Genomic DNA, 144,179 nt, shown 5'->3' with positions numbered 1-144,179 from the left:
AACTCCATTTTAATTCTAAACAATTGGGAAAATTAGTGTGAAATTAATTTTTTTTTTTTTTGAGATGGAGTCTCGCTCTGTCGCCCAGGCTGGAGTGCAGTGGCACAATCTCGGCTCACTGCAAGCTCCGTCTCCCGGGTTCACGCCATTCTCCTAACTCAGCCTCCCGAGTAGCTGGGACTACAGGTGCCCGCCACCATGCCCGGCTAATTTTTTTTGTATTTTAGTAGAGACGGGGTTTCACCGTGTTAGCCAGGATGGTCTTGATTTCCTGACCTCGTGATCCGCCCGTCTTGGCCTCCCAAAGTGCTGGGATTACAGGTGTAAGCCACTGCGCCCGTCCGAAATTAAAATTTTAAGATGGCTCTGGATATCCCCGCACCCTAGTTTACACGCCTTGCATATGACTATGATGAGATAGTCATTCCCAGGATTAGACTCTGTTCTAAGGTACAATTGACTTAAAGAACAGATTATTCTGAACGGACCTAACTTCATCAGCTGAATCCTTAAAAGGGACTGTGCTTTTCCTAGTGAAAGATATTAGAAACATGGGAGGGATTCAACACAAAAAGAGATTTTCTTGTTGCTTTTAAAGATGGAGGGAGCCATAGGGTAAAGGAAGCAGATGGGAAAGTTGCCCCTAGCTGCCAGCCAGCAAGAGAATGAAGATTTCAGTTCTACATCTGCAAGGAACTGAACCTTGCCACAGCCACAGGAACTTGAAAAAGGACACTGGGCTCCAGATGGGAAGGTAGCCTAGCCATCACCTTGATTTTAGCCTTGTGAAACCCTGAATAGAGAACCCAGTTATATCGTGCAAAGACTTCTGGCCAAGAGAACGGTGAGCATAAAAATTGGTGTTATAAGTCACAAAGTTTGTGGTCACATGTTACGCATTGAAAGAAAACCAATACAGTTGTGTTTTATAACTGATAGGATCTTTGGAAAAGAGTGACCATGTTCCTTGGAATTTGTAATTTGGAGATGAATATAACTGTATTTTTAACATTACTATAAAATGCTGAACTATCATCTAAGTTAGTTAAATCAGTTCGCATTTCCATCAGTAGTGTATGATAGTTCCTGTTACTCTACATCCTCTTCATGATTTGGTATTGTTAGACTTCTAAATTTTTTCCCATCTGCTAGTTACAAAGTGATAGCTGCTGTTTTAAATTACATTGTCTTGATTTCTAAGAAGATTAATAAATTTTTATATGTTTATTGACGATTCGAATTTCTCCCGTTTCAAAGTACCCATTCCAAATCTACTGCTCATTTGCTTATGGATATATGTCATATATTCTGGGCACGAGTGAGTCTTTTTTTAGTGTCTTATTTAGATGTAAAAATTCTATCTGCATTATAAATATTCTTCCCCACTCTGGCTTGTCTTTTCACTCTCCTTGTGGTATCTTCTGATAGACAGAAGTTCGTGGTTTAATGTAGCTTTATTTATCACATTTTTATTTATACACAATGCTTATTATCTTTGATTTATAAACTATTTATTTCTTCTGAGGTAATAAAGAGATTTTTCCTATATTAGCTCCTACAGTTTTATAGTTTTGCTATTTATGTTGAAGTCTTTTACTTGTTATGTGTAGGGTGTTAGGTAAGGGGTTCAGTTTTATTTTTCTTTTATTTGATTAGCCAATTGAACCCCCTCTTTAAAAAGCCTATATTATTTAAACTTTTTGTTATGAAAATTTTCAAGTATATATAAAAGTAGTCTTGTATATCTTTTCTTAGATATATTCTTAAGTGCATGATACTACAGTATTGTGAACGTTATCTTTCCTTTTTATTTAATTTTCTACTTAGTAGCTGGTATATAGCAACTAACTGCATTGATTTTTGAGTATTGATTTTTGTATCCAAGACATTTGCTAAACCCACTTTTTAAAGTTAATAATTCATCTATAATTCTTTTGGATTTTCAGTGCACATAATTATATCAGCTTTGGATAATGAAAGTTTTATTTCTTCATTATAATTACTTATTTTTCCAAAGTTATGTTACTAGCTAGGATTGCCAGTACATCATCTTAATCTCAATGGGAATACTTCCGACATTTTATCACTAAGTATAATATTTGTTGTAGACTTTTTGTAAATTCTTTTTATCAGATTAGGGGCGTTTCTATTTCTAGTTTGCTAAAAGAATGTTTTAAAAATGATGAATAGATGTTGAATTGTACTGAATTATAACTATTTCCTCCATCTATTGAGATAGTCATAATTTTTATTTTTTAATACATTATTTACTTTTTTAAAATTTTGAGATAGGGTCTCACTCTGTCACCTAGGCCAGAGAACAGTGGCATGATCATAACTCGCTGTAGCCTCTACCTCATGGTCTCAAGTTATTTTCTCACCTCAGCCTCTCTAGTAGTTGGGATTGTAGGCGCCTGTCATTATGCCCAACTAATTTTTAAAATTTTATTTTTATTTTATTTTATTTTTTGAGACGGAGTCTCGCTCTGTCGCCCAGGCTGGAGTGCATTGGCTGGATGTCAGCTCACTGCAAGCTCCGCCTCCCGGGTTTACGCCATTCTCCGGCCTCAGCCTCCCGAGTAGCTGGGACTACAGGCGCCCGCCGCCTCGCCTGGCTAGTTTTTTTGTGTTTTTTAGTAGAGACGGGGTTTCACTGTGTTCGCCAGGATGGTCTCGATCTCCTGACCTCGTGATCCGCCCATCTCGGCCTCCCAAAGTGCTGGGATTACAGGCTTGAGCCACCGCACCTGGCCCCTAAAATTTTATTTTTTATTTTTTACAGATATGAGGTCTTCCTATGTTTCCCAGGGTGGTCTCAGACTCCTAGACTCAAGCAGTTCTTTCACTTTGGGCTCCCAAATCTTTGGGACTATAGTCATGAGCTACCATGCCCGACCACAATATTTAATTTTATAATGTAAATGTAAGCCAATCTTACATTCCTTTCCTTTGTCATGGTCTCACTATGTTGCCCAGGCTGGTTTGGAATTCCTGGGCTCAAGTCGTCCTCCCACCTCAGCCTTCTAAATAGCTAGGACTCCAGGTGCCCACCACTGTGCCCAGCTATGACTTTAAACCACTTTCACTTCACTTACGCCTTTCTTTCTTGAGCTTATATGTTATTATTTTCATGTATTTTAATCCTACCCTTACAAACACCACAGGATATTATTTTATATACTCAATGTTCACTTATTTACCCACATAATTATCACTTTCTTTGTTCTTCACGTGGGATTGGTTTTTCCATCTAAAATCTATCTTGTAAAATTTCCTTTCGAATGAGTCTAATGGTGGTAAATAATTTTTTAGTAGACTGAAAATACCTTTTTCTCCACTCTTGCATAACATTTTCTCTGTTTATAGAAATCTAGAATATTCTAGATCCCTTTTCTGAGTCTGAATTTCACTGTGGCTGTTGAGAAGTCAAGGGTTAGTATGCCACATCTATAATGATAATCCAACTTTAAGGCCCTCTCTGACTTTGAGGTTTTGCATTTTCATAGAATGTGCCTGGGTGTGGATTTCTTAATTTTTTTTTTTTTTTTTTTTAAATTCAGAGACGGGGTCACCCAGTCTGGTGTGCAGTGGTGCAATCATGGCTAACTTCAGCCTCGACCTCCAGGTCTCAAGTGATCATCCTACCCCCTGACTTCAAGGGATCCTCCTGCTTCAGCTTCCCAAAGCGTTTGGTTTACTGACGTGAGCCATGGCGCCATACTCAGATTTTTTAAAATTTCGCTTGTTTGAGATTCATTGTAATTATTGAATAAGTAAATGAATATCTTTCATCAATTTTTGAAAAATTCTCACCCCTTATCACTACAAATGTTGCATCACCTCTATTTTTTCTTTCATTGTATTCTGTAACTAAGAGTGAAATTTGTTAGTCACTTCATTCTACATGTCTTTCAACATTTATTTCATGTTTTTCTTCTCTTTTATTTTTGTGCTCCATTCTGGATACTGTCATAGAGACCATCTTCTAATTCACAAATTCTTTTTACATATGTGTTAATTCTGTTGTGTGTGTGTGTTTGCTTTTTTACTTTTTTACTTTTTAATTTTTTTTTTAAGAGAAGGTCTCACTCTGTAACCCAGGCTGAAGTGCATTAGTGTGATCATGGTTTACTGTAACTTCAAACTCCTGGGCTTGAGTGATCCTCCCATTTATGCCTCCCGAGTAGCTAAGACTACAGGTGTGTACCACCTCACCTGGATAATTTTCAAATTTTTTGTAGAGATGGTGTCTTGTTTTGTTGCCTAGACTTGCGTTTTTAATCTCAATTATTTTAATTTTCATGTTAAGAAATACTATTTGATTTTTTAAATCTGCTATTTGCTTTTTAATAAATTCTTCCTCATAACTATATTCAAGCTTGTCTTTTATTTCTAAACATAATAAGCATGATTTCTTCATTGCCTGTGTTAATAATTTCATTATATTAGTCATTTTAGATGTTTATGCTGTTTGTGGTTTCAGCTAATTGTCATTTATAGTGATTTATTTCCATGTGTTCAGAGATATCTGTATCTGTGAACTGCCCATTTTTCTTAGAAAATTAACTGTGGATTCTCTGTGGCATAGACTAAAGGTGCCTTCCTCCAGAAATGATTGCTTTTATTTCTTCCGTGTGTCTAGGGGCATTAAGATTGGAGACCCACTTTAAGCTAATTGCCAGCTTGAATTTCATCAGTGATAACGTGTCGCATGTCTCCCCTCCTAGTTTGCCTTTTAACTTTCTTTACAGTGTTTTTAAAAATTGATCTAAAGTGCTTTTTTTTAATTTTAACATAGGCATTAGCATTTTCTTCATAGTTTGGTTCGTATGTCTTAAGACCTTCTTCTCTACTCCAAGTTATACATTCTTTATTGTCATCTAAAATATTATAAAGTTTTGATTTTTGCATTTGTAAAATATTTTTATTTACACTGTGAGATGGAAAATTTATTGATTTTTCCCTATAGATATCCATTAGTCCAAGCACCATTTACTAAATACTTAATCCTTTCCTCACTGAATTGAAATACTAAATTATCATGTATGTCTGAGTCTTTCTGGGTTTCTACTCTGTTCTACTGGTGCCTTTACCTCTATGCTGTCTGCAGGCCCTCTTCTTTTTCAAAATTATTTAACAATCAAAATTTAGGATCATCTTTTCAGTACCACATTAAAACAAGATTACAATGTTAATTGCAATTGAATTTATGTGATTTTATATAGAATTGGGACTATTTTACCATAATAATTTTTTTCTTTTTCTTTTTTTTTTTTTGGTGATGAGGTCTTGCCCTGTTGCTTAGGCTGGAGTGCAGTGGTGCAATCATACTTCACTTCAATCTCTAACTCTTGGGTTCAAATGATCCTCCTGCCTCAGACTCCCAAGTAGCTGGGACTACAGGCATGTGCCACCATGCCCAGCTATGTCCACATGTTTTTGAACATCTTTTGTTTCTCGTTACCTTACAGTTTTTGTGTTTGTGAATGATACCTTTTTTCTTTATACTTTCTTGTTGATTTCGCTGATGTAGCTGGTGTTTAGAAATATCACTAATTTTTGTATGTTGATCTTGTTGTATCTAGCAAGCTTAATGAACTCTTTTTAGGTCTATGACTTTATTAGGAGATTTGCTTGTCTTTTCTATCTTGGTGATCATATCATCATAGAGATAGTTTTGTCTTTTCCTTTGCAACATTTCTTCCCCAAATGGTGGTGAATACAGAAGATAATAGCAAGCAAACTTGCTTATTTATTCCCAATTTAGAAATGCTTCAGAAGTTTTCCCACTTAGTGTGATGTTTACAGAGGCTTCTGCGAGTTCTTTTTAAAAATCAGATTAAGGAAGTTTCCTTCTATTCTTCATTTTCAAGAAGTTACTATTTTTTAAAATCATGAGTGAATACAGACTTTTGTTAATGCACTTTAGGTCTCTGTAATTTTTTTAATGGATAGAATTTATTCCAGAAATTATTAACTCAATGTACTAAACAACATTAATAGGAAAAATCCTCAGTAAAAAAGTTTGATAATATTTAGCATTTATTTAGAACTAGGATTAGAAAGAAAATTTTTTAATGTTGAAAACTTTCCCTCTGATAGTGAGATGATACAAGGATGCCCACCATTTAGACTGCACTGTTCTGTAGTTATTATTGGTCCTGTAATATTGAGTTAAATTCATTTGTCTTTTCAAGAAGACCTCAAGTCATTTACACCCATAGTTTCAGTTTTATTTATTGCTTTTTTTTTTTTTTTTCTTGAGACTGAGTCTTGCTCTGTCGCCCAGGCTGGAGTGCAGTGGCGTGATCTCGGCTCACTGCAACCTCCATCTCCCAGGTTCAAGCAATTCTCCTGCCTCAGCTTCCAGAGTAGCTGGGATTACAGGCGCCCACTACCACGCCCGGCTAATTTTTGTGAACTTAGTAGGGACAGGGTTTCACCATGCCGGCCAGACTGGTCTTGAACTCTTCACCTCAGGTAATCCACCCACCTCGGCCTCCCAAAGTGCTGGGATTACAGGTGCGAGCCACCGCGCCCAGCTATTTACTGCTTTAATCTTCTGATTCACTATGATTTGCATCTTGAATTCTTTTTATACTTTCTCTATTTAATCTTATATGTTCATAGTAGAGGAGATTGCCTCAAATCAAAGCTTCTATAAGCTTTTAACTAAAAATCTGGCAGGCGTATCGTGTTGAATTAGGACCCAACCCCACAAAGATATATTCATGTTCTAACCTCTGGAAACTATGAATGTAATCTTATTTGAAAACGCATCTTTGCAGAAGTGATTCAGTTAAGAATCTCAAGATGAGATCATCCTATATTATCTGAGTGGGCTGTAAATGGACAGCAAGTGTGGACAACAAGTGTCCTCCCAAGAGACACACAAAGGCAGAACATATGGGCAGATGGAGGAGAAGGTCAAGTGAAGATGAAGACAGAGATTGGAATTATGTAGACACAAGCCAAGGAGCACTTTCCCCTAGAGGCTTCAGAGGGAGTGTGGCTCTACTGACAGCTTAATTTTGGACTTACTACTTCCAGAACTGTAAGAGAATTCATTTCTGTTATTTTAAGCCACTCAATTTGTGGTAATTTGTTGTGGCGGCCTTAGGAAAGCCTAGTGAAGTAGGCATTCCTTATTCTGATTATTGATTCTTTTTCTATTTTGTGTGTTGTAAACCTCTTCTACAGTCTCTCATCCTTTTACTTTGCATAGGGTGACTGTCATCTCTTTTCATACAGTAAGAGTCTCATTGCCTTCTAAAACATCTCATTTTATTTTTTCTGGAACGATTTGAATTATTTTTCTGAAATTAAGGTAAAGGAGGATGCATAGTGATCTCATGGAAGAGTATGTTTAGTTAGAAATACTTAAAGTAGAGAAGTTAACATTGTCTCCGCATAAACACAAATCAACTTCATATTTGACCTAACATTATTGACAGTATTAAATGAGGAAGGACTGAGCCTTCATGTGGAACACGAACAGAACATTTTTTTTATCCTAGCAGAATCAGGGAGGGAAAATAAGTCTGTAAGGATTATGGAAAGGTACCTGAAAATCTATACGATCAGGTAGTGCTCAGGTGAAAAATTCTGTATATGTTCCTCTGTGTGTGTGTGTGTGTGTGTGGGTGTGTGTGTGTGTTTGAAAGAGCCGTTTCATTTCTAGTATTTAAGATGTGGCTTTTCCTAACTCTTAGTATGATATATAACTTTGTATTTATGAATATTTTCCTTTATACCTTTTGCCTGTGAAATCTCAAATAACGTGACTCCACTGTTAATAGATAACTAGTAACTGAAAAATTAAGTGTATTATTGAATAAATAGAAAATCATTTTCAAGGTTTCTAGGACGGGTTTTAAATTGCCAGTACACTCTGAAGGCATGAATCTCTTCTGCCTGGGTCACCAGTCAAGGACCTGCACGTGCATTCACATCATTAAGTATTTTTCTCATTAACTAACAAGAATATTGATCTTTGGGTGAGGGCTTTGGCGAGGAGAAGCAGGAGTCTTGTAGCTTACTGTGTCATACAGTGGAGCTCTGAGATAGGTATTTTTCCCTTCAGTACTTCAGCTGTGACCTGAACTACTGGAGTTCAGCTTCAACATAATTGCAGCACAGCAAGGAGTCCCTTCTGGAAACCAGCTGCTTGATCAGGGATTCATTTATCAGGGGGATTATGACTCCAAACATTTTTCTAGACTGTTGTGGCCATTTAAAGGGGGAAAAAAAGAGGAGTCTGGGGAACTAATTAGGAAGGAGTGGCTCCCCTCAGAGTCTTGACCTTAACCCTACTGAGAAAGTATGGGATTTACTTTACCTAAGTAAGGAAAGAACATAAATAGTTGGCAAAAATGCTTTGTGGTATGACTTCCAGCAAGTAATGAATTGGCCTGATACAGAGAGAAACATACACACACACACACACAGATGTGCATGCATGTACGCACCTACAAGAAAAACAACAAATGCTTTAAAATTGAAATTAAATGTATCATTATGACACGTTATTATTTTGTATTTTCCTGGTTACAAGAAACATAGATTAATTTGTGATTAGCATATAAAGGATTTAATCTGTGATTAGCATATACAGGATATAACCTAAAAAACTTTTTTTTTCACATTTTGGTAGGTTATGGAATGTTAATACAATGAATTCAGGTGTCACTTTCTATTATTCTGCTTAGCACATTGTGTTTTGTTTATGTGCATTTTAATGTCTTTCATTAGTTCTAGAAAATCTTCAGTCTTTACCTTTCAGCATATTACCTCTTCCATATCCTTTCTCTCTTCTCTTTCTTCAACTCTAGTTGTATGTTACACCTCCCCATGTTGTTCTTCGTATTTTTCCATCTCTTTCCCATTTTTAAAAAATATCCTGATACATCTGTGGTACATTCTGGGTAATTTCATCATATTTATCTTCCAGTTACTGAGCTGTTTCAAATGTACTACTTAATCCAGTCACTAATATTTTAATTTCAGTGATTGTAATTTTCATTTCTAAAAGTTTCCTTTAAAAAAAACAACCAAGGTTTAATTTAAAAAAGTTTTGGTTTAGTGTTGAGAAGAATTTAGAGTTTGTATACAGTTTGCATAATTGCAAAAACTTCAGAAACTTAGCTTTTATTGACAGCATTGTGCTGTCCTCTCCCTTGCATTTCTTTAAAATACTAGTATTTTGATCTTCATAATACCCTTGTGAGGTGTTTATTCTTATTTCCATTTTATGAGTAACAAAACTGAGGCTAAGAAGCCTAGCCAAGGCATATAAGTTAGTAATAAATAGAGCTGAAATTAAATTCATGTTTTATTTCTCTCCTTATAGCCATATTTTTTCTTATTTAAGTATACATTGTTAAATAGTTGTTATGAATATACTATGGAGTAGTGGAGGGTCGAGTAATTAGGGAAAGATGTGCTAAATCCATTATAAGAAATTAAGCTTTCTTTTTGGAAAAAGCTAAGTAGGCTTAGTCCAGGATAACTCAAAATATTTCTTGAGTAAATGACAATGAAATTTCAAAGTAATTTCTTTTTCCTACTTATTTTGTTCATGTCTATGAATTTCCTCACTTCCTGCTTTATTTTTTCTATATTTGTATCCCTTCTTTTGGGGTCTTACATTCTGTAAAGTAATTCACAAATTGCAGTTTCTAATATTTTAAGATTTACTTCTTACTTTTGTTGGATCATTATAAAGATGAAGTTAGATAATGCATGTGTAAGTTCCTCATGAGGTGTCTGGTTCATAATGGGTACTCAAAAAAAAAAAAAAAAAGAGGAATTGAAAAATTCTTTTATTTGTAAAGGCAATATAAATACTAATCAAATAAAGTCATAATTCACCTTGGTATCCCTCACAGCATGTATCAATCAGGGTTCTCTAGAGAAACAGAACCACTGTGTGTGTGTGTGTGTGTGTGTGTGTGTGTGTGTGTTTGTGTGTGTGTGTATAGTGAGAGAGAGAGAAGAATTTTAAAGAATTGGTTCATAAGATTGTGGGTGCTGGCAAGTCTGAAATTTGCAGGGCAAGCCGCTGGCTGGAAATTCAGGCAGGATTTCTAGACTGTTGCAGTTTTAAGGTAGAATTCCTTCTTCTTCAGGAAACTTGTTTTTCAAAATTAACTATCACACAGCATGTAGTATTAATCTATGGCTTTGTGTGTACAGGGGCTATATCTAGTGTTTTTTATTGAATTCAGTTAAATTTCTTTAGGAAAATGATTCTCCTGTATCACATCAAACTTTATCCATATTTAGTCAGAACACTTACTCTTCCTCCCTTTACTCACGTCGCAAAAAAGATATTTGAAAAAATTAGCATCACAGGCTTAACTGGATAGGCTGCCATCACGAATGCTTTATAGACAAAATTCATTTGAATATTTATGCACTAATGTGCTTACTTAATATGAAAATGAGACACTTTAATAAAAGGTTCTAATATAGATTGTGTTATACTAAGCACTGTATATATATTGATAAGCTTTTTAATAATCCTATGAAGCACTATTACTACAATCTCTATTTTATAGGTGAGAAAACTGAAACTCACAAAATTTAGATTACTTGTCCAATGTCATAAACATGACTACAAATGGATATCAGATCTATTCAAATCTATGCTACTGCTAACCACCACACTTGAGCTTCTCTTCATGTTCTTACGATACTAATTTTAGTAATAATGACTAAAATACTGAGAAAGTTTTAAACACATTCTGAATCAAAACATTTGTATATCATAATACTGAGCTCCCCATCTATTTAAGGAGAAATTGAAACCTTTTGCATATGAGCCCTTCTATAATGGGGATTTCAGTATTAGAACTAAGTTTCTTAACTATGCATACAATTTATTTTTTTTCTGGAGTTTTTAAAAGTACGCTTTCTAAAATAATATTTTATGCAATATTAGTTATATTAGTTCTATATGATATTAGTAAATATTACTTGGAAAATGGGTTCTTTGGTCAAATAAGTTCAGGGAATTTCCAGAAATTTATTTGACTAGATAACCCTTTATCAAGTAATGTTGGGTTTTAAAAGGTCGACAGAGATTATTTATTGCAGTATTTCTCACAATATAGTCTGTTCAAGTGCATTGTCACCTTCCAAAAGTAAAGTAGCTATAGCTGTTTTCAAACTACTTAACAGCAATTCACTGGACTAATGTCCCAAAGAACTCACTTTTGGGAAATGCCCTCTCAAGATTAAGATAAAACTTAATAGCAGTATCTCCCTTGTCTGAATGTCTTAAACTTAAATTTTACAACGTAGATAAACTGCAAACCCAGATGACACAGCTAAGGACCATCATAGATAAAGCAGTTATGCAATGGAGGAGGGCTGTTTAAAAAAGGTTTCAGAAGAGATCAAAGTAAAGGATATTAGGAGTTAGAGAACATTTGCAGCGCTGCATCCCATGGACTCTGGAAATGCCATTTCCCTAGTATCACTGGAATCTTTATGCTGGCTTTTGATGGTGAGGGAAATTCACACCTTCAAAGCTCCCACAATCAAGCTTCCAATAATGGTTTGTGTTTGTACCACAACTCCTATTTTTCAGAACACTTCCACACATATTACCTTATCTAACCATGCCAGCCTTGCTGGTGAGTTGTGATAGGTCTGGTTTTCACAGCTGTAGAGGTGATTTGAGAACTCTTCTGCTCTACAGATTTTTGGTTTTGTCTGGAGCTATGCTTTAGGAATCAATGAAGCACATCCCCATGCAATGAGGCAGAACTGTGGACAGCTGGAAAACAGCAGCTCACAAACCAGTTTGGGGTTCTGTTACAAGCAAGAGTTATTTCTTTTCAAACAAAGGCTTTTAGATGATTATTAAACTAGCAGGTTTTGTATGTATTAGCAGAATATACTAATCACATGACAAAGTTCTCATCTGCCTACTGTGAAAAGGACTGTTGTTTATTATTCGTCTTTTGTTACTGTTGAACTATTTTTATCCTTTCTTTTCCATTTTAAAATCAAATTTATGTTCACTGTAACAAATTTCATACAATATCAAAATGTTTAAATGGAAAGGGATAGTTCTCTATAATCTTTCTACTAATAATAGCTATTCATAGCTTGGTTTGTATTATTCTAGATATTTTATAGGCATTTGCTATCAATTATATATGTATATATTTATAATTATATAAGCAAAACATACAGAAGATTGTACACATCAAGTTCATAGCCAAGTGAATTATAAGAAAGAACACACATCCATGTGACCACCATTCAAGTCAAGAAATAGAATATTATCAGTAATTCAAAAGTACTGGTACCTCACTCATAGGTAACCAGTACTTTACTTCTAATACCATTATATTTTTTTTTGTTTTTACCTTATGAAAACAGAATAACAGAAGATGTTCTCACTTGTGTCTGGCTTCTTTCACTTAACATTATATTGATGATTTTTTTTTCATATTGCAATATGTAGCAATTCATTCATTTTCATTGCTGTATAATATTCCACTGTGTGAATATACAACATCCCAATTGTTGATGGACACTTAGACTGGTTCCAGTTTTGGGGTATTATGCATAATACTGCCATGAACATTCTTGTACATACCTTTGGTTGCATTTTGTTTGGGTAGATACTAAGAAATCAAAGTGCCGAACTATAGGTTGTGTATATTCAGCTTTACTAGATGATGATGCCAAACAGGTTTACGAAGTGGTTACAGAAATATATACTCCTATCAGCAGTGCATAGAAAATTTAATGGTTTCACATCTTCTCCAATACTTGGCAATATCAGCCTTTGTAATTTAACCATTCTGGTGTATGTGTAGTGGTAACTTTTAATAGTTTGCATTTGCATTTAACTGATTACTAATGAAGTTAAGAACCTTTTCATGTTATTGGCCATTTCATGCAGTGCCTATTCAAGCTTCATGTCGAATATTCTATTGGATTATTTGTGTCAATTTCTTATGGCTGCAGGTAAATGTTCCAATTCCAGATACAAGCGTCTGAATTATATGTACTGAAAACATTTTCTTCTGTTCTGTGGTTTTCATTTTAATTTGCTTAAATGTATCTTTTGATAAGAAGAATTTTAAAATTTTAATGTAATTCATTTACTCAATGTCTCCTTTAAAGGTTGGTTTCTTCATTTCTTCTTTAAAAAATTTTCACCCACTGCAAGATCGCAAAAATATTTCCCTATGTAATCTTTTACAAAGTTTCTCACCTTCAGACTTAGCTTTATAAAATGGCCAGAACTGATTTTTTAATACGGTATAACGTACAATTCAAGATTCACTTTTGTTCTGAATGACTATCCAATTGGCTCAAGACAATTTATTGAAAAGAGGGCCCTTATGCTGGGTACGGTGGCTCACACCTATAATCCCAGCACTTTGGAAGGCTGAGGCAGATGGATCACGAGGTCAGGAGTTCGAGACCAGCCTGACCAATATGGTAAAACCCCGTCCCTACTAAAAATACAAAAATTAGCAGGGTGTGGTCGTGCGTGCCTGTAATCCTAGCTACTCGGGAGGCTGAGGCAGGACAATCACTTAAACCCGGGAGGTGGAGGCTGTGGTGAGCTGAGATCGTGCCAGTGCACCCTAGCCTGGATGACAGAGTAAGACTCCACCTCAAACAAACAAACAAACAAAAAACAAAAAAAAGAAAGAAAAGAGGGCCCTTTTTCATTGCTCTGAAATGCCAACTTTGTGATGAATCAAGAAAACAATACATCTCTTGGAACTCCAATTATACATTTTGACCATACTCCATATGTTTCTTATTGCATATTCTGTATTTTCTATTCCATTGTCTTTATGTCTTTTAGTCTGAATATTTTATTGACTTACTTCTACTTTATTATTTCTCTCTTTGGCTATGTGTAACTAGGCATAACATTTATTTATTGGGTTAATTTCAGTTATTATATTTGTATTGCTAATTTCCATTTTTTTTTATAATTTCAACTTCCCAGACCAAATTCTCAATCTTGTCATTTAATCCCATAAATATATTAGTGTTTAAAGTTCATGGTTTATATCTCCATTATTTGGATCCCTGTGCTGTACTTCTTTTATTCACAATTTCTTTTGATTTTCAGTCAGAAAGTCTTGTTCTTTAATGCAAAGTTTTTGATTGAGTGCCAGATATTAATTATGGAAAATTATAGAGATATTTTGATATTATCTTCTTCCAGAAAGAATACACTTTTACTTCTTGCATGTGATTCACTTAAGAAAACTAGCAACCCGAGATTATCTTAATGAAAAATTGAGATAACCAAAAATTTGGCTTCACTTCCTATGGAGACTGCCTATTTCTGGTTCACTCACTCTTTCTCCTAAAATGTAGCTTTTCAGGGTCCCAACCCAAAGAATGTGGGCTGGCTTACTAAGGCTCTTTCCTCCTTGACACAGCCTGAACTCCGATGTTTATCCCTTCTCCTCCCAGTTTTATGAGGCTGTTAAAAATGCTACTTCTCCTATGTCTCAATTCTATTTCCTGAATCAGCAGATACTATCTGGGGAGAGTTGCCCCTAAAGCTGGCTCCTGCTCTTTGGGCTTTATTCTTCACCTAAATCTTAGCCCCATAAATTCTCATGCCATAATTTGGTAACTCTTTGATAATTTCAAGCAGATTAAAAAATATTGTGCCTAGATTTTCTAGGTTTCCTCAGCAAGAAGACTGGCACAAATCCTGTCTTTGCTGGAAGTTTATATGATCCTAATAGTGCTTTTGGCCACATGAATATTTAAAATTTTACGTACACACATTATCAGTCTTTAATTCAGTGACTTGACCTCCATGCTATGCTTAGAGGAGTTATTTCCACTTCAGATTATAGAAATCTATGTACTTTTTTCCTAGTTTGCTATGACTTCATTTAAGAAATATGATTTAACTTCATGTGGAATTCATTTTGAAGAAATGAGAAAATACTGTTTTACATATTACCCCCATGTTTTCCCCACTGATTAGAAACATCACCTTTACTAACTGGTTAATTTCTTCATATATTGAGACGTTTCTAATCTTTTCTGTTGAAAAAAACCCATCTATCTATTTCAATGCCTACTCTACACAGTTTTAGTGGTAGTTTAATAATACTTTAAAAAATATCTGGAAGCTCTCATTTTTTTTTTCAATACTTGAAAACTTTGGGAAGCTTCACTTATTTTTCTTTTAGATATATAGCAAATAATTTAATAAAGTTATGAGTAAGTTACATGGCATAATAATATAATGAATACTTGGGAAATCACCATCTGCTATGGTTTGACTGTGCCCTCCAAAACTTCTTCAAACTTAATCCCTGAGGCAGTATTGAAAGGTGGGGCCTTTAAGAGGTGATTGGATCATGAAGGCTCTGCCTTCATAAATGGACTTATCCATTCATGGATTAATGTGTTAATGGATTAATGGGTTATCATGGGAGAGAACTGGTGGCTTTATAAGAAGAGGAACAGAGCCCTGACCTCACACATGAGCACACGGACACACGAACACACTCAGCACTTTCTCCATGTGATACTCTGTGCTTCAAGAAGGCTCTTATCAAATTCAGCCCTTTGACCTTGGACTTCCCAGCCTCCATAGCTGTAATAATTATTTTTTTTCTTTATATATTATCCAGTTTCAGGTATTCTGTTATGAGCAACAGAAAATGAACTAAGACAAAACACAACCTAAAAAAAAATTACAAACTGTATCTCTTTTTCTGTTTCTTTCTTCTTTTCCATCTTCTTTTACCTTCCTCTTTATGGACAGTTTTATTAGTCTTACATGTACATGTATAAATGTATATACATTTACTTTTGTGCTCTTGTTTTAGAGTTTGATAAATATGGTATCATACATTAGGTAGTCTTTTCCCCCCCCACTCAATATTGTATTTCTAAGATAAATCTCCATAGCTGGAGTTTATTCATTTTCCTCTGCTATATAGTATTTCCTTGTGTGAATATGCCAAAATCTACCCACTTTGTTGTTGAATGGCCTTTGGATTATTTCTTTAATGAAAATGAGCCTATGACAATTTTTGCACGTTTCGCCTGCTGCATTTTTACATGAGATTTCCAGGGTACATACCTAGGAGTGGAATTGCTGGGTCACCAGGCTAGCACATCTTTAACTTTACAAAGTTATGACAAATTGCTTTCTTTGTTTGTTTTTTTTGGGAGGAAGTCTTACTCTGTTGTCCAGGCTGGAGTGCAGTGGCACGATCTTGGCTCACTGCAACCTCTGCCTTCCAGGTTCAAGCAATTCTCCCACCTCAGGCTCTGGAGTAGCTGGGATTACAGGCACCCACCATCATGCTTGGCTAATTTTTTTGTATTTTTAGTAGAGATGGGGTTTCACCATGTTGGCCAGGCTGCTCTTGAACTCCTGACCTTGAGTGATCCACCCACCTCAGCCTCCCAAAGTGCTGGGATTACAGGCTTGAGCCATGAGCCACCAAGCCTGGCCCAAGACAAATTGTTTTCTAAAGCGGTTTTTCATGTATTCCTTTTTTTTTTTTTTTTTTTTTTGAGATAGTGTCTGGCTCTGGCGCCCAGGTTGGAGTGCAGTGGCATGATCTCGGCTCTCTTCAACCTCCACTTCCCGGGGTTCAAGTGATTCTCCTGCCTCAGCCTCCCCAGTAGCTGGGATTACAGGCATGCGCCACCATGGCCAGCTTATTTTTGCATTTTTATTAGAGACAGGGTTTGCCCATGTTGGCCAGACTGTTCTCGAACTCCTGACTTCAGGGTGATCCGCCCACCTCGGCCTCCCAAAGTGGTGGGATTACAGGTGTGAGCCACCATGCCCAGCTGGTTTCATGTATTCTCTACAAGGAATGTGTCAGAGTTCCCACTGATCCACATTCTCTGCAACAACTGGTATCATGCAGATTGTAAAGGTATGTACTGACTTATTGGTGGAGCTAGTATGCTCAAAACTAAAGTTTTTGTTTGTTTGTTGGTTTGCCAGCTTGCTTCCTTTTGGTTTCTGCTAAGGTTGGGTACATGAGGGAGTTTGGAAAGTAGGAGGAGGCATAAGGGACTTTCTTTTTTGTTTGTTTGGCATTCTTGTCAATGTAATTCCAAATATGGGATCTCACCTTAGCAGCAGCAGTTGGTTATAGCTGTGGTTTTCTAGTTTCCACCTTCCTTCTAACCTCATGAGTCAGCATCATTATCGTGCTCACTTGGAGGCATGAGAAGCAGCTGAGCAATATCCTCTCCTCAGAGGAGAGTTCCAGCTCCGTGTGAACCCTCCTCTGATGTTCTAAAGTATGGCCAGTAGCAGCCAATGAAACACCCTCCTCAGAATTCTGCGTCTTGCTCCTTGGGTCCTTCCTCTGTACTCCTGAAAAACAGCAGCAGTAAGGCAAAAGTCTGGGTCCTAACTCTCTAGTTTGTCTCTTTCAGCTTCGAAGTTACGATAACCCCTACCACTTTCTTTTGTTCCTTTAGTCTAAGAGGTAAGAGGTAGTAACTGCTTCCTGCAGTGACTTTGTGCTACCCCCCTGTATTTCCTTTTTTTTTTTTTTTGTACTTCAACACCATGTAACAAATTCCCCATATTAATTCTCTCTGTTAACATAACTTTATGTTTTTCATTTTTTTGACTGATATTGTGACTTCTTAGTTTTTGCCAATCTACAGGTATGAAATGGTATCTCATTAAACCCTTTTTGTGCTTTTCTGATTACATTAAGAAGGGTTGAATATTTTTGTATATGTTTTTTGACCATACGGTTTCTTCTTCTGTAAAATGTCTTTTCATTTTATTTGCTCATTTTTCTATTTTTTTTTTCTTACTTGTTTGTAGTTCTTTGGAGGTTCTGGATACCAATTGTTAATAAGTTTTATGTGTTGAATGTATTTCCTCCTAGTCTGTGGTTTATACTTTCACTTTATTGTATATTTTGATGAACAGTAGTTTTAAATTTTAATAAAATGTTCTTGATATTCTTTTGTGAAGAACTCTTTGTGTCTTCATTATGAAAGTCTTCTCCATCTAAGAAAAGAAAGGCAATCTTCTCATGGTATTTGAGATTTCTTTCACGTTTAGATTCTTATTCAGCTGGAATTTATTTTTTTGTGTGTATGATGAAATGTAGAGTTCCAATTTCATTTCTTTTCCTATGGGTTTCCAACTGTCACCCCTTTCCTCTTTGATACACTATTCGATACACTTTCTCATATAGAAAGTTTCATGTGTCTGGCAGCCTATTTCTTGGCTCTCCAATGTTATTGTGGTGAATTTGTTTATCTTTCCACCAATAATACACTATATCTTAATTATTATAATTTCATACAAAGTCTTGATATATGGTAAGGAAAGTTCTAGGAACTTCTTCTTCTAGAATATCTTGCCTGTCCTTGGATCTCTACCTTCCATATGTGCCATTTCAAATTCTATGAAAAATCTTATTAGAATTGCATTAACTTTGTAGATCATTTGGTAGAACTGATATATTTTATGGTTTTTCTATCCATGGATATGTCTCTCCATTTATCTAGTTTTTAATGTATTTTATTGTTTTGTAGTTTTTTCCCTCATAAAATACAATATTTGCTTTGAGATTAATTCCAGATATTGCACAATACTGTTGCAATTATAAATAGTTTTAAAAAAATAGTAATGACCCCTTCATTTCTTGCCCCTCCTCTCACTTCTCCTGGTTGTCATGTGTTTATTCTTACATATGAAGTTCAGCATCATTCTGTCAACCAAAAAAAAAAAAAAAGTCAGGAAGGTTTTGATAGAAAGTAGGTGCTCTCTCGCTATGTGTGTGTGTGTGTGTGTGTGTGTGTGTGTATAAATATATTTAGATGGAGTCTTGCTCTGTTGCCCAGGCTGGAGTGCAGTGGCGCAATTGGCTCACTGCAACCTTTGCCTCCCGGGTTCAAGTGATTCTCCTGCCTCAGCCTCCCAAGTAGCTGGAACTATAGGCATGCACCTCCACACCCAGCTAATTTTTGTATTTTTTGTAGAGATGGGGTTTCACCATGTTGGCCCCGATGGTCTCGAACTCCTCACCTCGTGATTCGCCCATCTCAGCCTCCCAAAGTGCTGGGATTACAGGCCTGAGCCACGGCACCTGGCCGGGCTTAATACATTTTTGTGCATGGAAGTCACATTTTTATAATGGTGACAAAAATATGTGAAAATTGAAGTTTGAAGTTTTGAGTAGAGACCATGATATAGTAGATGAGCTACTCCTAGATTAAATCATCAAATGCAGATGTCAAAACTCATATCCAAGAACCAGTTCCATGACTGTTGCATGCCTCACCCATCTCAAGAGTATAAAATGTAGATGGAGGATTTTTTTTTTTTTTTGAGAGGAGAGTGCTAATTGTGGACAGAGATTTCCTTTGGAAGAGTGGTAGGCTATACTGAGGAGCACTCATCATAGTATTCCCAAATTGGAAACAACCTATATGTCCATCAACAGGAGAGTGGATAAATCGTGATGGATTCATACAATGGAATAGTATGTGGCAATAGAAAATATACACTTCTGATGCACATAACAACATGGATGACTTTATAGAATACTATTGAGTGAAAATAGCTAGATGCCAAAGAGAACATACTACCTGTAATCTATTTGTATGAAGTTCACAAGCTGGTAAAACTAATTTACAGGGCTAGAGATCATAACAGTAATCTTTGAAGAGGTAATAACCAAGAGGTGGCATGAGGGAGTGTGCTGAGATTCTGAATTGTTCTATGTCTTGATTTAGATGGTGGTTACACATACAACATGCACATGTATATCTCTGTAGATGTGCATACAACCCATGGGAGAAGAGAATTTTAGGAAGAAAGCCTTATTTTTTAAAAATTTTGTCCACAAGGAGTTTAACAAACCAATTAATTCTAGGGATCAGTTCTATATTTTTCTTAGTTTTTCAGCAGGCGTATAGAAATACAGAAATACCAAGTGTACAACCTGGGAGCATGGCCACTATTTAGCCTTACTCAGACATTAGTCCTAGGATCTACATCTTCAAAATTGTGAAGTAGTGCAAAAAGATGAAGACAACTCATGGATGACACTGGATTTGTTAAGAAGATGTCAGAGACAGGTAGTTTCTGAAATTAGTTTCTTCCCTGATTCATTTACCATTTTCCCACCTTCATTAGTGATGAATAATAATGTTAAGATATTTTTACTCTATTTCATCTGTCACCTGTTTTACTCTCTTTTTAATGTACCAGAATCTGAAACTGTCTTGATGATTTACTAAATATCTGTGTCATCCTTATATTAGTTATCTATGGCTATTGTAAAAAATTACCATAAACTTGGTAACTTAAAACAACCTAAATTTATTCTCTCACAGATCTTAAGGCCGTAAGTCCAAATCAGTGTCACTGCACTGAAATAAAAGTGTCAGCAGGGCTGGGCTACCTCCAGAAGCTCGAGGATAATTTGTTTTTTTGCCTCCTCTAGCTACTAGTGGCTGCCAGCACTCCTTGGCTAGTGGCTGCATCATTCCAGTCTCTGTCTCTGTGGTTATATTGCCTTCTCCTTTTATGTCTGGGTCAAATCTTTCACTTCTCTCTTATAAGGATACCTGTGATTGCACTGAGGGCCCACCACATAACCCTGGATAATCTTCCCATCTCAAGATCCTTAACTTAATCACATCTGAAAGATGCTTTTCCAAATAAGGTTAACATTTACAGTTTCCAAGGATTAGGATCTGATATCTTTACGTGGCTATTATTCAGTCTACACATCCCTCTACCAGAATGTAAATTCCATGGGAACAGAGCCTTTGTATGTTTTTTTTTTTACTTCTGTGTCTTCAGTGTTTAGAGGAATTGTGAACAAGAATGCCTGGTACATAGTAGGCAGTCACTAAATATTTGTAAATTTAATTACTTTTTTTTTTGAGACAGGGTCTCATTGTGTCATCCATGCTGGAGTGTGGTGACACAATCACTGCTCACTGCAGCCTTGACCTTCCCTGCTCAAGTGATCTTCCTACCTCCGCCTCCGAGTAGCTGGGACCACAGGCACCCACCACTATGCCTGGCTGGGTAATTTTTGTTTTTTAAAGTTTTTTTTAGAGACAGGATCTTCCTATGTTGCCCAGGCAGGTAATGAACTCCTGGGCTCAAATAACCCTCCTGCCTCGGCCTCTCAAAGTGCTGGGATCACAGGTATGAGCCACCATGTCTAGCAGTCACTGAATATTAATGAATCACTTTGATCATCTTCCTGTGGAATGGGGAGTTTTTGTTTTATTGAGAAAGACATACCTATTACCATTAGCTGTAATTTATAGTGATAAGTTTTGGCTTATCATCAGAGATAATATTTTAATAACCAGGCCTATTCACCTACAGGCCAGGTTATTTCATAAAGGAAGAAACTCCTTGAATGTGGATGTATTCAAATAACATTTGAATAATTATCCGTTAGAGATGCTATAAAAGATATTTTATACAATGTCTAGAATTCTTATAAACCTTTTGTCTATTAGTTTTAAAAACATTGAAGACCATTCCTCTAATTTTTGACCCCGTTAAGAGCATTGTACATGACAATCCACAAAGATATATTCTTTTTGGTGGATCAGCTCTATTTTTCTTTAGTATGTCAGAGTATCATACTGGAAGCTCTCAATGCTAACATGGTCCTCCTCACATAGAAAGTTTTTTTTTCTTTTTCTTTACAGAAATGGCTCTAAGTCTTTAAATTATAACTTTTAACCCAGAAACTTTCCATATGTGTAAAATATGATCACTAAAATAATGCAACTTTGTTTTGTATAACATTATCCTATTGATGTACCCATATCCAAATGAATGTCTCTTAATCAAAGCAGTCATCTCAGAAATTGATGAGTGAAAAATGAGAAATTTTCTTCTAGACTTCCCTTCATATAAAATCACATATGAAAACTAGGCCTATGAGTTTAGCTAAATCTAGTTTTTGGCCAAAGTAGTTATGTCGGTTGGAATTTTTTTGTAAGTAACAAAATACACTACCAAGGTACCTTATTATTATTTTCCATAACAAGAAACCTAGAAGATAGGCTGAAAAAGTGTAGTAGTTCCAAAAATCCTGTTCTTACCCAATAATAACAGCAAAGGAAAGGAGGAGGAGGACTCTTCTGTATCTCTCCTTTTTTCTTTTCCTTTTTTTTTTTAAATAGTGGGGGGAGGGTTTTTTTTACAAATGTCTTCCAAAGGACACTGTCTTCTGTCTCATTAGTCAGGTGGATCACATAGCCATCTAAGGAAGACTGGAAAAGAAATTTTCTTGCATTTTAACTGCCCTTATGTACAAGAAGGGGTTAAGTCTGTCCCCAATGGAAGTAGATTCTTCACACTAACAAGTACATATCCTCTTTCTTCGAATTCTTATGAACAAATCTGGTGAATCGAAAATGGGTGGTGGCAATGGTGGTGGGGGACTGGGGAAAGAATTGGGTACTAATACTTAACTGGGTACCTATAATTGTGGGCTAGCCCTACCTGCAGATGAAGAGACTGAGGTTCTACATACAAAACTTGTATAAGGTAAATTGGGTAGAAAGTAGTGACGCTTCCAGCACGGGTCGTCATCTAATGATGATGGTGACGATGACGGTGATAATTACACTGGTTAATATTGAGCGCTTACTACACACCAGGCATTGTACTATCTACTTTATGCTGATTATTTCATTTAATTTTCAACCCTACAAAGGCAGTAGTCTGTTTTATAGATGAACAAACTGAGGCTCAACGACATGTATCTAGTAAACCTGTGATTAAACTCCAGTGTTGCCTCCAGGTCTGGGCATTTCTTTACACTGTTCTGCTTCCCTGTTCTAATGCCCATGTGGTCTCCAAGACTACTGCCTCTGGGCTAATCATTTTGTTAACTTAAGATACTTCATCTGCAAAATGGGGATAATTACACTTTATAATTCCTAAGAGTAGTAAAGGTAATAATAAATTTAAAGTGATTAACAATGAAACAAACATAGCAGGACAGCATTATTACCTTTGAATTTATCTCACTATATTATAATTTTCATTTATTGCCGTTTACCTACGCTCCTGGACTGAGATTATCCAGGGCAGCAGTTCTTAAATGTTTTGGACTCAGGGCCTCTCTATAATGTTAAAGAATTACTGTGACCTCCAAAGAGCTTATGTTTATGTGGGTTACACCTATGACTACTGCATTGAAATGAAAACTGAGAAATGTTTAAAAACAACAAACACAAGCTTCCTTAGCTGCCAGTGATGACGTCGTACACAAAGCATATCCTCCAGGAAACGGTATACTTGTCTGTATTATCATGAAAATTGTTCTGAGGTCATCGGGATTTCCTGGGGTCCCTAGACCATACTTTATGAGAACTGCTGCCTTAGGGTAAAGATGGGGTGCCCGGAGGTTGGCGCTCAGTAGCGTTTGATGAACGAACCATGGGAGCCTGGGGTTATTCAGATGAGGAAACCGAGAGTTAAAGGGGCCGAAATAAGCAGCGCCAGAGCTCCACTGTATTCACGGCCGCTACTGCGGCATCCCGGCAGCCTCGGCCCTTAGCAGATGTCCCCTCATCCGCCCCGAGGCACCCTCTTCCCTAGTCTGGTTTTTCAGGGGCCATCTCTGGCGCGCCCCGCCAGGCTGCCGGCCTCCCTGGTGCCCGGAGACAGGCCCCGCCCCGCCGCCGGTCCTCGAACTCCTGGCTGCCAGGCAACCCTGGCGCATAGCCCGGGCGTCACTGCTCCACCCCGTCAGGCTGAACCATTCCCTTCAGAGACTTTCTCAAGAGGGAAGGAGAAAAAGGAACTTGATGGAACGCCTGAAAGCTGTTCTGCTGCCGTTTTCTCTCCTTAATTTGAACGAACACTTCTTTTCTTCTTCTAGCCAACTACCTCCTGAAGGGCAACGCGGCAATTCGCCTCTCCCGCCAGCATGTCCCCCCCACCAGTCCAGGGCCGCGAGTGGTTCGGCTCGTCAGGGAGGCCGGCGGTCGGCGCGGGTTGGCTCTGAAGCGGGGGCGCGCGCCCGACGTGCGCGTAGGGGGCGGGGCCGCGCGCAGAGGGCGGGGAGGTGGGCAAGATGGCGCCTGCGGAGTGATTCTCCTCGGATCCCTCCTGCCGGCGCGGAGACACCGGGGCGGGGGTCCTGCAGCCGCTACCTCCCTTCCTCCTCTCCCCGCCCCCGGAGCCTTCCTCCTTCCCTTCCCCCCTCCACCTCGGGGGGCGGGCCTGGTTCCCGGGACACCATGTCGGACTCTGAGGAGGAGAGCCAGGACCGGCAACTGAAAATCGTCGTGCTGGGGGACGGCGCCTCCGGGAAGGTCAGTCCTCGAGCAGGCCCGCCGTCCCTGGCCTGCAGGAACCCCGGCGCTCCCCGGCCTCCTCCCCGCCGCCCGGCGTCGCCTAGTTACCCCGAGCTCTCGGGCTTCTAGGCCCGGGCCCGTCTGGTTGTGTGGCCTGAGGCCAGACACGAAATGGGCGCTTGGTGAAGGCCGACGCTGTCCAGCTCCCCCTTACAAAAAAGTCACTTCCTAACTCGCCGTCTGGATTGCGAACTCCTGCAAGACTCAGGCCAGCCTTTCAGCTTCCCGCCTCTCAGGACTGGCAGGGATTTGCCAAGGCATCTTAGCTCCTCTTACTTGTAGTCCAGGTCACACTTGCTCCTCCCCTCCCACCCCCTTTACCGTTTCTGATGCTTCCACTGCACCGTGAGCCCCCAGGAGCATGACTCTGGGATCAGTATTTCCCGGGTGAGAATAGGGGGCTCCGCCACTTAGTCGTCGAGTCATTGGAGGGCAAATTGCTAATCAGTTTGAGCTTTATCTGTAAGATGGGTATTGAAAAGGGCCGCCGCAAAGGGAGAAATGTGAAAATACATATTAAATGTGAAAACACACATAAAACCTTTAGAGCACAGTGTCCACTCTATACACGTTAGTTGCTGTTTTAATATCATACCTGTTCATCACCTCTGTTTCCAGCTCAGCACTCGGTACAAGCAGTCAGTCAACAAGTGTTTCTGGAGCTCCTGTTATGGGCAGGATGCTGAGGCTAGAGCTGCTTGCGTGACAGAAGGGATCCCTGGTCGAATGAATGAGAGTATCAGGCAGCATCAGTCTTATTATCTCCTAGGCAGCGGCTCCTACCCCAAGGTTGTGAAACTCTTGAAATGGACTGAAAACTGCCCGGTGCTTGCTCTGGGGAGACGGTCCATAAGATCTCAGAGAGGTCTATGATCCCTCCACCAACAAAGTGAAGAGCCTCTACCCGGATGCCTTCTTAGCCATGCTTCTGTCAAAGGCGCCAACACTTTCTGGGATTATTGCTAAAGTTTATCTCCCCTCTACTCCCCTCCCTTACCCCAACCATAGTCTAAAGAAACCCAGGCTCTGTTTCCTGTTTAAGGCTTCACATTTCCCTGTTGCTGGTCGCAGTGTGGACCCTGGTTTCTCTGGTGACGACTTCTCTTTGCATCCTCCCTGGCATAGCTGCTTCTGCCTTTGGTTCTGACATTTGAGTTTCGAGGTCCCCTGGGAAAGATGTAATATTTCATATGCAAAATTTGGAGTATTTTGTTGGTTTTTTTTCTTGTCTTCTTGGATCCTTTGTTACAGATTTTTAAAGCTGAGGAAAACAATATGCTATGATTACATTTAAACTTTGGGGGAAGAAAGGAACTTGGGGTAACTTTTCTTTATAAAGTATATTAATTTTTGTATACTCAGTAAACTTTTCGAATGAATGAATTGCTATAAATAAATCATCATTGTTTCTAACACCTTTATTCAATAAAAAGTTTGTTAGATTTTTATAGTTTCCTTATCATTTAGATTTTCTTTTGAAGGCCGTCTACAGTTTTGGCTCTTAAATTTTACTGTATTCAATTCATAACTGTTCTTATTTCCCTTTTAAAATGATAATGACAACGCATAACATAATACATTTGTAAAAAGACACAAAAATTGCTGGTTATCCTATATGCTATCATAATTCTTTAAACTTTTGTTCATTTTTCTAACAGTATTTATTGTACATATATTACTCAGTGAAATTTGTTCATAATTTTGGGTCTGAGTTTTTTATTTAACCTATCATACACGTTTTCCCTTTGTTGCTAATTTAGTGTGAATAATTACAGTATTTATTTCTGTTTAAAATTTTTTCTGGTATAGGACAGCATAATTTTTTTCACTTCCATGTTTTAGAGTTAGTATTATCATTCTGCTTCAAAGGATAACAGTAATATTTTTTATGGTGCTCTGACTTAATCTTCATCATCTTGCCTAAATAACTTATTTTAAAACTGTAACAGTTTTTTCTAATAGGAACTTCCGGACGCAGACATCTGACACCTAACCTTCTTTCATTATTCTTAAATCAAGAATTTTTTTCTCCATACCCTATTAAGTTCTCAAATACTTGGCAGCCACCAACATTCCCATTCTTTTTCCTTTATTGTTGTTTTCTTTGTGAACTCAGCCTCTCTTTCATTCTTATTTGTATCCTGATTTAACTCTTGGCTCTTTTTTCCTAGCATTTGTTTTTCCTGCTCAATCTAACTCTGAGCATTTTTCAACACACTGACAGATGCAGTAGAGCATTGAGATGATGACTTAACAGTTTCTCCAAGAGAAATTTAGCTCCTCCCTCCAGTATCACGTGTTTCTATTTCTTTCCTTTTCTGATTCATATTTTTTCTTTTATTACATAATCTCTTAAGAGCTTTTTGAGGCAAAATATTCATTTTTTCTGTCTTTCCAGTGTTTGTAAATGTAGTATGGTTAAAAAATGTTCGTAGAAATTTACCAAATCAAAAATGTTAGTAGAAATTTTCCAAATCAAAAAATATAAAGATTCAGATAAAAATATTTCTGATATGGAAGCTAGTTGTTCACTTAATACCTGTAATTAAGAAGGATATTTATAGAGTGACTTGAGAAATTATTGAATGTGTAAGATTGCATGCAGTCTATATAATTGAAGAGAAAGTGACCAACACTGGTTCAGTTGATTCTCTGTTCAATTTTTATCTCAAGATATTAGGAGATGATATAGTAAGAACTTGCTTTAATACTCTGTATGTTCCCAGTAACCTGTATTTTTGACAGTTTATACTCGATTCCAGTTGAAAATCCCAACTTTATATTTGCCTCAAAAGTGTGAAAGCAGGGCTTTCAAAATCTAGAAGTCACTTTTTCAGGAAAAGAAACTTCCTTAGAAGTTTTCTGAATACTCCTTAATATGAAAATATTGAACTCTGCGGTTCTTTAAAATGAAAAATTATCTCAAATGATATTATGTGGATGTTACACATGCCTTCCGTTTCTCTTTGACCTTTAACTATCAGTCTATTAAATATTTTGAATTACCTGTAATAATATAAGTAGTGATAGTTATTTTTTTCTAGAATTCTGAACCTCATCAAAGATGATTTTGTGGTGTAAGTTAGATAAGGTCAGTAGAATAATATAGTGTAAATGAGAAACAAAAGTCTGTAAAAAGATACCTATCTTTTCAATTCTGATCTCTCAGTTTTGATATTGTTACATGTGTCAAAAATACAACAACTGTGTTTGTTGCTAGATGTCTAGCAGAATATCCTTCACATGGTAGTGCTCAACAAATACTTGGCCAATTATCTTAGAAATTTATTACAAATGCTGGGTGTTTAAACACAAAAATATTTGGAATTACGGTGTTCAAATTGCCATTTGTGTGAAAAATATTGTTCTGTGTAAAAGGAAATTTAGATGAACTTGCTAAAAGGAATTGAAGTTTGGCCAAATTTTCTTTTGCACTGTTGTACTACTTATGTCATAATGAACTGTAATCAGCTGTCTTAGAAATTTTATCTTAGTTTTCATTATTTTAAGAGTTGACATGTAATTTTAACTTTTAAAATAGAAAACAGCTATTTTCTCTTAACATAGAGAGTCTGTCTTGAAGAGCATAAAAGCTAAGTGAAGTTGCCTTTCTCTTTTTTGGAGGAAGTTTATAAATAAAAATAGTGCATTTAAAATGTTTAAGAATTTGTTAAGTTATTGTTATTTATTTGTTACTAGAAAATTCTTCTTTTGCCTTGATAAGAAATGACACTTTAAAAAGAAAACTCCAGAGTTTTTGACTAAAACTTTGAGTTTCTATTTAAAAAAATGTATATCTGTTCTGGTTATAATAGCTTGTGACTTCTTGGCATTATGATTCTTGGATGGAAAATATTCATTTTGTCTGCTTTGTATTAATTTTCAAAATACCAACTTCCTTATTTAAAAGATACATATTGTCACAGTCATTCTTTAGGGTCATTTTCAATTAACATCTTTAAAAATAAAGAAAAATTACACATGATACTTTTCCTGTGGGGAAAAGAAAAATTCTGTAAGCAGGTTTCTCCCTCCTTAATTAATGCTTCTTATTATTAGCTGAGGGCTCAGCTACCCTTAGAATATTTAGCCTCAGAAACTGATCTAAGTTAGATAAGATCTTTAATTATGTTTTAAAATAATTCAGATCTTTATTATTATTATTATTATTTTTTTTTTCTGTTGATAACTCTCAAATTCTGATTTTCAGCAAGGAAAAGGATCTTGACAAGCAGGGGATTTAAAGAGATCTAACCCATTAGTTTATTGTCCCTACCGATAGCTGCTGGCAAATGAAATTTACCTGGTGGTGTTAAGTCTCTCCCGGCCTTGTAACTGATTAGAACTACTTAAAGTTGCTTGTTGGATTAATTGGAGTATACATGTTAAGATTGCTTAATAAGATTTAGTAGTGGTCTTACGATTACATTTCTTTAATGAATTAATTTTGACATTCTGTGCGTCAATTTTTTAGACCTCCTTAGCTACGTGTTTTGCTCAAGAAACTTTTGGGAAACGGTACAAACAAACTATAGGACTGGATTTCTTTTTGAGAAGGATAACATTGCCAGGTAAGAGACTAAAAAGTCTTAACGTAGAAGATTATAAAAAAATCTTACAATAAATGCCATAAGAAAGAAATGTGTAAAATTTTGGGGCTGCTTCTACATGAAGATGTATAGAATCAGTATATTTATCTTAGGGAGGTTAACTTTCATCACAATCTATCATGAAGGCATATTGTCCACGGGTGTGAGAAAAAGTTTATATACTCTCCCACTCCTTCCCTGTTTTTGGCTACTATACATTTTTTGAGGATAAACAATGGTTGCTTATAAAATTCTGAAAAGCTTTTAAAAAATTAAGTGCTATACATTTGTCAACAGATATTGTATTAACAAAATGTGAAAAGATTGGGAAGGATTATTTTTTAAAATATTATTTTGATTTGCCTCTACTTTAGTTTTTTTGTTTAAAGTTGGAACAGAAGTATAATGTAGCTATGGAACTTCTGTGCTCTAATATGTGAATGCTGTTTTATGCAAGGCAGCATGAAATTGCTGGCATTTAATAGACCACTAAAATTTAGGGTCCCTAGGCACTCATAAAAATACAGTTTGAGCATTCAAGATGTTTCACTTCACCATGCAAAGAAACTATTTAGATGCCAGTTGCAGCACATTTTGTGGGAAATACGGGGAAATAATAACAAAGAAAGAGTGGTTTATGTTTTAAGTTAGTTTCTGAACAATTGGGGCTTTAAAATGCTGTCCTTTCAATTTCAATGGTTAAATTATATGTTTAAAGTATTTTATTAAAAGCAGTTTATCTTGATTGACTTTATAAACCATCCGTCCCTCTCCTCTGTGAGGAAGCACATTTGGAGAAAACAGTTGCAAGTGTAATGTCAGATTCATGTACTGAAATGTGAGTGATATAGTGGGAAGGGGTTTAATACATTCCAATTATTATTGAAATATGTTAACCTCTCAGACACCCCATCTATCAGACAACTCCCCATGAAAGTTTTAGAGTAGCTAATGAAAACTCTTGGTAATGGAGGTATTCTTCTTATCTCCTTAGTAATATACTTTGTTATATTTTGTGATGGTTTGTATTTGGCTACCAGTGAAAAATAGATTAGGAGATATCCCATGAGAAAAAAAATAATTTCAATTTTTCCATTACTGGGTTATTGTTCAGCAAGAGGTTTAAGGAGAAACATATGCGTACTTTGTTTCATTTGTATTTTCTTTTAATGTATCCAAAACTGAAAACATCATTTTAATTTTATTATTCTTCGTCTTACCGATAATCTATGCTGCATTCAGAATTCTTAATAGCAGTCACTAGCCGAATACATACACAAATCACATAATAAAGAGGCTGGAAGCTTATTTTTGCAGCAGTTTTTTTCACAGATGCCAGTTGTACGCAGAGAGTCTCAATATAATATTTTGCTATTAGCTATTTTGTTTTGATGCTTAATTTGAAAAACCACCACACCAACTTTTTGTCTCATTACTTTTAATATTTCTCATTTTTTAGTTGAAAAGCTTAAATAAAGAAACAAGTACCTACTCAAATATTAAAAACAAAGACTGGTTTTTAGACGTTTCATACAGGCGATATATGTGATGATTTCTGACCTGTAGCACAGCACTACCAATTTAAAAATTTTGATTACTTTGTAAAAAATATTTGATATTCTTGAAATCTAGATTAATAGTATAATATTTTAGACTTACACAGTACTTAGGTTAAAAAATGAAATTAGGGCATGTATACTCTTAATGAATGTATATTTTAATTTTCCTAGTTAAGTTTTTATTTTGATGGTAAAGTTCCAGAAGAAAAGTTCTATTTTTTTTTAAGGCAGTTGGTTTTATGCTACTTAACAGACTCAAACTTATGGTAGAAATTTCAGTAAGAAAAAAATATTTTAATGTATTTTGTTTTTATATAATTAATAAGTATATTAAGAAATGAGGTGAATAAATTACAAGGTTTATAATTATTCTTTAAATACTTTAAATTCATTATAACTGTCAAATGTATGATCATTAATATATCATTAGCTGAATAAAACATTACAGGTAGCTTTATTGAATTTATAGCATAGTCAGTGAATCTAATATTTGTTAGTAGTCTAGTAAGTCCTCTGACCAGTTAGATTGTTAGGGGTGTAAACCTCCTGTCCATCTATTTACATTCTCTTCATGCAAGTTTTCAAGATCATTACTTTGCAAATACTCATCCATTTTAGTATATTTCATGATCCGGTATGCTGTATAGTCTGGATGCAACCACTGTGCAGATTTTACTGCTTAAAATAGTGTATCTGTTAGTCAGAGATTCTGCTGATAGAGCTTCTTAAGAGTCTTAGTCAAAATACTTTCAGGAAGCTTGTGGGTACAGTCCAGTAAACAGCGTTCTACTGTGAAAAAGATTTCTAAGTCTTTAGTACAAGAAGTGGGCAGACTTGTGTTTTTAGTTCCATCTTGACTATGCAGCACTTTAAGTAAGGTTAACCAAGGAACCAAGTGTACTTTTACAAGGTCACTGTTGAATCCTCTTGGTGGCTTTAATTCATACCAAAAGCAACTTACCTGTGTTTTGTCACCTCATTTATTTTATTTTTTCTTCTAGTTACATGTCATTTCTTACAGAGGAGCAGGAATTTTGTAGCATTCTGGGTTTGGGATTAGATTTCTGACAATTTCCTTAATGTTCTGTATTGGTTAGAAATTTGTATTAGATAGATTCTTGATTTAAACAAAATTATAATATTATTTGAATATTCTTATATAGCTTTATAGGTGTGTCATCTTGAAAATATACTAGGAGAATTCATATGTTTATGCCTGCAAAAACAAAAATGAATATTGATTTGAATCATATCCTCATGCGATTTTGCTCCTCAAATAAGGAATCTACATTTTATTTTTAGTTTTATGTGTTAATAATCCTAAAATTAAAATGTGGAGTTAAAAATATATTTCTAGATATAAGAAGTAATATGAAGTTAATATCATTTGTTGAAACTGTAAAGATAGTAATTTTTTGTTAGCATTCTATATTAGTGGACTATCAGTAATTCGTAGCTATTTTTATTTCTGAGTCACTATAATTTATATGTTTAAAAAAACAGGCAAACACTGACAACAGAGTTTATTTGGAAAGGCATGCATTTAAAAAGTATCCTCAACACATGAATATGGGAGACAATTGGATAGATAGATGATTTAGGGTCTTGATATGATTGTAGTCAGAATTTGAAAACATGTAATGAAGATCATGTTCCTGAAATTGTAGTCAAAGTGTTCACAACACCTCATTCAGATAGGATCTGAATATCAGAACTTAAAGAAGAAAGCTTTATATTTTTTGTTGTGAGGTTAAGCAATAAGGACTATTGACTCTGAAAAAATGGGATTAAACACCTTTTAGTGCTTATTTAGTATTGCCTAAAATCTTCCTCTGTAAAAGTTAGTATTGTTAAGCACTGTCTTTTGAAGTAATCAAATAACTCTAAAGAGTTGTGCAAGTAAAATGAATAGCCTACTGCCTGCTTAGGGGTTTCTGAAACTATTATATATACTTCTTAGTGATGGCTAGCCCTTTCTTATCTGCTTAATTTGAGACAGCATTATAGAAGAATTATTTCAGCCTTGAATCTCAAAAAATTTAGATTTTTAAGAAATTCGATTTGTATAAGTTTTTGGACACATCTTAGTCTGTGACGTTTTGGTTTTTGTATTCATAGGGCTTTAAGAACATTTTGGTTATTAGTGTAAGTGTAGAAAGTATGTGTCTGTAGGAATAATGGTGGTGATAAAACATTAGCGCTCATTAATGCTAATGGAAGTTCCTCGTGGAAATCCTCTGCACGGTGGCAGATGGAACAACCTATGTTTAAATAATGGAAAGATTGTGATACAAACTCACCAAAATTTAGAAAACTGTGCTGGTTAATCAAATGTCTTTTTCTTTTCAGTTGCATAGTTAAATGGTATGACTAACTGTCTCAGATTTTAGTGTTTTATGTTGGCGTATAAATTTATATCTTTATAATCTTTTTTTGAAATGAGATCATTTTTCAGTTTCTAACCTTTTATTTTATTTTCTTTTGATTTGCAAATCATTCAGAAAGTGCTAATTGAGACTCTGGAGAAAACTCCATAATCTTATGAGGGATATAGTTTAAAACGTTCAACTAAATAGCATAGTTTGGCTTTTGTAAGCATACTCATCAGTTGCATTGAGAAGAGAGAACAGCTTATCTCATAAATTTTTGTATCAACCAAATATTTTACAAAATGCATGAAAGGATTTTAAAGATTCCCTTTTAGAATGCTTTTATAATGCTCATAGGGGAAGATGATTAGTTACACTATTTTATGAAGGCTTGGAAGTATACATAGTTTGTTTAAATGGAAATGCTTTGAACAAGTTTGAATACATTGTAATATTTAGTGATATACATGGTATGTATCCTACATTTGTTCTGAATAGGGCTATCAAATGTGTTTCTATTTTATGGGTTAAATTTGAAAACATAATTTTTTGGTTATGTTTGCCATATCCTAGAGTAGCTGACAATCACATTATAAAAAGATTCATTAATTTGAGCTGAAATTATGGGTGCATTTTTATAGTTTGCTATTATTCCATGAGTTTTAGAACCCATAGAGTTTAGAACCTACAACAAAATTCATATATATGATTGGATGGTTGAGTATTCAAAGCTTCAGTTTTTATTTCTAAAGTACATTTCTTGCTCCATGGACGTGTGTTTCATTCTATTCTCTAAGAAAAACGTTTTTCTGAGGCTTAAGTTTATAAATTAAAGCTTACTTTGTTTTGTTTTGAAAGTGGTTGTAAATATGGTTCCATGGAAATGGAGTAAAAGGATAAAACTAGATTCTCCACTATGATTTCTTTTGACATTGTTTTCACAATTCCAAATATCATGTGAGCCTGTACATAAAGGCAAATTGGGCTCAGTTTCTTATTGTGACTTAGTATTCTGTGATACTGTGTCAGCTGTTGTATTGTTACTTAATTTTTTTGATATTTTTATATTCATTTTTTATATTCTAGGAAACTTGAATGTTACCCTTCAAATTTGGGATATAGGAGGGCAGACAATAGGAGGCAAAATGTTGGATAAATATATCTATGGAGCACAGGTATGATATGAATTCTGATTATTCCAGTATTGAAAGTATAGCATTTACAAGCACATATGCAAATCTACACCCAAATGCACATACACACACACATACTTTCTTTCTAACTTTTTATCTGATATGTAGAGAGAATAATTTTATGTTTGTGCTAGTCCTTTGGTTTCATTCTCTCCAAATTATGTTTGGAATGATTTGGGTGAGGGAATAGGAAAACTCTTTAACAGCTTTCGTATGGTATTTATATTACTAGGTGTTATTGTTAGCAGTTCGATAAATGCAGTGATAAATGATATTTTGATATTTATTAGCTGGTTTGGTTATAGTGACTACTTTCAAATAAACTGAATGAAAAATACAGGGATGAAAATTTAACTTCATTTTAAGTTACAAGGACTAAAAGCATATCTATATGTCTATATTTTTGTGTAATGAATATTGATAGCTTTTCAGATTTAATAGACATGTCAATATTTTCTATCAGATAACTAAATATGACAGTGTATATGTGAAACACATACAATAATTTATGATAATGCTGTATTTTCAGAAGAAAATCCATGTAGAGCAAGAAAAATGAAAGTGAAAAATGAAAAATGACCTGAATAATTACATAAATTTGGCCACATGAGCTTATATTCTCCATGAGCTTATATTGGTATAATTTATAAGATTTTAAATAAAGTTATTATACAAATAGAAAATATACAGGGTGGTAATATACTTTAAAAAGTTAATCATTTCTCTCTGAGCATGTTCACTGAAGAATTGTCTTTTTAATATTTGGCAGATTGCTTTTGATTAAATGACACACTTTAGAAATGCAGTAATACTATTGAAAGTAATCATCCGATGAAGTAGAGAATATGGTATATAGCCAAATATTAAGTACGTTGTGCTTACTGAGCTCTGTATGTAATACTTGATGTGCTATTTCTTTATTTTTGCTTTTTTTAATTAGTGTGTGTCTTCTACATCATCTGGAGACATAGGGGTAGTAGTAAACATTTTTAGTTCTTTATTAGAGTTTGGTATTTTAAGTGGGACAAATATAACTTGGTTATGTGGAACCATGTTGCTCATAATAAATGATTCTATAGGGTGGAGATATAGTAGGTTAAGCACTGCTGTACAAAGTTTGGTTCATGTCAAGTACCATTGCCTTGATTGTGGATGAAAAATAGATTCTGATTTATTTTATAAAATATTCAGAGAAGGACAGTATGGTTATAGAGGCTAATATGGTTCTGAATCACATATAAAGGCCCTAGAGTTTTGATTTTTTGCATTGCTGATACAGAGATTTGGCTCTTAATGCTCTTATCTTTTATACATGGTTCTTTGTCTCCTGCAAAATTTTTCTGTTCACATTTATAGCATTTTCATCTGTGGTTAAGTGACTTGATATTTTATGCATGTTCATTTTTCTCTTAAAAAGTACATCTCAGAATTTTGTGTATGGCTTTTTTGTTTTATTTATTTATTTTTCTGTTTTAAACTGATTAAAGTGGATACTAAGCTAGATAAAACTTGCTGGACAGAGATTTGTGGGAAGCCACAGTTCTTGTTTCATTCATGTGGTTGATAACATGGGAAAATAACACTCTTATCTTTGTTCCATAAAATCTGTCTATAAGGCCACATATAGGATTTTTAAGAAAATGAAGATTCGATCTAACTTCTAATGAAATTTGACTCTTGGTGTCAAATGGAATAGTCTTTTATGATTTATAGGTGCAACCAGAGTTAGTGGAGAACAGGAGGACTTTATGCATTTCAGGGTAAATAATAATATATAATTCAATTAATACATTTTTCTTTCCTTAAAAATTAGGGGAATATTATGCCCATGTGTTGAATTCTATCAATTCTATCTTCAAATCATTTAAAAATTTATTATCTAATTTATTTAAATTATTTAAAATTTATTACTATTATATAAAAATTAATATTGATGTGAAATTTGTGTATTATGAAGTTAACCATTCTTAAGTGTATAATCAGCTATACGCAGTGGCTCATGCCTGTAATCCCAGCTAATTGAGAGGCACAGGTGGGAGGATCACTTGAGCCCAGGATTTTGAGGTTTCAGTGAGCTGTGATCACACTACTGCACTTCAGTCTGGGTGACAAGTGACACTCTATCTTTAAAAAACAAAATAAATAAAAAATAAATTATATAATCAGTATCATTTAGTGTACTCACAGTATTTTGTGACCATTTCCTTAAGTCAGTTTTTGACAGTATATATTTTATGTTATTACAAAGCTGCCTACAATCAGCAGACATTAATGAGAACATTGGTAGACATTTCAAGAATTTCCATCTTTTTTGAAAGTCCATAAATTTAGTAAAATGTCTTCATTATTTTTTAAGGTACTTTATTTCTTGGGAGAAAGTGAATGTTATATTTCTTAGAACTTGTTGTATAAGGTTTCTATCTTGAAGGTACATACTGACTTTTTTCTCTTTTGGTAGTGCGTTTTATTGTTTATACTTTACGGTTGCTGTGACACTTATATTCATGTACTGTGTTTTTATTAAACAACCATGTACAGTATTTCTGAGAAATTCATGAATCTTTCTATGAAATTGCCTGACAAAACTGGGAATTCTGAGATGATGAAATGAATTGTTAAAAATAGATGATAGGGCATGGGGGCAGGCACTTGTAGTCCTTGCTACTTGAGAGACTGATATGGGAGGATCACGTGAGCCCAGGAGTTTGGGGACTGGAGTGAGCTATGATCATGCCATTCTACTCCAGCCTGGGTGAAAGAGCGAGACTCAGTTTATAAAGAAAAATAAAAAAGGATGATAATATAATAATTTTTTCTGCTTTCCAGAGATTCCAAGTAAATGCTTTGTTAAGTACATAAAGTCATTGACCAGTGGTCTATTTTGTTAAACTGTTTTTAAATTCTATATCCAGGCTAGAGAGGCTGTGACTCATTATTTACTACTATAAATTGGAGAAAATGTTACTTTTCAAAACCAGTGATTTCAAAAACATCCTGATAGCATTTTAATAAACTCAATAATTTTATATAATAATATAATTATTCTTCAAAGTAGATCTATATTGCTTCTGGAGTTATAGATACTTTATATTACCTATCTCATGAGTACTTTAGATTTTGGTATACTACAGGACAGAAATCTTCCACAGAAATGTTGAGACAAGCTTTTTCAGGATATTGGTTTAATGTGTTATTTAGGGTTTATTTTAGGTTCTCTAACTTCTGTAACTTCTGTATTGTATATAGAAAGAATTATACATGTCTGGGTCATTAAACTAATCAATCTGTTTCTTTAAAGCATTTCTTAACATCTGCATAGAAGCTTATTTGTAGGCTGGGAGTTAACTTGGACCCAAATAAAACCGATTATTTTACCCTCTTCACTCCCCTTACCCCCAGCAACATTTAAACGTTAGCAGTAGCCTGTTGAAAGTGTTGGTGAAAACTAAATTGAATTGACACCCCAAAAAGAATTAGTGAGGTATTTTGACAAGAACTAGTTCTAAGAATTGAAATATGTCCCAGTTAAATTCCCAGATTTTAAATTAACTTAAAAATTTCTAGGAGTCTTTAGAAAGATGTTATAGGCGATTTTTCATAGTGGTTAAGAGCAAACACACAGTACATAGTGTTTAGTGCCCTGTAACCTGTGGCTAACAGAGGCTAATAACAAACCTCAGAGAAGGACTGGATGTTTCATTTTTGTAGCTCTTTCTGTCCTGGAATCTAAGTGGTTTGCAAACACTGACCCACTGAGCATAAACTCAATGAAAGTGTAGTCACTTGTGAGGTAGAACATAACCACTATTATGTACCAGTGGCCCCACACAGATGTGCCTGCTTTTTAAGTACCAACAAAAGGATTTGGTGCCTACATGACAGCTAGGGAGAGGGTGCATCTTAAAACTGGACTCTGCAAGACCTTCTGCTCTCTTTTGCTGTAAGTTTTTTAGTTGGATATTTGCCAACTTATAACATGTTTGTGCACTTTGTGTGTTTCTTACAGGTTATACTTATAAAGCAAGATATATGTTGTTAATGGCTATTATATAATCTGTATGATTTAATTCATTTCTATATATAACTAAAAAACTAAAGCAGATTATTTGTCTTGCATATAAGGGAGAAAACAAATAACCTGCATTTTGGGACTGGGAAACCTTTCATTTTTTGAGAATGTTAAACAGTAACAGTGTGTGTACTGTGTTTAGCACATGTTACACTGAAGAACTATATCTATGCAATGCTTTACAAGACTGTTACTTGGTAGGCATCAGTGTTTGTTCTTTCAAAACTTCTATCAAGGCCAGGTCAGTGGGTCATAATCCCAGTGCTTTAGAGGGCCAAGGCAGGATAATTGTTTGAAGTCAGGAGCATGAGACCAGCCTAAGCAACATAGTGAGACCCTTTCTCTACAAAAAATTTAAAAAATTAGCTGGGCACTGTAGTATACGCCTGTAGTCCTAGCTACTAGAGAGGCTGAGATGGGAGGATTATTTGAGCCCAGGAGTTCGAGGCTACAGTGAGCCATGACTGCATTCCAGCCTGGGGAACAGAGCAAGACCCCATCTCTTAAAAAAAAAAAAATGCTGTCAATTATTACCTTGAAAATGGTATCCATTTGATTTACTCTCTCATCATGCTTATTAGATATGGTGGTGAGTGCAATAGATGAAAACAAACTACCATATAAACTAACATTATATAATATTTACTAAAAATCTTGATGTTTACAAAATACTATGGATGGTAGTATTTTCTTGGAATCGAAGTTGGAGGAAGGCAGTTAAGGCATAAAATGAAGGAAACTGTTGCTGAAGAGGGATTTATTAAACTTGAAATCTGATTTCCAAAGGGTCATGTAGAAGATTTGGGAAGAAGAGCAGCAGCTGAAAGGTAAATTGGGAAGTGGAAGGAAAGGATGGTATGGGGTTGAAGACATAGGAGAGGGATAAATGTCAGATATGTGGTTGATAACAAAAGTTATCTGGGACATGAGACATGGCGATGGATTTAGATGACCATAAGATTGCCAAGAAAATTAGATCCAGAAGTTCCCAGGTAGGTTGCAAGATGTATTCCATTTTTGAGGGAGTTGTACTTTCTTGTGGCTGAGAAGATTCCGATAGTTTTCTGGAAGGGATCAGAAGAGTTCTGGATTGTTGATGTGGTCAGAGACTTAGGGATTTGAGGGTGCTGGTATTTGAGGGATTTGAGGCTCCTGAAGAGGTGAGTACTTAGAGGTCTGTCTTTGAGGCTGGTGAGTAGAGGCCCTGAGAGTCAATAGTTTTGATAATGTGTGTCTTTTAAAGATTTGGTCCATTATATTTATATTGTCAAATTTGTGGTCACAAAGTTGTTTATATTATTTTTTTAATGTCTGTGGAATAGGTAGTGAAGACCCTTATTAATTAATGTTGTTAATATGTGCCTTCTCTCTCCCTCCCTTTGTTTTTGGTTAGCCTGACTAGGGGTTTGTCAGTTTTACTGATCTTTTTTTAAAAACACAGCTTTTGGCTTTGTTGATTTTTCTCTGTTGTTTTCTTCTTTAATTTCAATTATTTCTTCCCTAATTTTTAATTACTTTCTTCTGCTCGCTTTAGACTGAAATTACTCTTCTTCCTCTAGTTTCCTACAGTGGAAGCTTAGATTATTGATTTTTCTGCTTTTCTAATATATGCATTCAATGCTAAACACTTTCCCTAAGCACTGCTTTTTCTGTATTCCACAAGTTTTGGTAGGTTGCATATATTTTGTTTTTGCTTCAAACTATTTTAAAATTATTTTTGAGACTTCTTTGATGCTTGTGTTATTTAGAATATATTGTTTAATCTTCACATACTTTGAGTTTTTAAAGCTTTTTTACTGTTACTGATTTCTAGTTATAGTTTGAGAACATGGTTTTTTTGATTTCTGTTTTTACAAACATGTTAAGGTATATTTTATGGCCCAGAATGTAGTTTGTCTTGGTGAATGTTCCATGAGAGCTAGGGAATAGTGCATATTCTAATGAATACAGTAGTCTATAAATGTCCGTTAGATGAAGTTGATTGTTAGTGTTGTTCAGATCAACTATACCCTTACTGATTTTCTGTTTGCTTAATGAAAAAAGTCTTCAACTCTAGGGGGATCTGCAGATTTGGAACTCCTTGCAGTTTTATCAGTTTTGGCCTCATATATTTTGATGCCTTGTTATTAGGTGCATATATAGAGAGGACTGTTATGTCTTCTTGGAGGACTGACTTATCATTATGCCAGTCTTGTCTTTAAACTTGATAATTTTCCTTATTCTGAAGTCTGCTTTGTCTCAAATTATATAGCTACTCCAGCTTTCTTTTTGTTAATGTTTTCATGGTGCTTTTCTATCCCTTTACTGCTAACCTGTCTGTGTCTTTATATGTAAGGTCAATTTTCCGTAGGCAATGTATAGTCGACTCTTCTTTTCTCATCTCCTTTGACAATCTGTCTTTTAACTTGTGTATTAAATTCACATACAAAGTGGTTATTGGGATAGCTGGGTTAACATCTTTCGTGTTCTTTTTCTATTCTTTGCACGTTTTCTTTGTTTATCCCCTCTTTTTTACTTTCTCTGGTTTTATTTGAGTATTTTCTCTCCTGTTTTAGCATATCAATCATACTTCAAAATTTTTTTTAGTGATCATTCTAGAGTTTGCAATATATATTTTAAACTAAGTTTAGTGCTTCATGTGTAGTGCAGGTCCCTCAGAATATTCTCAGTTCATCCTTTTTGTCCCTTATGGCATGGCTGTCATTCATCTCACTTATCTATATGCTGTAATCATCCAGTACATTATTATTACTTTAAACACTTGTATTTTATACCAATTAACAGTAAGAAAAATAATTGATACTATGTTATCTTCATTTTTTCCTTTTCTGATATTCACTCACTCTTTTTTTTACATTCTGTATGATTTTATTTAAAAAATGTTAACTTTTATTGTGAAGTGGCAGTTTATAATTGGTTATATTTATGGAGTACAGAGTGATGTTATGATTAATGAATACAATGTGGAATAATTAATTCAAGCCAATTAGCATATTCATTATCTCAAGTCCTTATAACTTTTTTATGTTGAGAACATTTGAAATTTACTCTTTTACCAATTTTGAAATGTATGATATGTAATTATTAACTGTTTTAACCACACTGTGCAATAATTCTCAAAAAAACCTTTATATCTCCTGAGATTTTGTACCCTTTGACTATTTCCCCATTTCCCCCAACCCCTAGCCTCTGCAACCACAAGTCTACTCCCTACTTCTGAGTTTGATTACTTCAGATTTCACATAAGTGAGAACATGCAACATTTGTCTTTTTGTGCCTGGCTCATTTCACTTAGCTTAATGTTTTCCAGTTCCATCCATGCTGTTGCAAGTGAGAGACTTTTCTTTTTTTGAGGCTTATAGTATTCCATTATGCATATATACTCCATTTTCTTTATCCATTCATTTGTTAATGGACACTTAGGTTGATTACATAGCTTGGCTATTGTGACAGTGCTGCAACAAACATGGGAGTGCAAAAACCTCTTTGACAAACTGATTTCAAATCTTTGGGTAAATACACAGAAGTAGGATTGCTGGATCATATTCTTAGTTTTTTTTGAGGAACCTCCACACAGTTTCCCATAATGGCTATTCTTCTTTACATTTTCACTGAGAGTGTACAGAGGTCCCTTTTCTCTATATCCTCGCTGATACTTGTTATCTTTCATCTTTTTGATAATAGCCAATAGCCATTCTGACAGGTGTAAGAGGATAATTTTTTTGCTTTTAATTTGCATTTCTCTGGTGATGTTCAGTATTTAAAAAATGTATCTGTTAGTCATTTGTCTTCTGAGTAATGTCTTTACAGGTCTCTTGCCAATTTTTAAATTTAGTTTTTTGTTTTCTTGCTATGGAGTTGTTTGAGTTCCTGGTATAGTTTGGATGTTAACCCCTTCTTGGATGTATGACTTGAAAATATTTTAATTTGTAGGTTGTCTCTGCACACTGTTAATTTTTTCCTCCTTTGCTGCACAGAAGCTTTTTAGTTTTCCCGTATTGGCTATTGCTTTTGTTGCCTGTGGTTTTGGAGTGAAATTCAAAAAATTATTGCCCAGACCAATATTTTGTAGTTTTCCCCCCTAAATTTTCTTGTAGTAATTTTGTAGTTTCTGGTCTTTGAAATCTTTACTCAATTTCGAGTTGATTTTTGTATATGTTGTGAGATATTGTTCTGCATGTGGATATCTAGTTTTCCGAAAACCATTTATTGAAGAGGCTGTCCTTTTTCCATTGTGTGTTTCTAGCTCTGTTGTTGAAAATCAATTGACTGTACATGTATGGCTCATTTCTGGACTCTCTTATTATGTTATGTTGGTCAGTGTGTCTATTTTTTGCCAGTACCGTGCTGCTATAATTAATATAGCTTTGTAATATAGTTTCAAATCAAGTAGTGGGATGCCTGCAGCTTTGTTTTTCTTATGTGTTTGTGCTCATGATTGCCTTGGTTATTTGAGTTTTTTCCATGCTACTCATTTTTTCCTATGTAGAGTTTAGTTTCTGACCCATATCATTTTCCCTCTCCCTGAAGAACCTCTTTTAATGTTTCCTTCAGAGCAGGTTTGCTGACAATGAATGGTCTATTTTTGTTTTTCTGAGAAGATCTTTATTTCTCCTTTACTTATGATAATTTTGAGGGGTATAGAATTCTAGGCAGTTTTTTTTTTTAATTTTAATTTTCTGCCAGTATTTTTTTTAAAATTATTATGCTTTAAGTTCTAGGGTACATGTGCACAATGTGCAGGTTTGTTACATATGTATACATGTGTGATGTTGGTGTGCTGCACCCATTAACTCGTCATTTACATTAGGTATATCTCCTGATGCTATCCCTCCCCACTCCTCCCACCTGACAACAGGCCTCGGTGTGTGATGTTCCTCTTCATGTGTCCAAGCATTCTCATTGTTCAATTCCCACTTATGGGTGAGAACATGCGGTGTTTGGTTTTCTGTCCTTGTGATAGTTTGCTGAGAATGATGGTTTTGAGCTTCATCCATGTCCCTACAAAGAACATGAACTCATCCATTTTATGGCTGCATGGTATTCCATGGTGTATATGTGCCACATTTTCTTAATCCAGTCTATAATTGATGGGCATTTGGGTTGGTTCCAAATCTTTGCTATTGTGAATAGTGCCGCAATAAACGTATGTGTGCATGTGTCTTTATGGCAGGATGATTTATAATACTTTGGGTATATACCCAGTAATGGAATGGCTGGGTCAAATGGTATTTCTAGTTCTAGATCCTTGAGGAATTGCCACACTGTCTTCCACAGTGGTTGAACTAGTTTGCAGTCCACCAACAGTGTAAAAGTGTTCCTGTTTCTCCACATCCTCTCCAGCACCTGTTGTTTCCTGACTTTTTAGTGATCACCATTCTAACTGCTGTGAGATGGTATCTAATTGTGGTTTTGATTTGCATTTCTCTGATGGCTAGTGATGATGAGCATTTTTCCATGTGTCTGTTGGCTGCATAAATGTTTTCTTTTGAGAAGTGTCTGTTTATATCCTTTGCCCACTTTTTGATGGGGTTGTTTGATTTTTTTTTCTTGTAGATTTATTTAAGTTCTTTGTAGATTCTGGATATTAGCCCTTTGTCAGATGGGTAGATTGCAAAAGTCTTCTCCCATTCTGTAGGTTGCCTGTTCACTCTGACGGTAGTTTCTTTTGCTGTGCAGAAGCTCTTTAGTTTAATTAGATCCCATTTGTCAATTCTGGCTTTTGTTGCCATTGCTTTTGGCGTTTTAGACATGAAGTCCTTGCCCATGCCTATGTCCTGAATGGTATTGGCTAGGTCTTCTTCTAGGGTTTTTATGGTTTTAGGTCTAACATTTAAGTCTTTAATCCATCTTGAATTAATTTTTGTATAAGGTGTAAGGAAGGGATCCAGTTTCAACTTTCTACATATGGCTAGCCAGTTTCCCCAGCACCATTTATTAAATAGGGAATCCTTTCCCCATTTCTTGTTTTTGTCAGGTATGTCAAAGATCATATGGTTGGTAGATGCATGGTATTATTTCTGAGGGCTCTGTTCTGTTCCATTGGTCTATAACTCTGTTTTGGTACCAGTATCCTGCTGTTTTGGTTACTGTGGCCTTGTAGTATAGTTTGAAGTCAGGTAGTGTGATGCCTCCAGCTTTGTTCTTTTGGCTTGGGATTGTCTTGGCAATGCGGGCTCTTTTTTGGTTCCATATGAACTTTAAAGTAGTGTTTTCCAATTCTGTGAAGAAAGTCCTTGGTAGCTTGATGGGGATTTCATTGAATCTGTAAATTACCTTGGGCAGTATGGCCATTTTCACGATACTGATTCTTCCTATCCATGAGCATGGAATGTTCTTCCATTTGTTTGTGTTCTCTTTTATTTCATTAAGCAGTGGTTTGTAGTTCTCCTTGAAGAATTCCTTCACATCCTTTGTAAGTTGTATTCCTGGGTATTTTATTCTCTTTGAAGCAGTTGTGAATGGGAGTTCACTGATGATTTGGCTCTCTGTTTGTCTGTTGTTAGTGTGTAGGAATGCTTGTGATTTTTGCACATTGATTTTGCATCCTGAGACTTTGCTGAAGTTGCTTATCAGCTTAAGGAGATTTTGGGCTGAGACAATGGAGTTTTCTAAATATACAATCATGTCATCTGCAAACAGGGACAATTTGACTTCCTCTTCTCCTAATTGAATACCCTTTATTTCTTTCTCCTGTCTGATTTCCCTGGCCAGAACTTCCAACACTATGTTGAATAGAAGTGGTGAGAGAGGACATCCCTGTCTTGTGCCAGTTTTCAAGGGGAATGCTTCCAGTTTTTGCCCATTCAGTATGATATTGGCTGTGGGTTTGTCAAAAATAGCTCTAATTATTTTGAGATACGTCCCATCAATACCTGATTTATTGTGAGTTTTTAGCATGAAGGGCTGTTGAATTTTGTCAAAGGCCTTTTCTGCATCTATTGAGATAATCATGTGGTTTTTGTCTTTGGTTCTGTTTATATGCTGGATTACGTTTATTGATTTGTGTATGTTGAACCAGCCTTGCATCCCAGAGATGAAGCCCACTTGATCATGGGTCGGTAAGCTTTTTGATGTGCTGCTGGATTCGGTTTACTAGTATTTTATTGATTTTTGCATCGATGTTCATCAGGGATATTGGTCTAAAATTGTCTTTTTTTGTTGTGTCTCTGCGAAGCTTTGGTGTCAGGATGATGCTGGCCTCATAAAATGAGTTAGGGAGGATTCCCTCTTTTTTATCAATTGGAATAGTTTCAGAAGGAATGGTACCAGCTCCTCCTTGTACCTCTGGTAGAATTCATCTGTGAATCCATCTGGTCCTGAACATTTTTTGTTGGTAGGCTATTTATTATTGCCTCAATTTCAGAGCCTGCTATTGGTCTATTCAGGGATTCAGCTTCTTCCTGGTTTAGTCTTGGGAGGGTGTATGTGTCCTGGAATTTATCCATTTCTTGTAGATTTTCTAGTTTATTTGCCTAGAGGCATTTATAGTATTCTCTGATGGTAGTTTGTATTTCTGTGGGATTGGTAGTGATAACTCCTTTATCATTTTTTATTGGATCTATTTGATTCTTCTGTCTTCTTTATTAGTCTTGCTAGCAGTCTATCAATTTTGTTGATCTTTTCAAAAAACCAGCTCCTGGATTCACTGATGTTTTGAACGGTTTTTTGTGTCTCTATCTCCTTTAGTTCTGCTCTAATCTTAGTTATTTCTTGGCTTCTGCTAGCTTTTGAATGTGTTTGCTCTTGCTTCTCTAGGTCTTTTAATTGTGATGTTAGGGTGTCAGTTTTACATCTTTCCTGCTTTCTCTTGTGGGCATTTAGTGCTATAAGTTTCCCTCTATACACTGCTTTAAATGTGTCCCAGAGATTCTGTTATGTTGTGTCTTTGTTCTCATTGGTTTCAAAGAACGTCATTATTTCTGCCTTCATTTCGTTACATACCCAATAGTCATTCAGGAGCAGGTTGTTCAGTTTCCATGTAGTTGAGCGGTTTTGAGTGAGTTTCTTAATCCCAAGTTCTAATTTGATTACACTGTGGTTTGAGAGACAGTTTGTTATAATTTCTGTTCTTTTACATTTGCTGATTTCACTTCGTTCTCTTCTTATTCGCATGGTTTCTGATGAGGTGTTCTCTGTAATTTTTCTGCTTTTTCATTTATGGATATTTTCCCTATTCTTCTAGCTTCTTTCAAGATTTCTCATTTTTTTTTCTTTTGAGCAATTTGAATATATGCCTAGATATAGAGTTTTTGGTATTTATGCAAATTGGTGTTCTCTGAGATTCTTAAATATGTGGTTTGGTGTCTAATTAATTTTGGCAATTTCTTGGTGACTGTTACTTCAAATACTCCCTAAACTTGATTCTGTCTTCTTCTGATACTTCAGCTGTGTGTGTGATGCACCACTTCGGACTGTCCCACTGTTCTTTGGTGTTCTGTTTTATACATTGTTTTGTTCTTTTTGCATTTCAGTTGTAGAAGTTTCTATTATCCTGTCTTTAAGTTCACTGATTTTTTTTCCTATGCTGTGTCCAACAATGTACCCAACAATGGCATTCTTTATTTCTGTTACAGTGTTTTTGATATCTAGCATTTTGTTTTTATTATCCCTTGTTTTATTATCCCTATCTGTGCTTGCATAATGTTTTCTTTTTCCTTTTGAACCCTCAACACATTAGTCATAGTTACTTAAAATTGCCTGTCTAGTAATTACAAAATCTGTTTCATATCATAGTTTGGTTTTGATGCTTGGTTTCTGTCTTCAAATTACCTTTTGAAATTCCTTGTAATTTTATATTGAAAGCTGGACATGGTATACTGAGTAATAAGATTCAGGTAAATAGACTTGGTGTGAGGTTTTATGTTGTGCTGTATTTCATATTTACTTTAGCTGTGGGTGCCAGAGGCATTGATTCCTCTAGTATCCTTGTTTTTGCCTCACAGTCTTTTTTGGTATCTCCAGAAACTCTTTAGGTGAAATCTGTCTTGCAGCTCTTTCAGATGTTGGTGCCCTGGTGGTGGTGTGGTAAAGTATGAGGGAGGAGAAGCATGCTATATTTTTATGATAAACTTTTAGTCTTTAGTGAGCTTGTATTTCGGTACTGTGACCTTCACTCGTGTTTCTTTCTCCTCCCGGTTAGATGAGACAGACTGGCTACGGGAGGCTGGAGTTGGGAACTTCTCTTTCCAGATGGAATACAATGTTCTGATTAAGCCATTTCTTCCGGAGAGTTTGCCTTTTTTGTGGATAATGCTCTGGGCATATTTCACAATGGTTACTTTTCTCCCCTCTTCATGCCAGAGCCTTGAGAGGGTCTTTCTTGTTTCTTTACTGATAATCTGGTGGGATATCTGGAATCTGGTCGTATATCCATGCAAGTGTGGAGGTAGCCCCTAAGACTGAGGGGCCCTCTAGGAGTTGCTCACTCCTAAGCTAGACCTCAGTCAGCCTCCAGCAGTTTGTCAGAATTATCACTACTATTTCTAGAGGCTGCTACTCCAGGTAGGCAGATCTTGGCTGTAACTTTTTGGATTTGTTTGTCTTTCCAGATTTCAGGGTGATGATTTGCCTTGTAATATCAGTTTTCTGATGAATCCAAGGAAAGTCACTGATTTTTTCTGTTTGTTCTGCCTTTTTCTTATTGTAAGGACAGGAGTGATGACTTCCAAGTTTTTTTTTTACATGTCAGAGTTGAAATTGAAGGTCCTATAATTCCTTTTATATTTTAACATTTTTAGTTTTCTCATTTTTTCATTTCAGAATTTCACCACAGTGGTACTAGTTATGATGGCAAGAACAAGGAAAAATAATACTTTTTACATTATAAATGGTACTGAGAATATGAACAAGGAGATGTTTGTGTTGCTAGATAGCTAGGTGAGTGAACAGGAGTTTATCCTTCTATATTTTTTGTGAATCCTGAAAGATTTCTAGGAATCACCAACTGAAAAATGTTGGGACACATATGTCTAGATCAGAGATTGGCAGATTTTTCCTGAAAAGAGCTAGATAGTAAATATTTTATGCTTTGCAGGCCATGTTGTCTCTGTTGTAGCCACTCAGCTCTGCAGTTGTAGCACAAAAGCAGCCACTGATAATACTTAAACAAATGATTGTGACCATATTTCAGTAAAAGTTTATCTACAGATACACAGTGTGGGCCAGATTTGACCCATGGCCATATTTACCAATTTGTGGTCTAGAAGAACAGTTTTTAATATTTTTGTTCCATAGCTCTCATCCTGTACTGAATATCAGTAGATGGTGGCCATGTTTTATTTGCATATATTTTACCATATTCAGGTATTGTCCCATGTTTGGATAAAGGTTTTCGTATATTAATCAAAAGGGTTCAAAAGGTCGTAAGAGGCAGAGGTCCAGGCTTTATTTGTGAGTTTAAAACCTACCTCAAAGTTGCCATAAAAATGTGATTCTTCTTCACTTAGTTGATAACAAAAAAAAAAAATCTACAATTGCATGTGGTATGTTAATTTTAAAACAAGTACTTTTATCATTTCGCTTTATAATGTAGGCATATCAGGTGTTTTAAAAGTGAGGTAACAAGTGTTGCCCAAGATCAATAGATGGGACCAGGACTGGAATCCAACAGCAACCTGAGTTCCAGTGTAGAGCTCTTTTCAACAAATAATGTATGATATCACCCATGGCAGTTGGAGCCATGTCATGGAGCCAGTAGATTGAAGATTAATCTTCAGATATTAGTTCTGGGGCTTTATTCTTAATAAGAAAAGTGAGATACTGTTTGTTTTAGATAATTCTATGTTGGGCATTATTTCAAACCATCTTGGAAGACAGACAGAAATAGATGTTCAAGTGACCAAAATGAACCCGATGAGTGATTTTGCATATTATAGAATATTTAAAGCGAAAGGGATCTTAGAGACCATCTAACTCAAATATCGAATTTTAGAGATAAGAAACCTGAGACATGGAGAAGCTAGGTAACTTGGGGGCCAATATGGTTTAATAAAAGAGAATAATAATCCTGGAAGGTCATAACAGAAGTATGCTAGGGCTGGCTTGCTCTAGCTTCAGAGAGTTAATTGTTAAATTTTTAGCAGTTTTTGTGAGCCAGTTATTAAAAACTTTTACAATGAAAAATTACATATAAAGTCACACATTGTATTAAAACAAAGGTATTTATATGCCTAATCTCTATCACTAATTATTTTGCTATGTATTTCTGTTATCTGTGTTCTCGAGGTTGTTTACATCTGCTATATCTATATGGTGGAAATGTTTTATATTGGTGACCTCCCCAACTCTGTTCAGTGGGTGTCATATTGATAGCTTAAAAATGACCACAGGCTAGCATTTACACCATGAAAATTGGCAAACATTATGGCAAACTCACCCCTGCTGGGCCCTGAACCCCAAGCCAATTGATTAATATTTACCAGTGTCTCACTAGTTATGACTTCTGTGTTCTGTACTTATTTATGTGTTTAGTTTTGCTGCCAGACTGTGAGTTCCTTATGGTTTGGAACTTACATCTGTAGAATCCAGCACAATACTTGGAGTTTAGTTGACAGACAAATGTTTTTAATTATTTAGTCTTTGGTTCAACCTGGCTCCATCACTTACCTATCAGTATGACGTTGGTTATTTTAACCTCTGTTTATTATTTAAAATGGAAATCATAATACCAGCCTTTCATGATTGGTGTGAGTATTAATGAGAAGACCTTGACGTGTGTCTGGTATACAGTAGGTGCACAGAAGTAGTTGATTACTACTGTTATAACCTAAGAAGTCGACATAAATGCCATTAGGGTTCAGGCTTATACTGTATGTAGAGCTTTGTATTAAGTGTTTGACCACAAACTGGATGAGAATCAGGAATGTGGTACTGTTATTTTTGTGTGCATATATACTTCTCCTTCCCACACAAAATAATGAGATAAATTAAAAGGAATATGATATATAAGAGGCAGGAAGCAATCCTTCTGTTATATTTGGCATTGCTCAGACTCTTATTACAGTATTATGTCCAGTTTTACATTGCTCATTTTAAAGAGGATGTCAAAAAACTATATGTAGTGTGTCCTGGGAAGAATCAGCAGCTATGATTAAAGGGATAGAAAAATAGGCCCTTTGAGGCAAGTTTAAGGAACTGAGTTTGTTTACTCTGGAAAGGAGATGGTAGAGGAGTTACTTAACTATCTTCAAGTATATGAATGGTTAGTTTAAGAAAGATGCTCTCAGGTTCTCCAAATGCACAGTGGACTAAAAGAGGAAATCGACATTTCATTTAAAGAAAATTGTATTAAACACTGAAATTGTCTATCAAGGGATATCATGGAATCTTTGTTTTTGAAAATGTTTAAAAAGAGTAGCAGCAGATGAATATTTATTGAAAAGTTTTAATGTTTGACCTCATGAAAGTGAGAGGTAGGATTGTAGATGTTGTAGCCTTTTCTACTTCTTTGATATGATTTTCTTATATTTACTGTAACTTACCAAGCATATTCCAGATATCTTATTGGAAGACTGCTTACAATTTTGATAAAATTATGTTTTAGCTTGCATTGCATCTTAGTTGCTGGATTTGTCTTGAATGAAAACAGTCACTATTATCAATCTGCTAGTAAGCAATTTAAATGGAAGTTTATATATAAAACACATTTTATATAAGTTTATATATAATACACATTTGTATTTTTACATCCATTTTGACATATCTGAAGCATTACTCAAGTATTCATTAAGATTTTTTTCACCAAATAGTACTTTACAGATATTTTGTAACTCTTTTGTGACAGGGAGTCCTCTTGGTATATGATATTACAAATTATCAAAGCTTTGAGAATTTAGAAGATTGGTATACTGTGGTGAAGAAAGTGAGCGAGGAGTCAGAAACTCAGCCACTGGTTGCCTTGGTAGGCAATAAAAGTAAGTTATTACTGCTTATTTATGTATGGTACGGTTTACTTGCTGTTGTGGACAGAATGTTTGTGTCACCCCTCACCCCCAATATATATGTCGAAGACCTAATCCCCAAAATGATGGTGTCTAAAAGTGGCGTTTTTGGGAGATAATTAGGTCATGAGAGTGGAGCCCTTAAGAATGACATCTGGCAGGGTGCAGTGGCTAATGCTTGTAGTCCCAGCACTTTGGGAGGCCAAGGCAGGGGGATTGCTTGAGGCCAAGAGTTTGGGACAAACCTGGCCAACATGGTGAGACCCTTGTCTCTATTTAATTAAAAAAGAGAATGGGATTAATGCCTTCATAAGAGACACAAGAGAGAGAATAATTCTTTCTGCCATGTGAAGATAGGCAAGAAGCTGACTGCGTACCAGGAAGAATGCCCTCACTGAATCCTGAATCTGTCAGTACCTTGATCTTGGACTTTAGTTACCAGAAGTTTGAGAAATAATGTTTGTGGTTTAGGCCATAGTCTATGTCATTTGTTATGGCAGCCCAAACAGAGGACTTATTGAGACATTTGCCTATCCTGTAGTTTTAATTCCTACAAAGAAAGATTTGATATTTGGAAACAGCTTTTCTAGAGTGAGCAAATTATTTGAGTAGAAAATTCCTAAGAGTGTGTACAATCTTTTCAATAACCGTTTTGCTGCATGGTCTATCATAACGGCTCCACTGCTTTGGTCAATTCCTGTGAAGGTAAGTTTAGGTCTGACAGTGTGTGTTTTGGCTTCCTGTGGTCTAAGAAAGCAACATGGACTATTAAGAACAGCAACACAGCTGCAGATTTTATGATATTGCATTGCAGTTTCAGCTCTGTCCCAGAGGTTTTGAGCAATACATTTCATTAAATGATCCCCTATTTTAGGTAAGAAAGAAGTGTCTACATTGGAATTTTATATGCATTGTTTCTTGCTCCTGTCTCTTATAAACTTCCTCTTTTACATTTTCGGGTTTGTTCTGAAATATAATTTTTTTTTTTTTTTGAGGAAGAGTGTATTAGGGAGAAAAGAAGTTCTTGGTAAAAACTACGGGTTTGCTAGTAATTTTGAGACCAGTCTCTTGGGCTATGATAGATAGCAGAGAAAAATTATAAAACTGAACTCAATACATGACTGTTTTTTGGTTCCTAGTTCTGCAATGCAGTGACTTAGAAAAAGAGACATTAATAAAGGTTTTCTTTTTTTTTTTTTTTTTTTTTTTTTTTGAGACGGAGTCTCGCTCTGTCGCCCAGGCTGGAGTGCAGTGGCCGGATCTCAGCTCACTGCAAGCTCCGCCTCCCGGGTTCACGCCATTCTCCTGCCTCAGCCTCCGGAGTAGCTGGGACTACAGGCGCCCGCCACCTCGCCCAGCTAGTTTTTTTGTATTTTTTAGTAGAGACGGAGTTTCACCGGGTTAGCCAGGATGGTCTCGATCTCCTGACCTCATGATCCGCCCGTCTCGGCCTCCCAAAGTGCTGGGATTACAGGCTTGAGCCACCGCGCCCGGCGAGGTTTTCAAATATAGTCATGTGTTGTTTAACAACAGGATATGTTCTAAGAAATGTATTGTTAGACAGTTTCATTGTGTGAACATTATAGAGTATATATTAGGGTTCTCTAGAGGGACGGAACTAATAGGATATATATATATATATGAAAGGGAGTTTATTAAGGAGAATTGACTCACATGATCACAAGGTAAAGTCCCACGATAGGCCATCTGCAAGTTGAAGTGCAAGGAAAGCAGTAGTGGATCAGTCCGAGTCCCAAAACCTCAAAAGTAGGGAAGCCGACAGTGCAGCCTTCAGTCTGGCTGAAGGCTGAGAGCCTCTGGCAAACCACCAGTGTAAGTCCAAAAGTCCAAAAGCCAAAGAACTTGGAGTTTCATGTTCAAGGGCAGGAAGCATCCAGCATAGGAGAAAGATGGAGGCTGGAAGACTCAGCAAATTTGCTTTATTCTAGCCATGCTGGCAGTTGATTAGAGCGCCCACCTAGATTGAGGGTGCGTCTGCCTCTCCCAGTCCACTGACTCGAATGTTAATCTCCTTTGGCAACACCCTTAGTGACAGACCCAGGAACAATACTTTGCATCCTTCACGCCAATCAAGTTGACACTGAATATTTACCATCACATAGAGTGTATTTACACAAACCTATATGGTATGGCCAACTACACACCTAAGCTATATGGCACAGCCTATTGCTCCTAGGCTACAAACTTGTATAGCATGTTACCATACTGTAGGCAGTTATAACACAATAGTGAGTATTTATGTGTGTAAGCATAGAAAAGGTACAGTAAAAATATGGTATAAAAGCTCCATTACAATCTTATGGGACCACCATCATATATGTGGCCCATTGTTGATAGAAACGTTGTTATGCAACACATGAATGTATGTGAAATATTGTATGACTCGATGTTTCCCAACTTATTTGAGGTCAGAAAAAGAGAAAATTACTTCAAATTTTACCATGGAGAATTTAGGTTAGGTATTATTTCCTGACTACAAGGGTTGTTAAATCAATACCTACATACATTACCAAGAGAATTATCTTTTCCAAAGGTCTTAAAAAATGTAGTACATTTTTTTTTCTCTGTAATTGTTTAGGAAGCAGTGCTTCCTGAAAGACCAAACCAAGATTTCTGCATTATGTGGCTTTGCACACTGGATGAGCATTTAATAAGTTCAAGCTTAATTTAAAACCATGATGACACAGGTGTGAATGTCATTTCTCTGAGGAGTTAAAAATACAGGCATTACCATATGCTCTGGAAAATAGTGTTACATATCATGAAATGTTATGGCTTGGGTAGAAATTGTAGTTTGCTTTTAAAAACCTTTAGTTAAATTTTGCTCATCTGTTTTGCAAATGATTCTTTTTAATTGAGCGAATCAGATGCTTTTCATTTCAATGAAAATCCCCCTTTGACAAATCATGTTTTGATGAGCTTAAGTTCTATTTCTGGGTTCAGCTTCTCATTTTAGTTGTCATACAAAGCGTTGGCTTATATTATGGTTAAGTATGTGCTTTATAAAGGAGGCTTCACATTACCTTATGAGAAATTATAGAGTGTCTGTGGGAGAGGGGTTATAATTTGTTTTAATTTTTTTCAGGATATAATCTAACTACCACTTGGGATAATGGTGTAGTGATGCATAATTATATACATTATGTTATGTGTATGCTGTCCTGTGAGGCATCCACTGTTGGTCACTGTCAAAGACAGGCTGTTAGAGTAGATGGGCTATTGGACTGGACTGGTGGTGGGTGGCATGCCCAGGTTTTAAAAACAAATATTTGTACAAGTTATTTGAATTTATGCAAGAAATTGATGCAATGTTATGTTGGAGATTTAATAGCATAAAAGACAAGACTTTTTTTTTTTTTTTTTTTTTTTTTTTACTTTTGGCATAGCTATAACCCCTTTTTTGTATGTATTTATAATATACTCTTTCAGAATGAGATTATATATCAGTATATGCAGTCACACAGAATGTTATATATGTAAGATAAAGCGATTATAGATAAATATTTTCCTGAATATTATTTACTACATAATCTGTCACTGACCCAATTTCATGTGATCATGTAATGAAAGATCCTTCTGCAGTTAAACCTATTAGGGCTTTAACCCTAAGTCTCCTGAATATATTATGATTTCTATTTCCAAATTAATGTTATGTTGGTATGGTATAGTAGTATGTACTTATTTTCTTTTGTGGGGGATATAATTATATTAAAAAGCAATACAATTAACAAAGATTTTTCACACTGGTTAAAAGCAAAGCAAGAGATGTGATGGGAAGACATGTGAAGCTGGATTATTATCCTCATTACATAAACATAGTCATCTTCTTCCTAAATGTGGTTTTAAAATTTATCATTGTGTACCTTTCTTTACAACTTAGATAGAATGCCTATGTTGAAAAGAAATGTGTAGGCTGTGGAGATACTGGTAGCAGTAGCCAGCTTTTAGTTAGTAGAAGGAGGGAGAGAAAAAGAGAGGGTGAATACACATCTCCATACACGTTACAAGATTATTTGCTTTTTATTAAAATACATTAAACCTTCAGAAATTTGGGCTGAGGATAGAGGATATTCTGATACAAAGATGAATTATGGACTCATTTTTATGAAAAGTTAAATTTTATGGTTAAATATCCAGAGTAACTAGAGTAGGTTAATGAAATGGCAAATAGAGGAAGAGGCTTCTTTTAATGAAGTGAAAGAACGATTGGCAACTAGTACATTATGTCAATATATAATTCTTAAAAATTAACATTTATTAAAATGAAGTTTTCTGTGTTCCGTTTTTAAAGGCTATCAGATGCTAATTAGTGTTATTTTGTTTTACTGTTTAAGTATTAAATGAAATATTGAGGTCATAGAGCTTTGGATTTAGACAGACTTTGCTTACAAGCCCATTTTCTTCACAGAAGAGCAGTGTGACATCATACAAGTTACTTTATGTCTTTATGCCTCAGTTTCCCGCATCTGGAAATCAGGGTAATAGTTTATGTTGGATAAAGTTGATTTAAAGATTAAATGAGATAATGTGTGAAAAGCACTGCGCTTGTGGTCTTTTGCATAGTAAGTGCCCAGTAACTATGAATTAGTTTATTAATCATAATGGCCTTTTAAAAGTACTGAGCATAGATAGCTTCAACTTGATTTATCACAAATTGCAAATTAGTAGAGCTAAAATTCATGTTCTGTGAAACTTTCCTGGAGAAAATGTTTATTAGAGAATTTCCTTATTACCATCTTATTTCTGTTCTCCCCTACCCCACCCCACCAGAGATTGATAGTTCTTATATTATGTGTTGGTTAGGGCCATTCTTTCATTGAACATTTTTGAGGGTCTGCTATGTGTATTAAGCTAGCCGTTGTTAATTTGCTGAAAGGTTGAGACAAAGAAAGTCTTTAAGGAGTGATGGGAACCTGCCAACTAGATCTTAATCTTATTCTCTGCCATCTTCAAATTAAAAAAAAAGTCTTTGTTTTGCTCTATCTGGTTGTTGAGATTAATAAATACACTTATGGACTTTAGCAAGAGAGCTTTAGCAAGATGACTGAATAGAGAACCTGGCACTTGGTGAATGGAAGCCCAGAAGGGCAGTGTGGAGACACCCAGCCTCTGCAGCTCCGTCTCCCCTTTCCAGGTCGGATTGGTCCACAAACAGGAGAGGCTTCCCCTTGTGGGGAAAAGGTAAGCAGAAGATTCCTACTAGTCCCCGTTGCTACCACAAACATCTACATTCCTTACTACAGGAGAATCCCACAGTTCTTGCAAACCCTGACTCTAATTTGGAGAGCTCCTAGGAATTCACACAACTGCCTTGCTCCAGATTAGGAGTACAAGGTGTGCATTCCTCACTCCCCACCCACCCCTTGTGAGTCAAGCTGCTGCAGCATGGTGCCATCTTGAGACCAGAGCCATCTCTGGAGTGTGCACTCTTCTGGGTATCATTAGCCTTTGGACCTCTCCAGCACTGGGACTCCATCTTCATTCCACCAAGTCCAGATGGGTGGCTGAACACCACAGCTTCAGCTGCTCAGAGCCTGGGCCCATGATTGGCTGTGACTGTGGTCCTGCGCAGCAGGGAAACCATTCTCTACTGCCCACACTCAAACAAGAGGAAAAGTCCGGCAGTCCTCCCAGGGCAAACCTGCCCTTGAGCCAGACAAACTGCTGTGTACCCTTCCCTGAGCAGGAGAGATCCTTTAACCACTGAGGGGCTTACACACCCTCAGGCTGGTAGAGTGGCTGTGTGTCTGTGCCCAGGGCCTGAGAAACAGCCCATTGGGTGACTTCTGGCAGACACAGTCCCAGGCTGACCGAACATTTGTGTGTCTGCATCCCCTGTCTGAGAAACAGCCCCATAGGCTGCCCATGGCAAATATATCCCCAGGCTGACCTAGCAGCTGTGCATCCTTGTCTTAGGTCTGAGAAACAGCCCCATAGGCTGCCCCTACCAAATACCCTCCCAGGCTAGCCATCGATATTCTGGGTCTGAGAAACAACCCTGCAGACCACCTCTGGCAGAAATGCCCCTAGGCCAGCCGAGCAGCTGTGTGCACCTGTTCCAGGCCTGAGAAATAGCCCTGTGGGCTGCCTCCAGCAGACACACGCCCAGGCCAGCTGAGAAGCTGTGTAGCCATGTACTAGACCTTAGAAACAGCCCTTGGCAGGCACTCCCCCAGGCTGGCCTAGCAGCTGTGCACCTGTGCCCCCAGCCAGAATAACAGGCTGCAAACCAGACCCTAAATTGGACAAGTTACCATATGCATGCATGCACCCTGACCTGAGAAACAGCCCAGCAAGCCCACCCATGGCAAAGTTGTACCGTCACTGCCACATACTCTCTCAGCCTTGACCACTGAGCCACTCATAAATGTCATGAGTGTGGATTACAACTGAAGAAACTGCATAGACAAACACTACTGTGTCCAACCAGAAACACACCCAGTGCACCTTCACTGAACTGACACCCAGGGCCCATCTTTATAAGTCTCTTATCATACTCCCTAGAATTAGAAGAGGTGATTCTTCTACCAGATGCCTAGAAATCAGCATAGGGACACATTAAACATGAAAAAGCAAGGAAATGACACCTTTAAAGGAATATAATGGTACTCTAGTAACAGACTTTAATCATAAGAAAATATACAAAACACCAGAAGTGGAATTCAGAATAATAATATTAAGGAAAGTCAGTGAGATACAAGAGAATATAGATAGAAAATTCAACAAAATCAGGAAAATAATTCATTATATGAATGAGGAATTCAACAGAGAGATGGATATAACCAAGAACCAATCAGAAATCTTAGAGCTGAAGAATTTAATTAATGAAATAAAAAATACTATCAGAAGGTCCAACAACAGATTCAGACCAAGGAGAAAAAAGAATTCTGCAACTTGAAGACAAGCTTTTTGAAATAACACAGACAAAAATAAATAAATAAAAAAGGAAAAAAAAATGAGGAAAACCTATAGGGGCAAAATAATATAGGATTATTAAGTGAACAAATAATTATATTATGGAAGTTCCAGAAGGAAAGAGAAGGGAAAAGTTGTAGGAAACTTATTTATTGAAAGAATAGCTGAAATCTTCTTAATCTTGAAAGACAGATGAACATCCACATCTAGGAAACTCAAAGAACCCAAAGTAGATTTAACCCAAAGAGGTCCTCTTCAAGGCGCATTATAGCCAAATTGTCAGAAGTCAAAGAGAATTCTAAAAACAGCAAAGAATAGTGTCAAGTCACATATAAGGGAATTACCAGTGGACTAACTGTGGATTTTTCAGCAGAAACCTTACAGACCAGGAGAGAATAGAGTTACCTATTGAAAGTTCTGAAAGAAAAAAAAAAAAGCCTGTCAGCCAAGAATATTAGAATATTATACCCAGCAAAGCTATCCTTTTTAGACAAGCAATAACTGAGAGAATTCATCATCACTGGACTGGCCTTACAAAAAATGTTCAAGGTACTCTTACATCTGAAAGTTCAAAGACAGTAACCACCATCATGAGAATATGTGAAACTATAAAACTTGCTGCTAGAGCCAATACACAGAGGAAAAAGAGAAAGAAAGAAATTTTATTACAACAGAAAATCATTCAACTATAAGAATAAGCCACAAGGAAGTAAGGAACAAAGGGTATACAGAACAACCAGAAAGCAGTCAATAAAATGACAGGTATAAGTCTTCACCTGTAAATAATAACTTTGAATTTAAACTCATTATGTTTCTCATTTAAAAGATAGACTTATTTAATATGTTAAGACAAATAAACAAAACAAGACCCAACTATATGCTGCCTACCAGAAACTTAAAGATACACATAGACTGAAAGTGAAAGGATGGAAAAAGATACTCCATGCAAACAGAAACCAAAAGCAATCAGGAGTAGCTATACATAAATCAGACAAAACAGACTTCAAGTCAAAAGCCGCACAAACAGGCAAAGGAGGACATCATATAGTAATAAAAGGATCAATTCAGCAAGAGAACATAGCAATTGTAAATATATACATACTTGATATCGGAACACTCAAATATATAAAGCAAATATTATTAAATCTAAAGGTAGAGATAGACTCCAATACAGTAATAGTAGTTGACTTCAGCACCCTACTCTCAGCATTGGAAAGATCACCTAAACAGAAAACCAACAAAGAAACATTGGATTTAAATTGCATGATAGACCAAACTGCACCTAACAGACATTTACAGAACATTTCACCTACCCAACAACTACATAATAAACCTTTTCATCAGCACTGGGAACTTTCTCAAGGATTGAGCCATGTATTAGGGTATAAAATAAGTGTCCAAAAATTTAAAAACTTTGAAATCATATCAAGTATCTTATCTGACTATGTGGAATAAAACTAGAAATCAATAGTAGATGAACATTCAAAACTATACAAATAACTGGAAATTGAACAGTATTCCGAATGACCAGTGGGTGAAGGAATAAATTAAAAAGGAAATTTAAAAAATTCTTGAAAGAAATGAAAGTAGAAACACAACATACAAAAAGTTATGGGACACAGCAAAAGCAATACTAAGAGGCAAGTGTATATTAATAAATGCCTACATCAAAAAGCTGGAAGGATTTCAAATAAACTGCAGTGAATCTCAAGGAAATAGAATGCAAGGACAAACCAAACCCAAAACTAGTAGAAGGAAAGAAATAATAAAGATCAAAGCAGATGTAAATGAAACTGATACTAAAAAAACAAGAAGTTCAACAAAAGAAAAAGTTTTTTTTTTTAAAGATATAATCAACAAACCATTAGATAGACTAAGATAAAAGGGAAGTCTCAAATAAATAAAATCAGAAATGAAAAAGGAGATGTCACAATAGATACCATAGGACTAAAAAGGATCATTAAAGACTCCAGTGAACAACTATACACAGTTTTGAGCTTAATAAAGAAATCAAGCAAGTAAGCTGAAGATCTGCTGCTAGAGTCGAAAACATACTACAAAGCAGTAGTAAGCAAAGTGGCACAGTACTGGCATTAAAACAGACATATAGACCAACGAAATGAAATAGAGAATACAGAAATAGATTCACATATTCACAGCGAATTGACTTTTAACAAATGTTCAAGAACACTCAGTGGGGAAAGGACACTCTCTTCAATAAATGGTGCTGGGAAAATTGGATATCCATATGTGAAATAACAAGACTAGACCTTCACCCCTCACCCTATACAAACACAATAAATATAAAATCAACTAAAAATGTATCAAAAACCTAAATGCAAGATGTGAAACTAAAACTACTAGAGGAAACAAAGAGAAAACACTTCAGGATATTTGTCTGGGAAAAGATTTTATGAGTAAGATCCCACCAGCATAGGCAACAAAAGCAAAAGTAAGCAAGTGGGATTATTGCAAATTTAAAAACTTCTGAATGACAAAGGAAACAACCAACTGAGTGAAAAAGTAATCTACAAATTGGGAAAAAAATTTGTGAACTATTCATCCAACAGGGGATTAATAACCAAATTATACAAGGAATGCAGACATCTCAACAACAAAAAACGAAAACAAAACAAAGACAAACAAAAAAACCACCCCAAAAACCTAATCCAATTTAAAAAATGGGCAAATGATCTGAACAGACATTTCTCAAAAGAAGACATAGAAATGATCAACAAATACATGAAAAAAAATGTTCCTACATCACTAATCATCAGGGAAATACAAATCAAAACCACAATCAGGTATCATCTAACCCCAGTTAGGATGGCTCTTACCAAAAATACAAAAGAAATAACAAATGGTGATGAGAATGTAAAGGAAAAGAACTCTTTATACGCTGTTAGTGGGAATGTAAGCAGTATGGATGTTCTTCCAAAAACTACAAATAGAACTACTGTATGGTTCCGCAATCCCACTGCTGATTATTTATCCAAAGGAAAGGAAATCAGTGTATCGAAGAGACATCTGTACCCCCATTTTTATTGCAGCACTATTAATAATATGGAATCAACCTAGATTTTCAACAGCAGATGAATGGATAAAGAAATGTGGTATATTTGCAAAATGGAATACTTTTCAGCCATAAAAAAGAATGCAGGCCGGGCGCCGTGGCTCACGCCTGTAATCCCAGCACTTTGGGAGGCCGAGGCGGGCGGATCACAACGTCAGGAGATCGAGACCACGGTGAAACCCCGTCTCTACTAAAAATACAAAAAATTAGCTGGGCGCGGTAGCGGGCTCCTGTAGTCCCAGCTACTCAGGAGGCTGAGGCAGGAGAATGGCGTGAACCCGGGAGGCGGAGCTTGCTGTGAGCCGAGATTGTGCCACTGCCCTCCAGCCTGGGCGACAGAGCTAGACTCTGCCTCAAAAAAAAAAAAAAAAAAAAAAAAGAATGCAATCCTGTCATTTGTGGCAACAGGAATGGAGCTGGAGGACATTATGTTAAGTGAAGTAAGTCAGGCACAGAGTGTTAAACACCACATGTTCTCACTTACATATGGAAGCTAAAAATAGTTGATCTTATAGAAGTCACAAATATATCATACTAGAGGCTGGGGAGGGTAGGGGAAAGTAAGGGTTAGGAAGAGATTTGTTAAAGGATACAAAATTATAGCTAGATAAGAGTAATAAGCTCTAGTGTTCTAGACCACTGTAGGAAGACTATACTTAACAATAATATATTGTATGATTTCAAGTAGTTAGAAGGAGGATATTGTGGGAGGCCAAGGTGGGCGGATCACAAGGTCAGGAGATCGAGACCATCCTGGCTAACACAGTGAAAGCCCATCTCTACTAAAAAGAAATACAAAAAATTAGCTGGCGTGGTGGCAGGCACCTGTAGCCCCAGCTACTCAGGAGGCTGAGGCAGGAGAATGGCGTGAACCTGGGAGGCGGAGCTTGCGGTGAGCTGAGATCGCGCCACTGCACACTCCAGCCTGGGCGACAGAGGGAGACTCCGTCTCAAAAAAAAAAAAAAAAAAAAAAAAGGAAGGGGGATATTGATTGTTTCTAACACAAAGAAATGATAAATGTTTGAGATGATGGATATGCTAATTACACTGATCTGATCAGTATACATTATATATAGAGAGCAACATCACCATTAATATGTACAATTATTATTCCTCAATTTAAAATATTGGAAAAAAATAAATACAGTTATGTTCAAATCTCCATCGAAGGCCATGATTTTATTTTAGTGAGGTAAAAAGTAAATTTCTGGTAGGTAAATTTCACAATGGGTAAGAGGGTTAGTTATTGATTTATTCTGTGCATATCACAGAAGTTTGGCTGAAATTTAACAATCTCTTGAACTCTATGTGGTGTGAGATGTCTGAAAAGCTACAGATCCAGCCACATAAGCACCCAAAAACAGTTATATTTTCATATTAGACAACTTCTGCAAGGCAGGGAGCCAGATCTACCAGGCCTAATACCAGGCTTGCTGGCTTTGGCCTTCTTGCTCTTCCAGCATTGGGGCACTCTCACTTGATAAGAGCCTACACTGTAGAGCCTAGAGATTTTTTAAATTTATGTCCACCTAAGGGCTTATCGTAGGTAAACCTGGCCATGGCCTAATGTACACTATTACCTCTCATATAAACCACAGTACTAGCTTCCTAAGTGGTCTTCCTGCTCCTAGGTTTGCTTTCCTACAGTTCTGTTCCCAAATTGCAGTTCAAATTATAAGACTTTTCTGCTTAAGACTCTTTGGTTGGATTACATCAAATGAAATCCAAACTCCTTACCCAAATTTACCAATGTTAGGGGATTGAGCCCTTACCTACTACTCAGACTTCATCTTCCACATGCTTCTTTGTCCACTATAAGTGCAAGGCATGTTTATTTCTTTTTTTTCTGTTCCCAAAACATTCCAAGTTCATTTGTATCATACTTAGAATTTCTTATGCTTGAAATGATTTTCCCTGTTGTCTTTGCTTTTGGCTAGCTCAATTTTGTCATTCACATCTCACCTTCAGTATCATTTTTTTAAAGTTTCCTTTTCAAGGAGCCATCCAGTCTTCCTGTTTGTCAAGCCATAAAGTTTCAGTTATCTGCATATTCTTATTGTCATCCGATATATTGCTTCTTGTCTGTATTTCACCACTAAAATCTAAACTCAGAAAGCTAAGGACCTCATCACTTACAACAGTGCTTGAACTAATACCGAATGAATGAATAAAAGCCTTTTCATGAATACTGTTGGAATTATAAGTGTTTATGGCCCTGGATGTGTTATTCAGGGAAAATGATTTTTTTTTTAATGAGGAAAATACATATGTAGATATAGGGAATCCATTAGATGGCCTTCAGGGCCAAGTGGCCTATTGAATTCCACCCTGATGAGTAATGTCAGAGGCAGTGTCTTGGGAAATACGTCATAGTTTTATACTAGATCATCTTTGAAATAAAATTTCACAGATTTTATGTTATAATTTCAGGTTAAATAAATATGAAAGATTTAGGAAGTTTGCTTCTTAAATCCTAACTTGTGGCTTTTACATATATGTTAGGAATCTAAGCTTTTGACTTTTTATTTACAATTTTTTTGTGTTTAATTAAAAAAATCATAATCTGTAATGAATTACAGTTTTAATTTTTCTTTCAGTGTTTCAGGCAAGGGTATAATTGTAATGAAATGGAAATTCAGGAATATTAACTTTTTAAAAAGATTAATTTTAAGTTCAATGTTTTATAACCACATGGCATTTTAATTTGTCATTTTGTTATTTTCTATCTTTAATCCATTATGCCTTTATACTATCTGATCCATCAGCTAGTTTCTCCCCTGACTAGCTAACATTCTCAGTTGGATAGATTATAAACAGAATTAACAGGGGTTGCATAGAAGCTGCCCTCTTCCTGATTTATAGCTTTTTAGTTAGTGGAGGGGTGGTGGTTATCGGTAACTTGTATTAGGGGTGGGAATTATCATGCTCCAGTATAGAGTGGATGGATGAATGATTTCTGCTCTTAAAGATGTTAACCAGATCCTTTTGCAAATAAAGACTAATAACTCAGATTTTTAAACAATCTTCATGACAGATGAGGGCATAGAGAAGAGTGCATCAACACTAATTAAGAATGTTGAGTGTATATTCTTCTTAACAGTGATTGATAGTTCTTGGAGTACTATCTCTGTCCAGGAAGTGATGTTTTACATTGGAAAGTTTAAAGGTTACATTTTAATGTACCCTATAAGTTGTGTTCCCTGAACTCAATGAAAATGTATTAGTAAAATAAGTAAACTTCAAGTTGAAAATTTTACTTATGGTCTCAATACAATTATCAGTAGGCTTTTAAAACAGACTTTTTTCCTCAGTAATAGGGAAGTATAAGAAATGGTTATATGTCCAGTTTGAACACCATTGAAATTTATATAAAATTACTTGCCTATACTGTGACTCTTTTGAGTCTTCAAAAATTCTTTATCTGTAAAACAGACATGTGAAACTATTAAATTGGTAATATTTAATTTATTTTGAAGGATTCATATCAACTTATGTAAAATTTATCACCTACAGTATTCTACCAAAGTGAACAAGTCATTGTTACCAATTTGTTTAAGAGAGCTTCTAATTTATGAAGCATAAACAAAAACTCTTTTGGGGATTTGAGAAGTTCATTCTCTTTACACATTTTAAGCTAAAACATTCTGCCTTTTCACCATTTCTTTTACTACTTTGCTTCTTTTTTGTTCCAGATAATACTAATTCCGAAGTATCAGAACCAAGTGCCTTTTTCAGATGGAGCCAATATTTCTGTCTCTATTGCTGCTGCTACTGCAACTTTTTTTTTTTAACTTGTCTTCACATGTAAATTTTTCAAATAGAACTGTGATCATTTACTTCCTGGAACATACTGAGATCATTCTATGTATTGAAAGAGAAAGTATTTTGTTGTATTTACTTAAAGCTGTTCCCTCACATGATACTTCACACTCCTGTTGTATTTTAAGGACATGTTGATAGCATTTCAAGTTTAATTGGCTGAGTAGTATCTCCAAATCAAATGCATAAGCTTGCCTTCAGACTGTTGTTGTTACTGACAACTATTGGGGAATAAAATATCAAATGAGTGCTGTTTCATAATATCAATCAAAAACTGTTTTTCATCTGACAGTTGTTGTAGTGATTTTATTTTGTTATTTCATAGTTACTTTTTTGGATAGCCTACCCCAAACCATTTGACAGTACTATAATTTACTTTGCCTGAGCAGTATTATGGTTTTTGTGGTTATGTTTTCATTGGTTTTGGAGGAGTTGTATAAGCATTTTGATCATAACAATTTGTTTATATGATATCACTCCACCTTTTTGTCACAATAGAGAAGATTTATTAAATGCTAATGAAAGCATAATTCATCTTATTTGTTTTCTTTTAGGATGAATCTTTGATTTTAAATTTTAGAAGAAATTATTAAATGTTAATATCAAATAAAGAACACAGAGCTATAGAAACATTTCTTTGTGAAAAAGGAATTTGGAAAATTTTATTAATATAATTTAAACTCCTTTAATAATGTATTTTAGTCTGTATTTGCAGTGGTTGTGGAAAAAAGCCAAAATAGTTTAAAGGAACACTAGACTGGGTATCAGAAAACTTTAGATATTTTTCTAGGTGCTGTAATTTTATCTAGTTACAGGAGCTTGAACAATTTCCTTAACCACTTACGGTCATCCTCTTACATAAAATGAGAGGATAGTACTGAGTAATACCTAAGCATCTTTGACCCCTAAAATTTGATGACCCAAGCTATGTTTAGTTTTAAGGTTGCTTAATTGAACATGGTTATTGCCAGACAGTTTTAAGAGCATTTGATTTTAACTTCATTTGTAGTTTAAACCTTGTCTTCTTAGTTTTTGCATCGCTTCATGTGGGAAGTGCACGGAGCCGGGATCCTCTTCCCCCAGCCTAGGGAAGCGGTGAGGTCCTGTGCTACCTACCCTGGGTGCTACGCTTTTCCCATGGATTTTTACAATCCACAGATCAGGAGATTACCTTGTGAGCCTACACCACCAGGGCCCCGGGTTTTAAGCACAAAACTGGGTGGCTCTTTGGACAGGCACTGAGCTGCAGGAGTTTTTTCATACTCCTGTGGCATCTGGAACTCCAGTGAGACAGGAAAACTGTCCACTCCTCTGGAAAGGGGGTTGAAGCCAGGGAGCCAAGCGATCTTGCTCAGTGGGTCCCACTCCCACAGAGCCCCGCAAACTAAGAACCACTGACTTAAAATTCCCACTGCCAGCACAGCAGTCTGGAGTCTGCCTGGGAGGACCAAGTTTGGTTGAGGGAGGGGCTGTCGCCATTACTGTGGCTTTAGTAGGCGGTTTTCCCGTCAGTGCTAAGGAGACTCGAAGGTTTGGACTGGACAGAATTCACCACAGCCAGCAAAGTGACTGTGGCCAGACTGCTTCTCTTAATTCCTCCTTACTGGGCAAGGCATCACTGCAGGAAATCCAGCAGCTCCATTCAGGGGCTTTCAGATAGAACTCTCATCTCCCTTGGATAGAGCACCTGGGGGGAGGGGAGGCTGCAGACTCAGGTTCAGGGGACTTAATCTTTCCTGCCTGCTGGCCCTGAAGAGAGTGGCTGATCCTGACAAGGGAGATTCTCCCAGCACAGCGCACCAGCTCTGCTAAGGAACAGACTGCTCCCTCAGGCAGGTCCCTGACCCTGTGCCTCCTGACTGGGAGAGACCTCCCAGGTGTTTGAGGGGTTGACAAACACCTCATACAGGAGCGCTCCAGCTGGAATCAGGTCAGTGTCCCTTTGGGATGAAGCTTCTAGAAGAAGGAATAGGTAGCAACCTGCTGTTCTGCAGCCTCCACTGGTGATACCCAGGTGAACAGGGCCTTGAGTAGACCCTCAGCAAACTGCAGAAGACCTGCAGAAGAGGGGCCTGTTAGAAGAAAAACAAGTGGAAAGCAACAATAACAACAATATCAACAAAAAGCCCCCACAAAAACCTCATCCACGGGTCAACAGCCTCAAAGAGCAAAGGTAGATAAATCCAGGAAGATGAGGAAAAACCAATGCAGAAATGCTGAAATTCCAGAAGCCAGAATGCCTCTTTTCCTCCAAATGATCGCAGTACTTCTCCAGGGCACAGAATGGAACTAAAGCTGAGATGGATGAACTGACAGAAGTAGGGTTCAGAAAATGGGTAATAATGAACTTCGCTGAGCTATAATCCAATGCAAAGAAGCTAAGAACATTGATAAAAGGTTATGGGAGCTGCTGACTAGAATAACCAGTTTAGATAGGAATATAAATGACCTGATAGAGCTGAAAAACACAGCATGAGAACTTCCTGAAGCATACACAAGTATCAATAGCTGAATCGATCAGGCAGAAGAAAGGATATCAGAGTTTGAAGACCATCTTGCAGAAATAAGGCATGCAGACAAGATTACAGAAAAAAGAATGAAAAGGAATGCACAAAACCTGCAAGAAATATGGTACTATGTATAAAGACTGAACCAACGATTGATAGGATTACCTGAAAGAGATGGGGAGAATGGAACCAAATTGGAAAACACACTTCAGGATATTATCCAGGAGACCTTCCCCACCTGGCAAGACAGGCCGACATTCGAATTCAGGAAATACAGAGAACACCACTAAGATACTCCACAAGAAGATCAACCCTAAGACACATAAGTTGTGGTCTAGAGATAAAAGTTGGGAAATCAACAGCAGGTTGATGATATTTAGAGCCAGTGCGACTGGATGACCTTTACCAAAGGAGTGAGTTTAAAAAGAGATGAGGTCTAAAGATTAAGCTTTGAGTTACACCTATGTCTTGTTAAAACCACAATTAAATATCACCACACACTTCTTAGATGGCTGTTATCAAAAAGACAAAAGGTAAGTATTGGCAAGAATGTGAAGGAAAAGGAACCCTTGTATACTGTTGGAAATGTAAGTTAGCACAACCATTATGGGAAATAGTGTGGAGGTTCCTCAAAAAATATGGTCCAGCAATTCTAGTTCTAGTTATATATTTGAAGGAAATGAAATCAGTATGTTGAAGAGAATCTTTACTCCCAAGCTCATTGCCGCGTTATTCACTATAGCCAAGATGTGGAGTCTACCTGTGTGTCCATCATTGGAAAAATAAAGAAAGTGTGGCATATATATATGTGTACACACATGCACACAAATACTATTCAGCCTTAAAAAAGAAGGAAATCGTGTCATTTTTGACAACTCAGATGAACGTGGAGAACATTATCTAAGTAAAATAAGCCACGCACAGAAAGACAAACACTGCACGATGTGACTTTTATGTGGAATCTAAAAAAGTTGAACTCTTAGAAGCAAAGAATAGAATGGTGGTTGTCAGGGGCTATGCCAGCTGAAGACTGTGGGTAGATGTTGATCAAAGGGTACATACAAAGTATCACTTAGGATGAATAAATTCTGGGGATCTGTTGTACAGAATGGTAACTATAGTTAATAAAAACATAGACATGAACATTGAGAAGAGAGTAGTTCTTTGTAGATCTTAAGTGTTCTCACGAAAAATAAGTATGATAAGTGAGGTTATAGGTATGTTAATTAGGTTGATTTAATTGTTTACAAGTATACACATGCCAAATATCACATTGTCCAAGGTAAATATATACAATTTTTATGTCGATTATACCTTAACAAAGCTGAGGGGAAAATAAGCACCTCACTTAGTGTTTATGATTTAGTAGCACATAAGATTATGTAAAAAGCATTTTGGCCAGGTGCAGTGGCTCACACCTGTAATCCCAGCACTTTGGAAAGCTGAGGCGGGCAGATCATGAGGTTAAGAGATGGAGACCATCCTAGCCAACATGGTGAAATCCTGTCTCTACTAAAAATACAAAAATTAGCTGGGCATGGTGCCGTGCTCCTGTAGTCCTAGTTACTCAGGAGGCTGAGGCAGGAGAATTGCTTGAATCCAGGAGGTGGAGGTTGCAGTGAGCTGAGATCGTGTGACTGCACTCTAGCCTGGTGATAGAAGGAGACTCTGTCTCAAAAAAAAAAAAAAAAAAATTTAAGAATTTTTAAAATTTAAACTATATAAAGCTTCTAGAACCATATCTGTTATATAATAGTGCTATATGTGTTAGTTGTTATTGTCTTTCCCATTCTTGCTTCAAATCCTGTCTTCTACTTATGGGTAATGGGAGGAGGTCCTGCTAAATATGTATTTTTTTCTAATATAAAGATTTAAAAATCAAAAACTTGATATTGTGAAATATCTATGAAATACATAAACAATGATTAAAATTTTGGTTATAATTAATATTTAGAAGCCAAGCCTTCATTTAAGTTATAGTTTAGAAGTTTTTTTTTTTTTTTTTTGGAAATTTGGTTAAATTCTGCTGATGGAGGTGATATAATTTGATATCTAATCTGAATGGTGAAAGCTCTTGTGCTATTGCCATGAATTTTTATCTCAAGTTTATTTTGCTATGTAGACATGTGTATAATAAAAAAAAGATGCTGCATAAACCATCATTTGAGTTTGAATGTGCTTCTGTTTTTGGTTGAGGTATAAATGTTATTTCTGGCTGTGTCCTTCATACTTAGCTCTTCTTACAACAAATGGAAAGTCCTTAATTGTACCTGAGGGAATAGTTAATCCATAGTGGACATATGGTGGACAAAAGCTGAGTCTACTAAATGAAATAAAATTATAAATGGTAAATGTGAATGCCTACAAAGCCTGGCAGCCATGTAGGATTGACTATTTGAGAGTACCCTGTTTTGTGTATAACAGTTCTTTTTTGGTGAGTTTGTGTGGTATATGTAGTATAAATTTGATTTTAAAATGTGCTCTCAAGTTATGTATAAAGCATATTTATCTTTTACTGTTCATTGAGTTCATGATGTGACTTTGATGCCAACAATAGAGGACGATGAGCTCACATTTTTGGAAAGTTACTGCTCTTTTGATTGGGGGCAGTTAATTAGCATTAACCCAGAACAGCTCTTGGGCTTTATGGATTTGGGTGTTATGTGGTTGGACTGCTCCAGCTAAAGGTTAAGTATTAATGGAAAATGGTCACAGCCCTTTTACTTAAAGAAAACATGTTACTTGTAAGTTTTCTTTTGATTTTACTTTTACAGTTACATTGAATGTCTTCATTCATTTAGCCATCCATAAAGCAAATATTGTTGCACATGCAATGGATAATAAGTCTTTTTAGGATTACTTGTGTGGTATGTCACAGATCATTAACTGCAAGTAACCACCTGACTTGGGGGAAGCCTGGAAGCATCATTATAGTGAAATAAGCTTTTATTTAGGTATCACTGTAGCACATTGATTTATAGAATTGTCACCAATGGCTACTTTGAAAATATATTGTCATTATCATTTAAGGAATGGTAGAGATTAATTGCTGTAGACTGTAACAAAGTTATGTTGATTACAGTGGAAAATATAAGAAATATTGTGATCTGTATTTAATTACTTTTTAAAGGATTTTTAGGTAATTAGGCTAAATCGAGTGATTCTTTAGGATGCTTTCAACTTTGTGTATGATTGAATATATGTATTAAAGGCATGTTTTCAGTTTTCCCTACTTTGAAATGCCTTTAAATTAAGAAGCATAGCAAGGCAGTAGCAAACTTTATGTAATTATTTAACACAGTTAATGCATATTAACTTTCCTTTGTGAGTACATGGCATTGTGTCCATCTTACTTCCACAACAAGACTTTAAGTCTACAAAAGAAAGACAATATCTAATTTAGTACTTTTGTTTCACAGGGAGGGAAAACATTAAGGATTTTTTTCATTCCTTCCCATTTGTGTATTCAGACCCTACCAATTTTGCAAAGCTCCAGTTTGAGTTTCACATTCCTAACCTTAATCCTTATTCCACATTCCTAATTGATTTGTTTCATTCTAAGGCCTTTCTCAGTGGCATGTATGTGGCTGTCTTCTCCTTTTGTCTTCTCATGTTTTTTTTTTTTTTTCTGTGCATGTCTGTGTCCTTATCTCTTCTTATAACACTAGTCATAGTGAATTAGTGTCCATGCATATGGCCTCATTTTACCTTAATTACCTCTTTAAAGGCCCTGTCTCCAAATGGATTCACATTCTGAGGTACTAGGTATTAGGTTGTCAACATTTAATTCTGGGGTGATACAATTCAGTCCACATCAGAGCCATTGTGATCTGATGTTATAAGTAAATCTCACATAATCATAGAATGTTGAAGCTAGAAGCATGTAGAAAGGTAATAATTTCTAATCTTGTAATTCTATTTTATTTGCCAATAAGGAAACCAAAAACAGAGCCCTTTGGTTTAAAAAGGGATTTAAATTTTTAGACAGTTTTTACATATATAAAATATTGATTATTGTGATTAATTACTTAAATTATTTAAATAACTTTTTTGATAACAGTAAAATCAAATACAGATGCTATGCAAATTAAAGAAGAAAACGTAAATGTGAAAGTAAATGGTGCCTCCCCACTTTTTTTTCTATCCTGATACTTCTAATGGATGCCAAAAGAAGAGTGAAAGTGAGTTGATTTCAAAAGCTTGGTTATTTCTCTTCTTTTTGAACTATTGCTTTCTAATGACTTGTATCAAGCCTAATAAATATGAAGCATATGAAATATCATCTTTAAGTTATTTTTGGAATATGAGGTATAAATTAAGAATCCATTGGACACAATAAATTCATATTGTTGCAATCTTTTACTCTCTATATAAACAAAGATTTTGATGTAGATAGCTTTTTTTCCAAGTGGACTGTCCTGGAGAAAAATTTTAGGTGCAGCAAGATAGTCATGACACATTTAATATGTTATGATTAGTTGTGTTCTGAATTATGAATTATGAATTATAATTTATGAATATATATAAATTATGAATTATAAATTATGAATAATTTACTAATAAGGTAGATGGAAATATATAAATAATACTACTTTGTATTCTGATATAATGTCTAAAGAGAGACATGGATGGAGATAACAGCTAGTGCTTTGGGAATCTTACATATATAATTGTGTTTGAGGGCATTATAGTACTAGGCTCACTCTTTGGGTGATGTGTTCAACAGAAGCCCAAACCCTAGCATTATGCAATATGCTCATGTAACAAACTTGCATATGTATTCTCTGAATCTAAAGAAGATAAGAACAACAAAAAATGGATCAAAGGCCTAAACGTAAGAGCTAACTCCATAAAAATCTTAGAAGAAAACATAGGTATAAGTAAACATAACCTTGGGCCAAGTGCTCATGCCTGTAATCTCAGCACTTTGGGAGGCCAAGGCAGGTGGATTGCTAGGGGCCAGGAGTTTGAGACCAGCCTGGCCAACATGGTGAAACCCCATCTCTACTAAAGATACAACAATTAGCTGGGCATGGTGGCATATTCCCAGCTACCCATGAGGTGGAGGCATGAGAGTTTTTTGAGCCTGGGAGTTGGAGGTTGCGTTGAGCCGAGATTGTGCCTCTGCACTCCAGCCTGGATGACAGGGCGAGACTTTTTCTCAAAAACAAAAACAAAAATAAAACCAATATGACCTTGGATTAAAGCAACAAGTGCAACAAGTGTCTTGAATACTTAAATATAAAACCCAAAGCAAAGCAACCAAAGAAAAAAACAAATAATATTACATCAAAATTAAAAATTTGTGTGCATCAAAGGACATTAGCGAGAAGATAAAAAGACAGTCTGTAGAGAAAATATTTACAAATCATGTCTGATGAGTATAATATCCTATAGAAAATACTTGAACCTCAACAATATAAAGACAAATAGCTCAATTTAAAAATGGGCAGCAGATTTGAACATACGTTTCGCCAAAGAAGATATACAAATAGCCATGAAGTACATGAAAAGATGCTCATCATTAATCATTGGGAAAATGTCAGTGAAAACCACAATAAGACACCATGTCACACCCAGTAGGATGGCTATAATAAAAAAGAGAATAGAATAACAAGTGCTGGTGAGGCTGTGAATAACTTGGAACCCTCATATATTGTCCAGTGGAAATGTAAAATGGTGCAGCTGCTGTGAGAAACAACTTGGCAGCTCCTGAAGAAATTGCAGTTATGCAGTTCCTCAAAAAGTCAGAGTTACCTTATGACCTAACAGTTCTACTCCTAGGTATCTTCCTAAGAGAAATGAAAATGTATGCCCACACAGAAATTTGTATACAAATATTCAAAACAGCATTATTCATAATAGCCTAAAAGTTATAACAGTCCACATTTCTGTTAACTGAAGAATGGGTAAATTGGAAACAAAAAGTAATATTGTTCAGCCAAAAAAGGAATGACATACTGATACATGCTATAACATGTATGAATCTTGGAAAGATTATTATAAATAAAAGAAGCCAGATAGAAAAGGCCGCCCATGTATTTCATGATTCCATTTATAAGAAGTGTTCAAAATAAGTAAATCCATAAAGACAGAAAAAGTAGATTAGGGGCTGGGGAGAAAGCAAGAAGGGGAGGGAAAGGTAATGACTACTAATAACTATAGGGTTTACTTTTGGTGTGATGAAAATGTTCTGGAATTAGATAGTGGTGATGGTTGCACAACCTAGTGAATATGCTAAAAACTATACACTTTAAAATGTTCAATTTTATGATATGTGAATTATGTCTCCATTTTGAAAGATTCTGTAACTATAATCTTAAACAGTTTTAAAAACAATATGGTTTATAGTCTTATAGGGTGATATAAATTGTTTTGATTTATATTTTACCAATCTGGATTAATACATGGACAACAAAACTTTGAATCATGCATACAAAACTCCAAGATCCTCTCTTAATCTTCAAATTTTTCTCCAATACATTTGACTTAGGGTAATGGCCTCCAGGTGCATCAGTGTTGCTGCAAATGACATGACTTTATTCTTTTTTATGGCTGTGTAGTATTCTATGGTGATTATTTACCACATTTTGTTTATCCAGTCCACTTTTGATGGGCACCTAGGTTGATTCCATGACTTCACTATTGTGAATAGTATTGTGATAAACGTAAGAATGCAGGTATCTTTTATCGATGAATTATTTTCCTTTGTGTAGATAGTCAGTAGTGGGATTGCTGTGTTGAATGGTAGTTTTATTTCTAGTTCTTTGAGAAATCTCTGTACAGTTTTCTGTAGAGGTTGAACTAATTTCCATTCCCACAACAGTGGATAAGTATTTCCTTTTTTCTGTAGCCTCTCCAATGTCTGTTATTTTTTTGATTTTAAAATAGCCATTCTGATTGGTGTGAGATGGTATCTCATTGTGGTTTTAATTTGTATTTCTCCAAAGATTAGTGATGTTGAGCATTTTTTCATGTTTGTTGGCTGCTTGCGTGTCCTCTTTTGAGAAGTGTTGTGTGTCATTAGTCCACTTTTTGGTGTGGTTATTTTTTTTTCCTTGATTTAAATTCATTACAGATTCTGGATATTAGTTCTTTGGCAATGCATAGTTTGCAGATATTTCCTCTCATTCTGTAGGTTGCCTGTTTACTCTGTTGATAGTTTATTTACCCTTGCAGAAGCTCTTTAGTTTAATTAAGTCCCATTTGTCAGTTTTTGTTGCATTTGCTTTTTGAGGTCTTAGTTATAAATTTTTTGCCTATGCCAATGTTCAGGAGGGTTTTACCTATAGTTTCTTCTAGGATTTTTATAGTTTGAGGTCTTACATTTCAGTCTTTAATCCATCTTGAGTTGATTTTTGTATGTGGCGAGAGGTAAGGAAGGTTTCAGTTTCATTCTTCTGTATATGGCTAGCTAGCTTTCCCAGCACCATTTATTGAATAGGATATCATTTCCCCATTGTTTATCTGTCTCAATTTGTCGAAGATTAGTTGGTTGTAGGTGTGTGGCTTTAATTCTGGGTTCTGTATTCTGTTCCATTGGTCGGTGTGTCTATTTGTATACCAGTACCATGCTGTTTTGGTTAGCATAGCCTTATACTATAGTTTGAAGTTGGGTAATGTGATGCTTTCGGTGTTCTTTTTGCTTATGATTATTTTGGCTATCCAGGCTGTTTTTTTGGTTCCATATGAATTTTAGAATTGTTTATCTAATTCTATGAAAAATGGCCTTGGTAATTTGATAGGAATTGCTTTGAACTGGTAGACTGCTTTGGGCAGTATGGTCGTGTGGTCATTTTAACAATATTGATTCTTCCAATCTTTGAGCATAGGATGTTTTCCATTTGTGTCGTCTGTGATTTATTTTAGCAGTGTTTTATAATTCTCCTCATAGAGATCTTTCACCTACTTTGTCACATGTATGCCCAGGTATTTTATTTTATTTTTTGTTACTATGGCAAATCTGATTTTGTTCTTGATTTCATTCTAAGCTCGAACATTATTGGTGTATAGAAATGCTACTGATTTGTGTACATTGATTTTGTATCCTGAAATTTTACTGAAGTCACTTATTGGGTCCAGGAGTCTTTTGGAGACATCTTTAGGGTTTTCTAGGTATAGGATTATGTCATTGGTGAACAGTGACAGTTTGACTTCCTCTTTACTGATTTGGATGCCCTTTATTTTTTTCTCTTGTCTGATTGCTCTGGCTAGGACTTCCAGTATTATGTTGAATAGGAGTAATGAGAGTGACTTTCCTTCTCTTGTTCCAGTTCTTATGGGGATTGCTTCCAGTTTAGCCCGTTGAGTGTGATGTTGATTTGGGTTTGTCATAGATGGTTCTTATTATTTTGAGGCATGTTTCTTTGATGTCTAGTTTGTTGAGGGTTTTTATCATTAAGAGATGTTGCATTTTATTGAATTTTCTGCATCTATTGAGATGATCATATGGTTTTTATTTTTAATTCTTTTTATGTGGTGAATCACATTTATTGATTTGTGTATGCTGAGCCATCCTTGAATGCAGGAATAAAGCCCTTTTATTTTAGTGAATTATGTTTTTGATGTGCTGCTTGATTTGCTACTGTTTTTGTAGAGGAATTTTGCTTCTATGTTCATGTTGGCCTGTAATTTTCTTTTTATGTTGTTCTTGCTACATTTTGTTATCAAGAAGATACTGATTTCATGGGATGAGTTAGGGAGGGTATCCCTCCTTGACTTTTTGGAATAGCTTCAGTAAGATTGGTACCAGCTCTTCTTTGTATGTCTAGTAGGTTTTGGCTGTGAAATCCGTCTGGTCCACTGCAGTATTTGTTTGATATATTTTTTATTGCTGATTCAATTTTGTTACTCGTTTTTTGTCTGTTCAGGATTTTAATTTATTTCTGGTTTAATATTGAAGGTTGTGTGTTTCCAGGAATTTATTCAGTTCCTCTAGGCTTTCTAGTTTGTGCACATGGACGTGTTCATAGTAGTCTTTGGGGAATCTTTTGTATTTCTGTGCTGTCAGTTGTAATGTTCCCTTTGTCATTTCTGATTGTGCTTATTTGGATCTTTTTTCTTCTTGGTTAATTTAGCTGGCAGTCTATCAGTCTTGTTTATTTTTTCAAAGAACTAACTTTCAGTTTCATTTATCCTTTGTATTTTTTTCTCTGTCTCAATTCCATTGAGTTATGCTCTGATCTTAGTTATTTCTTTTCTTCTGCTGCCTTTGTGTTTAGTTTGTTCTTGTTTTTCTGGTTCCTTTAGGTGTGACATTAATTGGTTAATTTGAGAGATATCTGTCTTCTTGATGTAGGCATTTAGTACCATAACTTTACTCTTTACACTACTTTTGCTGTATCCCAGAGGTTTGGGTATATTGTCTGTTTTCATTTATTTTAACTAATTTTTGAAATTTTTTTGCCTTAATTTTGTTTTTTACCCAAAAGTCATTTAGAAGCAAGTTGTTTAGTTTCCATGTATTTGTTTGGTTTTGAGAGTTCCTCTTTGTATTGCTTTCTTTTCTTTTTCTTCTTCTTCTTTTTTTTTTTTTTTTTGAAATGAAATCTTGCTCTTTGCCAAGGCTGGAGTACAGTGGCGTGATCTCGGCTCACTGCAACCTCCACCTCCTGGGTTCAAGTGATTTTCCTGCCTCAGCCTCCTGAGTAGCTGGGATTACAGGCACCCGCCACCATGCCCAGCTAATTTTTGTATTTTTAGTAGAGACAGGGTTTCACCATGTATGCCAGGCTGGTCTCAAACTCCTGACCTCAAATGATCCACCCAGCTCGTCCTCCCAAAGTGCTGGAATTACAGGAGTGAGCCACTGTACCCGGCCTGTGTTGTTTTCTAATTTTATTCCATTGTATTCTGAGATTTTTCTGAATTTTTTGAGACTTTATGACCAAGCACATGGCAGTCTTAGAGGATGTTCCATGCATAGATGATAACAATGTATATTCTGTGGTGGTTGGGTGAACTGTCTATAAGACTACGCCAAGAGTCCAATTTAATTCCTTTGTTAGTTTCTGCCTTGATCTGTTTAATGCTGTCAGTGGGGTGTTGAAGTTCTTCACTACCATTGTATGGTTTTCCATTACTTCACTTAGGTATGGTAGTATTTGTTTTATAAATCTGTGTGCTTCTGTGTTGGGTAAATATATATTTAGCATAGTTAAATCTTGCAAATTTAACCCTTTATCATGATATAATGCCCTTTTGTTGTCCCAATTTTTATTTTAGATTTGGCGGGGGCACATCTGCAGGTTTCTTAAATGGGCATATTGCATGATGCTTAGGTTTGGGATATGATTGATTCCATCACCCTGGTACTGATTGTGGTACCCAGTAGGTAGTCTTTCAGCCTTTACCCCACCTCCATCTGTCTCCTCTTTAGTAGCCTCTAGTGTCTTTTTCTCCCTTCTTTATGTCCATGTGTACCCAATGTTTGACTCCCACTTATAAGTGAGAACATGTGGCATTTGGTTTTCTGTTTCTATGTTAATTTAGGATAGTGTCTTCCAGTTGTATCCAAGTTGCTGCTAAGGACATGATTTAGTTCTTTTTTATGGCTGCATAGGAGTCCATGGTGTATATGTACACATTTTCTTTATACAGTCCACCATTGATGGGCATCTAGGTTGATTCCATGTTTTTGTTATTGTGAACAGGCCTGCAATGTGCATATGAGCATATATATATATATATTTTTGTAAAACGGTTTATTTTCCAGTAGTTATATACCTTCATAATGGGATTGCTGGGTCTAATGGTAGTTCTATTTTTATCTCTTTGAAAAATCTCTAAACTGCTTTTCATAGTGGCTGAATTACTTTCCATTCCCACCAACAGTGTATAAATGTTTCCTTTTGTCTGCAGCCTCTCCAGCATCTATTATTTTTTAACTTTTCAATAATAGCTGACTGGTGTGAGATTATATTTCATTATGGTTTTGATTTGTATTTCTCTGATGATTAGTGATGTTGGGCATTTTTTCATATGTTTGTTGGCTACTCATCTGTCTTTTGAAGTGTCTGTTCATGTCCTTTGCCTACTTTTTAGTAGTTCTCTTAATTCCTTTCTCTGGGTGTTGACCTCTTTTGCAAGATTAGGGAAATTTTCCTGAATGTTTTCCTTAAGTATGTTTTCTAAGTTTCTTACTTTTTCTTTTTCTCTCTCAGGAATGCCAGTTTGTCATAGGTTTGGCCACTTTATATAATCCCATAGTTCTTGAAGGCTTTGTTTCTTAAAGTTCTTTTTTGTTTATTTTTGTGTGACTGGGTTAATTTGAAAGACTAGTATTCAAGCTCTGAAATTCCTTCTTCTGCTTGGTCTAGTCTATTGTTAAAGCTTCCCATTGTGTTTTGAAAATCCTGTACTTAATTTTTCAATTCCAGAAGTTCCACTTGGTTTTTTCTTAATATAGCTATCTCATCTTTCATATCCTAAATTGTTTTTCTGGTTTCTTTGTATTAGATTTCAGCTTTCTCTGGATCTCAGTGAGTTTCCTTGCAATCCATATTTTGAATTTTTCATCTGTTATTTGAGACATTTCAGTCTGGTTAGGGTCCATTGCTAGAGGGGTAGTACTATCCTTTGGAGGTGTCAAAACACTCTGCCTTTTTGTACCGCTTGAATTCTTCTGCTGATTCCTTCTCATCTGAGGTATTGTCACTTCTTATTTTTGGATTTGCTATTGTTTTGTCGGGGCTTTTTGCTTTTTTAATTCTTTTTTTCCTTGAGGGTATTACTGTGGTGTATATGGTGTATGATTGTTTGGCTTCGTTTCTGGGTGCTTTCGGGGGACCAAGGCTGTTTGGGCTCCTTGGTTGTGGGTAGTTTCTGTGTGGTGGCTTTCTCAGATGCTGCTTGTTGTAGCGATATATTGGATATAAGGGCTGACACACTATCTTCTGTGGGCCTGATGGTGTGGAGGTCTCTGGAATCTTATCTCGTGGACTAACACCAAGCTCTTTTGGTAGTAGGTTTTTAATTTCATGGTGCAGTTCTGGGTATAATCCAGTAGATGGCGCTTAAAAATAAGAGCCGGCAGGTGGGCTTTGTGCCATGTGGATGTGCCCACCCTGATGGGGTTGGTGAGAAAATCGTGAGGGGGTGCACTAAGGTCTTGGGAGAAGGGGCAGGGGGGTGCATCAGCTCTTCATCTTGAGCCCTTAGGAATGTGATTTGCTTCTTTATCATGCCCTTGTTGCAGGGCTCATAACCTTCAGTTGTCCCTGGATTCAGTGTGGCTGTGGGCCACAGATAAGCCTTTCTGACTACTACTACTAAAATGGGGCTAAGGAGGCAGAGCCTTTATTCCCAGTCCAGGGCAGTCAACTCTGTGTTCTGTCCTCTGTTGCCGGGGTGCTGCCACTTTTTGTAAGAAGGTGGTGGTCAGCTTGCCCTTTGTGAAAGCCTGAGTGGTCTTGGACTGACTTTCTTTGCAATGGAGCTACCATGACAAGCACAAAAGACACTTTCTTTGAGGCATGCCCACTAGCCTGTGGCAGGAAGAACACTGCTGCTTCCACAACAGTGTACTAGGGGAGGCCGGGAGATGACCCTCTCTCCGCGTCTGTTCCTGGGTGTCAGTGCTGGCCCATTCAGTGGCTGGTGCTGCACTCGTTTCCTTTGTCCCAAGTTGGGCTTTGGTGGGCTGTACTTCCCTCCACCTTTAGTGGTGGGACAGGCTTAGGGTTAGATCTTTGGGGTACCACAGCTCCCTGGGGAGCTTCTGGTCCCCTGTGCTTGCCAAAGTCAGAGTGGGTTATGGGTGTATTTGTGGTGCATCTGGTGAGACAGTGGCTCAAGGTTGGAGATACCATTGGCACCATGGGTGGAGATTCCTAGGCAAGGTTGTGGCACCATGGGTACACAACCATCATGGCACCCACTGTCTCAGTTCAGGTTTGAAGGGAATGTAGGCACATCTGTGCAAGCTGGTCACCTGGTTCTCTATTCCCGGTAAGTACTCAAATCGCCACCAATAGTGTTGCCCTGAGTCATGAGGACAAAGAGTCTTCTAAACAGTTTGGTGGTCGGCAGACTGTCACAGAGGTGAGGGGAGTGGAGAAGCACCCCCACCTACCCTTTCCATGGGACTCTGAGTTTCTTGGGTGTCAATTTCTATTATCCTCATTCTGCTTTCCTTTTTTTGCACCCCAGCTTCTTCCTTTAGGCATTCCAACAGATCCTGCTCCCTTCCTTTAGTTTTCCTTTTGGAATGTGTCTATTCACTGATACCTTTGGTCTTGTCTCTGAGGAGAACTGACATCCAATATCCCTAGACAGCTATTTTCTGCTCTTTGTTCTCTTTGATCCATTTTGAGTAATTTTTTTTTTTTAAATATGATGCGAGTAGGGGTTCAGTTTTTTTGCGTGCAGATGTCTTGTTGTCTCAGCATTATTTCTGGAAATGACTATGCTTTTCCCACTGAAGTGGTCTTCAGATTCTTGTCAAAAATCAATTGACTACAGATGTTTGGGTTTATTGCTGGACTCTCACTTCTGTTTCATTGATCTATATGTCTATCCGTATACCAGTATAACACTGTCTTGATTACTGTAACTTACTGTAGATTACTGTATCAGTTTTACAGTTTATTAGATTTGTATTGAATAAATTAGATTACTGTAGTAAGTTTGAAATCAGGAAGTATGGTTCTCTCTACTTTTCTTTTTGAGATTGTTTCGACTATTCAGTGTCCCTTACATTTCCATGTGAATTTTAGGATCAGCTTGTTATTTTTCTGTGAATAAGTCAGCTGAGAATTTTATTGGTACTGTGTTGAAACTGTAGATCAAGTGGGGAATATTGCCATCTTTACAATATTTTCTTCCAATCCATTAATGTGGGAAGTCTTTCTGTTCATTTAGTTTTAAAAAAATTTATTTCAATAATGTTTTTTCACTTTTGAAGTATAAAATTGCACTTGTTTTGTTTAATTTATTCCTGTGTAATTTATCATTTTTAATGCTGTTGTAAAATTGTTAATGGAAATGCTTTCTTAATTTCATATTTGAATTTTTCATTGATAGTGTATAGAAGCAAACTGACATTTGTATGTGGAACTTGTATTCTACAGTCTTGCTGAGCTAGTTTACTTCCCCTAATAGTTTTTTTGTGGATTCTTCAAGATTTTCAATATATAAGACCATCATCTGCAAATAGAGAAAATTTTACTTCTTCCTTTTCAATATGGATGCCTTTTGATTTGTTTCTTGTTTAATTGCCCCAGCTAGAACTTCATTAAATAAAGAGTGAAATTGGCCAGGCGCAGTGGCTCATGCCTGTAATCCCAGCACTTTGGGAGACTGAGGCGAGTGGATCACTTGAGATCAGGAGTTCAAGACCAGCCTGGCCAACATGGTGAAACCCCTGCCTTTGCTAAAAATAAAAAAAATTAGCTGGGCACGGTGGTGGGCGCCTGTAATCCCAGCTACTCGAGAGGCTGAGGCGGGAGAATCACTGAATCTGGGAGGCAGAAGTTGCAGTGAGCTGAGACTGTGCCACTGCACTCCAGCCTGGGTAACAGAGCGAGGCTCTGTCTCCAAAAAAAAAAAAAAAAAAAAAAAAAGTGAAATTAGAATATTAGAATTTTTGTCAAATGCTCCTTCAGCACTTATTTAGATGATCATTTACTTTTTCTCACCCTTATTTCAGTGTTATTGTGATATGTATAGGTATAAATCTCTTTGAGTTTATCCTGCTTGGAATTTGCTGAACTTTCTGATGTGTGGATTAATGTTTTTCACTAAATTCGGGAAGTTTTTGGCTGTTATTTCCTCAAATAACCTTTCTGCTTTTTTCTTTCCTCTACTGGAGAGGAATACTTGGTGCTCTCCCTGTTTTTTGAGGCTTTGACAATTTTTGTTCACTTTTTTTCCTTCCATTCCTTACACCATAATCTCTTTTTTTTTCTTTTTTTTTTTTTTTTTTTTGTTTTTTTTTAATTTATTTATTATTATTATACTTTAAGTTGTAGGGTACATGTGCATAACGTGCAGGTTTGTTATATATGTATACATGTGCCATGTTGGTGTGCTGCACCCATCAACTCGTCATTTACATCAGGTATAACTCCCAGTGCAATCCCTCCCCCCTCCCCCCTCCCCATGATAGGCCCCAGTGTGTGATGTTCCCCTTCCTGAGTCCAAGTGATCTCATTGTTCAGTTCCCACCTATGAGTGAGAACATGCGGTGTTTGGTTTTCTGTTCTTGTGATAGTTTGCTAAGAATGATGGTTTCCAGCTGCATCCATGTCCCTACAAAGGACACAAACTCATCCTTTTTGATGGCTGCATAGTATTCCATGGCCTTACACCATAATCTCAATTGATCTATCTTCCAATCCTCTGATTATTTCATCTGCATTCTAGAATCTGCTGTTGAGCCACTCTTTAAAACTTTCATTTAAAAAGTGCTTACTGATTAGTTCAATTTTTTTTGTCCTTTCTGGATGTTTCTGATTTTTATCCAGTTTATTGCTTATATTTTATTGTACTTTACATGTGTAATACCCTTTTATTGAGTCTTGAACATTTTATACTCTTGAGAACTGGATTTTCTTCTTTTTTACTTTGGCAGACACTTAATTTTGTGGCTTGATACTTTTTAAGACTTGTTTTCTTTTTTTTTTGTTTTGTTTTGTTTTGTTTTGCTTTGCTTTTTTTTTTTTTTAAATTTATTTATTATTATTATACTTTAAGTTGTAGGGTACATGTGCATAACGTGCAGGTTTGTTACATATGTATACTTGTGCCATGTTGGTGTGCTGCACCCATCAACTCGTCATTTACATCAGGTATAACTCCCAATGCAATCCCTCCCCCTTCCCCCCTCCCCATGATAGGCCCCTGTGTGTGATGTTCCCCTTCCTGAGTCCAAGTGATCTCATTGTTCAGTTCCCACCTATGAGTGAGAACATGCGGTGTTTGGTTTTCTGTTCTTGTGATAGTTTGCTGAGAATGATGGTTTCCAGCTGCATCCATGTCCCTACAAAGGACACAAACTCATCCTTTTTGATGGCTGCATAGTATTCCATGGTGTATATGTGCCACATTTTCTTAATCCAATCTGTCACTGATGGACATTTGGGTTGATTCCAAGTCTTTGCTATTGTGAATAGTGCTGCAATAAACATACGTGTGCATGTGTCTTTATAGCAGCATAATTTATAATCCTTTGGGTATATACCCAGTAATGGGATGGCTGGGTCATATGGTACGTCTAGTTCTAGATCCTTGAGGAATCGCCATACTGTTTTCCATAATGGTTGAACTAGTTTACAATCCCACCAACAGTGTAAAAGTGTTCCTATTTCTCCACATCCTCTCCAGCACCTCTTGTTTCCTGACTTTTTAATGATTGCCATTCTAACTGGTGTGAGATGGTATCTCATTGTGGTTTTGATTTGCATTTCTCTGATGGCCAGTGATGATGAGCATTTTTTCATGTGTCTGTTGGCTGTATGAATGTCTTCTTTTGAGAAATGTCTGTTCATATCCTTTGCCCACTTTTTGATGGGGTTGTTTGTTTTTTTCTTGTAAATTTGTGTGAGTTCTTTGTAGGTTCTGGATATTAGCCCTTTGTCCGATGAGTAGATTGCAAAAATTTTCTCCCATTCTGTAGGTTGCCTGTTCACTCTGATGGTAGTTTCTTTTGCTGTGCAGAAGCTCTTTAGTTTAATGAGATCCCATTTGTCAATTTTGGCTTTTGCTGCCGTTGCTTTTGGTGTTTTAGACATGAAGTCTTTGCCCATGCCTATGTCCTGAATGGTACTACCTAGGTTTTCCTCTAGGATTTTTATGGTATTAGGTCTAACATTTAAGTCTCTAATCCATCTTGAATTAATTTTCGTATAAGGAGTAAGGAAAGGATCCAGTTTCAGCTTTCTACTTATGGCTAGCCAATTTTCCCAGCACCATTTATTAAATAGGGAATCCTTTCCCCATTTCTTGTTTCTCTCAGGTTTGTCAAAGATCAGATGGCTGTAGATGTGTGGTATTATTTCTGAGGACTCTGTTCTCTTCCATTGGTCTATATCTCTGTTTTGGTACCAGTACCATGCTGTTTTGGTTACTGTAGCTTTGTAGTATAGTTTGAAGTCAGGTAGCGTGATGCCTCCAGCTTTGTTCTTTTGACTTAGGATTGTCTTGGAGATGTGGGCTCTTTTTTGGTTCCATATGAACTTTAAAGCAGTTTTTTCCAATTCTGTGAAGAAACTCATTGGTAGCTTGATGGGGATGGCATTGAATCTATAAATTACCTTGGGCAGTATGGCCATTTTCACGATATTGATTCTTCCTATCCATGAGCATGGTATGTTCTTCCATTTGTTTGTGTCCTCTTTTGTTTCACTGAGCAGTGGTTTGTAGTTCTCCTTGAAGAGGTCCTTTACATCCCTTGTAAGTTGGATTCCTAGGTATTTGATTCTCTTTGAAGCAATTGTGAATGGAAGTTCATTCCTGATTTGGCTCTCTGTTTGTCTGTTACTGGTGTATAAGAATGCTTGTGATTTTTGCACATTAATTTTGTATCCTGAGACTTTGCTGAAGTTGCTTATCAGCTTAAGGAGATTTTGGGCTGAGACAATGGGGTTTTCTAAATATACAATCATGTCATCTGCAAACAGGGACAGTTTGACTTCTTCTTTTCCTAACTGAATACCCTTGATTTCTTTCTCTTGCCTAATTGCCCTAGCCAGTACTTCCAACACTATGTTGAATAGGAGTGGTGAGAGAGGGCATCCCTGTCTTGTGCCAGTTTTCAAAGGGAATTTTTCCAGTTTTTGCCCATTCAGTATGCTATTGGCTGTGGGTTTGTCATAAATAGCTCTTATGATTTTGAGGTACGTTCCATCAATACCGAATTTATTGAGCGTTTTTAGCATGAAGGGCTGTTGAATTTTGTCAAAAGCCTTTTCTGCATCTATTGAGATAATCATGTGGTTCATGTCTTTGGTTCTGTTTATATGCTGGATTATGTTTATTGATTTGCGAATGTTGAACCAGCCTTGCATCCCAGGGATGAAGCCCACTTGATCATGGTGGATAAGCTTTTTGATGTGTTGCTGAATCTGGTTTGCCAGTATTTTATTGAGGATTTTTGCATCGATGTTCATCAGGGATATTGGTCTAAAATTCTCTTTTTTTGTTGTGTCTCTGCCAGGCTTTGGTATCAGGATGATGTTGGCCTCATAAAATGAGTTAGGGAGGATTCCCTCTTTTTCTATTGATTGGAATAGTTTCAGAAGGAATGGTACCAACTCCTCCTTGTACCTCTGGTAGAATTCAGCTGTGAATCCATCTGGTCCTGGACTTTTTTTGGTTGGTAGGCTATTAATTATTGCCTCAATTTCAGAGCCTGCTATTGGTCTATTCAGGGATTCAACTTCTTCCTGGTTTAGTGTTGGAAGAGTGTAAGTGTCCAGGAAATTATCCATTTCTTCTAGATTTTCCAGTTTATTTGCGTAGAGGTGTTTATAGTATTCTCTGATGGTAGTTTGTATTTCTGTGGGATCGGTGGTGATATCCCCTTTATCATTTTTAATTGCGTCGATTTGATTCTTCTCTCTTTTCTTCTTTATTAGTCTTGCTAGTGGTCTGTCAATTTTGTTGATCTTTTCAAAAAACCAACTCCTGGATTCATTGATTTTTTTCGAGGGTTTTTTGTGTCTCTATCTCCTTCGGTTCTGCTCTGATCTTAGTTATTTCTTGCCTTCTGCTAGCTTTCGAATGTGTTTGCTCTTGCTTCTCTAGTTCTTTTAATTGCGATGTTAGAGTGTCAATTTTAGATCTTTCCTGCTTTCTCTTGTGGGCATTTAGTGCTATAAATTTGCCTCTACACACTGCTTTCAATGTGTCCCAGAGATTCTGGTATGTTGTATCTTCGTTCTCATTGGTTTCAAAGAACATCTTTATTTCTGCATTCATTTCGTTATGTACCCAGTAGTAATTCAGGAGCAGGTTGTTCAGTTTCCATGTAGTTGAGCGGTTTTGATTGAGTTTCTTAGTCCTGAGTTCTAGTTTGATTGCACTGTGGTCTGAGATACAGTTTGTTATAATTTCTGTTCTTGTACATTTGCTGAGGAGTGCTTTACTTCCAATTACGTGGTCGATTTTGGAGTAAGTACGATGTGGTGCTGAGAAGAATGTATATTCTGTTGATTTGGGGTGGAGAGTTCTATAGATGTCTATTAGGTCTGCTTGCTGCAGAGATGAGTTCAATTCCTGGATATCCTTGTTAACTTTCTGTCTCGTTGATCTGTCTAATGTTGACAGTGGAGTGTTGAAGTCTCCCATTATTATTGTATGGGAGTCGAAGTCTCTTTGTAAGTCTCTAAGGACTTGCCTTATGAATCTGGGTGCTCCTGTATTGGGTGCATATATATTTAGGATAGTTAGCTCTTCCTGTTGAATTGATCCCTTTACCATTATGTAATGGCCTTCTTTGTCTCTTTTGATCTTTGATGGTTTAAAGTCTGTTTTATCAGAGACTAGTATTGCAACCCCCGCTTTTTTTTGTTTTCCATTTGCTTGGTAAATCTTCCTCCATCCCTTTATTTTGAGCCTATGTATGTCTCTGCGTGTGAGATGGGTCTCCTGAATACAGCAGACTGATGGGTCTTGACTCTTTATCCAGTTTGCCAGTCTGTGTCTTTTAATTGGAGCATTTAGTCCATTTACATTTAAGGTTAAGATTGTTATGTGTGAACTTGATCCTGCCATTATGATATTAACTGGTTATTTTGCTCGTTAGTTGATGCAGTTTCTTCCTAGCCTCGATGGTCTTTACATTTTGGCATGTTTTTGCAATGGCTGGTACTGGTTGTTCCTTTCCATGTTTAGTGCTTCCTTCAGGGTCTCTTGTAAGGCAGGCCTAGTGGTGACAAAATCTCTAAGCATTTGCTTATCTGTAAAGGATTGTATTTCTCCTTCACTTATGAAACTTAGTTTGGCTGGATATGAAATTCTGGGTTGAAAATTCTTTTCTTTAAGAATGTTGAATATTGGCCCCCACTCTCTTCTGGCTTGGAGAGTTTCTGCTGAGAGATCTGCTGTTAGTCTGATGGGCTTCCCTTTGTGGGTAACCCGACCTTTCTCTCTGGCTGCCCTTAAGATTTTTTCCTTCATTTCAACTTTGGTGAATCTGGCAATTATGTGTCTTGGAGTTGCTCTTCTCGAGGAGTATCTTTGTGGCGTTCTCTGTATTTCCTGGATTTGAATGTTGGCCTGCCCTACTAGGTTGGGGAAGTTCTCCTGGATGATATCTTGAAGAGTGTTTTTCAACTTGGTTCCATTTTCCCCCTCACTTTCAGGCACCCCAATCAGACGTAGATTTGGTCTTTTTACATAATCCCATACTTCTTGCAGGCTTTGTTCATTTCTTTTTCTTCTTTTTTCTTTTGGTTTCTCTTCTCACTTCAGTTCATTCATTTGATCCTCAATCGCAGATACTCTTTCTTCCAGTTGATCGAGTCGGTTACTGAAGCTTGTGCATTTGTCACGTATTTCTCGTGTCATGGTTTTCATCTCTTTCATTTCGTTTATGACCTTCTCTGCATTAATTACTCTAGCCATCAATTCTTCCACTTTTTTTTCAAGATTTTTAGTTTCTTTGTGCTGGGTACGTAATTCCTCCTTTAGCTCTGAGAAATTTGATGGACTGAAGCCTTCTTCTCTCATCTCGTCAAAGTCATTCTCCGTCCAGCTTTGATCCGTTGCTGGCGATGAGCTGCGCTCCTTTGCCAGGGGAGATGCGCTCTTATTTTTTGAATTTCCAGCTTTTCTGCCCTGCTTTTTCCCCATCTTTGTGGTTTTATCTGCCTCTGGTCTTTGATGATGGTGATGTACTGATGGGGTTTTGGTGTAGGTGTCCTTCCTGTTTGATAGTTTTCCTTCTAACAGTCAGGACCCTCAGCTGTAGGTCTGTTGGAGATTGCTTGAGGTCCACTCCAGACCCTGTTTGCCTGGGTATCAGCAGCAGAGGCTGCAGAAGATAGAATATTTCTGAACAGCGAGTGTACCTGTCTGATTCTTGCTTTGGAAGCTTCCTCTCAGGGGTGTACTCCTCCCTGTGAGGTGTGGGGTGTCAGACTGCCCCTAGTGGGGGATGTCTCCCAGTTAGGCTACTCAGGGGTCAGGGACCCACTTGAGCAGGGAGTCTGTCCCTTCTCAGATCTCAACCTCCGTGTTGGGAGATGCACTGCTCTCTTCAAAGCTGTCAGACAGAGTCGTTTGCGTCTGCAGAGGTTTCGGCTGCGTTTGTTATTGCCCTGTCCCCAGAGGTGGAGTCTACAGAGACAGGCAGGTTTCCTTGAGCTGCTGTGAGCTCCACCCAGTTCGAGCTTCCCAACAGCTTTGTTTACCTACTTAAGCCTCAGCAATGGCGGGCGCCCCTTCCCCAGCCTCGCTGCTGCCTTGCCGGTAGATCACAGACTGCTGTGCTAGCAATGAGGGAGGCTCCGTGGGTGTGGGACCCTCCCGGCCAGGTGTGGGATATGATCTCCTGGTGTGCCTGTTTGCTTAAAGCGCAGTATTGGGGTGGGAGTTACCCGATTTTCCAGGTGTTGTGTGTCTCTGTTCCCCTGGCTAGGAAAACGGATTCCCTTCCCCCTTGCGCTTCCCAGGTGAGGCAATGCCTCGCCCTGCTTCAGCTCTCGCTGGTCAGGCTGCAGCAGCTGACCAGCACCGATCGTCCGGCACTCCCCAGTGAGATGAACCCAGGACCTCAGTTGAAAATGCAGAAATCACCGGTCTTCTGTGTCGCTCGCGCTGGGAGTTGGAGACTGGAGCTGTTCCTATTCGGCCATCTTGCTCCGCCCCCCCAAGACTTGTTTTCTTTTTTTTTTTTTTTTTTTTAAATTTTTCAAATTAATTTATTATTATTATTATACTTTAAGTTGTAGGGTACATGTGCATAACGTGCAGGTTTGTTACATATGTATACTTGTGCCATGTTGGTGTGCTGCACCCATCAACTCATCATGCTTTGTTAGGGTGCTTAAGAGGGAGGAGACCACCCTCATACTGTCTTATGCCCAATTTCTGCCTCCAAAGAAAGAAGAAGTAAAAACTAAAAGACAGAAATGAAATCCATAGGCAGACAGCCCGGTGCCGTGCCCTGGACCTGGTTAAAGAAGATTCCAGACATTGTGTGGAAAAGTATTGTGAAAAATCCCTGTTCTGTTCCGTTCTGATTACCGATGCATCCAGCCCCCAGTCACGTACGCCCTGCTTGCTCAGTCGGTCAGATCGATTGATCATGACCCTCTCACGTGGACCCCTTTAGAGTTGTAAGCCCTTAAAAGGGACAGTAATTGCTTACTTGGGGAGCTCGGTTTTTGGAGACATGAGTCTTGCTGAAGCTCCCAGCCGAAGAAAGCCCTTCGTTCTTTAACTCGGTGTCTGAGGGGTTTTGTCTGCAGCTTGTCCTGCTCCACTTATAATCTAGGGTTACTTTAGCCCTATTCCAAAGGTGTTACTCTTCTCTGTTCTCCACTGAATGCCCTGAGCATTCAGTGAGTTTCTTCCTTTCTCCCAGGTCTGTTTGCATTCTGGGAATTTTTCTGATTGCAGCTTCCTGGTTCTTATTTGCTCAGTCTCATGGAGTTCTGCTGTATTCATGTGAATAGTTAGTAGTCAAAAAGATACTGAAGGAAACCCATACAGATTTCTGGACCTTTTTTCTCTGTAGATCTCTCATTTTTGGTAATTTGCGCGGCACAATCCCATGTGTTTCCGCTAATTTTTAATTGTTATCTTGGCTTCCTCTTTTTGCAAGCTCATACTCTCCTTGTTTTCTCCTCTTTAGTAGATCTAGAAAGTACCTATAGGTAGAAGGAGTGACTATAAAGCTCACCTTGTTTGTTTCTTGAGTAAGGGATCACATGTTTGTCTTGTCTGATGTTCATTATGTGAAATTAATTGCATTATATATTTTGTCCAATTTGCCATTTGTTTATTGCAAGAGGAAAATCTTGTCCTAGTTATTGTGTCAAAGCTGGAAGCAGTGGTATTTTAAGAAGGCCCTTAAGTCTTCAAATATTTTATATCTTCAGAATGTTCATATCAAGTACAATATAGATTTCACCTACCCACCTTTTGGGGTAGCTGTTTTAATGAAGAGAGTTTCAGAAATTAGAAACAATGAGAAAAACCTCAATAATGGATAAGTTCACTTTAAAATATCAGGTCTATGGGGAATTCAGATCATTTGGATCATGAAACTGAGCCATTTTCTTACACTATACACGTCCTGATTTCAGGCAAAATAGGGAGGTAGAGGAGGATGTTAATGATGATTAATAACCTACGCAAACCAAAGTTTTATTAGGCAGTTGCCTTGAAAACTCAAACCTCTAAAGTACATGTTATATCCTCGGAATCAAGTTAAGCTAGCTGTACAGGTGAAAATATTCTCATTAGTCATAATCTTGAGAGTAAAGATTACCAACAATAAAACTAATAGTAAAATATTTTGAAGGCCAGCCAAATGTTTTGATTAACCCTGTTGAATAATGTGACTGTAATCTCATCAATATAATAAGGTAATGTATTTATTTAGCAAATACCTGTTGAGGACCTGTTATATCTAGGAATCATGCTAAATACTAGGAATTAAAAATGAATAAGGCATAGCTTCTATTCTTAAGGACCTGATAGTTTTCAAGGTATAGCCATAAAAATATGAGGAAGGTTGGATTTGTAGTATTAAAAATGGACAGTTGCCAGTTTATGGACATGCAAGGGAAGGTGGGATATTAAATATGAATCAAAATAAAGGATCAGTACCATGTAAGTATTTTGGAGCAAAAGTCAAAGCTGTAGACATGGATATAGCATGCTTTGAGGTCTTTTGAAAGCATCTATTTTTTTCCCTCATAATTTTCATTGTTTCAAGTTATTCCTTCATGGTCCCCTCCTCGGAGATTCGTTTCTGATGTTGCATCCTCATTAGTATGTGAATCTTATAAAATTGAATGAGATGAGGTGGTAACCTGAGACTAACAAGAGGATGAATTCCTTTTTGCCCGGCCTTCCTCAGTAAGGCTTTTGCATTGAATCTTTATGAAAATCTCATGAGAATTTTGTCAAAAAGATGAAAATGTCAGAGATGATCTCCAGTTTTAAGTTAAGCAATTAGGTAAAATCTTCATTTTAGAACATTATCTCATGTTTAAATCTCCAGAGATAAATTTGATGGTCATATAGTCATAAAACTTAATCAATATGACATTTAAAATCTTATCTTGCTTTTAACTTAACCTTTAATTTATTTTTCTTTTATATTTCACTGCTATAAAACAAGCAGGTGTTGAGCAGGAATGGTTGCAGGAAGTAGTACCTCATAGTGCTAATCCTTTGAGGACAATCACATGTATATTGTTTAGAATTGATGCAGTTCCAAACTGTGATTACTGTACTGTCATATTTTTGTTGCCACAGAACTTTGTATACATGTGTTACAACCAAACCAAACCAAACAAACAATACAACTAAAGCAAATATAAGCAGCTAAAACAATAGTACAACTAAAGCAAAACAAAACAAGACTACCAGGGCTTAGAAAAGCCAAGAACTTTACCAGAGGTTAAATTAATCCCCCTATAATGACAGTATCTTCAAGATCTCGAAGAAATGCATATGGACCAAATTTGCCATTTGCTAAGAATTTCTCCTTTTCAGTTGCATGTGTACATATGTATGTGCATGCGTGCACACACCTAGCCACAACTTTAATGTAGGATCTTGAGTCTTTTTCATGATGCTAGAGATTGAATATGCCAGTGTTGGGGTTTCTGAAGCAGAAATACTGTGTTAAATTATTGTGAAGGACTTCTAGGAAATAGTGTTTGTTGAAATAGTTTTACATGAAATTCAGTCCTTAATTTAAGTATTAGTTTAAGGGAACTTCTTTGATTCCAGAATCAATTGCCTGCTTGCCAATCTTCTTGATAAGATTCATATTGTAACATCAAATAATTTCTTAAAAGTACCATATTTGGTGCACTTCTAAAACATCAAAAAATGTTTCTTGTCTAGTTTTGATACCAGGAGTGTTGGTATCAAAAAACTTTGATACCAAGAGTGTATAACTCTGGAATCCAGATGAAGAAAATATTCCAAGGAGGGAGGAATCAATATGTCAAATGCTGCTGATAGGTACATAAAAGAAGATCAATAATTTACTGTCGGAGTTAGCAACAACTCATTTCTTATCTGTATAAGAGCAATTTTGGTAAAGTGGTGAAAATAAAAGCCAGATTAGAAGCAGTAAGTGTAGGTGATTCTTCTGAGGAGTTTGCTTTAAAGAATTCAGATAAATTGAAGCAGAGGTGGGGGTCAAAAGTTTTTAAATTGTTTTGCTTTCAATGTTAAGATAGGAGAAATATGTTTGCATGCTGATAGGAAATAGTAGAGAGAGAAATTGATGATATAGGAGAGAAAGGTTAAAATTGCTGGAGTGATGTCATTAAGTAATTGAGAATAAGGTAGGATCTAGTATACAAAAAGAGGGTTTAACTTTAAGAACATGGATCACTTACTGGTTCATAACATAAGTATAGGCAGTTGCCTGTGTACTGTGTTTGATGTGTAGATCTGGTGACATTTGGAAAGTCTCTTGACTCCAGGTTCTCAGTGAAATAGGAAGCCTAGTCTTTTTGTGTGGGTCGAATTGTCTCCTTCCAAAAGAGATACTGAAGTCCTAGCCACTAGTACCTGTGGGTGTGATCTTATTTAGAATTAGGGTCTCTGCAGATGTAATCAAGTTAAGATGAGGTAATATTTGATTAGGGTGGACCCTGAATCCAATGACGTATGAGAAGAGAGAAATTTTGACTGAGATCCAGACACACAGGAAGAAAGTTATGTGAAGATGTAGGCAGAGATTGGAGTGATGCAGCTATAAGCCAAGGAATGCCAAAGTTTGTGGGTAACCGCAAATAACTAGGAAGAGGCAAGGAAAAATTCTTCCTTAGAGCCTTCAGACGGCACTTGGCCCTGTCAACATCTTGATTTGAAGTATGAGAAAATAAATTTCTGTTGTTTTAAGCCACCTAATTTGTAGTACTTTCTTATGGTAGCTTTATGAAATGCAATATTCAACTGAAAATGAGGAAAGGATTGATACTTGATTTCTCATAGATACTTAAAAAACTTTTCGTTTTCTCATCCAACACTTTACATAATAGTAAGCTTCCTTGACATTTTTATTGGCCGATGAATAGAATGTTTTTAGCCCATTTTTAATGGACAGAGCATTTGTTATACCTTCCTAGCTTTTTACTAGTCTTTACAGTTGTTTTTTTTTTTAACCTTTTATACCTCCAAGCTTATGACTTTGTCCAAACAGGTTTTCAAAAAGCTGGTTGCAGCACTTAGAACTGATAGAACTCCCCTTCCCTCCCCAGTGATCCACTGTAGACTCAGCTTATAATTATTGCTTTGATATTTTTCAATATCCTATTAAAAAATATCAAACCTACAGAAATGTTGGAAGACTTTTACAGTGAACACTTACTTGTATTCTCACTATCTAGAGCAGGGGTAGGCAAACTTTATCTGAAAAGGGCCAGAAAACAGATATTTTAGGCTTCAAGGGCCCTACAGTGCCTGTTGGAATTAATCAGCTGTCCCACTGTAGTGTAGAAGCAGCTATGAATACCTAAATGAATGAGTATGACTGTGTTCCAACAAAACTTTATTTATTGACACTGACATTTGAATTTTATATTTCACATCATGAATTATTGTTTTAACTTATTCTCACCTTTTTTTTTCCCCCCAAGACGGAGTTTCACTGTTGTTGCCCAGGCTGGAGTGAAATGGCATGATCTCAGCTCACTGCAACCTCCGCCTCCTGGGTTCAAGTGATTCTGCTGCCTCAGCCTCCTGAGTAGCTGGGATTACAGGCACCCGCCACCATGCCCAGCTAATTTTTTGTATTTTTAGTAGAGACGGAGTTTCACTCTGTTGGTCAGGCTGGTCTTGAACTCCTCATCTCAGGCGATCCACCCACCTTGACCTCCCAAAGTGCTGGAATTATAGGCGTGAGCCATTGCACCTGGCCTCTCACCCTTTTTTAAAGGTTAAAACTGTTCTTAGCTCATGGGCCATAACAAAAAGTGGCGGATTTGGCCCACAGACTACGGTTTGCTGCCCCTGACCTAGAGTCCACAATTAAAAGCCTGCTTTGTTTGGTTTTTCATATATGTATCCATCTAAACATCCTTCTGTCAGTCTAGTGGTTCACCCTCTCTTTGGTGCATTTCAAAATAAGTTGCAGACACTATACTTTAAATACTTCCTCGAATGTATCATTACTTAGAGTTTAATTTATTTTGAGGTAAAATTTACATTGAAATGAAATAAAGTTTGTGTACATTTTTTTGATAGGCATTTTTTTTTTCATTTTTAAAAATTATATTTTAAGTCCTAGGGTACATGTGCACAACGTGCAGGTTTGTTACATAGGTATACATGTGCCATGTTGGTTTGCTGAACCCATTAACTCGTAATTTACATTAGGTATTTCTCCTAATGCTATCCCTCCCCCTTCCCCCATCCCATGACAGGCCCCCGTGTGTAATGTTCCCTGCCCTATGTCCAAGTGTTGTCATTGTTCACTTCCCACCTATGAGTGAGAACGTGCAGTATTTGGTTTTCTGTCCTTATGATAGTTTGCTGAGAATGATGGTTTCCAGCTTCATCCATGTCCCTGCAAAGGACATGAACTCATCCTTTTTCGTGATTGCATAGTATTCCACGTTGTATATTTGCCACATTTTCTTAATCTGGTCTATCATTGATGGAGATTTGGGTTGGTTCCAAGTCTTTGCTATTGTGAATAGTGCCACAGTAAACATGCGTGTGCACATGTCTTTATAGTAGCATGATTTATAATCCTTTGGGTATATATCCAGTAATGGGATTGCTGGGTCAAATGGTAATTGTAGTTCTAGATCCTTGAGGAATCGCCACACTGTCTTCCACAATGGTTGAACTAGTTTACAGTCCCACCAACAGTATAAAAGCATTTCTATTTCTTCACTTCCTCGCCAGCATCTGTTGTTTCCTGACTTTTTAATGATTGCCATTCTAACTGGCATGAGGTGGTATCTCATTGTGGTTTTGGTTTGCATTTCTCTGATGAACAGTGATGATGAGCCTTTTTTCATGTGTCTGTTGGCTGCATAAATGTCTTCTTTTGAGAAGTGTCTGTTCATATCCTTTGCCCACTTTTTGATGGGGTTGTTTTTTTCTTGTAAATTTGTTGAAGTTCTTTGTAGATTCTGGATATTAGCCCTTTATCAGATGAGTAGATTGCAAAAATTTTCTCCCATTTTGTAGGTTGCCTGTTCACTCTGATGGTAGTTTCTTTTGCTATGCGGAAGTTCTTTAGTTTAATTATATCCCATTTGTCTATTTTGGCTCTTGTTGCCATTGCTTTTGGTGTTTTAGTCATGAAGTCCTTGCCCATGCCTGTGTCCTGAATGGTATTGCAAAGGTTTTCTTTTAGGGTTTTTATGGTTTTAGGTCTAACATTTAAGTCTTTAATCCATCTTGAGTTAATTTTTGTATAAGGTGTAAGGAAGGGATCCAGTTTCAGCTTTCTACATATGGCTAGCTAGTTTTCCTAGCATCACTTATTAAATAGGGAATCCTTTCCCCATTTCTTGTTTTTGTCAGGTTTGTCAAAGATCAGATGATTGTAGATGTGTGGTGTTATTTCTGAGGGCTCTGTTCTGTTCCATTGGTCTATAACTGTTTTGGTACCAGTACCATGCTGTTTTGGTTACTGTAGTCTTGTAATATAGTTTGAAGTCAGGTGGTGTGATGCCTCCAGCTTTGTTCTTTTGGCTTAGGATTGTCTTGGCAATGCGGGCTCTTTTTTGGTTCCATATGAACTTTAAAGTAGTGTTTTCCAATTCTGTGAAGAAAGTCCTTGGTAGCTTGATGGGGATGGCATTGAATCTGTGAATTATCTTGGGCAGTATGGCCATTTTCACGATACTGATTCTTCCTATCCATAAGCATGGAATGTTTTTCCATTTGTGTTCTCTTTTATTTCGTTGAGCAGTGGTTTTAGTTCTCCTTGAAGAATTCCTTCACATCCCTTGTAAGTTGGATTCCTAGGCATTTTATTCTCTTTGTATCAATTGTGAATGGGAGTTCACTCATGATTTGGCACTCTATTTGTCTGTTATTGGTGTATAGGAATGCTTGTGATTTTTGCATGTTGATTTTGCATCCTGAGACTTTGCTGAAGTTGCTTATCAGCTTAAGTATATTTTGGGCTGAGATAATGGGGTTTTGTAAATATACAATCATGTCATCTGCAAACAGGGACAATTTGACTTCCTCTTTTCCTAACTGGATACCCTTTATTTCTTTCTCTTGCCTGATTGCCCTGGCCAGAACTTCCAACACTATGTTGAGTAGGAGTGGTGAGAGAGGGCATTCCTGTCTTGTGGAAGTTTTCAAAGGGAATGCTTCCAGTTTTTGCCCATTCAGTATGATGTTGGCTGTGGGTTTGTCGTAAATAGTTCTTATTATTTTGAAATATGTTCCATCAATACCTATTTTTTCTTGATTTTTTGACATGAAGGGCTGTTGAATTTTGTCGAAGGCTTTTCTGCATCTATTGAGATAATCATGTGGTTTTTGTTATTGGTTCTGTTTATGTGATGGATTATGTTTATTGATTTGCATTTGTTGAACCAGCCTTGCATCCCAGGGATGAAGCGGACTTGATCTTGGTAGATAAGCTTTTTGATGTGCTGCTGGATTCGGTTTGCCAGTATTTTATTGAGGATTTTCACATGGATGTTCATCAGGGATATTGGTCTAAAATTCTCTTTTTTGTGTGTGTCTCTGCCAGGCTTTGGTATCGGGATGATACTGGCCTCATAAAATGAGTTAAGGAGCATTCCCTCTTTTTCTGTTGATTGGAATATTTTCAGAAGGGTTGGTATCAGCTCCTCTTTGTACCTCTGGTAGAATTTGGCTGTGAATCCGACTGGTCCTGGACTTTTTTTGGTTGGTAGGCTATTAATTATTGCCTCAGTTTCAGAGCCTGTTATTGGTCTATGCAGAGATTCAACTTCTTCCTGGTTTAGTCTTGGGAGGGTGTATATTTCCAGGAGTTTATCCATTTCTTGTAGATTTTCTAGTTTATTTGTGTAGAGGTGTTTATAGTATTCTCTGATGGTAATTTGTATTTCTGTGGGATTGGTGGTGATATCCCCTTTATCATTTTTTATTGCATCTATTTGACTCTTCTCTCTTTTCTTGTTTGTTAGTCTTGCTAGCGGTCTATTAATTTTGTGGATCTTTTGTAAAAACCAGCTCCTAGGTTCATTGCTTTTTTTGAAGGGTTTTTTGTGTCTCCATCTCCTTCAGTTCTGCTTTGATCTTAGTTATTTCTTGCCTTCTGCTTGCTTTTGAATTTGTTTGCTCTTACATCTCTCATTCTTTTAATTGTGATGTTAGGGTGTTGATTTTAGATCTTTTCTGCTTTCTCTTGTGCATGTTTAGTGCTATAAATTCCCCTCTACACACTGGTTTAAATGTGTCCCAGAGATTCTGGTACGTTGCATCTTTGTTCTCATTGGTTTCAAAGAACATCTTTATTTCTGCCTTCATTTCGTTATTTATCCAGTAGTCATTTAGGAGCAGGTTGTTAGTTTCCATGTAGTTGTGTGATTTTAGTAAGTTTCTTAATCCTGAGTTCTAATTCGATTGCATTGTGGTCTGAGAGACTGTTTGTTGTGATTTCTGTTCTTTTATATTTGCTGAGGAGTGCTTTACTTCCAACTATGTGATAAGTTTTGGAATAAGAGCGATGTGGTGCTGAGAAGAATGTATATTCTGTTGATTTGGGGTGGAGAGTTCTGTAGATGTCTATTAGGTCTGCTTGGTGCAGGGCTGAGTTCAACTTTTGGATATCCTTGTTAGCCTTCTGTCTTGTTGATCTGTCTCATATTGGCAGTGGGGTGTGAAAGTCTCCCATTATTATTGTGCGGCAGTCGATAAGTCTCTTTGTAAGTCTCTAGGGACTTGCTTTATGAATCTGGGTGTTCCTGTATTGGGTGCGTATATATTTAGGATAGTTAGCTCTTCTTGTTGAATTGATCCCTTTACCATTATGTAATGGCCTTCTTTGTCCCTTTTGATCTTTGTTGTTTTAAAGTCTGTTTAATCAGAGGCTAGGATTGCAGCCCCTGCTTTTTTTTTTTTTACTTTCATTTGCTTGGTCTATCTTCCTCTATCCCTTTATTTTGAGCCTATGTGTGTGTCTGCACGTGAGATGGGTCTCCTGAATACAGCACACTGATGCGTCTTGACTCTATCCAATTTGCCAGTCTGTGTCTTTTGATTGGGGCATTTATCCCATTTACATTTAAGGTTAATATTGTTATATGTGAATTTGATCCTGTCATTATGATGTTAGCTGGTTATTTTGCCCGTTAGTTGATGCAGTTTCTTCCTAGCATTGATGGTCTTTACAATTTGGCATGTTTTTGCAGTGGCTGGTACCAGTTGTTCCTTTCCATGTTTAGTGCTTCTTTCAGGAGCTCTTGTAAGGCAGGCCTGGTGGTGACAAAATCTCTCAGCATTTGCTTGTCTGTAAAGGATTTTATTTCTCCTTCACTTATGAAGCTTAGTTTGGCTGGATATGAAATTCTGGGTTGAAAATTCTGTCTTTAAGAATGTTTAATATTGGCCCCTAGTCTCTTCTGGCTTGCAGAGTTTTTGCTGAGAGATGCGCTGTTAGTCTGTTGGGCTTCCCTTTGTGGGTAACCCTACCTTTCTCTCTGGCTGCCCTTAACATTTTTTCCTTCATTTCAGCCTTGGTGAATCTGACAATTGTGTGTCTTGGGGTTGTTCTTCTCGAGAAGTGTCTTTGTGGTGTTCTCTGTATTTCCTGAATTTGAATGTTGGCCTTCCTTGCTGGATTGGGGAAGTTCTCCTGGATAATATCCTGCAGAGTGTTTTCCAACTTGTTTCCATTCTCCCCATCATTTTCAGGTACACCAATCAGACGTAGATTTGGTCTTTTCACATAGTCTCATATTTCTTGGTGCTTTGTTCATTTGTTTTTACTCTTTTTTCTCTAAATTTCCCCTCTTTCTTTATTTCATTAATTTGATCTTCAATCACTGATACCCTTTCTTCCACTTGATCGAGTTGACTATTGAAGCTTGTTCATGCCTCATGTAGTTCTCATGCCCTGGTTTTCAGCTCCATCAGGTCATTTACGATCTTCTCTACACTGTTTATTCTAGTTAGCCATTCATCTAATCTTTTTTCAAGGTGTTTAGCTTCCTTGCGAGAGGTTCGAACATCCTCCTTAAGTTCAGAGAAGTTTGTTATTACTGACCTTCTGAAGCCTGCTTCTGTCAGCTCATCAAAGTCATTCTCTGTCGAGCTTTGTTCCATTGCTGGCAAGGAGCTGCAATCCTTTGAAGGATAAGAGGTGCTCTAGTCTTTAGAATTTTCAGCTTTTCTCCTCTGGTTTCTCCCCATCTTTGTGGTTTTATCTACCTTTGGCCTTTGATGCTTGTGACCTACAGATGGGGTTTTGGTGTGGATGTCCTTTTTGTTGATGTTGATGCTATTTCTTTCTGTTTGTTAGTTTTCCTTCTAAGAGTCAGGTCCCTCAGCTGTAGGTCTGTTGGAGTTTGCTGGAGGTCCACTCCAGATCCTTTTTGCTTGGGTATCACCAGCATAGGCTGCAGAACAGCAAATATTGCAGAACAGCAAATATTGCTGCCTGATCCTTCCTCTTGTAAGCTTTGTCCCAGAGGGACACCTGTATGAGGTGTCATATGGCACCTACTGGGAGGTGCCTCCCAGTTAGGCTACACAGGTGTCAGGGACCCACTTGAGGATGCAGTCTGTCCATTTTCAGAGTTCAAACACTGTGCTGGGAGGACCACTGCTCTCTTCAGAGCTGTCAGACGGGCGTTTAAGTGTGCAAAAGTTTCTACTGCCTTTTGTTCAGCTATGCCCTGCCCCCAGAGGTGGGGTTTACAGAGGCAGAAGGCCTTGCAGAGCTGCAGTGGGCTTCACCCAGTTCGAGCTTCCCGGCTGCTTTGTTTACCAACTCAAGCCTCAGCAATGGCGGATGCCCCTCCCCTTGCCAGGTGGCTGCCTTGCAAGTCGATCTCAGACTGCTGCACTAGTGAGCAAGGCTCCATAGGCATGGGACCCACCAAGCCAGGCGCAGGATGTAATCTCCTGGTGTGCCGTTTGCTAAGACCATTGGAAAAGTGCGTATTTCGGTGGGAGTGTCCCGATTTTCCAGGTATAGTCTGTCATGGCTTTGTTGGCTAGAAAAGGGAAATCTCCTGACCCCTTGCATTTCCTGGGTGAGGCGACGCCCCGCCCTGCTTCAGCTCGCCATCTGTGGGCTGCATCCATTGTCCAACCAGTCCCAGTGAGATGAACCACATACCTCAGTTGGAAATGCAGAAATCACTGTCTTCTGCGTCAGTCACGCTGGGAGCTACAAACCGGAGCTGTTTCTATTTGGCCATCTTGGAACGGAATCTTTGTTTGTGTACATTTAATGAGTTTTGACAGATCATATACTTATGTAATCTAAGTCCTTATCAAGATATTATAGAATATTACCATTACTTCAGAAAGTTTGTATTCAATCTTTATCCCCACCCCCATTCTTAATTATTTACTCCATGGATTGGTTTTGCCTGTTCTAGAATTTCATATAAATAGAATCATACATTATATTGTTCTGGCTTTAATTTTTCTCTGTATTTCTATTCTCTTAGAATTTGTCTTTTAAACTTGGCTGTGTTGTTAAACATACTACCTACATATTTTTCAGCATTTATATGTGATTGTGAACTGAGTTGGCATGTTTAAAAAAGTCAGTCTCTGGTAGCCTCTGTTGATGATATGATTATATCTGCAATTAATGATGAGTCTTCTTCCTTACCTATAGCTTACCTCTTATTTTTATCTTACTGAATTGTCTAAAATTCTTGAACAGTTTTGAATAACTACCATGATACCAAGCACCTTTAATACTGACTTTATAAGAATTGCCTTTAGTTGGTATTTTATCATGAAGTAGGAATTTTGTTTTTGGCCTCTAATCGATATTCTCTATCAAATTAAGGAAGTTGGTTTTCATCCTGTGCTATTCATCTTCATATTAAGAACATGAGTTAAGTTTTATTTAATGAAGGCATATATGATGTTTTCCTCATTTTGCTTATTCATAATGGATTACATAGAAAGATTGAATTTTAAACCAGCCTTGTAATTCCTAAATTAAACTTCTTTTTGGTCACAGCATATTCTCTTTAATATACTGCTAGATTCAATTTAATGTTTTATGTACAATCTTTGCTTTTAAATGAGATTGGCCTGAAGTTTGTACCAGCCTTGTCTGGTTTTAGTACCAAGATTATGTCAGCTTCATAAATGAATTGGGAAATACCCCATATGTTTCTGTTTACTGTAGTTGGTTGAAATGACATAGGAACTATATTTTTGGAAGGTAGGTCTAACTTATTTGTAAAATCATCAGGATTTTGGTTCCTTTTTTAGAGTTAGATCTTTTACTACCTGTTATAGTTCCTCTTTGATATTAGAATTTGGTGTTTCTTCTTTTATTCCTAGTCAGTTTTGATTATTTATATTTTCATGGATGATTTGATCTAGATTTTTGAATTATGGGTGCATGGCCAAACGACTTTCCCTTACAGCTTAAGTGTCTGATCTTCAATTAAACAATGTAGCTCTGTTCCCATGGTAACCTGATAAGGTAGTATGTGTCAATAACATTATTGCAAAACATTTTTATGATAAAAATGAAACCTGATTAGTAAATAACAGCTGGACTGGGAGGGACCAGAGATGAACTATAAATAGTGATAGAAACCATAGTTTTGGGGCTTTTCTGATTGTGGAGGCTCGTGCATGGCTTGTCACTTGGAGGGGCTCTGGAATCTTTGCTTATGGAATGTTACAAGAGAAATTGGCTCTTGTGGGACAGGGAACTTTTGAGCTAACCCTATACCCATGTGTCAGTCTCATATGCTCATATTTTTGCTGTCACTTGAGGAGAAAATAGCTCCTAGACTGCTGTGTAATCTGTAGTTTCCCTCTGAGAAAGACTAGATGCTGGCCAGCTGGCAAGCTATAGTTCTTGTCTTCTATCTTTTGGAATAGACTTATGCCAAATGTGGCCTGTGGTCATTTTTGTGGGTCTGAACATTTTAGCACAAGTTTATTGGAATAAAGTTATACTTGGCGTTCTCTCTCTTTAAAAATCCCTTCCTCATCTGGGATTATATTTTTCCATTCCTAATTTATAAAAAACTATCTCTTGTTTTCTTATTACTATCTTTTGTTTTTATTCATCATGCATAATTTTTAAAACATTCATTTTCTCTTTTAAAACTTTATGCTTTTTTCTCTACTGGTTCATTAATTTTTGGGGGTACTATTAAAGTGTGACAAGAGCACAGTAAAGAGTAGTCTTCTTTTTACAAAGAAGGGCTGCTAGGATCTTTATTCCTTGAGTTACTGCATGTACAGAAATATTCTTGGTTTTAAGTTGAAATAGCATACTGGCTGGACAGCAAATTAGTTTGCCACACTTTATTTTCTTGAGAAGTGTGTATCACCATGCTGTTTTTCAGTATTGAGTGTCAAAAAGTCTAAGGAAAGTTTCATTCCCCAGATCTTCCCTACTTCTCTCTCCTTTTTTGCCGGTGTTTTTTAAGAGGCTCTTAGAATAGAGAGGTCAAGTCCATGTTCTAGGCTAAGAATAATTTTTCTTAAGACACGGGGTTGTTTGTGTGAAAATAAATATTTTAATTGTTTTTCCCCCCAGCCACAGATTGACATTAGATAGTTGCTTGCAGTGTATAGATCCCCACTTCTACTCCCACCCCCAGCTCTCCTGAATATATGAACAGATTGCTTACTAGCAATCTGAGCAATGATGTTTTGGTCTGTTGTGATCTAGGGAAACTTGCTGCCACCTGGATCTCAGAAGTTCTAGATGTTCTGAAGGACAGTTTTCTGTGTTGTGCAGTCTGGATAGCTCTCCTCTGTTAGCTTTTGTGCTCTTAACCATAGGCATCCTTTCTTGATTTTACATGTGTAAATCCTTTTTGTTTACCTTGACTGAATTTACTCCCTTCTTCAACAAATTGTGGTATAGGGACTGTAGATGTTTCATAGGTTCAGCAAAGGAGAAATTTTCATTTATCTTTTTTTTTTTTTTTTTTTGACTTTTGAATGGAAAACTAAACTTTCTGACCTTGACACAGTAAAACCCTAAAAACATTTTAGAATCATTTTGTCTCTCATAATTTATACAGATAAAAGCCTTGTCTTTTGTCTTTGCCTGTTAAGTGGGTTATTGAATCATTTCATTAATTAGATCATGGTATATTTGATCTTATTTTTCAGTCTGTTATTTGTCTAATATATTTTTCTTTTTTCTCCTCCCTTGTTTTCATAATCAATTAACATTTTAAAAACTTATTTTTCCCCCTAGAGATTTGGAAATTTTTCTTTTAAATTCTTTATTTTCTAATTATAATTAATCTGATTTTATTTTTAAAATATGTTTTAACAGTAAATTACTCTTAGTTAAATAACATTTAACATTTGTGTTAAATTATTACATTTAACATATAATTTGGAATTTCCCTAGCAACATAAACAATCAGTGTCTATAGCCTTCAGCCAAAATAACACAAATATGCTTGTACTTTTGATTTTTACCTTCCTCTTCATATTTAGATTTTTGTTAATCTTAATTTTTCTTGTCAGATTGTTATTAAGTTTACATTAGTTTTACAATATGCTTCATATCGTATCATATCATATCATATCATATCATATATCACTGGGTTTCCTTGACTTCTTTTTTCATCAACTTTGCTTGCATTCAATGAACTTTTTGTTTTGCCTGAGTACATCAGCTATTTATTCACAAAAGTTATATTAATTAATGTTTCTTGTATCTTTGTTGTCTGAAAATTTATTATTTTGCCAACATTTGAACAATAGTTTGGGCTGTTTCTTTTGTTCAAAATCTTTTTCTCCTTATAACCTATAGTCATTATTCTGTTGTGTTTTGATATTTAATATTGAAAATGAAAAAAAATCCGATACTAGTCTTGATTCTTCTGTATTTTTCCCTCTCATTGAGTTTGTAGGATTTTTTTCTCTGTTTCTTTGGAGTATTGGGAAATTTATCATGTTGTTTAGATCTTTTTTAACTTAATGCCTGTGGTACCTGAATGGCTCTTATCAGTCTTTAAAACCTGTGCCTTATATCAGCTCAGGAGAATTTAGGTGCGTTTGTTTTATTATTTCTCCCTTTCTGTTTTTTTTTTTTTTCTATTAGACAGGCATTTGATCTGCCACAGACATTCTTTATGGCTCTAAATTAACCAGAACAATGCAGAGACCTTTAAGTTCTAAAGACTTTACTCATTCCTATTTAAATATGAAGATAGAACCTTCTTTTCCTTACCTTAGCCTGTTCTTGCCTTATTTTTACAATGTTGATTGTAACGCTACCATACACACAGTTTTGTTTTTCTGTTTTTTCTTTTGCATTGTTCTTTATTTTCTTTTTTTTTTTAATCTCTTTTTTTATTATTATTATACTTTAAGTTGTAGGGTACATGTGCATAACGTGCAGGTTTGTTACATATGTATACTTGTGCCATGTTGGTGTGCTGCACCCATCAACTCGTCAGCACCCATCAACTCGTAATTTACATCAGGTATAACTCCCAATGCAATCCCTCCCCCCTCCCCCCTCCCCATGATAGGCCCGGGTGTGTGATGTTCCCCTTCCCAAGTATTTTATTGACTGTTTGCTTGAGGGTTAACAGCGCTGTGGCCTCACGTTCGTATTTTTTATTCTTTAAGATCTGATAGGAGCTGATAAGGGTTTTAAAATTTATTACCAAGGTCCCTGTTGAATTTTATTTATTTATTTATTTATTTCTAGTTTTTATCTTGGAAGCAAACTTTCCAAGTTCTTACCTTAGAAGTTTTTTCCTGAATGCTAACTTGTGGGGTTTGCAGTATATTTCTCCCTGATTATAGAGTATTGGTAACATACCGGCAATCAGGCTTCTAATGGATATGTAGGTAGGCAGTAGTAGATTGGCAAACTAAGACCCTTATCCATTGTAGGAGTGAGGAAGGAATTTCCTTGGACTGATTTAGGGGATTTTACTGCTCTGTCCAGCTGTTCTTTCTTTATACCTTTTTATCAGCTTATTGTTTCATGGGGATACTGTATTAGTCCGTTCTTACACTGCTATAAAGAACTACCTGAGACTGGGTAATTTATGAAGAAAAGAGGTTTAATTGACTCAAAGTCCCATAGGCTGTACAGGAAGCATGGCTGGGGAAGTCTCAGGAAACTTAAACAATCATGGTGGAAAGCAAAGGGGAAGCAAGCATGTCTTCACCTGGCAGTGGAGGTAGGGAGAGGTGCTATACACTTTTAAAACAAGCAGATCTCATGAGGATTCCATCACGAGATAGCACTAGGGGGATGGTGCTAAACTGTTAGAAACCACCCCCATGATCCAGTCACCTCCTACCAGGCCCCACCTCCAGCACTCAGGATCACAATTCAGCATGAGATTTGGGTGGGGACACAAAGCCAAATTATAGCAGGCAGGGACCTGTTTCTTTCTGTGGTGGCATTATATTTGGTTAATTTGACTAAAGTGGAAATATGTTTCCAAAATTTCTTCATCTGTATTGTTCTGGTTAGCGTTGGCCACAAGAGACATTTTGCATGATTTATAAGGAGGAAGTGAAGTATTAGGCATACTTTTTGACCCTTTGCGGGTCAGCCCTAAGTAACAGGTATGGTAGTAAGTCTCACTCGTAACTGATTTGCTAGCTGACCTTGTAGGTGTGAGAAATCGTGTGGACCAGCAGTTCCTCCAGTTCCTCCAGCTCTTACCAGATCTCTCCCATCAACTTCTCTGAGTACTTGCACTGCTTGTGCAGCTCTCCAGTGATTGGTGCAAGCTTCTCCCATAGGTCACCCTTGGTATCAGCATTAAAGTTGGTGAGATCCAGGTGTGAGTTCTATTGCTAGTTCTTGTTAACAACTAACATTCAGATGTATTTTTACATTATGCTATAGACATATAATGTATTATGATGTAATCAATTGTAATGTACTGCCTAAGACTTATCTTTTTGGCAAGTATAAAGTTTGAGCACCTGTTTCAGTGACAAGTGATTCTTCACTGGAATTGATTTCAATGTCTTGTTTTTTTATGATTATTTACTATCAGAGATAATGTATTTTGCTTTTTGAGGGTGACTTGGATTTGTTGGAAATAGGCAGAATTGTTTGTAGCCATACTGGTTAATTAATGTCACTTTTGACCCCACATGAGATTTTATTATAATGCTTTATTTTCCTCTGATGTGCTTTTGTCTAAAAGACAGTATAATAAAGCAAATGGACAGGTCCAAAAATATTAAATTTTAATTAGAATTACTATTAAATATTTGTGGAATAACTTCATAACTTCTTAGCATGCAAGATATCATTGATATGCTTTTTAATAAACTTATCAACATTTATGTCATTGAAATGTTAGCATGGCAAATTATTCAAAATATATCATTTGTGTAATGTGTTCTAAAACATTGATAGAGTGGGGATTATTCTTCAATTATTTCGTAATATCTTTTTTAGGATTTTAAAATAGAGAATGATCAGTATATAGTCAATTTAGAAAATTTAGAAAATTCAGAAACTTGTGAAGAAAAAAAACCACTCATACTTGTATCTCATACAACCAATCACTTGTTAATACTTGTATTTTTTTCATTTTTTTGCACATGTAATTTTTTTCCCTCAAGGATTTTAGCCCACATTGTTTTTCTTATTATACAGAGTTTTAAAAAGCTCTGTTTTGCTATTCCAAACAATAGAAGAAGTGGACTCCTCCCTAACTCATTTTATGAGGCCAGCATCATCCTGATACCAAAACCTGGCAGAGACACAACCAAAAAAAGAAAATTTCAGGCCAGTATCCCTGATGAACATCAATGTGAAAATCCTCAGTGAGATACTGGCAAAGCAAATCCAGCAGCACATTAAAGAGCTTATCCACCACAATCAAGTTGGCTTCATCCCTGGGATGCAAGGGTGGTTCAACATACGCAAATCAATAAATATATTCCATCACATAAACAGAACCAATGACAAAAACCACATGATTATCTCAATAGATGCAGAAAAGGCCTTCGATAAAATTCAACACCCCTTCATGCTAAATACTTTCAATAAACAAGGTATTGATGGAATGTATCTCAAAATAATAAGAGCTCTTTGTGACAAACCCACAGCCAATATAAAACTGAATGGGCAAAAGCTAGAAGCATTCCCTTTGAAATCCGGCACAAGACAGGATGCCTCTCTCATCAGTCCTATTCAACATAGTATTGGAAGTTCTGGCCAGGGCAGCAGGCAAGAGAAAGAAATAAAGGGTATTTGAATAGGAAGAGAAGAAGTCAAATTGTCTCCCTTTGCAGAAGACATGATTGTATATTTAGAAAACCCCATCATCTCAGCCCCAAATCTCCTTAAGCTCAGAAGCAACTTCAGCAAAGTTTCAGGATACAAAATCAATGTGCAAAAATTACAAGCATTCCTGTACACCAATAATAGACAAACAGAGAGGCAAATCATGAGTGAACTCCCATTCACAATTGAACTCCCATTCAAAAAGAGAATAAAATGCCTAGGAATACAACTTACAAAGAATGTGAAGGACCTCTTCAAGGAGAACTACAAACCACTGCTTAAGGGAATAAGAGAGGACACAAACAAATGGAAAAACATTCCATGCTCATTCATAGGAAGAATCAATATCGTGAAAATGGCCATACTGCCCAAAGTGATTTATAGATTCAGTGCTATCCCCATCAAGCTACCATTTACTTTCTTCACAGAATTGGAAAAAAACTACTTTAAAGTTCATATGGAACTAAAAAAAAGTCCGTATAGGCAAGACAATCCTAAGCAAACAGAACAAAGCTGGAGGCATCACGCTACCTGACTTCAAATCTTGCTACAAGGATGCAGTAACCAAAACAGCATGATACTGGTAGCAAAACAGATATATAGACCAATGGAACAGAACAGAGGCCTCAGAAACAACCCCACACATCTACAACCATCTGATCGTTGACAAACCTGTCAAAAACAAGCAATGGGAAAAGGATTCTCTGTTTAATAAATGGCGTTGGGAAAACTGGCTAGCCATATGCAGAAAACTGAAACTGGGCCCCTTCCCTACACCTTGTACAAAAATTAACTCACGATGGATTAAAGATTTAAACGTAAGACCTAAAACCATAAAAACCCTAGAAGAAAACCTAGGCAGTATCTTTCAGGAAATAGACATGGGCAAAGATTTCATTGCTTCATGACTAAAACACCAAAAGCAATGGCAACAAAAGCCAAAATTGACAAATGTGATCTAATTAAAGAGCTTCTGCACAGCAAAAGAAACTATCATCAGAGTGAACAGGCAACCTATAGAATGGGAGAAAATTTTTGTAAATCTATCCATTTGACAAAGGGCTAATATCCAGAATCTACAAGGAACTTAACCAAGTTTACAAGAAAAAAACAACCCTATCAAAAAGTGGGAAAAGGATATAAACAGACGCTTCTCAAAAGAAGACATTTATGCGGCCAACAAATATATGAAAAAAAGCTCATCATCACTGGTCGTTAGAGAAATGCATATCAAAACCACAATGAGATACCATCTCACGCCAGTTAGAATGGTGATCATTAAAATGTTAGGAAACAACAGATGCTAGAGAGGATGTGGAAAAATAGGAATGCTTTTACATTGTTTGTGGGGGTGTAAATTAGTTCAACCATTGTCGAAGTAATTGTGGAACCATTATGGAAGACAGTGTGGATATTTCTCAATGGTCTAGAACCAGAAATACCATTTGACCCAGCAATCCCATTACTGGGTATATATCCAAAGGATTATAAATCATTCTACTGTGAAGACACATGCACACATATGTTTATTGCAGCACTATTCACAATAGTAAAGACTTGGAACCAACCCAAATGCCTATCAGTGATAGACTGGATAAAGAAAATATGTCGAATATATACCATGGAATACTATGCAGCCACGAAAAAGGATGAGCTCATCTCCTTTGCAGGGACATGGATGAAGCTGGAAACCATCATTCTCAGCAAACTAACACAGTAACAGTAAACCAAACATCATATGTTCTCACTCATAAGTGGGAGTTGAACAATAAGAACACATGGACACAGGACAGGGAACATCACACACTGGGGCCTGTAGTGAGGTGATGGGCTAGGAAAGGGATAGCATTAGGAGAAATACCTAATGTAGATGATGAGTTGATGGGCGCAGCAAACCACCATGGCACATGTATACCTGTGTAACCTGCATGTTCTGCATGTGTATCCCAAAACTTAAAGTATAATAATAATTTTTTAAAAAGCTGTGTTTTGTAGAGCTACCTAGAATTTCCATTGATTGGATTTCCCATAGTTTTCTCATTTTTCTATTTGTAATTATTTTTGAATTCAAAAAATAACTTTTATAATATATTATAAAGGTGAAAATGAATCAGAAGGCAAACTTAAATGAATAATAGATCTCAGTAAACAAAGAAAGTGAGAGAATTGGCTGCTGAGGAATAGAAAACTCTTGTTAGTGCATTAACCTGAAAAGCTGTAATGTTTATTTGTTCTAAATTCTCACAGTATAATCTTCCTCTGTTCTTCAAATAGTGAATATTCTGAAAAATGGAAATCAGAGTTCAATAGTTCCTCTTCTATTGCTCTCCCATGATTATAATATTTATTAAGAAATTTATGAATTTTATCCATAAATGTTGGTTGTATTTCTGACAAATATTGGAAAGGATGCTTGTCAAGTTATCTGATTTAAAGTTTTTATCTTGTAGTAGTCAGTGAAAGGTGTGTATGTTATGAGTTTCAGTTAGGACCAGATGGTTCATTAACATAAGAACAGTTGCCTATCCAAAGAACTGTAGTTTTCAAGTGTATTATCTTTACTTTCTTTAATTTACTATATATTTCTCAGAGGCTGACAGCTTTCTTTTACTGCTTTTCAGTATAAACTCGTATGTTTATTGTTTCAGCTTCATAGAACATATTGCAACCATGAGATATATTTCTGGGGTTTAATTTTAAATAAGCACAATGTGCTATATGTATTTCAGAGTTAAAGTGTATCATTTAGTAATATACCCCAGTAAAAGAAAGAAAGACTGCTAGTTTTAAATCAGATATTCTTAGATTGGGATTTTGGCTATGTTTTTCTCCTCCCAATTTAGAAAATTTTCAGTTGATCTTCCAGCACAAACCATTTACTTCTCAAGTATGGGTTTAAATTCTCATTAGGAGACAGAGATATTCTACACAAAATGTTGGATCTTTTAAAAATAAATATCTGAATGTGGGGTTTAAAAATCTTTAGGAGTGATTATTAAATTCTATTTTAGAATTTTATGTAATTTGGGAATAACCAAAAAAGAAAAAAAAAAAAAAGGTACAGAGTGACCTTTCTTAAAAACAAAGCAAAATGGTGAGTATCTGAAAACCAACAAAAAAGCTGGTTAGTATTGTTAAAACGTATTAACTGAATTTGTCCATTTTAGTTTCTGTAAAAAAAGTATTATTTGGTTTAGAAATGGACATCAAAGTTAATTGGTATAATTTTGTTTCCTTCCATATTCCAGCTTCCTCCCTACCACTGCCATTTATATATCCATAAATTATAATTTGATATGCTAATATATTGAGACAATGAACTGAATTCTTTGCAATGGAGATGTTTGAAGCCTAGAATATTTCTAGGTGTGAAATGTGAAATTAAGCTCCTTCTTTCTTCAGGATTTTTTTCCTTTTTATGCAGTATAGTTTACTGATCATTATTCTATATTTTGATAAGAATTTGTGAAAATTGATTAAATTTTGTATTTAATTTTAGATTGAGAAATGGATTGTTCCTCTTTCAAAACTGGTTTTCTGTTAGGATCATCTTTACTTGTAACTTTTCCTTAAGTAGATCCATTTTTTTATTGTCTTGTCTTGTCTTTGCTGTGCTGTGCTGTGCTGTGCTATATTGTATTTATTTTCTGAGATAGAGTTTCGCTCTTGTAGCCCATGCTGGAGTGGAATGGCATGATCTCGGCTCACAGCAACCTCTGCCTCCCAGGTTCAAGTGATTCTCCTGCCTCAGCCTCCCAAATAGCTGGGATTACAGGCATGTGCCACCCCACCTGGCTAATTGTGTATTTTTAGTAGAGACGGGGTTTCTCCATGTTGGTCAGGTTGGTCTCAAACTGCTGATCTCAGGTGATCCTCCCGCCTTGGCCTCCCAAAGTGCTGGGATTACAGGCGTGAGGTACTGCGCCCGGCCAAGACGAGCCATTATTTTTTTAGAGAAAGCATTTTCTTGAACAGTTGTCTTATTATTTATTTATTGGCTTATTGTCATATTGAACTAGCACAATCTTCTGAGAGTTTGTTACATTACAGTTTAACATTAAAATCTAAGGAATGTTTTATAATTGAGACAATGGTTTCATTTTTATGGGAAGTTAAAAACTTTTCTAAAATTAATTTGGCTAAATGCATTTTGATGATTATACATGTATAACTATATGTTGGAATTTGACTTAGTTCTTATGTATTACAAACATTTGCACACATTCAATTTTCTTAGATTTTAAAGTATTCATTCATATATTTACTCATTTGTGATTGCCTTTTATGTACCAAGCACAATAGTAGGAGAGACAGTATGATAGCATTATCTTAAAATAATGTACTTGGTACGCCGGGGCAGTTTACAGGAAGAAGTGGGCAAGGAAGATTTTACAGCATAGATAATACTGAAACAGAATCTTAAGCAATATGCAGGAATATGTCATAAAGAGAAGGGTGAGAAAGGACAGTCTAAGAAGAAGTAAAAAAAGAATGAATAAAACTACAGAAGTTAGCAAATGGTCTGGAATATAAGGGGACTTTGCAATATTTTGTGACAACTCGAACAGAGTGCAAGGCAGGAAGAGTTGGGAAATAGACCGAATCGTTTAAGGAGTTTGGATTTTCTCACGAGAGCTATAGAAAGCCACTAAAGGTTTTTGAGCCAGAGGTATAGACACAAGTCAGCAAACTATGGCCCACGACCTGTTTTTCTGTGACCTACTATCTAAGAATGCTTTTTACATCTTTTAATCATAGGAAAAATGTAAACAAAAACTGTAATTTATGACACCTGAAAATTATATGAATATCAAAATTAAATGTTCATAAATAGTTTTCTAGGAATAGAGCCACACTTATCTGTTTCTATCTTTCCTAGTACTGCTTTTTCACTACAAAAGCAGAATTCAGTAGTTACTTCAAAGAATATATGAGCCAGAGGCCAGACGCAGTGGCTCACGCCTGTAATCCCAGCACTTTGGCAGGCCGAGGTGGGTGGATCATCAGAGCTCAGGAGTTCGAGACCAGCCAGGGCCACATGCCAAAACCCCTTTTCTACTAAAAAATACAGAAATTATTTGGGTGCAGTGGCATGTGCCTGTGTTCCCAGCTACTTGAGAGGTGAGGCGGGAGGATCACCTGAGACTGGGAGGCAAGGGCTGCAGTGAGCCGTGATCACGCCATTGTACTTCAACCTGGGAGACAGTGTGATGCCCTGTTTCAAACTAATAATAATAATAATAATAATAATAATATATGATTCAGAAAGCCTAAAATATTTACTGTCTGGCCCCTTACAGAAAATGTTTGCTGATATCTGGTCTAAATATATCAATTAAAATATAGAAATCATATTGGATGGAAAAGCAAGAGCCAACTACTGTATACAGTCTATAAAAGTCCACTTTAAATATGAAGATTCAGGTAGCTTAGAAGTAGAAGGATGGGAAAAGGTGTATTTTGTAAAGACTAATCAAAAGAAAGTTGAAGTAACTCTATTAACATGAGAAACAAGGAATTTAGTAGAGATAAGGGAGGACATTACATATTGATCAAAGGGTCAATTCACCAAAAGGTAAGCAATTCTCAATGTATATAAATGCAGCAGAACTTGTACAAAGCAAAAACTGATAGAACAGAAAGGTTAAATAGACAAATCTACCATTGAAGCTGAGATTTCAACAATCCTTAATATCTACATGTTTTGTCAATAACTGGTGGAACATGTAGACTGAGAATCAGTAGGGATATAGAAAGGCATGAACAACATCGGTCAGCTAGACCTAACAGACATTTATAGAACGTTCCATCTGACAACAGAAGAATATGTGCTTTCAAGTGCAAATGAAGTATTTATCATGAGAGACCATATTCTTGCCTATAAAAATATCATTAACAAATTTAAAAGAATTTGATGTGTTCTCTGACAGTAATGGAATTAAACTAGAAATCAGTAACAGAAAAAAAATATTTGTAATATTCCCAAATATTAAGAATTTGAAAAACTCCTAAATAGCCTGTGGGTCAAAGAGGAAATACATTGAATTGCACAAAAATAAAAAGACTACATTTAAAACTTTATGGCATGCTGCCAATGCAGTGTTTAGAGAAATATGTTTAGCATTATTAAATGCTTATACTTGAAAAACAAAGTTTTCACAATCAATGATCTAAGTTTCCACCTTAAGAACGTAGAAAATGAAAGGCAAGTGAGCAGAAAATGAAAAAAGTAAAGGTAAGGGTAGAAATTTAAAAAATAGAGAAATCAATGAAATCAAAAGCTGATTCTTTGAAAAGATTAATAAAACTGATAAACCTTTAGCCAAAATGACAATAAAAAAAGAGAGAAGATACAAATTACACTGTCAGGAATGAAAGAGAAGAAATCACTATAAATTCTCAGGCATTAAAGGGAATATAAGTGAATATTATGAAAATATTTACTTCTGTTAATTGACAATTTAGAATAAATGAACAAATTCCTTAATTTTTTAAAAAATTATTATACTTTAAGTTCTGGGGTACCTGTGCAGAATGTGCAGTTTTGTTACATAGTTATTATACACATGCCATAGTGGTTTGCTGCACCCATCAACCCGTCACCTACATTAGGTATTTCTCCTAATGCTTTCCCTCCCCTAGCCCCCGCCCCCCAACAGGTCCTGATATGTGATTTTCCCCTCCCTGTGTCAATGTGTTCTCATTAAATGAACAAATTCCTTTAAAGACACAAACTGTGTTCACTCTAGAAATAGATAATCTGAATACTTCTGCATTTATGAAAAAAATTGAATTCATAATTTGGAATGTTTCCACAAAGAATACTACAAAGAATACTATGGATCCAGATGATTTTACTGGTGAATTTTACCAAATATATATGGAATAAATAATACTAATTGTATGTAAACTTTTCCAGAAAACCAAAGGTGTTGGAATACCTCCCAACTTATTTTATGACACCAATATAATAATCTATTAAAATCAGATAAAGACACTATAAGAAAACTACAAACCAATATTCCTCATGAACATAGATACAAAAAATTCCTTTACAAAATATTAACAAATTGAATCAAGCAATACAAAGCGTACTATATTATGACCAAGTGGAGTTTATCCTGGAAATGCAGTGCTCGTGTAATATCTGAAATTATTTAATGTAGCTTACCATATCAGTAGGCTAAATAAGCCATATGGTGATCTCAACAGAAACATAAAAAGCATTTGATACAATTCAGCATCCATTTATAGTTAATAAAAGTCTCAGCAAACTAGGAATGAGAAAATGAGAAGAAACTTCTTCAATTTCATAAATGACATCTGTGAAAACCCTACGATTAATGTCATACTTAATGATGAAATAGTGAATTTGCTTTCCACCTAAGATTAGGTACAAGGTAAGGAAATTCACTTCCACCTCTCCTATTCAACACTATTTTTAAGGTCCTAGCTATTATAAAACTACAAGAAAAAGGTGTATAAAACATACAAATTGAAGAGGAAGAAATAAAATACAAAATTCTCGAATGATAAAACAAGACCTAAATAAAAGACAGCAAATACCATTTTCAAGGATACAAAGACTCTCAATATTATAAAGATGTCACTTGTCTTCAGATTGATTTATCCATTCAGCATAATTTCACAAAACTCCAAATGGTATTTGTGTGTGGTATTTAAGCAAACTGTATCTAAAATGTATAGGGAAGATTAAAAATCCAAGAATAAGAATATGCCTCTGAGAAGCATTTGCCATGCCAGTTATCAAGACTTACTAGCAACAGCTTTTATAAAGACAATAGGGAATTCATCCAAGTAAACAGTATTGAGACACTGGAAACAAATCCTCTCATAAATGGAACTTGGATGTTATAGTGGAGGTGATATAGAAGATATTTGAGAAAGAAGAGAATGCTTAATAAGTAGTCCTAGGATAGCTGTTATTTTTATAGAGAAAAAGAAAATGCATATTACCATGCACAAAAATCAGTTCCAAATAGATTAAGGGCTACAATGTTAATGGCACAACTATACAGAATTAAAAAAAAAAAAAAAAAAGAGGATCTTTCCTACTTAGAGTGTGGAAGGGTTTCTTAAACAAGACATATTTGCTAAATTTAAATATTGGCTATATTAACTACAGAAGATAAACATTTGTTTCTATGAAATGATACAGTAAAGAATTAAAGACAAGCCACAAACTGGGAGAAGGTGTGTGTAACACAAAATAACTGAAAAAGACTGGTATATTTTTTCATATCTACAAGAAAAAGGCCATTCATTAAAAAAAGGACATACAACATAAATAGAAATTTCATGGAAGAAGAAAGACATATAAATATAAGTGCAGTCTCATCACTAATCAAGGAATGCAAAATAAGAACATGAGATTCTTAGGCTTTCTGGATTGGCACAAATCCAGAAGCCTAAGAATAGTAAGTGACAGATAATGTCAGTCTACAGGAACTCATATTCACTACTAGATGGATTATGAATTGGTACAGCTACTTTGAAAACAATTTAACATTCTGCAAAGTTGAACTTTCATAGAGTATGATTCAGCAGTTCTTCTCAGCTGTGTATCTTAGACAGCTAGGCATATTATCAGGTGACATGTACTGAGTAAGAATATTCATGGCTTTGTTGTTAGTATCTAACAGTTGGGAACAACTTGTGTTCATCAGTCGGAGAAAAGATCTATAGATTGTGGTAGATTTATAAAAAGGTATGTTATATGGCAGTAAAAATGAATGAACTATATGTACTTCATTGGGATGACATGGATGAAACAATATGCATGAAAAATGCCAGACACAGATGACTACATATATGAAGAGAAAGCAGTGTGATAGCTAAGAATAGACTCTGGAGCTAAACTGCCTTGGGGGTGAGTTGTGGCTCCACCACTTACTAGCTGTGTACCCATATATAAAGTCTTTTATCCCTTTCTCTGCACCTCAGTTTCTCATTTGTCAAATGATGTTTGTAGTGAGGATTAAATGATTTAATATGTGTAAAGTGCCTACAGAATAGTGTGATGCTGTATAAGTGCAATTCTTACTACTCTGAATTCTGTTGTGATTGGGCAGTTTTCTGTTTACTCTTTACTTCGTTGTTACTTTAAATAATGTTCTATCACTCCCCATCTTCCAATAGGGCTAATAATAATATATGGTCATTGTTGGTAATGGGAAAATATAAAGAAGAATTAAATAACCATAATATAGTTGCCTTATTGAGGCAGTCTTTTGTTTTGTTTTGTTTTGTTTTGAAATGGAGTCTTGCTCTGTCACCCAGGCGGGAGTGCAGTGGCACGATCTCGGCTCACTGCAAACTCCAGCTCCCAGGTTCATGCCATTCTCCTGCCTCAGCCTCCCGAGTAGCTGGGACTACAGGCGCCCACCACCACACCCAGCTAATTCTTTGTATTTTAAGTAGAGATGGGGTTTCACCGTGTTAGCCAGGATGGTCTCGATTTCCTGACCTCATGATCTGCCCACCTCAGCCTCCCAAAGTGCTGGGATTACAGGCATCAGCCACCATGCCTGGCCGGCAGTCTTACTATGGCTGGTATACTTTGTGAGATGCCAGGGTATGCTAGTGTCTAGGTAAGACAGATACACTTCTTTTTTTTATGCAATTCTATGTATAAATGGTATAAGTGAATTTGGGCCTCATTGTATCTACCTAGTATGTAGAAGTTTGCAAATGAACCTGTATAGCACTGTGCTAGTATGAAATTGTCTAATAGGAATTCCTGTGGTAAATGCCCAAAACATGAATAAAATAAAAAGACAGTTTATTAATTTTTCCAGTGCCTTTAGGCTTTTGATGATATATGCACAAATGTTATACAAGCAACAAAAGTTGTAGATAGCCACAAATATAAAAAGATTTACTAACTAAATAGTGCTTTTAGACCTATTATTTCCTCTAACCTGAGGCAAGAAGAGAAATGGTTATGCATTAGCCATTACTAAAAGGGATTTAGGTAACCTAATTAATGAAATTGAGGAAATAATGTGAATTCTTACTCCCTCCTCTGTCTGCTTGATACTGGCTGCTGCTGATGGTGGTGTTTTGGTGGCTATTTGGAGTTAGGAAGATTCATTATTATCCCCTTAGAATCCTTATAGGTTCGTTTGTGGATATGTATGTGATTGTAGAGTATAAACACAATGCAATTTCAGTAGGAAAATCTTGCAGCTGTATGCAAAATCTATAGAAGTGCTGGAGAATTGCTAGAATCAAAGAAATTAACAAATGAAGGTCTGGCAGAGTCAGGTGATAATAATTGAAGAGAAAATCCACAAGTTTCGTGACATGTTTAGATAGGTCACAGGAATATGATTTGAGGATTTAAAGAATTAATCATGGTCCTTGTGAAAAATAATAAAAACCATGTATAAATACTACAACAGTGACCTTTCTTTATGATCATATAAGAAACTAGGTTTGAAGAGAAGAATGTCATATTGTTATAATTTTAGTAAGACTTTTATAATAATTAGTGGTAGGAATATATATTAGTAGATTTAAATTTAAATTTTAATGGAAACTTTTATATATGTTCTTTTGTATTACATATCTTTTTCTTTCTTTTCTGTTTTCATAATATGTGTATGTGTCATCAAATAATGTTGTTTTGCCCTTTAAAATTTTTATATAAATGCAGTTATTTATTCCTTTGTATGTTGCCCTCACCACCTATGTGAGATTCATTTTTATTGTGGTGTGAAACTCTAGTTCATTAATTTTTAGCCCTGTGTAGTATTCCTGTAAAATGCAGGTATACATATTATTTTAGATACCATTGATCATTTGTATTTATTTTAAGAGCCTAAAAATATTTCTCTTCACTCAACACTTTGTGAGTGGTTGTTTTATGATGTACTTTGTTAATTTGTTTGTTTTTGTTTTTAGCTGCATGTTACAAAACAACCAAACAAGTGTAGGCCAAAAGTAGCAACCTTATTATCTCAGAATATTTGACTTCATAAAGTCTTAATTTCTGTGTATCAAAACCCTCATGAAATGTTTAGAAGGAGAATCCCAACCTAAGGGGAATGTTTGGAATGAATATGGCAGATGTCCTTAATATACAAAGTGCTTACCCAAATTGATAAAGTAAACACTTAAAACCCAATTTAGAAAGTGGGAAAAAAGAGGCATCTTCTAAAGAAATATAACAACTGGTATACAGGAAAATTGTTAAACTGCATTGAGGTCTTTAAATTTATACTAGAAACAAAAGTAGTTTCTTTGATGACACCTTTTTTCTTCATCTGTTTGTGGAACACGTGGATTTTCCAGGCAGTTATATTTGTAAGAAGGTTGGTTTAAGAATCTACACAGTCAAAGTCAAATTCTGCTAATTTTTTATTTTCTTGCATTAGCAGTTCTTCTAATACGGCATGATTTACTATGTCATCATAGAAAGACAGCATTAGAGAGTGTACATGGCAGGGTAAAATTAAACACATGCTCACAATCAAATTAATGTATTTCATCTGTCTTCAACTAATAACAATCTGTCATGTTATCTATCTGAGTAGGGGCATAAACAGTTTATTTTGTGTTTGGAGTAACTTCCTGGAGGTAGTTAATGTGACAAGTAGTTTGTTTGAATTGAGTATAACCAGATCAACACTCAAGATGTTTCCTTGATAACCTAAAAATTACTGTGAAATCTGTACAAGTGCTATATTTATATTTTGCTTTTACTTCTTTTAAGTTAGACAGTGACATTTTTTACAATAATTTCACTGAGAATACTCTGTTCCTGCCATTATGTGTGGACTGAAGAGCAAAAATAGTTTATAATTTTAATGTTTTTTCCATTGACAGCAAGTAGACATTAATAATATAATTAATTGATAATATATTCCCTCTTTAAAATACATGGAATAACATTCTGGTTTGAATGAAAAAGTCTTGTTCATTATAGAATATGTTCTTACAACATGTTGAAAAATAAATACTTGGGAAACTAGGAACATTGTAAAGCCTCAGGCCAGTGTAATATAGATACTCTTATAAAGTGCTTCAGAATTTTAAAATTGTACTTAAAACTTTACAACATTTAGTCTGATCAGTAGCTCTGATCTGTGAAATGTACAGAGCTGATACAAATCTATCAGTAGCTCTGATACATTTGATATGTCTAGTTTAAAAATATTTATTACATTTAATACTGTATCTTTTAAGACTGTCCTCTCCCTTGTTATCAGTAATCATATAGGTGGATGCAGTGGAGATCCTGAGTAAGGAATCTTGAATGCCAGTAAACAAATAGTACCTAAAAAGAAAAGTAATTGTATACTTGGCTATTTGTATTAGCGTATGTGTTTTAGAAGTCAAAGTGTATACATAATTTTAACCACATGTGAATCAAATTGAATACATTATTAAGGGAATTTTGCTTGTTATGTTTGAGCTACTCATGGGTCATTTTTAAACTTTATGTAATTTCACGTAAAGTTTCAGAACCTGTATGCACAGCTGCAAGTTCTTTGTAAATAACTGTATAATCAAGTGATAAGGCAAAGCATATCTTATGTTCTGTGATGCTTAAGGGATGGTTTTTATGATTTGTTACTAATTAATACTTTTAATGTATTAACAAATATAAAACTAGTTATATCGTAGTGCATATTTTTAAAGAAGTGATTATTTGAAGTTTGTCTTTATTATTTTAATTAAAAATCTAAATAAAATGTAGACTGTTAAGTGACTGTTAATTCATCCCTAAAGTTGATGTTCAAGAAGAACCTTTGAGAACCTCCAGCCGGATTTGAATTAGATAGCATAGTTGTAGTTCTGGTGCTACTGATGACTAGACTTGAGACTTTGGTTCAGTCATTCTGAACCTCAGTTTTTGTGTCTGTGTGAAATTAGAATAATGCTTACCTGTTCCCCAAGGTTGTTATGAGGCCCCAAAGGGTTTTGTAAATTTTTAAACAGGGTTAGGTTGTTTCTGAAGTCTCATAAAGTGGTTTCTCTGCTTGTTTTTTTGTCCTCAGGCATTCTTTCTCCTCATGGTAGCTAGAGTAATTTTTTCAAAATCCAAAATCCTATTGTGCTGTTGGTTACAATCTTACAATGGTTTTCCGTTACTGTATTTGAGTAATATCCTCATTATGCTGTAGGTACCACTCTTGCTTATTATGCTTCTTTGTTTTCCTCAATTGTACTCCATCTTTTTCCTCTTTTAGGTTTTCATCCCTGTCCCAATGACTAAAACAGTGTTTTCCTCCAACTACCTTTTAATTTGTTTGGTTTATTCTTACCATTTAGATCAGGGGTTCCCAAACCTTAGGCCATGGACTGGTACTGTTCCATGGCCTGTTAGGAACCCAGCCACACAGCAGGAGGTGAGCAGTGGGCGGTGAGCATTACTGCCTGACCTCCGCCTCCTGTCAGATCAGCAGCAGCATTAGATTCTCATAGGAGCATGAACCCTATTATGAAGAGCACATGCGAGGGATCTAGGTTGTGTGTTCCTTATGATAATCTAATGCCTGATGATCTGAGATGAAACAGTTTTATCCCAAAATTATGCCCTCCTACTACCCCCATCTGTGGAAAAATTGTCTTCCATGAAACTAGTCCCTTATGCCAAAAAGGTGGGGTCCACTGCTTTAGATCTCAAAGAGATCTTCCATGGCTATCCTATGTAAAATTGTCATTGCTGTCCTGATTCCTACTCCTGTCTTTGACTCTCTTATTCTCTTATCTGGTCACCTCCTCCACTTTCAGATTATGATAATTGTAGTAATTGACTCATTTATTTACATGCTTCCTCACTTATTATTCTTTCTACCTCATTAGTGTTAGGATAAAGATAATGTCTATATTGCTCGCTAATTTATCCCTTGTGCTTACTAGCATAGTACTTGACATGTAGCAGGTGGTCATATTTATTTAATACATTTGAAGTATTGTTTTACCTCTTTTAAAGAAGTGCATGTACTGTTGTGTTTTTTTTTTTTTTTTTTTTTTTTTTTTTTTTTTTATAGCCTGTGATTTTATAGCTGTACAGTTAATCGGAATAAACTTTAGGTCGATTAATGTGCAGAACTGTAGTGACTTTCAGGAGGAAAAATAATCAGCTACATGTATATAATATTATAAAACTTGCCATCTTCTATTTTTAAAGTTATGATATAGTTAATTTTACATACAAGATAGGTAAACAGAAGAAAATGTCTAATCAGAAAACCTATAGGAGGGTAACATTTTTTGTCATTTAAAATTTTCTTTTGAATAGATTCTAAATTTAGAACAAGGAGTTTTCATTCCATGTAGTCAATGAAAGTAATTTCAATCCAACAAGGGAAAATGTAAGGTTTGCTGATACATGTCACCTGCAAGAATTCCCTTTTTGTGCTTATATATATTTTTTTCTCGGGTAGGCTGGAATATGTGAGTAACTGTGTAGATGATCACCTATTCACACATAAACTTCTTAACACATACAAAACCCTTAGGCCTAGGCCCTGCTGATTTCACTAGCTCTTGGAAGCCAGGTTCTTTCAGACGCTTTTGTACATATTCCTTTTGAAAAGGAGATTTTGGGCTGGGATGATGGGGTTTTCTAAATATATAGTCATGTTATCTACAAACAGGGACAATTTGACTTCCTCTTTTCCAAATTGAATACCCTTTATTTCTTTCTCCTGCTCTGGGTATATACCCAATGGATTATAAATCATGCTGCTATAAAGACACATGCACACGGATGTTTATTGCGGCACTATTCACAATAGCAAAGACTTGGAACCAACCCAAATCTCCATCAATGATAGACTGGATTAAGAAAATGTGGCACATATATACCATGGAATACTATGCAGCCATAAAAAAGGATGAGTTCATGTCCTTTGTAGGGACATGGATGCAGCTGGAAACCAACATTCTCAGCAAACTATCTCAAGAACAGAAAAGCAAACACTGCATGTTCTCACTCATAGGTGGGAATTGAACAATGAGAACACTTTGACACAGGAAGGGGAACATCACATACCAGGGCCTGTCGTGGGGTGGGGGGAGGGGGAGGGACAGCATTAGGAGACATACCTAATGTAAATGATGAGTTAATGGGTGCAGCACACCAACATGGCACATGTATACAGATGTAACAAACCTGCACATGGTGCACATGTACCCTAGAACTTAAAGTATAATAATAAAAATAAATAAATAAATAAAGTAAAAAAAAAAAAAAAAGGAAAGAATGTACATCCTCTCTATCCTTAAGGCTATCTGACTACTTTTTTCTCCTCCTTCAGTATGTAACTGAAGCATCACTTTCTCTGTGACATGGCTCCTGTCATCCCTAAGCAGTTGTAGAAGTTTCCTGTCTCTGTATTCCTGTTATAGATTGTCTTATACAGATCTTTGTTACTCTCATGATTCAGAATTTCATTATATAGCATCTTGTTATTTGTGTCCCTCTTAGCCTTCCCAGCATTTAGCACTACATAAGTAGTTGGTGAGTAAATGAATGCCTGGAAAAACCACAGTGACACTAGCTAATACTTATTGAGTACATGCCAGTCACATACAAAATGTCTTGCTATATGCTAGTCATTGCTTTTGTGTATTTATTCATCTTATCCATTATAGCAACCTTAGGAGATAGGTACTATTATTGTTCTCATTTTATAGATGAGGAAACTTACTATATTTATTGTTTACAGCATTATGTTTTTAAATATGTATACATTGTGTAATGGCTAAATCAAGCTAATTAACATAGGTATTACCTCACATACTTACCATTTTTTTGTGGTGAGAACACTTAAAATCTATTCTTTTAGCAATGTTCAAGAAAATACTTATCATTTTTTTGTGGTGAGAACACTTAAAATCTATTCTCTTAGCAACTTTCGAGAATAATACCTTATTATTAACAAGAGATGGCAAATGCTGGCCAGGATGTGGAGGAAAGGGAACCCTTGCACACTGTTGGAGAGTGCGTTCTTTATCACTATGCACTACTGTCTTTCCAGATGAATCTGTAAATAACTGAAGAACTATAACTGTATTCAGCCCAGATTTCTTCTGTATTTACCTTAATGCAAAGTTGAGAAAAGTTATTTCTTGTATGGGACAAGTTCTTGTATATAATCTATCATCTCTGGATAACAGAGATCATCTCTTGGGATATGAAAATATTTTACTGTTAGGACATTTTCTTTATAAAGATATTTGATATAATTTTAATCAGAATTGTTTACTATTTAATATAATAAACTTTCTGTTACTCATCAAAATCTGTCTCTATATCCTAATATACAGGCCACTTTATCCTGGAAATTCTCCAAGTGGATAAATTCTGAACCATCACATACATTTAGAGAGTTAGTGTTCCACTAGAATCAGCAGGGACAAATGAAGGATAAAAGTGATAGCTTTAGATTCAGAATTTTTTAAAAAATTATACTTTGAGTTCTAGGGTACATGTGTACAAAGTGTAGGTTTGTTACATAGGTATACATGTGCCAGGTTGGTTTGCTGAACTCATTTCATCGTTTACGTTAGGAATTTCTCCTAATGCTATCCCTCCCCCAGGCTCCCACCCCCTGACAGGCCCCAGTGTGTGATGTTCTCCACCCTGTGTCCAAGTGTTCTCATTGTTCAGTTCCCACCTATGAGTGAGAACATGCGCTGTTTCGTTTTCTGTCCTTGTGATACTTTGCTGAGAATGATGGTGTCCGTGTCCCTGCAAAGGACAAGAACTCATCCTTTTATATGGCTGCATAGTGTTCCACGTTGTATATGTGCCACATTTTCTTAATCTGATCTATCATTGATGAACATGTTCCCACAAAGGACATGATCTCCTTCTTTTTTATGGCTGTATAGTATTCTATGGTGGATATCTACTGCATTTTCTTTATACAGTCTATCAATGACAGGCATTTAGGTTGACTCCATGTCTTTGCTATTTTGAATAGTGCTGCAAGGAACATATACTTACAAGTGTCTTTAAGATAGAATGATTTATATTCCTTTGGGCATATACCCAGTAATGGGGTTGCTGTGTTGAATGGTAGTTCTGTTTTAAGTATTTGAGGAATCACCACACTGTTTTCAACAATGGTTGAACTAACTTATACTTCCGCCAACAGTATGTAAGCATTCCCTTTTGTCTGCAATCTTGCCAGCACCTGTTATTTTTTGGATTTTTCCATTCTGACTAGTGTGTGATGTTATCTCATCGTGGTTTTGATTTGCATTTCTCTAATGATCAGTGATGTTGAGCTTTTTTTCATGTTAGTTGGGTGCATGTATGTCTCCTTTTGAGAAGTGTTTGTTCAGGTCCTTTACCCACTTTTTAATTGGGTTAGTTTTTTTTCTTGTAAATTTATTTAAATACCTTACAGATGTTTGATATTAGATGTTTGTCAGATGCATCGTTTGCAAACTTTTCTCCCATTTTGTAGGTTGTCTGTTTACTCTGTTGATAGTTTCTTTTGCTGTGGTGAAGTTCTTTAGTTTAATTAGATCCCATGTGTAAATTTTTGGTTTGTTGCAGTTGCTTTTGGCATCCTGAAATATCTGCCTATTCCTATGTCCAGAATGGTTTTGCCTAGGTTGTCTTGCAGGGTTTTTTGAGTTCCTTGTGTATTCTTGATATTAATATTTTGTCATAGTTTGTAAATATTTTCTCCCATTCTGCAGGTTATTTCTTTACTCTGTTGATTGTTTCTTTTGCTGTGTAGAAGGTTTTTGTTTGATATAATTCTATTTGTCTACTTTTTGGTTTTGTTGTCTGTGCTTTTGAGGCCTCATCCATAAAAATCTTTGCCCAGACCAATGTCTGTAAGCATTTCTCCTGTTTTCTTCTAGGAGTTTCACAGTTTCTGGTCTTAAATTTAAGCCTTTACTCCATTTTGAGTTGATTTTTGCTTATGGTGAAAGATAAGAGTCTGTTTTTATTCTTTCGCATGTGGATGTCATCATGAGGTTAGCTGGTTATTATGCAGACTTTTTTGTGTGGTTGCTTTATAGTATCACTGGTCTGTGTACTTAAGTGTGTTTTTGTAGTGGTTGGTAGTGGTCTTTCCTTTCCATATTCACTGCTTCCTTTAAGAGCTTTTATAAGCCAGGTCTGCTAAGAATTCCCTGAGCATTTGCTTGTCTGAAAAGGGTCTTATTTCTTTTTTGCTTAGTTTGGCCAGATATGAAATTCTGGATTGGAATTTCTTTTCTTTAAGAACATTGAATATTAACCCCCAATCTCTTCTGGCCTTTAGGGTTTCTGGTAAGAGGTCTGTTAGTCTTATGGGCTTGCCTTTGTATGTGACCTGACCTTCCTCTCTAGCTGCCTTTAACATTTTTCCTTTTATTTCAACCTTGGAGGATCTGATGATTATGTGTCTTGGGGATGATCTTCTTGTGAAGTATCTTACTGGGGTTCTCTGCATTTCCTGAATTTGAATGTTGGCCTCTCTTGCTAGGTTGGGGAGATTCTCGTAGATGATACCTTGAAATATGTGTTCCAGGTTACTTCCAGTCTCCCCATCTGTTTCAGGGACACCAATGAGTAATGGATTTGTTCTCTTTACTTAATCTCATATTTCTCAGAGATTTTGTTCATTCTTTTTCATTCTTTTTCCTTTATTCTTGTCTGACTTACTTCAGGAAGCCAGTTTCCAAGCTCTGGGATTCTTTCCTAAGCTTGATCTATTCTGCTATTAATAGTTGCAGTTGCATTATGAAATTGTTGTAGTGTGTTTTCAGCTCTGTCAGGTCGGCTGCATTCTTTTCTGTACTGGCTATTTTGTCTTTCAGCTCCTGTATCATTTGGATCTTCCTTGGATTGGGTTTCAACATATTCCTGCATCTCAATAACCTTTGTTTCTATCCATATTCTGAATTCTATTTCTTTAATTTCAGCCATCTCAGTCCAGTTCAGAACCCTTGCAGGAGAAGTAGTGCCGTCATTTTGAGGAAAGAAGGTACTCTGGCTTTTTGAGTTGTTAGAGTTCTTGTGCTTATTCTTTCTCATCTTTGTGGGCTTATGTTCCTTCAATCTTTGATGTTGCTGATCTTTGGATTTTTTTTTTCTTTTATCCTATTTGTTGACCTTGAGAGTTTAATTGTGGTATAAGGTGGGTTCAGTCAACTGGCTTCATTTCTGGAAGATTTTAGGGGGCCAAACCTCAGCTCCCAACTTCTGGACTTCATGCTCTAAATCTGGGGGACTTATATCCAGCCCCAACATTGTTCTCTGACTCGTCGAGGGTAGGAACCCACTGTGCTGGTGGGACCTACGTATTCCTGGACCACTGGTCATTACACTTCAGTGGGTGGTACTAGCCAAAGTGTTTCGTAAGGCAGCAGCAGTGGGATTTGTCCTTGTTTGCATGTATTAGCAGCACAGCAGCAGCAGCAGCACGGTGGGGTACGCACTCATCAACTGCAGCAGGGTGCTAGCAGGTGCCTGCGTCCCTGCAGGCATTCACAGCGGCAGCAGAGGCATTATTGCTTTGAGGGACACAGGGCCCCTGCTGCTGGCGACTGTGTCCACGGTGATGCTGGTGGTGGTGTTAGCATGGGGGTCTGGTGCTGGCAGGTGCAGGTCTGTGTCTGCCCTCTGTGCATGATCACTCAGGTGGGGGTGGCTGCTCAGGGTAGGGGAGGTTCATTGTTCTCCCTTCCTAGTTTTACTCTTGCAGCAGTGTTGGTGCAGGGATAGGGCTCTGGAGCTGGTGGGGCTGGCAGGGTTCAGTGGGGCGAGGGAGCAGACAGGCTGGTGCTTGGCTGTGAGCACTACTTTCCAACCTGAAATCTCATGAGAACTTATTTACTATCATGAGAACAGCACAGGAAAAGCCGTCCCCATGAGTCAGTTACCTCCCACCAGATCTCTCCCAAGACCTGTGAGGATTATGGGAGCTACATTTCCAGATGAGATTTGGATGGGGACACAGCCACCCAAGATGAGATTTGGGTGGGGACACAGCCAAACCATATCACTACCTACCACAATACCTGGCATATGATAGATGCTCAATAAATGTTTGTTGAATAAATCATTTTTTTAAAAAATTGACCAATGGTAGTGCTAGTCTTTCCATGGTTATATTTGTTAGGAAAAAAACCTTTCGTTTGATTAGTAAGTGATACATGGAGATTTGGAAGGAAGGAGAGAGAAAGAGAAAGAAAAAACAATAAACCATTAGAAAAAACAAATGTACACACACATTAAGTGACACAACTTTTATATTTATTTATTTATTTATTTATTTATTTATTTATTTATTTAATGGATGGTGATTTAAATGGGTGGTGACTTCAATGGGAATTTTTCCTGGCGACAAGATTTGTTCTTACTCTTGTTGAATTAGAAAAATTTTTTAGCTTCAATATTATGATAAATTGGATATGTAAATGTCATTGCTTATAGCTTAGTATTTTAGTCTTCCACAAATTGATGCCTGTGGTATCTGGACATTCCTTGGCCTGTTCTTGTAAATAAGGAGATAGTGATGTTTAAGGAATAGCACTGTGGCCAGAAAAGCAAAAAACAAACAAACAAACAAACAAAAAACCAAAAAGACCAGGCGTGGTGTCTTACGCCTGTAATTCTAGTGCTTTGGGAAGCCAAGGTGTGCGGATCATTTGAGGTCAGGAATTCAAGACCAGCCTGGCCAACATAGTGAAACCCCATCTCTACTAAAAATACAAAAAATTAGCTGGGCGTGGTGGCAGGCGCCTGTAATCCCAGCTACTCGGGAGGCCAAGGCAGGAGAATTGCTTGAACCTGGGAGGCGGAGGTTGCAGTGAGCCGAGATCACGCCATTGCACTCCAGCCCGGATGACAGTGCAAGACTCCGTCTCAAAAAAAAAAAAAAAAAATTCTGTATTTTCCAAGGTAAACAATATAAATGGGGCTCAGGAATACCCCATTAGATTAAAAAAAAAAATCTCCTAGAGAGAGAACCCTTGAGCCTACAAACTAAAGACTTTCAATATAATTTTAAATAAAGTCTTTTATGTAGTATGAGTGCGTTTTTTAGTTGATAATCAATTGGCACTATTATGTAGGCTTACTAGATTTGCAAATTTACAAGTTTTTACAAGTCAGTTGGGTCCCTTCCTCAGGAAATCAGTTTAAGTTTTTTTTTTCCTATATTGACTCAAAGAGCCTAGTTGTCCTTAAATCCTGTGAATATATTTGCCTTATAATTTGACGGCATTGAATAAACACCCTTATAGGGTCTGTAGTGTTGTAAAAAGAGAAACTGTTAAATAAAGGATCACATTTGGAAAAATAGACTGTGCTGGATAAAACCAGTATTGCATGTGAGTACTGTGGTTTGCTTTAAAGCACGTACAACTATTCAAGGAAATAGATCCTTGCCCCTTACTCTCAAAATGGATACTCTAGATGGAAAACAACTGAACTACGTCTTTGTGAAATTAAACTATGGCTATAAATTAATATAAACACCCAATGTAATATTGATCTCTTAAGCAGAAAGTTATGTATTTGTGCTAACATTCAAACTTATAGAGATTACAGAGCTAACTATTAATTATTAAAGTAATTAAACTGTTTCAAGCCAAATATGCTTGGGTAAGTACAACTTGCCTTCAATTAATCACCATGTTTAAATGTACTATATTAAGTAGATCTTTTTTGCGCATCATCAGTGTGCCTGAACTTATACAGATGATAATAATAATGATAGCTCACATTTTTTTTAGCACTTATTTGCTGGTCATTGTGCATTATACATAGATTAATTATCAAATAACTCTATACAAAATAGGTATATTATTATTCCCAGTTTATAGATGTGGAAACTCAGTCATAAAGAGGTTTAATAAATTGTCCAAGCTTGCACAGCTAGTGTCTAAACTGGAATATAATATTGGAAAGCAAGTCAAGCATGTTAAAAATGTATTGATAGACTCTAATATTGAATTGTTTTCTCTCTTTAACACCTTTCTAGTTGATTTGGAGCATATGAGAACAATAAAACCTGAAAAACACTTACGGTTTTGCCAGGAAAATGGTTTTAGTAGCCACTTTGTCTCAGCCAAGACAGGAGACTCTGTAAGTAAAATAATGAATACTGCATATTATAAGTGATGTTTTACTTTTATTTACTAACATTCGTAGGAAGTATGCTTCCATTATTTAACCTTTGGAGCAAATTAATTCCTATTGAAAACATGAAATTCCTTAGATTAGTTATAACATGTTTATTCTGGTTATATTACTTTTATAATTTATTTAACATAATTTTATGGTTATTTTTAAAAAGGGAATTAAAATGAATATAAACCACCCATAATGTCAGTATCTAGAGGTAACCACTCATAACCTCGTATGATTCCATCTAGTCTCTTTTCCTGATGCTCATACTAGTACTGTTGCCTGTGGCTAGGAGGTGGCATTCATTGAGTGCTTACTTTGTTATAGACATTGTACTACTCTGATTATCTCCGTTTTATAGAGGAGTCTTAGAGAAATTATGGGGTCCAGATTACACAGCTAATAAGTGGAGGAGAGAGGATTTGTAAAGGCAAATAGTGACGCTCTGGGACTCACAGTCTTAACCACAAGCCTGTATTTATTTTTAAAAATTACGATTATAATATAGAAATAATTTTATATTTTACTTTTTACTTCATATTTTTATTGTTTCCATGTCATTTAATAATAGATTGAATAATTCATTTAATAAATGTTCAAAAATTTATTCAGTCTTATTCTTATTGTGGAACATACAGGTTGTTAAGTTTTGAACATAATGTTCTAATGTAAAATTTTGTCCATAAGTTTTTGATGTTTTGGTTATTTTCTTCAGGTAGAAAGATTCCTTGAAAGGGGATTGAAACATTGCCAAATCACCAGCAGAAAGACTAAATTCATACTATCACCAGCATTGTATGATTGCCATAACTACATCCTTTTAACATTCAGGATTTATTTATGTATTTACTTTAAAATCTTTGTCAAATTGGTAGGCCCCCCCAAAAGAAAAAAGATACTTCACTATTTAAATTTGAATTTCTTTGATTATAATTGAGGTTGAAATTTTTAAAGTTTTATTAGTTATTCACTTTGTGCTTTTTACTTGTTATAATTTTCTATTGCATTAGAAATTTTCTATGACCATCTTTATGTTACTGCTAATAGTCATGTGTCACAGTTTTTTCAAATAATCCTCACCGACCCCCATTTGACTATTTTTCCAGTTGACATTTTTCAACTAAAAGAAGTTTGAAATTTTTCTGTGGTTTAATATTTTTGATGTTTTTCTCTGTAATATCCTTTATAGTTTTATACCTAAAATAAATATTAAATAATATGACTGGGGTTTGATCTTTCTTTTGGTAAGACTCATTAAAAAATTTGGACTCTTGGAATCCTTTCGCCTCAGACAATGTGAATATGGGCACATATGCACCCATCTATGCCTTTGAAAAAAATGTATGTCAATAATTGTAGATAAATTCATCCATGGATTCACTGGGCTTCTGCCCTCACTTAATCTTCCCAGGGGTCTTTTTGCTATTTCAGAATTATTTTAACTTGTAGTATTTTCACTTGTTTTTAACCACTTAGTATTTTTTTTGCCACTTAGTGTTTTTTGTGTGCTTATATTGAACCACTATTAAAAAACTTCATTTTTTTTAAGTGATACTTTGAAATGGTTTGTTCTTATGAAATTACTTTAAGACTTGTAATCATCTCTAGCTCCAGGTAACTTCCTCTCATTGTTTGAGGAGTTGAGCTCCTGGCTTACTGTTCTTTCTCTGATATTACCTATGTCATAATTCTTAGTGATTTCAGTATCCTTGTTTCTTCCTGACTCCACCTTAGTCACTCTTGCATACCACAGATCACGTCATTACAAATTACTGTGGCTCTTCTATTACCTCAGTATCAGGCATCTTAATCACTAACCACCAACCATCTTCTGTTTCACATCCTTGAATGTCCTAACACAACCATTCTCAACCCTAGCAAGACCTACAAGACATTGATCCTAACACCTTTGCAAAATCTTAACCTCCTTTCATGTCTTCATTTTTCTCTCTTCTGAACTTAAATCTCATGGCCAGTCCAAATCATTGCCATGCACATACTCTCAATTCCCTTTTTCCTCTTTCACTTTCTCAGACCTGCTTGGCTAAATCTTAATTCTGGTTTAAACCAAGCCTCTGCTTTTTCATGGGTATGCTCATGAACATGACCAGAGAAAAGCACAGAGGTATGCTGGAGGTTTCACTTGAAGTTCACAATCCCTAATCTCAAGTGGGCCCTTAATACTGCTCAGTAATTATGCCCTATATCCCTAGTCTACCACCTCTTCCCTCAGCTAGGTGACTTTTTTTTTTTTTTTTTTTTTTTTTGAGACAGAGTATCACTTTGTCGTCTGGGCTGGAGTGCAGTGGCGTGATCTCAGCTAACTGCAGCCTCCGCCTCCTGGGCTCAACCAATTCTCTGCCTCAGCCTCCCAAGTAGCTGGGATTACAGGTGCCCACCACCACGCCCGGCTAATTTTTTGTATTTTTAGTAGAGATGGGGTTTCACCATCCTGGCCAGGCTGATCTTGAACTCCTGACCTCGTGATCCACCTGCCTCAGCCTCCCAAAGTGTTGGGATTACAGGCATGAGCCACTGTGCCCAGTCAATGACTATTTCATAGCTTCTCTTCTCTCTTCAGAAGTGTTCAAACTATCCTCCTCTATTCTATCAGCTGATGACCTTGTTTCCTATTTTATAAGAAATTTGAAACAAACAGAAGACAACTTCTACATACTGATGGTACCAGGTCTAACCTCATCCTGCTTACTCTATCTGTTCTCATATCTTCTGTCTTCTCTGTGGTTACTATGGGATCTATTCTAGCTAGGGCCAACTTCTCCATTGTGTGCTAGTCCCATTTATCTTTGCTGAATCAAGGATATTGCTTTAGCAGTTCTGTTTCATATGTTTTATTTTTTTTCCATCTACTGGATTATTCTTTCAGCATACAACATATTATGACTTCTTTTATCTTAAAAACAAGAAAGCTCTTGATGCCACATTTTTTCTCTAGCTGTTGCCTCATTTCCTTCCTTCACTTTCCAGTATATGTTTTGAAAGAGTTGTCTCTAGTTCTTCTTTTCCCAATTTCTCTTCTAGTTCCAGCAGACTTTTGCCCTCAGTATTTTACCCAAACTGCTATTATCCAGGTCATCAATGGCCTCCTTTTTGCTGAATCCAATGATCAGTACTCAGCCCTCATCTTACTTGACTAAGTAGCAACATAAATAATTGCTGATCACTCTCTCCTCTTTGAAATACTCTCTGCACTTAGCTTCCAGGATACAATGCCTCCGGTTTTTTTTTTTTCTACTTCACTAACTACTCTGTCAGTCCCTTTGACTAATTTTCTTACCTCTCCAACCAACTAAGGTTCAGTCCTTTGATATCTCTTTTTCTACATGTATTCCCATAATGGCTTTATTTAGTCTTCTGGCTTTGCTCAGACTTTTCCCCTGAACTCTAGACTCTTATATCCAACTGCTTGTGCAGCATCTCCACTTAGATGTCTAATAGGCTGCCCAATTTAACATGTTTAGAACTGAGCTCTTGATATTCCCTCCTAAAATCTCTCACAGTCTTCCCCACTTTAATAAATAGCAGATCTACCAGTTGCTCAGGCCAAAAAAATTTTGGAGCCTTTCTTGAGTCCTCTTTTTCTCTCATACCCCACATCTGTCACCAGATCCCATTGGCTGTACTTTGAAAATATATCCAGAACCTGGTGACTATTTCTTACTGTGTCCACTCCTACCACTTTGGTTCAGCCTCCATAATCTTTTACATTAGTGTCTTTGCTGATTCTCTTTTTGTACACTTGGTCTCCTATAGTGAATGTTAATACAAACAACCAGACTAATGCTGTTAAAATAAAAGTCACATTGGGCCACCCTCCCATGCTTTCCATTCATTTGGAATAAACATCAAAGTCCTTCCAGTAGCCTACCAGATTCTACATGCTTTGCAGTCCTCATCTCTTTGCTCGTCTTCTTTTAGAACCACTCTTTCTCTCCACTCCACCACAGTACTTTTCCTGTTGTTCCTTGAACATTGACCATCAGTGAACTAAAATATATTATGCTTCTTAGGGTACAAACGGCATAAGGCTATCAGAAATATGTATCCATTTTTTGTTAGAAATAAAAATTAACAAAGTTTTGATAAATATTCTGTAAGCATGTGATGAGTAGGGATAAGAATATGGTAGGACATTTATGAAGAAAAGATAGTTATACTACACTAAATGTCAGGATTGGAACTCTAGTAATTATAGTAGACCTGACATAAGCTAGCTATGTGTGGAAAGGCTATTTATAGAAAAATATTTGTCTGTTTTTGTTTAATCGTAATGGCATATATTTTTCCTTTGAACTGATAAAATATAGTAAATAGTACCAAGTTGCTTTACTCGAGATACATGGAGAATTTGTCGGAATGATGTGAAAGTCACAGAAAGTGTTAAAGTGTTAGAAAGCAAGACCTTTTAAGATAGGCCACAGGTGGCTAAAAGGACCAAGATAAAATTGGCAATGAAAAGTAGGGTGGTAAAGTATAGATTATTTTTATTTTCTTCAGTAAGTATGGGAGTTTTTATACTAGTAAGTAAGATTGTTTTGTTGTTTTTTAAAGCGGTAGCTGTAATCATCATGTTAAATCTTTAATGTGTGTGTTTAGAGAAAATTCATTGAATTGGATGGAGTTTTGAATTATGGCTTAATAATTTAAAAAGTATTATATTTAAAATGTTGCTACATTTGACAAAGGTATTTTTGGAATCACCTGCTATATCATATTTTTGCAATTATTGCTGTTTATCATTTTTAAAAAAATTCTGTTTATTTAAAGATAACTTAAGCATGACTCTTTTATATCATTTAAACCCATTTTTGTTATGTAGGTCTTCCTGTGCTTTCAGAAAGTTGCTGCTGAAATCCTTGGGATCAAATTAAACAAAGCGGAAATAGAACAGTCACAGGTGATTACCTTGAACTTTATGTTTAAAAAATTAATGAATTTCTTACAAGGCATTAATTTTCACCCATAAATTCTTACCCATTTATGCCTTCTGTGTACGTGTCTCTAAAAGCTTTGGGAATAGATTGTATGTATGACTCAGTGTTTATTGCAGAAGATGGAGAATGTTAACTTTTTATGTTAACTTTTTGCCAAATTATGATACCCTTGAAACCTCATTTTGTCTCTTTTGTTGGGAAAAAGATACTGGTATAAAAAAAATTATTAGTGGTTAACTAATGAGTTTAGGTGCTGACCACATTGTTTGGTACTTCTTTATTTAAATCCTTATGGAGCGTCTATTCAATTTTAAAACATCCTTGACTGTAATGATATTAGTTTTTGATGTTGTTTTGTTGTCAGTTTAGTTGTGTTATTAATTAGTAAGGATTTCTAAGTTTTTTCACTATTCCTAGATAGTTCTGTTAGACTAAGAAAAAAACATGCATATCAGTAGCCAAGAACTTTAAAGTACCACTATAATTTCCCACTAATTCATATGTCTGATAGAATGAAAAATCAGAGCAAGCACCTAAAAAGTTATGCTTCAGAAGTGGTTTGGTTAGAAGTAACAAACTAATTACATTTTTCCTCAATTTCTTCCACCCCATTCGCACCCTGTGCAACTAAAAAAGTCTGATTATCTTTTCCCATCCTTAAATTTTTCTTTAATTCTTTTAGAGTTAGTTCTGTATCTTTTTCTCATGGTCCCTCTGTGTGTGTGTGTGTGTGTGTGTGTGTGTGTGTGTGTGTGTGTGTGTGTGTGTTTTAAAATGATTGAAGCAAATATTTGAAATTGTTATACTGATGTGGATGTTTCTAGGACTTGATTAAAATATTTGAAATGCTAAACATTTGCTAATTTTAATTCCCATCATTCAAAGACATTTGTTTTATTTAGCACTTGGTATGGCCAGTGCTAAGATACTTTGTGATGTTTAAATAGCTCCCAGACACATAAAAAGTGGTTACTTGGTTTGGATCTAGGAGAATATAAGAAAGAGAAGTCACCATGATTTGCTTGATCACACAGACCTTGGATCCCAGAGGTCAAGTAATTCCTTTGCTTTTTAGCTTCTCTGTCTAAATAATGTTTGTCTTTGCTTAATTAGACAGTCTGTGATTATCATAAGTGATTTATTCGTCATATGTTGTATACTCAGTATAGTGGTGGGTCTAAAAAAGAATTAAAAGACTTTAAAATGTCCCTGCTTTCAGTAAAGAAAATTAATAGGTTATGTGCCAGGGGGACTGTGTTATCTCAGTTAATCCTCATAACTCCCTGGATCAGGTAAAATTTTATCATTTTATGATCAGGAAGCTGAGACTGTGGAGAGATTCAGTAACTTGATCACTAACCCTTAGTTGGGCACTGGTGGAGCCAGAATTTGCACCCAGGTCTCTCTGACACCAGTACCCTTGGTGTTTCCACTCTACTATACTGGGGGAAAGTGTACTGGGCAGTTTGGAGTGGGAAGGGAGAAAATGGCTGAAAGAGGAGCTGATATCAACAATATGCCTGGGTAGAAAAGCTTAGGTTGTATTTTAGAAACAGAAGAGCAGTTTGGTTAAAATAAATGACCATTTGTGTCAGAGAATAAAGAGTTTGAGAACAGATTTTGGGGATTTATGAATGCCAAGTTGATTAATTTTATTTGACCTATAATCATTTTGAGGTAGGGCAATAGATGAAAGCAGTTTTTAGATAGAATTAATCTAATGGGATATTTTTGTATGTCATTGGATAGGATGGAGATTGAAGTAAGGAGACTGAGTTACTGCTACCATGTGAAAATGGCCAAAGTCAAGGTGGAAGGGAAAGAGGGAACTGATAGGACTTGTGGAGTTACTGGATAAGAGAGAATAGAAGTCCAAGATAATAACCCTGAGGTTTCTTGCTTGGAGGAATGAAGACAGGGGAAACCAATGATTGTGGTTTTTCTGAAAGAGGGAATGGTGGACTGGTGCTTCACAGGTGAGAGGGCCGCACTGAGGAAGAATTCCTTGTACTGCCTGAGCTGTGCAGCGGTGATCAGATACAAGGAGACCTCTGGAGAGATGAAACAACTGGAGGCAAAATTTGGGGAAAGCTTTATTAACATTAGCTCCCTCGTGTTGCAAGATCAACAGAGTTACTATTTTGACTTTGGATATGGGCTTAATATCCTGGCGTATTTTAAATAAAGAGATATTAGATGTGTTAATTACATAATTCTCTACCCTCCCTGCACATCCACCTTGCTTATTATGCTTTGAGATTTAATTCTATCTTCAGTTTGTTGGTGGCATTTACTCTTAATGCATTCATTTGAAAGGGAATTCAAGTTACTGCAGCACTCTTCTATATGTTTGTCAAAATTCTTTGTATATAGCAAGAAGCCTCATTAGTCTTTCTTGATCCTGATGAATTTGGTGTTTTTGCCAATTAAATTATTGATTTTACAATTCATATTTCTTAGTGGAAACATTTTTGCAAGTTCATCTAAAAGACTAGGAAGTGCAGATTATATATATACACACACACACATATATATATATACACACACATATATATACACACACATATATATACACACAGACATACATACATACACACACACACACACTGCATGTGGCTTTTGCGACATTTGAAAGATTACTGGGGGGATTCAAGGGAATCTTTGAAAGTACTTTATATTATTCTATAGAGAAGGAGTTAAATGGCAGACTCACCAGTCACATTGATGTTGATGCTCTACTATAATAATTTACTTTGCGACATAAGTGTTTACAATGAGGTTTTAGTCCTAGTTCCATTCACTGATTATTTAAAGAGATTCTGCTAGTTTATTTCTAACCTAGATTGCTCTTATTTGGGAGTTATATAAAATGAGTTATCAACACACTTTGTAAGCTTTGCAAGGAAAAGGAAGAGAGAGAAAAGAAAGTGAATGCAATTTATTAACACAGTAAACATATTTTGAGGGTCTGTGTAATGCCAGGGACCACAGTAGAATCTGGGGATACAGAAATGAATAAGAGAAAGTCCCTATCCTCAAGGAGCTCCCGGAATAAGTGCGGCAGCCAAACATTTAAACAGTGAACACTATAGGTCCTTTTTCCACAATTCCCAATTTGGTTAATAGTTTCATTTGCATCATTTATGTAGTCTTCCCCTTTCTCCCCGACCAACCATTATCCTCTAAGATATTGTAAGAATTGATACTGTTGTTAACAAGTGTTATAGTTTCCCAGATTGTGCAGATTTTTTATTTGCAAAGTGCCTAGACTTTTGGGAGAAAAAATAAATTTACAATTGCTGTTGTTTAGGAAATCCAGCCATCAGCTCTTTAAGAATGCATTAGATAATTGATAAAGAAAAAGCATAGTCCTTTTAGTCCTGTCTTGTGTCCTTCAGACTGAATTGCGAGGAAGTTTTGCCATATCTACTTGGTGTTAAGAGTTCTTAATACATTTTTAAGCCTCAACATTTTTACTTGCCAATTAATAAACTATGAATATCTACTTGATTTGAATTAGGAATGTATTAGTTTTTAAAATACCAAAAAAAATTTCTATCATGTCTGAGATATTCATTAAACTTGCTAAAAATATATATTCCTTATTGTCCCCTCAAACTATTTTCAGACTGTATCTGAAAGTATCTCACGTAGGGCTTGGCGTGTAATAGACATACTCAAGATTTTAATTATCTTAATTGGCATATTATTGTACAGTACCCTTTTAACCATTAAGAGTCCTTTCTGCTTTTTAGCTTTACCTGAATATTGATCTTCCTCAGATTCTTCTTACCCATGTGTTAATTTTTTATGATTATTTTCTCCAGTATGTTTATGAAAACTGTCCTGGGATTTCTTTCTTATCCTAAAGACCACTTGTTTTCTTGAGGAGCATATTTTCTCATTTTGTGCATACTACTCTAACCCTCAGATATTGAACGTTGCTTAATGGATTTTCATATCACATACTATTTTTTCTCTTTCCTATTCACCTTTAAATTAATTTTTTAAGTAAAATTTCAAAACCAGATGGGACTTTAGAGATCATGTAGGTTTACTTTTTAACAGGTTGTATCCTGTATCCATGCTTTAAATTGTATTCTGTAATCTTGTTGCACTTTGAATGTATACCAGTGAGAATATTCTGTAATAGTTTAAAATCTGTTTTGTATGCTAGACTCTTATTATCTCAAGAAACAGAGATTGTGCATTATTTACCTAAATGTCTGCAATATCTGGGACAGTGGTTGGCTTTGAATGAATGATAGTGACAAATGTTTTAGCCTTCAGGGTGTGTTTACTCCATATCCTGGGCATGACAAACTATGGCCTTTGCAGTGGTAAATATGTTCCTTATTATCTGGAGTAAGGTGCAATTGCACAGTTGACCAAATTTATCTTTAGTTTAATCTCTCCGAGAGTCCATCTATACTCCTTACACCTTGTGCCCCAACCCATAGGTTGCTTTCTTGCTTATGCCGTCCATTGCTACCGCTTCCATTTCCAGTATCCACTTGGCAAATGCTCTTTGAAAATATCAGGGTTAAGCTTGTGTTCACTCATATAACTCTTTTCCTCTTAGGGCCACTTCATTATTTTCATTTCATCAACTAATAGCAGAGAATAATTGAGTGTACTTTGTGGCTCTAAAAATAAAGGTTGGTATTTTGTAGGTAACATTTTCTCTAAAAACATCAATAAATGACTTTTAAATAAGCTGACTACAGTGAAACCACCTACCGTGAAGTTTATGACATGGAAATTATGTTTTTCTAATCATAGAAAGTGAAATTTGGAATCTGCAGAGCCTTGGTTATGGGTTACAGTTCGGAAACACTTTACAAAGCTTTATGTCAAAGAGTCAAAGCCCCTGAGAGTGATGCTGCCTTGTTAATTCTTGATTAATTTGATGAAAATTAATAATGAAATCCAAGTCATTTACGTTAGTCAGTTCTTGGACCAAATTGTCTAGAGCACAGGACAGTAATTCGGTTGTGTTTCTAGGATAAGACTTAAACCAACATTTTGTTGGATTAACGAGTTGCTTACTGATTATGAAAATCCCATCACTTCATTGTAACCCATAGTTTGGCATGAAACAGTTAGGTTTGGGGAGGTTAGATAATGGTATACAATATTTCACTGATGTACCCCCCACTCATACCTCATTTGGCAGTTGGTAATGCTTGTGTTGATAGCATCAGGCTGAGTGCCTAGTAAATCATGAGTCTTGTCCAAAAGTTAATGCTGCTTGTTGCTAGAGAACTTAAGCAGAAGCCACCCAAGGCTAATATGTTCGTATGCCTCAGCATCCTATTCATTTACTCTCAATTGTTTATAGAATCTTTATTTATAAATGTAATCACAGATAGAAGCTCATATTAAGATGCCTTTCTGTCTATCTTAGTAAATTAATAGATGCTATTATGAAGGATGAGTGTCCTGAAATAAGATATTTGCAATCACATGGATAGCGAGGATAGTTTTAAATCTAAAATATTTGGGTAGCATGTTATATCTGTCATGCATATTTGTCACATGTGGTCTTTTTATCCTAAGGTAATAGCAATTACGAATATAACAAGGTAAAAACAAATCGTTTCTTATTTAGTAAAACTCTTAGATATTTGAAAGCAGCAGTTGTTGTACTTAAATATTGTACCTCGTGAATTTTTTTTACATGACCTACAACTGCATTTTGAATTTGTTTGTTTCTGTATGGAATTTGGAAGTATGGAGGTTAGGATTGGGAGGAATGGGGGAGTGAGCATCACAAGGAAGTCTAGGACAAGTAATAAATAGTATTAAATATAAAAATTGTAAATGGCATATGGCTTCCTCTGATGTCTTCATTCCTCTCCCCACATTCAAAGAAATTAATTACTCCTTCCTCTGTGTTCCCACAGCATATTATAAGTCCACTAGTTAAGTGTTTAACTTGTATGGCAATTAGTTGTATATGTGTTTCTCTTTCCATTGGGTCCTCAGCAACTTGTGAATAGATTCTGTGTAAGTCGCCCATACATTCACAGTATAGAGTGACTGGCACGTAGTATATCTTCAGTAAATCTTGTTAATGGAAATTGAATTAATCCTTTTATTGCACTTTAACATAGAAAAACCTCATAATTCTTCATAGTCTTCTGAAATTCTGGGCATTATATATGTTATATATGATTGTGTTATCAAAAATGGAACTCACAATTTGGGAAGTTTAGTGGTCATATCTATTTCAGTAATTAAATAGAATTACAAAGAATAATGTTTCTTGGGCCTTTGTTCCTTTTCTTTTCTTTTGTATGTGTACATTCTGCTGTTTGTGTGTGTGTGTGTGTGAGAGAGAGAGACATGTTTACATTTATATGTTAATTTTATGTTTCTGCTTTGGTGTTTCTATATTCAGTCATTGAACATACTTTCCATTTTGTCTTTTTTTTTTTAATTCTTTATTCTTTGTCTCATTTATGTTGTATGGAATTGACAGCATATTGTCAGGGCAGAAATAGTGAAGTACCCGGAAGAAGATAATCAACATACCAGCTCTGCTCAGAGTAGAATCTGTTCAGTACAGTAGTGCAGGTATTAAGGGATAAATTATTACAGTTTGGGGAGGTGGGAAGGGAAAAACAGTGAATGCTATCTTGTTCTTTATTCCTTATGAATAGGGAAGTTCAGATGATTATTGTACATTATTGGAAATTAATATCGCGTCTAAGTCTTGATTTAGAACTAAAAAATTGGTCCTCTGCCAGGAGACATGAATTAAGAAATTGGGAACAAATTAAAATAACATTGCAGTTACTTTTAAACATATTTGTCTTTATGGTTGTGTTTATTACATGTGCAGTGAAGTGGAGAATTGAGGCAGTTATTTCATTATTCATTCCTTACCATTTTTCCTGAAATAGCTTGGTAATTGAAAGAGTATTTTTAAAATTTGCCTTGAATTGCCCTTCTTTGTCTGCTTGTGTGTGCAGACTTTGTAGAGTTGAAAACAGTAAAGGATTTGTTTTAAAGTATTACTTAGAGATGAATATTAAGCATATTGCTAAATGTATCATTTTAGATATTCCTTGAAGTGTGTGTTAGAGGGAAGGAAGGAAGAGTTAAAAGTATCTTTTGGTTTAAATTATTTTACAAACGAATATGAAGTAATTTTCTAAATTTTTCATTATACTGTATTTTGTTACAGTTGTATTCATAACCAATAGTGAGCCATTTGGAAATAAGTTAGGGATTTTGGAGGAAAGTTTTAGAAATTGGAAAAGATTTAAAAATGGGTTGCTCAGAATGTTTCTGCTTTATATGTGAATCCTCTTTAACATTTAAATGTCTTCTTACAAACTCAAACTGCTGTAAACATTCAATGAAAAGGTATCGCTAAATATAATGGCTTATGGAAATATTAATCAATAATGTTATTTTTTACTTTGAAATGATGAGTTCTTTTCTATGATTTAAAATACATGTGAATGATTCATTTAAATTATTTTGCTCTAAATTATTATCAGGGTTTAATTTTTCCTTATTGATTTGTCAGTTTTTCGTTAGACTTATGATAACCTCAAGTTAAATGTCGTAAAACCAGGGACAACTCCATAGCTGAGTTGCCATTCTCTTCTTGAAAACAAAAAAACAAAAAGCACGCTTCGTTTGTTTGTCTGGCTTATTCTTTTAATATCAACTCCTGCTTCATTTGTGGTGTGCATCATCAGAAGCTCAGCAGAGTTCAGAAAATAAAAATATACTTTAAGGAGCTCTTTCTAAATGTTCTGATGTCCTGATAATAACTCTGTTTTCTTTTATGACAGAGGGTGGTGAAGGCAGATATTGTAAACTACAACCAGGAACCTATGTCAAGAACTGTTAACCCTCCTAGAAGCTCTATGTGTGCAGTTCAGTGAGCGCATTTTTCTTTTGTGTTGATAGTTCTGGCTGCCCTTCACCTCTGGGTGGGCCTGAGGACTTCTAGGAACTTGTTTTATCAGTGACCATCTCTGTAGTTCAGTTAACACTTTCCTCCCAACTTGCTTCATCATTGCTGTTGCCTCACAGTGGCAGGCCGCTCCTTGGATTTGAAAGAATTCAACTTTGGGACCACACACTTTGAATTCAAAATGGAAAACCCATTCCCTGGACTTAGACTGCTTCGTTGCAAAAGAATGATGATGCTTCTTTGTATGTCCTTGCTTCTTTTTTCAGTGATGTAAATTTTTTTAACTTAATATGAAAACTATCCAAGTCTTCATCATCAGCCAGGATTTTGCCACAGCAATTTCATTCTCTTATCGGAACCTGTATGTGTCAAAGTATACTTCAGAGTGCAAACATTAAGCAAGTAATATATTTTACCTACAGATACTTATGAAGACATTCTTTAGCTATCTATTGTGACTAAAAGTATATAAGGCTGTATCTAACTGAAAATGCTTGAAATAAGGCTGTAATAGAAATATTTTTTCATTTTTTAAAAAAGGGCCTAAATTGTTTATATTGTAGTTTGTAACTCACAAAGTAGTGAGTATTTGATATTGTATTTTTATTACTGTATCATTGTCATTATGTATTGTGTAATACTCAGGTTTGAAGGCTTTCTGAATTTTGATAAATGTTCAGCTGATGCTCCACATGGAATTTCTCTTGCAAACTGCATAAGAGTACTCCCGCAAATGCGTTACGACATTGTGGATCAGACTGTACCTGATGTTCAGATGTTTTTCTTTCATGAATAAATTTATTTAAATTACTTCTTTTGGCAATTTTCTTTCAAACGTCTTCCTTTTTGTTACAGAAAGGCAGTGTGTATTTGGATACAAAATTAGTGATTCTGGGAAGTTTAATGTATAGTCAGTCACTTAGAATTATTAGGTTATTTTGTTGGACCAATTAAAATCCATACTCCATAGCTTGGCATTTCAGGGACTTCACATCAGCTGCCTCCTACTTTTCTACCTTTTCTCATGCCACTCCACTGTACCATCATCACTCCTCTGCAAACACAGCTATGGACTCATTCCTATTTTCTTTGTGATGCTCTGCTTTCCTGTTTTTGCTCCACAGGTCCCTCTGCTGGGAATTCCTCCTCCTTCTCCAAATGTCTGCCTCCTGCCAGCCA

General features: G+C 36.2%; 1 protein-coding gene across 3 annotated transcripts; it reads left to right on the top strand.

Annotated features, from left to right (window-relative positions):
* The first annotated feature begins 24,062 nt into the window (after positions 1-24,062).
* RAB28 (RAB28, member RAS oncogene family) lies at positions 24,063-143,810 on the top strand. Of its 3 annotated transcripts, XM_065544788.1 has the most exons (8): positions 24,063-24,327; positions 28,844-28,940; positions 33,973-34,061; positions 50,933-51,062; positions 129,964-130,067; positions 134,950-135,027; positions 141,549-141,643; positions 142,876-143,810. In XM_065544788.1, the coding sequence occupies exons 1-7, from the start codon at positions 24,253-24,255 to the stop codon at positions 141,636-141,638; spliced, it is 663 nt and encodes a 220-aa protein (XP_065400860.1). In that variant the 5' UTR covers positions 24,063-24,252; the 3' UTR covers positions 141,639-141,643; positions 142,876-143,810. The 3 variants fall into 3 exon arrangements, with proteins under 3 accessions (XP_065400860.1, XP_005554547.3, XP_073897029.1); XM_005554490.4 differs by lacking the exon at positions 141,549-141,643; XM_074040928.1 differs by lacking the exons at positions 129,964-130,067; positions 134,950-135,027; positions 141,549-141,643; positions 142,876-143,810 and adding an exon at positions 64,792-65,565.
* Positions 143,811-144,179: the final 369 nt, after the last annotated feature.

Source organism: Macaca fascicularis, chromosome 5, assembly GCF_037993035.2.
Source record: "Macaca fascicularis isolate 582-1 chromosome 5, T2T-MFA8v1.1".
Taxonomy (NCBI): domain Eukaryota; kingdom Metazoa; phylum Chordata; class Mammalia; order Primates; family Cercopithecidae; genus Macaca; species Macaca fascicularis.
The sequence above is the reverse complement of the archived record's forward strand: the minus strand, read 5'-3'. Positions and strand labels throughout refer to the sequence as shown.

What these genes read in the sequence shown, in the direction of transcription:
- RAB28 (XM_005554490.4), top strand. Translation starts at nt 24,253, where the DNA reads ATGTCGGACTCTGAGGAGGAGAGCCAGGACCGGCAACTGAAAATCGTC. An exon ending in GAGAAGGATAACATTGCCAG is followed by an intron (nt 28,941 to 33,972) that starts GTAAGAGACTAA and finishes TTTATATTCTAG; the next exon opens with GAAACTTGAATGTTACCCTT. An exon ending in AATATATCTATGGAGCACAG is followed by an intron (nt 34,062 to 50,932) that starts GTATGATATGAA and finishes CTTTTGTGACAG; the next exon opens with GGAGTCCTCTTGGTATATGA.